At 34.3% G+C, this 129,138-nt stretch overlaps 6 protein-coding genes across 12 annotated transcripts; 2 read left to right on the forward strand and 4 right to left on the reverse strand.

Moving 5' to 3' along the window:
• The first annotated feature begins 971 nt into the window (after window positions 1-971).
• LOC105839134 (nuclear hormone receptor FTZ-F1) lies at window positions 972-32,529 on the forward strand. 2 transcript variants are annotated; one of them, XM_036293901.1, is made up of 6 exons: window positions 972-3,930; window positions 28,765-29,534; window positions 30,488-30,746; window positions 31,042-31,142; window positions 31,228-31,392; window positions 31,774-32,529. In XM_036293901.1, exons 1-5 carry the CDS (start codon window positions 2,676-2,678, stop codon window positions 31,372-31,374), a joined length of 2,532 nt encoding a protein of 843 aa, XP_036149794.1. In that variant the 5' UTR covers window positions 972-2,675; the 3' UTR covers window positions 31,375-31,392; window positions 31,774-32,529. The 2 variants fall into 2 exon arrangements, with proteins under 2 accessions (XP_036149794.1, XP_036149793.1); XM_036293900.1 differs by having other exon boundaries at window positions 974-3,930; window positions 31,228-32,529.
• Window positions 32,530-35,466: 2,937 nt separating this feature from the next.
• LOC105839135 (glycine cleavage system H protein, mitochondrial) lies at window positions 35,467-37,918 on the reverse strand. Its single transcript, XM_012685216.3, has 3 exons — window positions 37,487-37,918; window positions 36,622-36,765; window positions 35,467-36,215 (listed from the first exon to the last, which is right to left on the reverse strand). The coding sequence occupies exons 1-3, from the start codon at window positions 37,626-37,628 to the stop codon at window positions 35,986-35,988; spliced, it is 516 nt and encodes a 171-aa protein (XP_012540670.1). The 5' UTR covers window positions 37,629-37,918; the 3' UTR covers window positions 35,467-35,985.
• Window positions 37,919-38,055: 137 nt separating this feature from the next.
• Window positions 38,056-43,188, reverse strand: LOC105839136 (protein arginine N-methyltransferase 5). Of its 2 annotated transcripts, XM_012685217.3 has the most exons (12): window positions 43,074-43,186; window positions 42,774-42,957; window positions 42,575-42,693; window positions 42,260-42,486; window positions 41,826-42,005; window positions 41,531-41,740; window positions 41,202-41,407; window positions 41,013-41,135; window positions 40,498-40,673; window positions 40,207-40,410; window positions 39,955-40,136; window positions 38,056-39,856 (listed from the first exon to the last, which is right to left on the reverse strand). In XM_012685217.3, exons 2-12 carry the CDS (start codon window positions 42,860-42,862, stop codon window positions 39,704-39,706), a joined length of 1,869 nt encoding a protein of 622 aa, XP_012540671.1. In that variant the 5' UTR covers window positions 42,863-42,957; window positions 43,074-43,186; the 3' UTR covers window positions 38,056-39,703. The 2 variants fall into 2 exon arrangements, with proteins under 2 accessions (XP_012540671.1, XP_028045588.1); XM_028189787.2 differs by lacking the exon at window positions 41,013-41,135 and having other exon boundaries at window positions 43,074-43,188.
• Window positions 43,189-45,409: 2,221 nt separating this feature from the next.
• Window positions 45,410-48,824, forward strand: LOC105832899 (peroxisomal membrane protein PEX14). The gene is made up of 4 exons (XM_012674221.3): window positions 45,410-45,655; window positions 45,871-46,194; window positions 46,956-47,191; window positions 47,748-48,824. The coding sequence occupies exons 1-4, from the start codon at window positions 45,605-45,607 to the stop codon at window positions 47,914-47,916; spliced, it is 780 nt and encodes a 259-aa protein (XP_012529675.1). The 5' UTR covers window positions 45,410-45,604; the 3' UTR covers window positions 47,917-48,824.
• Window positions 48,825-49,932: 1,108 nt separating this feature from the next.
• LOC105832900 (CTD nuclear envelope phosphatase 1 homolog) lies at window positions 49,933-53,331 on the reverse strand. 3 transcript variants are annotated; one of them, XM_036293656.1, is made up of 5 exons: window positions 52,724-53,331; window positions 51,714-51,780; window positions 51,419-51,620; window positions 51,080-51,210; window positions 49,933-50,908 (listed from the first exon to the last, which is right to left on the reverse strand). In XM_036293656.1, the coding sequence occupies exons 1-5, from the start codon at window positions 52,820-52,822 to the stop codon at window positions 50,763-50,765; spliced, it is 645 nt and encodes a 214-aa protein (XP_036149549.1). In that variant the 5' UTR covers window positions 52,823-53,331; the 3' UTR covers window positions 49,933-50,762. The 3 variants fall into 3 exon arrangements, with proteins under 3 accessions (XP_036149549.1, XP_036149547.1, XP_036149548.1); XM_036293654.1 differs by having other exon boundaries at window positions 51,080-51,297; window positions 52,724-53,323; XM_036293655.1 differs by having other exon boundaries at window positions 51,080-51,297; window positions 52,733-53,321.
• Window positions 53,332-59,742: 6,411 nt separating this feature from the next.
• LOC105834807 (cytohesin-1) lies at window positions 59,743-90,408 on the reverse strand. Of its 3 annotated transcripts, XM_012677568.3 has the most exons (7): window positions 90,227-90,408; window positions 88,607-88,680; window positions 65,872-66,477; window positions 65,649-65,760; window positions 65,054-65,284; window positions 61,255-61,324; window positions 59,743-61,112 (listed from the first exon to the last, which is right to left on the reverse strand). In XM_012677568.3, the coding sequence occupies exons 1-7, from the start codon at window positions 90,306-90,308 to the stop codon at window positions 61,025-61,027; spliced, it is 1,263 nt and encodes a 420-aa protein (XP_012533022.1). In that variant the 5' UTR covers window positions 90,309-90,408; the 3' UTR covers window positions 59,743-61,024. The 3 variants fall into 3 exon arrangements, with proteins under 3 accessions (XP_012533022.1, XP_036149478.1, XP_036149479.1); XM_036293585.1 differs by lacking the exons at window positions 88,607-88,680; window positions 90,227-90,408 and adding an exon at window positions 82,283-83,620; XM_036293586.1 differs by lacking the exons at window positions 88,607-88,680; window positions 90,227-90,408 and adding an exon at window positions 82,283-83,619 and having other exon boundaries at window positions 65,054-65,281.
• Window positions 90,409-129,138: the final 38,730 nt, after the last annotated feature.

Below are 129,138 nucleotides of genomic sequence, written 5' to 3' on the forward strand. Positions count from 1 at the left end.
TCTTGTCTTCCCTCCTTCCCCCTGCCCGCGTGCCTTGTCTCCCGAGGTTTCGAAAAAAGATTCGCGGAATGCGTCTTACGTCATTCGCTCAGGACCGGTCGCTTTCTCAGCTTTGCCGGCGAGAGCTCATTTCTTCTCGTTCGCATATAGTAGCGGCGGCGCCCGTGTGGTTTCTTGCTACACGCTACGTTTTTCGAAAATTTATCTTCTCGCGGCGCGAAGAAAAATTCCGGAGCGAAGACCGGATGCGAGACGCGCGCATTCACGAAGGTTTGACGATAGGAGGACAACGCGACAACGCGAGCGAGCGAGCGAGCGAGCAATCGAGCAAGGGACGAGGACGGGAACGGGAACGGGAACGAGGGGCAGAAACAAACGGCGCGGCGTGCGCGGACAATATTTCTCCGGCCGACATAGACCTGGTTCCGTAAGTAGGTCATCCCCCGCCACAGGTCGCGCAACCTCCTTCTCGCCGTCCCCCCTCCCACCGGGGTACCTTCGACCGCCCGCGTCCGCCTCCTCCTCCTCTCCTCTCCTCTCCTCTCCTCTCCTCTCCTCTCCTCTCCTCTCCGCCACGCCACGCCGCGCCGCGGCGACCGCGTGCTATTCGCCCCTCTTTCCCGCCGTACGGCACCTCCAGACCGTCGCTCCGCTCCGCTCCGCGCCGCGCCGTCGGATACCTGGCCGCGCGCGCGGTGGCATGCGCTGCTGAATCACTTTCACTTATGCCGTGCGCTGTGTTGGTTATACTCGGCGCGGGCGCGCGCGCGCGCGCTCGCGCGCGTCTCGCTCGCTCCGCTCGTTAACTCGTTCGCTCGCTCGCTCGCTCGCTCACTCGCGTCTCCTCCTCCTTCTCGTCGGCTCCTCTCGCGGCGTCTCGCCGCTGCCCGTCGGTAAAGGGACACGCGCGCCTTCTCTCCTCTATACCCACCGAAACGCCAAAGGAGCCTGTCAGTAGTGCGCGCCTCGGCACCGTTCTCTCCCTCCGTGTGGCACAGTTTCGCTCAATTTTCCGACCGTCCGTGATCGTTGTCGTCGTGGTAAATATCGTCCGTTTCTCGTTGTCAACGACGGGTTTTCGGAAGTGCGCGATCGTCCGTGCGTTATTATCGTGAGAGAGGAAGAGAGACGAGAGTAATCGCGCGCGGCGTGAGAGAAGCCGATAGCCGGAGCAATAGTAGCAACAGCAACAGCAGCAGGAACGTGTCGTCGTCACTATCATCATCGTCATCATCATCATCATCATCATTATCGTCGTCCGAACAACCGCGCGTCGCAGGGGAAACGACGTAAACGGTCGTCGTGGTCGTCGTAGTCGTGGTCGTGGTCGTTGACGACGTTGTTACCACCGCGCGCTCGCAGCGATACGTCACGTATGCCGTGTCTCGCAAAGGCGGCCTCCCCGGCGCGGCGGTCTCCTCTACCTACCTACTCCATGTGCCGACGGTAGGGCAGCGGAGGGGAGGGGGCGGGCCCTTCGGGAAAGCAACCGAGCCGAGAGGACAACTAGTCGTACGCAGATAGGCGAGCTGTTGAGTCGCTGAGCGGTCTGCTCCTTCGGTGCTCCCTCGTTGCTCACTCGCCGGTATTATTAGTCATCGGCGCGCGAATTATACACAGTGAGTGCGCTCGCGCGGTAATACAATCACGTTGCACAGCGTCGTCGTCGTGTCGCGTGTGCGTGCGTGCGTTTGTTGACAGTGCGTCCGTCTGCCAGCCCAACTTCGGCCCTCGTGGTATACGCCGGACGGAATAGACGTCGTCTTGTTCTACGTCTGACTTGTGTGTTCATCCGCATCGTGGTGCGCGCCGATAAGAGCAGTCGGAGGACAGAGGAAAGGAAAACGGCGTCTCGAAAGGGGGCACCTCGGTTTCGGTGCTCCGCGCGTTTCGACGTGTGACGAATGTTAAAATCGCGCACGAGCTCACCCGACCGATCGCTATCATGTTTCGGACGTAGTCCCGTAGTCGACCGACGACTTCGCCGCGGTCTGCACCGTGTATGTACGTTTGGTGGTGCGCGATGGTTTCTCCTCTTTCCTCCCAGGTAAACCTCTGTCGTAACTCGTGACAGAAAGAAACAAGGGAGCGTGACTGGTGATCAATATTATTCCTATTCGTACGACGGGCAACCAAAATATCGAGTGCGTACGTGTGTGCGTGTGTGTGTGTGCGCGCGCGCGCGCGCGTGTGTGTCTGTGTGTGTGTTTTCCTCTCGTCCTCGTCTTCTTCGACGTTGTCGTTACCGCGTCAACGTTGTCACGTCGAACAGGGTGTGTGCGTGCACCAGGTTTCGTTTCGCGAAACGTTAAGATCGCGAGCGATGTCCCGCAAACGTGACGAACCGAACGGAACAGACGGACATGGGGATATAGACAGATACACCCGCAGATACATATAAATGTAACATATTGACAGCGGGCACTCGCGCGTCGTCCAAGAGAGAAACAAATATTCGGTAAATAAATTTGTGGAAGAGAGACGAAGGAAAGCGCGCGCGAGAGAGAGAGAGAGAGAGAGAGAGAGAGAGACGGGACAAACGAATCGGAGGAACTAGTCGCATCCGAGAGGGGACGGGGACGAGGGGGGGCCTGAGTAGTGGCCCGTCGTCGTTTCATATATGTGCCGATACGCGAGCACGTCCGCCGTCCGTCGTGTGGTGCGTCCTCTCGCGCATGGGTGATATGTTATTGGAGATGGAGCAGCATTCGGGCCTGATATCCCTGAACATGTCGCCGTTCCACCTGAGCCCGCAGGGCAGCCCGCAAGCCACCGCCGGGCAGCAACCCCCGCAGCAACAGCCGCAGCAGCCGCACTACGTCGGCTCGTCGGCGGTTTACAGCAGTTGCGCGCAAAACTCGCCATCGTCCATGTGCCATCAGCAGTCCCAATCTCAGCAACACATGTCCGCCGCTCACAATCAGCAGCCGGCACAGTCGCAGGGTATGTCGAGTTTCGAGGCTGCCTTCTTCGACTCCCCTCTCGACGATCATCGAGTCCTGTGTCCCATGTGCGGCCACAAGAATCGGATAACGGACATGTCCGGTTATCAGGCGTGCGGTGTCCTCACGTGCGAAAGCTGCAAGCACTTTTTCAAACGCAACGGCTCCCCGTGCAGCAGTAAAAAGGTTTACACGTGTCTCTTTTCTCAAACGGGTGGCAACGGCGGCGGCGGCGGCGGTGGCGGCAGTGGTGGCGGTGGCAATAGTAGCAACGGGGGTGGCGGCGGCGGTGGCGGTAGTAATTGCGGCGCGTCTTCGGGACTCGAGATCTGCACCAATAAGAAGGTGTACACATGTCTGTTCCCGCCAACAGGAGCCGGAAGCGGTAACGGAGCTTGCGGCGGTGGTAACGGCAGTGGCACGTCCAATAATCTAGAAGGTAACGGCGGTGGCTACTCCGGCAACGGTGGCGGTGGCAACGGCAGCAGCGGCACTGCCGCCGGAGGAGGTGGTGGTCCAGGCACGGCCAACGCCACGGTCAGCGGTGGACCGGCCGTCGCGGGAAGTGGCAACGTCGCCGCCGCCGGTGGGGTCCCGACCGGCGGCGGCGGCGGCGGCAGCGGCGGCGGTGGTGGTGGTGGTGGTGGTGGTGGCGGCGTCGGCGGCAGCGGCGGCGGTACCCTCTGCCATCCTGGACTGGGCCAGGTCGGCGTTGTCACCGGCTCGATACCCTGCCCGTCCGACTTCCCGGACACCAAGGACATCGTCATCGAAGAGCTGTGCCCCGTGTGTGGCGACAAGGTGTCCGGTTATCACTACGGTTTACTCACGTGCGAGTCCTGCAAAGGATTCTTCAAGCGTACCGTCCAGAACAAGAAGGTCTATACGTGCGTCGCCGAGAGGTCCTGTCACATCGACAAGACACAGCGGAAACGGTGTCCCTACTGCCGCTTTCAAAAGTGCCTCGAGGTCGGCATGAAGCTCGAAGGTGAGTCCTTTTCCAATCATTTTCTACCATTATTATGGTTGTATTATTATTAGGAAATAAGAAAAGACCAAGTATCGCCAAGATTAAGGTTCTTCTTCGACGCTTTCCGACTCCCGTGAGCGAGTACGACGTCGACAAATATTTTGTTTACATTCGCTGCCTGTTTATTCGCTCGCTTGGCGTATATATTCATTTTTCTGTATAGAAATGCCAACTGATAAGAATAAAGGTGATCTCGAGGAAATAAAAAAAAACTTCCGTACATATTAAAAATATGTGATGTAATTGTACTAGATTGTAATTGGATTGCAGTAGGGGAAAAAGTAAATAATGGAACGATGAAATTAGGGGCAATAAATATCATACTTGTACATAATATATATACTTTGAAGATATAGACAAAATTATTTACACTACTTGACATTTTTAGCGATTTGCATTTCTAATGTGTTAGTGATAAGCGTCGTTCTACCCACGATGTATAATTAGCGAAATATCTATGAGTAATATCTTTGAGTTGTTACACCAAATATATTTGGTATAATTAGAATCAGAGACGTAAAATCAGAATTATCGCCAAAAATATATAGACGAGTTTTGTGTATAAAAAGCAACTGTGGGAGAAAAATTCAATTCGCGACAGGAAAAAAGTAGAAAAAAGATAAACTTTTTTTCTTTATTTTAAGAAAAGAGCAATTTTGATTTTACGAACAGAAAGTGCTGAAAAGAACCAATTAAATAGCGATCGTACATTGAAAAATATCAATTTTGCCGCTAAGAAAACGAATTACTTAATTTCGTTTTTTTTTTCTTTTAGCAATCTTTTAATTTTGTGTTCTTTATTAAAGATAACTTTAACAAAGAATTTTTTCTTTAATAATTGTCCTTAAAGTATGTACACAAAATTGAGAAAAACTTATCGTATACTAAAAACAAAAAGTTTTATTACAGCTCTTTCGAGAAAATCATAAAATTATATAAAAATCAGATAGAATAATAAAAAAAGATTTTTTGTTTTAACTTAATATTTTTGATTAAAGCATTAAATTATTACGATTTAAAATATATATTTTGAATAAATTTAATACTTATCTTTTGATATTTTACAGATATATAAACTTTCGAAGTATTTGAAAAGTAATATCTACTTAATTCAAATAATGAGTGCTACATATTTTTCTATGGGTACACAGAAATGTTGTATATTTTAAGTTTTTATAAATATTAATTATTTCATATAAATAATGAGTGTATATTAATATTATCAAGAAATAATTCTTTGTAAAAATAACCGTTATCTTAAAAGAAGAAAGTTGTGTAATCGCTTTTCCTAGCATGAAAATGATATTTTTCTATGCGTGTGAGAACCAATTATAATATTAACAAAATATCTGTATAATACTGAAAGATATCTAGAGGTAAACAAATCAAAACTTCTCAAAACTGAATCGATTTATTTATTTATCACACGAGAAGTAAATATAGCTTTATAATTCTTTATGCAGATTATATCTTACGAGATTTTATCGGCAGGTATCTGTGATAAAAAATAATTTTATTATGTTTTACGTGTAGTTAAAGGAACTTTAGATTGATTTACGTGAAATACACAATAAATATTTTAATTTTCTAATTTTCATGTCTAACGCATAATAAAAGACTGTATTGCGAAAAAAGAATGATAACGACATTAATTTTCCGATCAGTAAATTGATATTCGATAATAGCGTAACATGCCTTACATACAACTAATAATATGCTAATAATAGCATATACAATACGCATCAATATTCGACTATTCCTGTAAAAAAATTTCTGTAATCGGAAGGTCTCAATCTAGAGAATGTTCAGTGTGAATCTATGCACCTACTCGTATATTAAATTCCGTATACAAGTGCACTGAATGTTCAAGTATAAGTTTTCTTTTTTTCGCCGCTATAAAAAAGTACGCGCGCGCGCGCGCGTGTGTGTGTGTGTGTGTGTGTGTGTGTGTGTATGAATATCCAATTCCGCAGTATGTAATCGCGCGTAATGCATCGATCGCATCGCGTCGTCATTTTAATAATTTCTCATTTTATTTTCACCAGACGCGTGAGCCACATTTTCCCGCCAATAGTGATCCGGTGTTACCGGCGTTATTATCATGTTTTATGTTATCTCTTGTCGAATATCTCCGCGCGTGCGCGCGCGCTCGCTCGTGCCGCTAACCGCGCACGTCAAAAACCATTTACGTGTCGTCGTCGTCGTCGTCGTCGGTCGGTCTCGGTCCTTGTCAACGTAACGCTCGGTCGTTTCCGCACCACGCTCGTACGAACTTAACCTTATTACACATTGTGGAAACAATTAACCGAGTCTTACAGCGTGCTGCTCCCTTTCGCCGTTTTTGAAGCTCGGAAATGCGCGCTCGACGCGCAAGCGATGGCACGTCGTACGTACGTACGTATTGTACCTCTTATAATCGCGAATCGATCGCACGCGCGCGCCTCTTCCTCGGCGATGTTCGAGTTGGAGCGGAGAAGCGGTCGTTACTACACGTTGCCGGACAAACGAAATTACGTCACGGCGCGCCACTAGTAACACAATTACGCGCCATTATCTACGCGCTTATGTTCGACCTCGTTTAAACTCCTATGTTAACAGTTTCTTTTTAATTAGCGGGCTTTGTTAACTTTGGTAGCGTATAGGCAATATATATAAATTATGCCGTAATAATTTTATCTATGCAAGGAAATGTTCTACGAGACTCTCTTTCGTCTTGAAATTGAATTATTAATTGGTGAGCTCTACTACTTGGAATAATTTTGTCGTTACGCTCAAAGGACGTACAACTGGCCTCTGTGAAACGTTGGCCAAACATGAGCAACAATTTCTTTGAATAAATTTAAAAAAAAAAAGACGGAAGATCCGAAAACGATGGACAAGTTTTAAAATATTAAATATAAAGATTGTAATAAGGTCATATAAATCGAATTTATTACATATTAATGCAGTTTTTAAAAATTATATTGACCGTCGTGGAGGAATTTTTTAAATATTAACGAGGGGATGACCAGATAGTGGGGTCGAAACGTTTATAATAAAATTGTTTTTCAATAAATTGTTTACCAAGATTTAGCAAACATACTATGTGATTTACGTGCTTTTTTAATTTAATTATGTTATAATTTCTCATTATGCCTTTATTTAAATTAAAAAAAGTTTTAGTACAAAATTAGTACAATATCGGTCACGCATAGATACGAATGTGCGCGCGTTATACGACGTACAATAAAATTAAATTGAATCAAGTTATAAACAGGCTAGTTGGATCGATGCTCCAATTTCGGTGCTTTCCGCCGTTCGCGATTACGTCGCATTCGTCAATATACACGGGGCATTCAGAAGTACCGTCGAGAAACAGAGTTTGGTCTTAGCATCTAATGCAATCCGAGTAACTGGGTCTAGGCCCTCAAGGCCCAACGATTAAGCGAATCTCGAAACAGCGTCTGTGTTGCAATTGCCGTCTTTGCACACCGTTTTCCACGGCGCGCGGCGGCGCGTTCCTACGACCGGCAAACCGAGGGAGAGATTGCTTAACGCGGAAAGTTTCCAGAGTGCTTGCGAATGTTTACGAAAGGAAGGGGGATTTCTTTTACTCGCGTTGCGACTTGCGACTCTCTTACCGAGTTTACGAAGAAATGGAAAAAAGAATTTTCTGTGCCCCGAAAAAAGGAACCGTACGGAAAAAGTGCGTGTAAAATGCGTTCCGATAACATGCGGCACGCGGAAAAACGAGAGTAGTGCGGCCTATCTGCAAAACGTAATTAAGTTGAATTGTGAGTAAAAGAGAGAGAGGATGGAGGAGGGGGGGAGGTATCGATAAGATCGTGAATTTGATAATTCTACACGAAGTGTATCATTAAGTAATAATGTTCGTCATAATCGCGGCTGAACACTGCCATTTCGTCGTTGTAAAGTATAAGGAGCACAAAGTAACAGTCATTGTCTGCACTTTTCCTTCTGTCGTTTTGTCGTTATATGACGTTTTCGACTCGTTTCACTATCTCGCGTTGCTTTGGCGTTAACAATTCATTCTTACACGGAATAAACGATTTTTTATTAAGTATCTAAATTTTTTTTAGCGACACAACTAAAAATAATTTTCTTGAACCATCAAAATGATTATGAAGAATGTTTAAGCGTGATGAGCAATGCTGTAAAAGGTTTTGACATTCCATATGTAACTATAGGCATCCTATATAATTGTTTTGAGTTAGTTTAACACAATCATTTTCAGAAATCTGTATCCAGCCGAATTTTTAAATGGTTCAGCAAAATCGTGTCTTTTCGTGTATGTATTCATCGCCGAAAGTGGCATTGTTTAATGCTGTTCGATCAATCGTCGCGATTTGAAATCTTGTTTCGAACACACTTTCTCGAATAATTTGTGGTTTGCGATTCCCTCTGTCCACCCGATTTATCTGTCGCTTTATTATACGAAAGAAAGAAACGCAATGAGGCGCGAAAGGAGTCGACGAGCGCACTTGTGGTAATCGTGCGATAACACCTGTCAAAGATCTGCGGCAGCTTGCAAGTTTTCAACGACGCGTGAATAAAACTCGTTTGCTATAAAACAAGCAGTTCCACGCTTATGGCTTTGTAAACGATTTAAAAACTATTTCGCCAGCAACGTAAACCCGTCGGACAAAATACTTTCGTGATATTTCCAGGCCGCATTAAGAGAAATATTTTCAACATTTTTTTGTTAATAATTTTATTTATTTGGTACTCCTAGAAATTAGTTAATGTATGGCATGTTAATTTTTTTAAAATAAATATATTTTGATAAAAAAGCCATTTACTAATTTATATATAAGCGGTATAAGCCGAAAAAATATTTCAGCCTATTAAGTAAACTAATTGTTTATTAAATGTACAATTGATTTTGGTCATCTCAATGTGATAAAAAATCAGTTACCTCCAATGTCAAATAAATAAAAATTACGCATCTCTGTTTAATTCAATTTGATGATGAAAAATTTTATTCGCATAATAAAAATGCATTTAATTGTTGCGGTTGTGATTAGAATTCACATAGTTGGGATTAATGCTACACTTACAACTTGCTCGTGTACACACGTCGAAAGTTCTCAAGTATGTAGCGACGAGCTAGGATGAAATTCCTCGTTCCCGATATTATTCAATGTGTCGCGAAATGCAGCACGGTTTTACGCAATTTACAAGCACAGTCATATGTATGCGCAATAAAGTGTCAACGCTCAGGTTTCAGTTTTGCAGGTTCGAATAATTTGCGACGATTAAGTAAATGAACTTATCTATTTTCATATTGATGACAATATCGTTTTACTTTTCGTCCAATAATTTTTATACATACATGTATATCCGCGTGCAGATCCTCCAATTCGTATCTGTCGAGCTATTTAAATCTTTTTGAATTTCAGTAACGAATAATCTTTGTCGATTACGCAAAAAAAAAATCCGGAGAAAATACGTGCCTTACAATATGTATTTATTATGAATGCATAATGCACGCTTCGTGTTTTGATGAAACCGGCATTGAATATATTGAACCGTAGTAGAATATATTTCAGCACGTGTGCGAATGTGTGCGCAACTAATATTGTGATAAGCTTAACTTAACGCGCGACGAGGCAGACGTAGGCTCTCCTTATCAAAATTACGTTCAAATAGCGACGACGCGACGTAAAGAAAAAGAAAAGTTTTGCTTTTGACAGAGCGAGTGCAAAACACATGGTTTCACGTGGTTAGCTTTAAAGTGTTACTCATATTTTTTTCCATTTTATGTTAATTTTTTTCGATTCTTTTTCTACTTTATAAGTTGTAAAATGTTGGAATAATTAAACCAGCACTATTTTAATGTAAACAGAATTCTTATTAAATACTATTTTTAACTGTCAAATTTTTAATAGCATAAACTGTATTAAATTTTAATTAGAAACATTTGGGTAAAAATTTATAGTAGCATTTTGGAGTTAAATAATTTCACTCAAAAGAACGCTAAATTCAAGAAATATCGAATTTTAGAAACTTATAGATTTATTCAATGTTACGATAGAACATCACACGGAGAGAATTTTCTCTCAAAAATTACCCTGAAAATCGTGGTAATTGTGAGACAACGTAAATCTTTTTACCATACTTTTAATAAAATTTACTAAAATTTAGTAAAATTTTAATAAAATTTGGCAAAGTTTTAATAAATTTTATTAGAAGTATAGTAAAATTTACAAAATTTTAGTAAATTTTGTCAAAAGTATAGTAAAATTCTTCAAGGTTTACGTTGTCCTACAATTACCACGATTTTCAGGGTAATTTTTAAGAGAAAATTCTTTCCGTGCACCTATAATGTTACAATACAATGCAAAGACTATAAATAGGATATCTAACAGAAATAATAGCAATAAAATTACTGTAAAATCGCTCCTATTTCTTCCTCGTTAGATTGATTACTCATCTTAAAAGAATCGGTTATTTTCTCTTTTTTCTCTCTCTTGCTGTCCCTCCTTTCTCTCACTTTTTTATAAAAAAAAATTGCCGATTGTTTCTGCCAGCAATATTCTTTAACGTTACAATATATTATATTATTATAGTTACTTTCATTATTACCTGAGTAATTTCGGTATAACTACTCATATTCAAAACGATAATAATTATCTGTATAAATATACATCGATATGCACAATGCCGGAAGAGAGGCATGCGTAATCAAGTACGCACGTTAAGAAATTATACCATTTTTATCGCGGGAAGTCTTAAAACCGGGATAGTATTTCACTTGGTATTTCATGAATATCGTTCGCAGCCACGGGATCGCCTTCCGTACCCGTGCGACGTGCGCAACACGTTCGAATAAGACTCGTTAATCTTTTGGTAGTGTAATAAGCGTATATATGCACACACACACACACACACACACACACACACACACACACACACACACACACACACACACACACACACACACAAAATATACGGACAGCAAATTTAGCTCTTATCGGAGATCGGTATGAAGGGCAAAAACTGTAATTTCCGTTCGCGACTCGACAAGAAAAAGAATAAAGTTTTCTTCCGTTTAAGTCGCCGAGTTCGTCTCTTGCGACGAAGCTGTTGTTACGAAATGTTATTGCGTTATCAACACACCGGTAGAATGAGACCCCATCGGGCACTCGCGAATCTAGAATCTTTTCTTTGTTTACGATTGGCTGTCACGTGCAAAGAGAACCCCATCATAGTCGGAGTAGTTACTAGGTGCACGTGCATGTCGAGACGCAGCCGGGAACATGTCGCGATTTCGCTCGGTGGCAACAATTTTATTCCCTGGTTCGTACTAACGTGTCTATATATAGAAGACGAGGAGGTCGAAACTTCCTTAGGCTCGGCGCGCGTTCATGAGAACTTTTTAACCTTGGCTCCCGATACAAAAAAAATTCAAATGTAAGCTTGAGAGAGACCTTTGCACATCAGATTTTGATTTCGAACAAAAAGTTTTCTTTTTTTTTCGCTTTAAGAGAAAAGTGCTTTAACTGATCCCCAGTTGACAAATTCTTCGTTGTGACAAGATATACGATAACTCATTGTTGCATCTTACACTTTGCCTCGACTTTTCTTAGCTATTTAATTATATTACGTTTATAAAAACGTTTGTATATATGTGTGTGCGATGTGTAACTATAAATATCTGTGGATTGACAAAGTCTAAATGATTGTGCGAATTAATCGTTTCTGCGAATCTGAATCGAAATGATTGTAAGTAAATAAGTAATTATAAAAAATGCTTGCTACGCGCCGTCTCCTAAACGCAAACAAAATATAGCAAGTTTTTCGACAAAAAAAAAAAAAAACTTTAACTTACTTCCTTCCGTTGATGTTTTAAATTTAAAATATTAAAATTTCCTACAGTCTCTATATAACAGATCAAACATTATCAACAAAAGTTTCATAAAAGCTTTATGATTTTATGTAAACGTATAGATAATAAAAACGAAGACGCTTATAAATCAGTATTTCTAGCAATGTATTTAATTTTTTTGAGGATACACATTTTGGTTTTTTAATCTAAATTTTGAGAATAACGAAACACAAAATTATCTTCCTTATGTTTTACCTGGCAAGTAAAAAGATATTTTTAGATGTTCCTCGCTACTTGAAGCTATATTTTCTAATATATATTTCCCTCTTTGTAAAACATCATATGTTGCCGGAAATGGATATAACAATAGACAAAAGACACCGATTTTTGACATTAATGTATCACGTTTGAAACCAGTTTTTCTCAATATATTAGCTTCACTTTCCGGAAAAGAAGATTCCTTCGGCTTCTATGACGGCTACGGAACAAAGGCAGTTTATCACGTCAGCGTATTTATTTATTAGAATTTGGGCTCGCAATCACTCGCCTCACGCGGTCCGCATTGCGCAATTAGGTTGTAGAAATTTGAGGTAGGACGCGCTTTCTTACATGTCTACGTAATGCCTGTGAGTGAAAGCCTTTCGGTTAAATCCGGCGGTTACTATTAGAGCGTCGAAATATATTTTCTCTGACGAACATCAACAACGTGTAGAGACATAATAAATTACAGACGTACTTTTAATTCTTTTAATATAAACGCTCGTGAATACTTAAAAATACTTGCGAAATAATTCTTTACAAATTCGTTGCAATTTAAATAATCTACAAAAATATAAAACTGTCAGGGCTTGACACTTTGCTTGATAACCGTGAAATGTAAAATTTTTCGATTCTATGTACTCAAAATTCCGGACATCCATTGTTCGTTGGAACCCCGTTACGCGAACAAGGACATCCTTTATTAGAGTATTTTTTGGATAAATAGGAAATTATATCGTAAATAGGGAAATTATTTATTTCACTTTGACGCTTTGGATGACTTTAGAAGCTTTGGGTGGTTAACAAAGTGATTTAAATTATTTTTTTTATCTGAAATTTATTTGATCTATACTTTCTTCTCTGCGAGAAGAAAAGTTTCTGTTAAAATTGAACCCGTTAAAAAGATTTTTTGTTTTTAATAATAAATTTTAGATGAAATTTTGAGGATCTCTCTGAAGCGCGTGAATGAAATTACGCATAATCTGTATTAATCCTTTTTGCTGCGGAGGTTTCGTGTCCCACGAACTTAAGGCATTTTAAAAGAGCGACGGGTCTTAATGAATGTTAATAAGTATGGAGGGTTGAAGGAACGAGCTCGCGCCTTGCCTCGTCATTTTGTGCGTACGAGTATTCGTCGCAAGCGCGTAAAAGAAACGTCGTCGTTGTCGTCGTCGTCGTCGTTGTCGCCGCTAATTTCGCTTATCAGATGGAATCTGCACATAGGTGCACCGGCCTTTTATTTATAACCGCGCGGATCTCGCACCTCGCAATGGCACGATCGGTCGCTCGCTCGTGACGCATCGAAACCAGTTTGGTGAATACAAAAACGGTTCTTTTTCATCATCGAACCGCGAGTATCTTCTACATTTCTGTGTTCAAGGCCGTGCAACTATTTACGTTCAAGGTCGCCTCAACAACGACGCGGTTATATGCTGCAAGTTGTTATCGGTTACTTTTCTAATTTGTCAAATGTGAGCTTGAACACCTGGTGAGTTAGAGCTTTCTCCACGAAAATTGTAACTACTTTTTTAACCGAATGATAATTGGTCGACTTACACCTCGGCCTTTTCACATCGCGTCGATACTTCCGTTTTGTTCTCATTTATAATTGAATTAAACACGAGTACCGAAAATCAAAATGCTGCGGGATGTAAATTTTCGCCGAGATTTTCCAAAAATAAAGAGAGTTTTAAAATCCACTCCACGTTGATAATAAAAATAGTTTTTAAATTAAATTATTTTTCTTTTAATATTTTAGCTTCCAAATCTTTCGTCTTCCAATTTAGAATTAGAAGATAATGTTTAAATATCAAATCACGCACTTTTTGCCTTTTCCTATTATTAAACTTTTGCTACGATTGAGTTGATGATATAGTTCAAAAACGTCGTAGCGAAAAATGAGAGCTAGTATTTATTTTGTATTATTTTCTTTGCGCCTGCTGCGTGGGCGAAACGGCGTTCATTAAACGCGTGAAAATAGACTTTGACAATTTAATCAGAGACCGGGGAATCGTACTGTTGCCTGTAAAACAGACGTAAAAGAAGCGCAACTTGATTTGGCGATTTCAGGTCGGAGTTCAGCGAGAGTCATAGACCGATATTCATAATTGGTTCCTATATTTAAGATTGTCTTAAATAGTATTGTCTTAAGATATCATCAATCAATTACAAAGCCGTATTAGCATCTTAAGATATTACTTAAGATAATCTTAAATATAAGACCCGACTATGAATACCGGCTATAGAGTAATGAAGATGGTGCAATCCTTTCGCGTGTGACTAGGACAGTAGGGAAAAAACTAGGACGACAAAGCGGGACGCGTCCATCTCTTGAATCGCGCGCGCGCGCGCGTGTATATCTGTGTATGTATACTCATAAATATCAGATTGTCGTAAAAAAGTGGGACGGATTTCGTTAACTCGCGGTGGGGCGTCTGAGGGGACTCTTCGAAAAGAGAACACACAGTGGTGGTCCACAACAAGAGTCGAAAGCAGTCGTGCTCCTGATCATTCCCAGAGGGAAACCGACCGTCGCGGGACAACGGAAACCATTCGCGGTATGTTCCTTCGTTTAGAAACTCACGAATTTCATAATTATTGTATTATGTTGTAAGACAGTGTACTCGTTCGTCCGTCCGTTCGTCCAGCCATTCGTTCGACTCCTACCTCTGCGCGCGCACTACGGGCACGCTCGCGCCACGTTGGTGGGGGAGAAAGGTTAGGTTGAGGCGGGGGATTGTGTAATCCTCGCGGTGAGCGAAGTCTCATCGTCTTCTTTTCTCCGAAGCTTTTACTTCTTTCTTGGCTCGCGCGGGCGCTTAATGTACGTACGTGCGAGCGCCGTGAATTCGCATGAAACGCAGCCCGGAGGGCCCGGGTTCCCCCGTTGGCCATGCCATGATATTACGTAAGTATTATTTCGTCGCGATAATACTCGGTCGCGTATTAGCGTGCCATTAATTGAAATGCCTGATGTCCGGAGAAGGGCGAGGGGGGAGAGGGCAGACAGGTGCGCGCATGCGTTATCGCGCTCGCCTCGTTGCGCGCGGCCGCGTTTCGAATTTCTGATAGCGTGTCCACATTCGATTTCACGCCTCCACATTGCATTCTGAACTTTACTCTACATCTTTTTTAGGCGACAATATAAAGTGAATACACAACCTGGAATCCGTTTAATAAGCTGTCAGTCTTTTGATCTCCCTTGATTTAAATTTAGTTATCTCTTTGAGGCCCCGGGGACTTTCTAATGGGAATAAAATTTTAAAACTATGATTTTCTTATAGTTTTTGAGTTATTATTTACGATTCTGGTCTCAAAATTTCAAAATTTTACATAATAGCGAATCCAATATGGATTTAATCTTCAAACAGTGATGCAATTTGCCTGAAACTTACTTTATATTGATTTTTAAAGTTGCTATAGCGATTTATTATATTCGCATATATGTATATATGCGAATATAATTTTTATATTTTCAAATTTAAAACTAAAAATGGCAGATCTATTTATAAAACGGAATACGTCCAACTTGTTTCGTATATATTCAAGCTAATAACACGAATAATATCAAAAAGGATTATTTGCAATGTTTATTTGGGCATCAAACAAAACTGTTGTCTAAAAATATTTATACAAAATGTACAAATGGTAAAATAGTTATTAGTTTTCTTGTGTATTATACATAATAAGAAAACTATATTTTACCATTTGTACATTTTATATAAATATGTTTTTCTAAGTACCTTGTAAACATTGTGTAAATACTTTTGTAAATATTTTGTCTATATATTTTGTTCCGGTATGGCCTTAAAAACCCATATATAACAAATTTCATGCAGATTGCTTTATTTTTTAAATTTTGGTCTGCTATATTAATTTCGCCACTTGTTTTTTAACAGTTTGGTTTCAAATTCAAATATAGTACACTATAAAAATACTCTTTTTATAATCTAAATTTCATCAAAATCGAATTAATATTTTTTTAAAATAAAAGACCTAGTCCTCGATAGGTTAACACAGCAAAGAACGTATCAAGATTAATATAATGTATCAAGATAAATAATCAAGATTATACTTGGGATCATCTCTATTTTTTATATATTAATTTTGATATCTTCGGATATTTCTCGGATAATTTTCAGTTTAATGCATGAGGATTCTTTGATTTTTCTTTTGTAGTATTAATTTTATTTAATTTACTCTCCATAACGATATAACGGATTTTAAAGATTCGAAAATATAGGTAGACACATTTATTCGCTGGCTCAATATAAACGGTTGCCCTCTTTGTTCGCCACGTGACGGACAAAGTATTTCCGACGAATCTTTTCCAGAACATACTTCTTTCTTTCGCGCTCTTTCGTAACACGCGTGCGGGAGTCAGGACGACTTTGCTAATGTCGCGTCGCGTCGCGTCGTGTTACGGCCGAGTATGTCGCCGTGTCACTCGAAGGGATCCCGAGCTCGGCGATTGGCCCGATCGTGGGCGAACGCGGTCACGTGGTCCCTCGTTAATTTTTATGGGGAGAATCTGACGTCACGCCAGACCCGTGGACCAGATTCGCCGAGTGGATTTCCCTTTCTTTTTGACATGCGCGCGCGCTGCGAGCGTTGTACCTTCTCATTCTCTGTGTTTGGCGCATCAAGACTGTTTATCAAATCGAACCTAGGCGCAAAACCGGATGTAGATCGCATTCTTCAGGGGGACTCATGCCGCCGTGCACATTCAAATCGAGTCGTTTGACGCAAACGACCTACGAATACTTGAATGGACGACATAAATAGGTCCGCGATACTCTGTCACCGATGTTATCTGTTATGTGTACGTAAATAGAGCGAGAGATGAAGCCAATAGAGCGTATACCCGTAACAAGATATTGTTTTACTTTGCATTATTGCGCTCCAGTTTAAAAATCTATCCTACCGTCGCGATACGTGGGTTCGATTAACCCGCCATCTTTAAAAAAATCAAGACGTACACCATCGAGGAAATTATACTGTTTTTAAACAATATATTTTCTGAATCTTGCTTCGAAGCAGTGTAATAATTTTGTTTGTTATTTAAATATTTCGAATAAAAAATTAAACATTTTTTTACGTTAATTCGTATTTATTGCTCTTTGTTTCTTATTGTAGCTTAGATTGTATATTACATTATATATAATTTCTTATCTGGGAATAAAGTTAAATCGCAATTTTTTTAGGTTCACAAAAAATATGATTTTGATATGAAAAAAATTTTGTTAGGCCATCAATAATCAATAATTATATACGTAGAATGCTCAAGCTAGTTGCTAGAACGGCAAAATTTTTTGCAGCATGGCTCATTACTCTTGAATATCCTTTCTTTATAATTATTTTCATAGTTTAACAAAATTATTTTTAGATCTGTATTTCCCAGATATAAATTCACTAAATTTTTAGATACTTTATTAAAACCTTTCCGTTCTTTCCGCGTAGAGGTAATCAGTAAATTATTAAAATTTTTTTATGATTACATTTTTAAATATATACTTGTTTTATATAAAAATTTGTGAGTTTTTCTAATGTAAATAAAAGAGGAGATTCGGCTAGCCGGTTTAGTATTTCTGCGAAAATGGAACTTTTCCGGTAGGCGTGCGCTGTAAAGTTGCGTAATAAACGGGATGCGAGAATCGCGTGCACCGCTTCTCTAACGATCGAGAATCAATAGAAATGCCTCTTTTTGAATAGTATATTTATTAACTTTGCGTGACTGACTTAAGTTTTTTTTTTTTTCGTTATATTCGTTTTCGTCATATTACGCCACATTAATTTTTAAATCAATTATCAAACGCAGTTTGTCGTTGATTTCGCTTCAGGAGTGTTAAGCATTCATAATTAATTGCAATAAATGCATTTTGTAGTATTTAATTAGTGTTAAACCTAGGCTAACGCGCATGTACAACTTTGATAAATCTATAAATAAAACGTGACAAGTTTGCAGCAATTAAACACTGTAGTCGCACTCAGAGAAAAGCATTGTATCAGCAACTATAAATTTATGAACATATAGCACCTCAACTATGTATTATAGTTTGTAATAGAAATATTAATGAGTTAGGGTAAAGGCGGGCATTATGGCCAGTCGGGTGATATGGCCATAATGCCCGTATTAAATATTCTAAACATTGATAACCGTCGATAATATATAAAAACCAATTATTGTTGTTATTCTTGAAGTTTGGTAACAAGAACCTCTCTATTTTATTGTTATTTGTGGTTTGGCGCTTCCTTGTTCTCCATAACCATCAAAATATATACGTCGAAGTCAGACATCGCACATCCAACTAAGTAAGATTTTCAAATTAAAAAGAGAATAATTTTGGCTTTTCTCATTACACATCTCAAAACCTGAACCTTGGCTATATATTTATAATAAATTTATTGTGCTTTGCCCATTATTTTTGTAATTATAATGCACATTATTAAATGTATGCTCAGCGGCTAATGTGGCCAGCGAGTGCAATGAGAGAGCAGCGAATACAACAGAGTGTATTTTTCAAACGTTTACGTTTCAAATGTTTTAATGTTTATGTTCTGTAAGATTAGAATTACTTTTGCAAAATATACTACCGTTTTGTGCAATTTTCTTATAGTTAGCGGGTACACAGATTTAACATTCCAATTAAATGTTTATTTTTCAATGTTTTTTTTATTAAATGTTTATTTTTCAAATGTGTATGTTTCAAATGTTTCAATGTTTATGTTCTGTACTGTAAAATTATCTCACTTTTGCAAAATATTACTGTTTTGTATACTTTTTTTATAGTTGGCAATATTACCCACCCCACGTTTAATATGGCCAAAACGCATGCTTTCAGATTCTTTTTTTCTTCGAATATGCATAAAATTTAATTGATCAAGACATTTGGTCATCAAAGCTTATTAAATACACTAAAATTTCAGAAAGTTACGAAATAAAAAACTAGCGGTTTGAAAATTATGACCTCAAATAAAAACTATGGCCATAATGCCCGCCTTTACCCTATACGAACTGAAAAAAATATAGTAATAATATAGTAATAATGATTTTTACACTATAAAAAAAGATCAGTATTAGCAACTAAAATCGAGTTAAATGAACATAATTCCAGAGTTGTATGTGGCGAATTAGCTGCTTTGATTCTTGACATCATTTTTATATTCTTGTAACATTTTATTGTATTAAATAAACTGAAAATACAGTTATATTAGACAAAGACTGCGTTGAATTGATCGATTAATCAAAATTACTTATATTGTAATTTTAACTCTGGAGTAGTAATCGATCAATTCAGCGCAGCTAGACCAATCTTTATCGTAGTTGAAAGAATATCTATAATGTCTATATAACTACAGTTTAGTTGTTATAATTTTTTACTTTTAACTAAATTTTTTAGTTGGAATTCTTATATCAGATTGTTGAACAGATTAAATTTTTATCTAATTTGATTTGATTGTAGTTGACGTTACTAAATTCGCTCAACTCAGAGGCTTGATTTGTTCTATTCGATCTTTTTTTTGTTTAGTGAATTTCTAATTGGAAGAATTATGGAAAAATAGTATTACTAGTAAACTATGGAAAAATAGTTAATATAAACAAAAAAGTTAAAATAACTTAGATTCGAATTTGGATTCTTCCGTTCTCATTCCTAACATTTAGGATATTACATCACGATTGCTCCACTGCATATAGTTATTACGATCGTATACTTAATCGGTCGAACGTAAACTGGAAAAATATAATTGTTAAAACTTATTTGTATGAAGTCTGTATAATCATATGATTATAGTTGAGATCTTATTTCTTCATAAATTAATAGTCAAACAATGTTGCCGTGGTAATATACACCAAAAAAATTTTTTGCTGTTGTAGATAGATTTCTTAATGTCACAATCAAAATGTATACTAATTTTTGTATTTGCTAAAATTTTGGTTGTTACGTATAGAATTTGTAAATCCTGCTTCTGTCAATTAAATTGATTAAGTGCAATACATATATATACATATATTATAGTATTTGCTAATCATTTAGCTACTTCAGCTAATTTTTATACACATATAATTATTGAAGTTACAAAATTATTTTTTTTAATGCAAACTATTTTTATAGTAACTAAAACTGTAGTTGCAATAACTGCAATAGTTTATTGAACTATATGCGTAAAAGTTCTACGAATAAAACTTGTATAGTTGTCACTTTATAGTTGCCACGACTATAGAATTTGTCTCTGAGTGCGAGATGTTTAAAATTTATTAAAGGTATAAAAATAAAAATTTAGTTTGTTAATTTGTCAATTGCAGTTAATTAATATCCAAATATAAAACACGTTTTAATTGATATTTGTAGGCGGATTTGGATTTGATAAAAATTTAATGAATACAGGGAGAGAATTTTCTCTTGAAATTTACCCTCAAAATCTAGTAATTGTGGCATAATGTATGACCTCAAGGAATTTTACTATACTTTTTAGTAAAATTTAATACACTTTTAGTAAATTTTACTACAAGTATAATAATTTTTACTATACTTTTAGTACATTTTACTAAAAAGTATAGTAAAATTCCTCGAGGTCACACATTATCCCACAATTACCAAATTTTGAGGGTAAATTTTAAGAGAAAATTATCTCCGTGTATGGTTGTTTTATTGCCACTTACATTAAATATCTCTGTATTTACGCGATGAATCAAAATCTATCCAGATGAAAATTATATAAAATTTGCAGAAACAAGATGGCTTGTCGCATATATTTGAGATGCATGTCCATAAAATTCTTTGCCATTGATTTGATTGAAAATAATTCTGTGATATTGGATCTATAATTTAAATAGGCAGTTCGAATTTTGAAATATATGTACATATATGAATGGAAAAGGTTTTATAATTTAGAGAAGGGTACCCCAGTTTTATACCTTATATAAGAATAGATCGAGATAGAAATTTTGGGGCGTTTTCTTCTCGCCTCGCAGCTGTTGCGGAAATTTATCAGCCACGATAAATTCGGCGTGTAAAAAGAAGAAGAAGAAGAGGAAGAAGAGAAGAGACAAGTCACATATAATTGCACTTCCGGATATCCTGACGCCATGCGAAGGAACGCAGTATTGGTTGCAAGAGCGATTCTCGTTCGCCTTCCTATGACCGGTAGTTCGAACGTAAATTCCATCGGCGTCACGGTTCGGCCATGCATATTCGCCAATCGAATCGCCTCGAACATCTTATACGTTAGGACCCCCGCTGCCCATGTGAAACGTTACCACCCACTCGATAGTCACCGAGAATAACCATTGAATTCCGTACATTGTGCTTTTAACCCTTTGAGTAGTGGCGTAGAAGAAGGAAAGAGAGAGAGAGAGAGAGAGAGAGAGAGAGAGAGAGAGAGAGAGAGAGAGAGAGAGAGAGTGAGTGAGTGAGTGAGTGAGTGAGTGAGAGAGAGAGAGAGGGAGAGAGAGGTCAAAACCAAGGTACAAAATGATAAGAAAATGTCAATTAAAATAATTAATATTTTGTTCGTTTTGCTTGCAATCACACATGAACAACTTTCTGGGATGTATTCATTAAAGAAGACTAGAATTTAAAAATGCATTTGTCTGTGGCCCGTTAAAGTTTATCTCTCTTTCGTACCCGCATAATGTCTCCTCTGCTTTGCATATCTCTGCTGCAACGAAGTGCAACTTATTCAATTGAAGCAATATATTTTTTATACTTTCTATAGTGATTTATTCCGTAACCGATTGCTCTATTTTAGATGTTATGTGGAAATTGTCCAAGTTTTCTTACACTGAGAGAAAAAAATAGTTGTATTTACCATAATTTAACTATAATTTATAGTTATTTTTGGCCGTAACAATATTTGTATAGTTAAATTAACAATACAAATTATAGTTAACTTAACACTATATTATTGTTACAATAGCTATAGCATTTGTTCATACATCCATAAGTATGGTTAAAGGTGCCGTAATTTTGATTTATGTATGGTAGAATATACTATATAATGTGATAATAACGACTATAATTAAAAAAGAATGAACCATATACTATAGTAATACGTTTTACTTATACACAGAGAGAAAAGTTTCTTCGGATTTAATAAATTTTCTTAAAAAGAATTCGTTACCGAAGCTAAAATTTAGCCATGACAGCTAAGATATGTCTTTAAGACGTAATAAAAAATACATAAGTCCCAAGAGCTCACTACGATAGCATAGGTTGATTTGTTTTCTGTCACCGTGGGTGGTCTGCTTATATAGCCTTTGGAGTGTAAATTGCATTACGAGAAAGGTGTCGCGTGCGTTGTCGCCTAGCGGCGATCCGCGAACTACATACTTGTTAAATTTATATAATATAGTAAAATTTAAAATTAAAAATGTAAAATGAACTTTTAATGTAGTTATGGAAATACTTATTTATTAAATGATCTTGTTTACTTATTTTTTAGTTATTTTTAAAAACTAAATAGTAAATAAATAAATAGTAATTTGAGAATAAACAGTGAATAGCTATGCGAATGTTAGGAATTTAGTTACCATAATTACATTTATCATAATTGTGATTGCATTTATTATATAAAAATGGTTAATTTGATTGACTATTTCTATTTGATATTTTACTATATTATTATTTTAAATTATTATAATTTATAGTAAAATTTTTACCCTGTTTGGCACAACTATACATATACATATAGTTACACTAGCATTATAACAATAACTATAAAAATGATATTTGCAACTATAATTATTTTACTATGCAATTATAATTGCAAATACTAGACACTTTTCTCTCAGTGTAAAATCTCAAATTCCGTCGTTTTTATCAATAACTACATGCAAAGTCTCTAGGTTTTTAAGTTTCTAGATCTCTAGGTCTCGCAGGTTTTTTCTTGAACTAAAATAATAACAGGACGAAAGACCAAAATTTTGCCATGAAATTTTAAATCTTACAAGCTTTGAACAAGGATTTATAATCGATTTTTTGAGGTGCCATTATAATTTTGTGACACTTTACTTTCGCTTCAAAATAAAGCGAAGAAAATGGAATATATTATTTTTGGGACGCAATGGCTGTCTTATCTGAAAGCGCGAAAACATTTTAGAAGGATGGTTGAAATGGAAACAAGAATATTGCACACACGTGCACCAGCGTGATTCGCGTGCTAAGGTACGCGTGCGAGGCACAACACTGCCTTGCCAATATACGATCCGCGAATGGGGTTATTTCGAAAGTGTGTAAACATTTCGAACATAAACAGCATTGAAGGAATATTGCAATACAATATATATATATATATATATATATATATATATATATATATATAATAATCGCCAATGCTAATATCCCGACGCGGATAAAATTTCGCCAATTTTGTTTCGTTGTTGTGATTAGTTAATATGCAATACAGCTTGTTTTATTAATACGCGCGGCAAGTTGTTTAATTTTGATCAACAAGACCTATTTAATCTCACGTGTGTCGTACAATCATAGTGCGAATCATCGTACAATCATCTTGCGAAATGAACGATGAAGCAATAATTAAGAAAACTTGTCAGTACAAAGAAATGTCCGTGTAATCTTTTTCTAAATTAGCTTAAATAAAACGGTATATCTAGAATTTTAACAACTGGGATTTATGATAGTAATTTCTATAAATTATGAAATTTTTATGTTTGATTAAAATACGCTTTATATACTAATATGATTTTTATTTGGAATAAAATAATTTGTCTATATAATTTTAATATTTTATATATAGCTGTGCATATGTGTGAAGTAATAAAGTTTGCAGTTTTAAGATTACAATGATTACAGTAATGCACTTGGATGGGAGTCAGCTGTGTATTTGGACTATTTGGAGCCTTAGTGCATTTAGTCTGGTGCATTTAGAGTAAAAAATTTCTCGGATGCACGTAATGGGATTGAAATACTAATTGAAAACGTTGATATTTATGGGAAACAGGCAGTTTAGGAATCTGTAAGAAAGCATTAGTTGAAAGAAGGCTGGCTCAATGGTCGCAAGGGTAGATCAAATCCGTGTCGTGTCGGGTCCGCTGTTGTCGCTGTGGCTGCGGCTACGTCACGAAGGCCCGTGTCCGTGTCACGAAACGGAATGAGAGAGAGAGAGAGAGAGAGAGAGAGAGAGAGAGAGAGAGAGAGAGAGAGAGAGAGAGAGAGAGAGAGAGAGAGAGAGAGAGAGAGAGAGAGAGAGAGAGAGAGAGAGAGAGAGAGAGAGAGAGAGAGAGAGAGAGAGAGAGACGCGAAAATACATACGCACGTGTATGCATGCATGCATGTATGTATGCTGAGACAGCGCGCGAGTGGCGCGCCTTCGGCTGGCCGGCTGAAACGAAATCGCGGGGCCGCAGGATGATGGTATGGTTGCGTTGCACGCTTGACTCCATCACGCAGTGGATATCGATAGTATCGCCGACTTCGAACGCGCGGTAGAACGCGGGGAGGGAGGCCGACGGGAGAGAAGGAGAAGAGCGCGAGAGGGTCGTGAGAGCGAGAGAGGGTATACACAGGGTAGCGGAGGCGGTAATGTGGAGCGACGCGGGGGTTACGCGCGGCGGTAGTATACCATGAGAGGTCGGGAGGGACAGGAAGAGGGGGGGGGGCGGACTCGGCGGGTAGGAGACGGGAGAGCTACGTCGGCGTGTATAGGGCGGCACAGGCAGAAGTGGACGGGCAAGAGCGATTCAACCTCCTTTCACTTTCAACGAGTGCGCTCGCTCGCTCACTCGATGATTCGTTTGTTCGTTTCGTACGTTTCGTTCGTTCACGCTCGTTCGCCGTTTTATGCGGCCGGTGGCGAGCAGTCCGCGTACGAAAATAGGCAACGCCGTCCGTTTTCGCCAAGCGATCGAATCCTCTCGAAAGAGTGCCCCGCGAGCGAAGTACCCTCGATTCGCGAGGATGGCGTCTCGTGGTTGCTTGATTTCACGGTACACAAGAGAGAAGAAAGAGAAGGGGGAAAAATAAAAGAAGATGAATGAATGAGTTCGCGATCGTGATGGAGCTTCTTAGGTAGTGAAACGGTAGCTTATTAGATCTGTAATGTCGTCGGAAGCGACGAGGGTTTTGACCTGGCAAAAGGAAGGAAAGCTTTAATATCGGAGCTCGTGATTCGCATCCACACGCGGCGTATCAAGATTCGTCTCCCTGTCCTGCATTCCTCTTCTTCTCTTTTCTCGATATCGACTTTTTAGTGTTTCAAAAAAAAATAACTTATTGGATAACACTGGATGTAGTTTCAAAAATAAGAGACGCCTACGGCTGTCTGTATTAACGTATAAATAATTCCAGGGAAGTCAAAGGTCACGCGCGATACATACTTCAGATTTTATTACACGCAGAGCCGTACTAAACCCCCGCAAAATAAGTTTGAGGTGAAAGGATTCTTCGAAAAAATAACGATTTGCTCTTGTGACTCAATTTTAACATTCAATGTGAATGTTACCTAAGTCACAATTTAAACAATTAGTATAAATTAATATATCTGTGCAACAAACACATCAATTATATACGTCATTACCGCGATACCAATACATTTAGAAAATCGAAATAATTATTTGGTCTAATTTATCTTTTACTGTGATGATTTAAATTAAGAGATAAAAAAATTATTGCGAGGTTACGTTTTAGGAAAATCTAAATAAGAATTTTTTTTCGCGAATTTGATAATGTTTTATATATTTGGAAGGATGTTCTAGATTACGTTTTTTCTTGATAGCGATTAGCGAATACAAAATTTTTTACGAAAATCTCTTTGCAAACTAGTCGTTTCATGGTTGTAAATGCTTTCTAGGCCATGTTTTTTTACAGGAAGTACCGATTAGGCGTCATTTGACGTAAATAAAAAAATGTAAAAAAATATGCTCATGAGCGAACACCCCTGCGCTAATTGAATTATGAATTATGAATTATGAATTATGTGAACAATCATTCCGACGCCTATTTTCTTCGCGTCATTGGCAATTATATAGACTGGGTGTATACCGTTTTAACCATATATACGTTTCTGTTTGACCAGTTGTTCTCCGGAATCACACACACGTAAAGACTTTTCATACTTCGTCAAACGTAATTTAAATCGAACCGTAATATTTGTCGAATCATTTAAAAAATATCGCCACGATGTGGATATCGAATTGTGCGTTTCTTGAAAGATTCGAAAGGCGTATAAAGCGATGTACAATTATAATTGATTTTTTAAATGTATTGGAAACAGGAATATGATTTCCGATTCGTCCCATTTTGTGAAAGAAACGAAACTATTATGCTTCAAAATCAATCTCATTTTATTTTATAGAAAATTTATGACATTTTTTAATTAATCCGGGAATGATCACTTGAGGTGTTTTAAGAAAATAAAGCTTAAGAGGATGCTAAAGCCGTGTGTTTTACCGACATTCTGTATTTATCACTTAATTTCGAATTGAATTTACAAAAATGATAATCCTTTTACACTTTTAAAGTACGTACACAAATAAACCCGGGGACGATTAGATAAAGATCAAAAATGCAAAAAATTTTTTAAAGTTTATTTGTTTATAAAAATATTTGCTTCAAAATACAAGTTATGTAGCTTATACGTACAAATAAATGGTGTTCCCAGGTTCGGAATAGATTGAGGAATAAGATTATAATCGTCAAATTACGATTACAAGCCGTACAAAAAAGATATTTTAAAAATAAAAGCGTTTAAATGAATAAAATTTTTGATTACATAAATATGTTTTTTTACGGCTTGTAAACGTAATTTGACAAATATAGTCTTATTCCTCCTATTCCAAACTGCGAGACACCATTTATTTGTAAGTATAAGCTATATAACTTGTATTTTAAAGCAAATTTTTTCATGAACAAGGATAAATAATGACTCTGCATTATCGACCTCAATCAAGTTTGATGGGCAGTTTAGTATCCTCTTAATACAATAGGTTTCGTTACTGATTTAGAATTCTACTTATTGCTTTTTTTACTCTTGAAATTTTGAATATAAATTTTTATACATTTTTATTAATCACAAATAGGTTATAGAATAGATGATCCATCATTTACGTGAATAAGTTGGATTAACCCATTTAGGACCAAATGGCCACTTTTTTTTCTGCGTTCAAGTTCTCAAACTTTTTATCATAGACGTCGTAAAAAAAGCTCAACATAGCGTTTTCGATAGTCTGAAATCTTTTCTTTCGAATGCCGGCGTCAGAATTGACGTACAAAGTGAGTAAAAAAGTTATGGCCTATTTTTCCAAAAAAGAACTACGTTTTTTGATATTTTTTTCCAAAAATTCCATATTTGGGATGCAAAAATGTTTTGCAGGATCATTGTAATAGGGATCGTGAAATAGATATCTGCTCTTTCAAATCCCATTGGAGTTTTTCAAAAATTCAATGTGGCAGTCAAAAGATGGAAAAATCGTTTACAATCTTAATATTTTCCATTTTCTCGCTTTTTTTTCGTAAACTTACATGGGCTTTTTTGGCATTCGATGTTAGACAGATTTTTACTATCAAAAGTTATAAACCTTCAATTCAAATGCTGAATAATTGCACCTATTTAGCGAAAATGTCTATTCTCTAGATGATACATAATTTTCCATGTGTTTCTCGGTGTATTCGTCCAAAAAATCGAGTATCCCGAATATGACTGGGAATTGATGAAAACCACGTATATTTAACGGTACATTCTTACACAATAGTTTTTGAAACAATCCGAACACAAAGCTCAATCCATCCCGCGCAGCAGATGGTTTGTTATCAGGGAGTTAATTTGAAGAAGCTGGTAGCGCACATTTATTCGCGATAGCGTGAAACGTGGATAGCGTGAAACGCGCAAAATATTGTGTGGAATACAATTTGCGCGCCGCCCCTCACACCCAACCACCCGCGCGCGCGAGCGCGCGCGCGCGCGCACACACACACACACACACACACACACACACACACACACACACACACACACAGAGAGAGAGAGAGAGGAGAGAGAGAGAGAGAGAGAGAGAGAGAGAGAAGAGAGAGAGAGAGAGAGAGAGAGAGAGAGAGAGAGAGAGAGAGAGAGAGAGAGAGAGAGAGAGAGAAGCAGACAGAGGAGGGACGGGGCAGGCGGTGTGATCTGACGTTTTTGTCCTACTTTTCTGACGATTATCGTTACTTCCGCTTTCGTCCGACTCGGAGCACCGCACTTCCTCAAGGTTGCTTCGTTTGATCGTGCGTGCAGAGAGATTTTTCTTCTGAATCGAATTAGCAGATAACACGCGTCACTGATCGCTGTTCTTAGGTCATTTTTCAAAATTATGAAACTAATCGTTTCCCTCCATTCAGAAAATCTTAAGCTTTTCTATCACATCCGATCTGATCGATACCATTTACGTATTCACGAAACTTATGAAAAATTGTATTCCACATCTACTCAAATTCTTGTTCGAATTTATTCTTCTTATTGTTATTCCTAATTGGTTATTTGTATATACTGCACACAGCGAACCGCGCGGACTCCTGTAACCCGTTTGTAATAATTTTTAAAATTGTTTTAAATAAATTAAGAAAATGTCCATTAATTATACATACTTTTATGAATGTATCAAGAATAAACGCTCGGGACAATGTAAATGTGTGTGCATGTATGGCGCGCGCGCGCGCGTGTGTATGTGTTTTGTATGCGACGCGCTGAATCAGCAGTTGTTCCTATTGTTACAGCTGTGCGAGCGGACAGAATGCGGGGCGGTAGAAACAAATTCGGACCCATGTACAAGAGGGACAGGGCGCGGAAGCTGCAGCTGATGCGTCAACGGCAACTGGCGATCCAGACGATTCGCGGCAGCCTCGGCGACCCGGCCAGCTACTCATCCGCGGTTGCGCCCCTGATGCACATCAAGCAGGAGATCCAAATACCTCAGGTCTCGAGTCTGACCTCGTCACCGGATTCGAGCCCGTCCCCCGCGACCGTGGCCGCGGGCCTGGTCACGACGCAGGCCGGCGGCAGTGGCAGCGGGGCCGGCCAGCACCAGCTGATCGCGCCATCCAGCCAGCCTAACATCGGTACCAGCGGTGGCGGCGGTGGCGGTGGCGGCAGCGGTGGCGGTGGTGGCGGTGGAGGCGGCAGTCACAATCACCTGCACAACCTCAATCCGGGTCTGGATAGCAAACTCTGGGCCGCCAACTCCACTACTCCCGGAACGAAGGTCTTCAACTTCGGCGAGCAATCCGTGCAACCGCATGGCGGCGGGATGCTCAACTATGCACCTAATCCTCCCGTCGCACTCAAGACACTTAGCCCGATTATAAGGGAGTTTATGTTGACGATCGACGACCGCGAATGGCAGTCGTCTCTCTTCTCTCTGTTGCAAAATCAAACGTATAATCAGTGTGAAGTGGACTTGTTTGAATTAATGTGCAAAGTGCTCGATCAGAATTTGTTTTCGCAGGTGGATTGGGCTAGAAATTCGACGTTCTTCAAAGATCTCAAGGTGAGCATCTTGGACGTCTAGGTCGCCACAGATCTTTTCGGGAACGACGTATCAAATAATTTCCTTTTTTTCCTTTCTTTGTCATTGCAAATTCGAGAATTGTTTTTTTCGACTTTTTTTCACGATATTTTGATTTAAAAGCTCTTTTAATGATTTTCTTGAGGATCTCCTCGACAAGAAAAGTTTGTTCTTACCGATAAATAACTCGTTGCCTGGCCTGCTCGGTGCCATGAGCGGGGATGTGAGGTAACCGGCGGCATTGCACAATCACTGAATGATTTCAAGCATCGCCTCATATCTAGGTCATAACAAGATACGTTTCTGGGTTATGGCAGTTGCCCCAAAGCAGGACCGCGTTAATTATAAATTACATACTTTAACCGGTTGTTTTGTAATAACTTTTTATTTTTGCTTCAACACGGTGGATTTGTTAACAACGATACAAAGCAGACCGAGGCCATTTTGTTAAAACTTTTCATCGACAATATGGTACATTAGCGCTTGATCTTCACTACAATCTTGTTAAAATCACATTGCATTTTTGAAACAGATTAAAAAAAAAACTTTTTCTGTTTCTATAATATAATTTATATAAATATAAATCACATACGCGTCACATATATCAACCGTATTTTTATGATATTTTCTGTTATAAAAAAACTTTTACTTAATGAACATTTAAAGCATAAGTAATATTTATCAGATATTTATTTTATAAATTGCAATTAAAATTATTTGTATTTTCCTTATAAATTCTTTTTTAGTTTAGAAATTTTTTTATTCATTATACTCGTTATTTTAATTAGTTTAAAAAATAACTGTTATGTTATCAAGTACGATTTTAATATAAAATATTAAGTTTCGAGTGAAATAATATATCTGCGCCTATATTTTTCTGTAGATTTATTTTATATTATTATATCTAACATTTGTACGGTGATATTATTTGTTAGGTTGATGATCAAATGAAGTTGCTGCAGCACTCTTGGTCGGACATGTTGGTACTAGATCATCTTCATCACAGGTTACACAATAATCTACCTGACGAGACGACACTTCACAATGGCCAAAAGTTTGATCTTCTCTGTCTCGGCCTACTTGGAGTTCCTTCCTTGGCCGAAACCTTCAGGGAATTATCCAAGACGCTTCAGGAACTAAAATTCGATATCCCTGAATACATATGCATGAAATTCTTAATGCTATTGAATCACGGTAAGTAAAGTTAGATACACTTATATTCGTCTTATAAGTGATGAATTTTGAGAGAGACAGCAGGTGTAATTAAATTTGGTAAGATTCATATCATTACGTTTTAGTTTATAACTTTTTAGAAACGTAACAAAATAAAGATCGCATTATAGAGATTTTTTACATTAACGATATGAAATCACACAACGCAACTTAATTTGTTTTATCCTTTATTCCACTTTCAAATAAATATCTTATAATACTCAAATCAAACTTATACATATCTTTTACATAAATGCATATATTTAATTTGTTGCAGATGTCCGTGGACTAGTAAACAAGAAACATGTGCAAGAGGGTCATGAACAGGTTCAACAGGCGCTTATGGAATACACAATAAATAATCACCCATCTGTACTGGTATGTTTTATTGCGAAACACTTCGTGATATATTTCACCTAAAACGAATTAATTGGATATTTATCATTATTTTTTATTTATCTAGGATAAATTTAATAAACTGCTGGCAGTATTACCGGACATTCACGAGGTGGCAACTAAGGGAGAAGAGCATCTTTATCAGAAACATTGTAATGGAGGCGCGCCAACGCAAACGCTTCTCATGGAGATGCTTCACGCCAAGAGAAAATGAAACGATCAGTTTTACTTGGTAATTTTTGCCATCAAATAAGAAAAAAAGTCCGTTATTACACATCTGTGTGTGTGTGTGTGTGTACACGCGCGCGCGCGCACACACACACACACACGCACACACACACATACACACACATCGAAAGTCTTGTTAATGTCCCTAATCGTGAGACAAAGTGGACCTCAAAGTACCTATTAAGAGCTAAAACGCTGCTAAGGTATCGGACCAAGTAAAGGGGCCCTGGTTCATGAAATACCTATGCATACAAATCAAGTATAGACGTATATACTTTACACATTTTACACACACACACACACACACACACAGAGTATATGTATTATAAAGTGTATCTAAATATATAAACACAATGACATATATTTTCTATATTTGATGTTGAAGTTTTAGAGATGTATCCATGGAGAATTACCTGTTAATGGGTATAAGCGCAGGGAAACAGTAAGCAAGATGCCTTGAAAACAGTACAAAGGGTGGTTATAACAAAAAATATTGGTCAAAGGGCAAGCAAATTTTTGTCTAAATAAGTAAAGCTATTTTTCTAATACTTAGAGGCGACCTTATTTTTAAGCATACCACACTGAAGCCTTGCTCTCACTCGAATGAAATATTATCTTAGTATTGCTAAAAGAGAATGAAATTCTCTCTCCAGATCAATTGTGCTTCTGCAAGGGATTCAAAGGGCATATTTGAATGACAATGAACTTGCATGTGATATACATATGTTTGTCGCACGGCCACCTGGGCATCCTTAGAATTTTCCTATAACGAAAAAAAAATCTGCATTTTTGTCACACTTGCACACAGCGGAGCTACTATATATTGTAAATAACTAGTTAACACATTCCAATTATGTTGTAAAGTACAGATGTTAAATATGTAATTACAATATTTTGTGTATAGTTGAATAATGAAATGAAATAAATATATTTCTGTTGCTTACTTGAGGAAAATCATTAGCTACTTAATGTCTTCACTAATTTTAGGATTTTATTCATGTATTTTTCTTTATTACTTCTCAAATAGGTGGCGGAAAGGAATAACTACAAATTGCGATATTTTACTATTGTATGTTGTATCATAATAAAGATTCTGTTTAAGAAATAAAAGAATCATTGGAGCAAGGTTTATGTGGTCCTATATTGTCTAACGATTAATTCTAAATGCATAAGATAATATTAATCGTATCGCAGTTGTTAAATAGAAGAAAATATTTAGTAAATGTTAAGATAGCGATCGACAGTAGTAATTTTTCACTAATAGATTATTATTATTAATTATTACTCTTATTATTATTATTATTATTATTATTATTATTATTATTATTATTATTTAGCTCATAGTCAGAAATTCTTCAGTGCTGTGAAGGCTGTCTTTTCGACGCCTGTGGTATTTGAAGCCATTAGAAATTACATATTGTGTCAGATACAAAGTTTAAACGTGACAATAGAGACAGAAATCTTTCCTTGCACTGATATATTGGTAATATCCGTTGTAAATCCTTTTGTTTTCGTTCACGTATCAAACACGTACCTGTTGCAAAAAAGGCTATTTTACTACTTTCACTTTTTCCACCGATCTTTCAATATGTTTAACTAGATGTAAAACGCTTGGCAAGCGCGGAACTTGATGTCTCATGTTAGATTAAGACTCGAGTGTTAAATCAAATCAAGAGGAACAACAACGAATATTACCATGGAATTAAATATTTTGTCTGGGGACGCATGTACTTATCGCGCAAGTAAAGATTTGTGTCTACTTGTCAAGTTTCATCTTATACGCCGATATGGAATATATTAATGTTCCCAAATTTTCAAATCGTCCTGTTTTCCATGTTGAACACGAAACTAAAAGCAGCCTAGGCTAATCATTGTTCTCATCTATACAATAACTTTGAAAAGAAAGAAAAAGATTATTTTTATTTAACTCACAACACTCGAATGACTACCTCTTCATATTTGTATTAAGTTTTTATATTTTTACATTTTTAGTAACCACATACCTCAGAATAGACGCCCAGATAGCAATTTGAATGGAACGAATGAATGTAACAAGAATAAACAAATATTTTTAATTCGTGTAGTATGTATAATTACACGTTAAGAAGCTACGATGTAATACAACTTATTAAAATTGTTGTACCAATTGTATGTCCACATGTTGTTAGGTCTTAGTTAACTATTACTATTGTATTTTCTGCAAATTAGTTCATAATTCTGCTGTTTACCATGTATTATTAGTTATGGCTATCTCACAATTGAAATTTTTTGCTTTAAATCATGCATTGCTGTTTGGGTAAGACAAGTTTACGCTACCATTTATTTATTGTATCATTTTCTTTCATCTCGGAGACCTGCTAAATGTGTCGGTCTGATAATTTTGGAACAAGTCGTATTAATCGCAACTATCATATGTTAATAAGAAAAAAACTTCTAAAAGCTGAAAGAGATAGCTCTCAATCAATTATCTCTGTACATATTTTGTATATAGAATAAGATGTATAAAACTTGACATTTAATCTCCTTTAAAGACTTTAATTTTAAGGAAAAAAATGCTTTTTTTTTGCAAATATTGCAGAATTTTGAAGAGTATATAAACATCCCAGATAGCACAAGATATTTATCAAATATTTATAAGGAAAAATATTTATAATAAATATTTTGTACATATTTTTGTCCGAGTTTGCCAGGTATAAAAAAAATTATAATATTTATGAAAATATTTAAAATAAATATTTATACTATTATTATCAAAGAATATAAAAAATATTTCGAGTTCATATATCATAAATATTTTTCAGTACATTTTAAAAATATATTCTATATAGTGTTGATAATAATTTTTATATCATTTCTAAATGGTTTATGAAAATAATTATATAATCTTTAAAAAATATTTTTTGAAAATAAATTTGCAAAATATTTATGAATATTTATGATGAATTTTCTGTGCTATCTGGGATGTAAGATTATGATAAAGAATGTATAAAATACAAAATCATAGATAATATACCAAATACAGAAACATTTACGTAGGCGTTTCTAATAATACAAAAAAGATAAGAGTTTAAAACTTACAAATGTAAAAAAATTAAGTAATTATATTATTGGAAAAGAATGATCATTATATTACTCTGCCAAAATGGCATCAAGTATTATATACGCTACATATTCTCTTCAAAACTCTACAATTTTTACTCTTTAAATGTTTTCTTCTAAAATTGATATTTTTCTAAAATATTAATGTCATGCTTTAAATACTTTATTCTATATACACATTAATTCCGATTAACGACTCGATCTGTTACAATACGTTTATTAACCATTGTAATTAGCGAATACAATTACAGCGTTGTGTATATTTTTTATGTTAAATATGTACAGTTACCAATTATGATTGGCAAATAATCTAATTTAATACCTACGTGATTCTTTGATCCAATAAATCGTTGGAATAAAGTTTAAAAGGGAAAAATATTATGCGTTGTTAACACTGCCATTTAGCAGTTGGCAATTGTAAATTATGTAGAAAAATTAAATGACTGTAAATATATCTTTATTATTAACAGATAATTGTTCCTTTTTAGAGAGCTAACAGTACTATTTTTTATATAATATATTGATTGAAATCCATGTAATGTCATAGTGATATTACTTCCCTCATTTTGGAATTTTAAGATTGCTATCAGATGACAATAGTCATATTCGGAATTAAAAATCATAAGATCAGTCAGTACCCTATTTTGTAAATTTTATTAATAATCTTTTGCGATTATTCATTTTTATTAGGATATAAAATTATTAAAAAATTTCAAAATCGTGCGCTCGAAAAAAAAAAGTATCATAATTCGTAACTCGAATGCTGTTATTCATGTATTATCAAACACATATATATATATATATATATATATATATATATATATATACATATACATATTTGTTTGCTTTGTATAAATACAAAATGAAGAACGTTGCACAGTGACTAATAAAAATATTGCAACTATCACAATCAATACCATTTTTTGTTGACTTGTGCTAAAACACATTTTTACGTATTAAAATTTCGTATTGAATTATATTTTGTATATTTTTGTGTATGTATAATATGTTAACATACAGCTTTATTTAAGTTTGCAATAGATAATTTTCGACATCACTCTATCATTAATTAAGATCATATATGATATTAGAAAAACATTAAATGCTTGCTTGCTTAAAATTTTGTTATAAATTAATATTTCTATTATTACTGAATGAAGTAATAGACATGTAACTCCAGCTGACTAAGGTGCAAATACAATTTTTTTCATAAAAAGTAATGATATATTTAAAGTGAATACGTAACATATTTTGGATTTTATATGAATTGTACAAGTATAGTAAGACAAAAGACATTTTACATTTTTTTATACTTTACATCAAATCGCACACAGAATAATTTCTGATTATATTGTATCTGATCAATATATCGTACGAACAATTATAGTAAAATGTATTTTGCATATGTGTTCAATGTCTTTAAATAGAACACATAATTTTCGACGTTACTAACTTGGTTCAAATTTTACATCTAAAAAAAATTGTCTAGAATATAAACTTAATGTGTGTCTGACTTTAAAAACATATTGTAAACCTCTTCATTCATTAGACTTTTAAGCTCATCTAGATCGCTTAACTCTACTTTGAATAGCCAACCATCTTTGTAACAAGATTTATTAATTAATCCGGGTTTATTTTCAACTGCTTCATTTTTCTCCATAACTTTCCCACTGACTGGACTTGTCAATTCCGAAGCTGCTTTCACTGATTCCAAGGCCCCGCATTCCTCTATAAAAAATGGTAATTAATCTGTGAAATAATCTGTGAAAAACATTTTAATTTTTATTAAAAAATTTAAATTTAGACTTGTGTAGGGAAGATATAGCAAAGTTTTACAAATACAAGAGAGGAAAATTAGATAAGCCAAAAGCTTAAATTAATAACGCTTATATAATATCAACAGCTTTGGCTTTTATTATCTAGTTTTTCTTTGTTATTTGTATATATTAAACTCTCGTTATAATTAGTTGTTAGAAATAAGAAAAAAAATGTTATACATCCTAAAGTCACATACTAAATAATATAAAGTTCTTTTTTTTTAAGACATTCTGTTTCTATAGATGTTTCAATGTTTCTAATTTCTGAAGCTTCTCTGAATTTAGCCGCAATAGATAAAAAGCGTCGTATCAGCTACCATCTTTCTTGATTATAGATCCTACATCGGGAAGCTGCGCAAACACGACATCTCCAAGCGCATCCTGCGCATAATCCGTTATACCGACTGTGCCGATTTTGCCATCTACTGTTACCCATTCGTGCTTGTTGGTGTACAATCGGTCTGAAAAATTACGCATTTATCTCGCAACTACAACTTGATAATATTTAAACAAAGTTGCATAATTAAAATTTTATACAAATTATATAGTTTAAATTCTAATATTTATACCAAACAATAACAAATTAACATATCAATTATACTTCGACTAACTTGATCGGTCATTAACTTAGCAAAATCAAATAAAATATTTAAATTATTTTTGTTAACATCAATAGAATTATTTTTTTATCGTTTAATCGTAAAAGTTGAATTAGAAGAGAGAAATTTTATAATTAAAATTTTTGTCTTTTTCAATTTACTGGTCAAATTATTGGCCCTTAATATATATTATTTTAACTATTAAGAAGTATTTTTATGTATATATAAAACACTTTTAAACAGTTAAAACATAATATATAAGGACAAATTCAATCAATGATTTATATATTAAACTGTGTATATAAACTGATGTTACTTATTAAATCAATAATAATAATGCACAATAATGTGTTTACACATACGTGTGTCAGGTGTGCACATGCGATAAATCAATATTAATTCTTCATGATCACTAATTCAAGAATCTTACTTGAAAGAGAATAAAAAAAGTCATAGAGACGACACTCAGCGATTGAATTGTTTCTACATATATAGCATAAATATTTTTCGCAAAAATATAGGTATTCGTTTTCAAAAAGTCAAGTCTGCAACTCTTCACTGAAGTCGATTCTCATGCACTTACCATTTCTCAAGCATCGAGTTGTGGTTATGGATCGTGCCATGGCGAAAGGTATCCTCGACTTCACGGTTGTGCCGAATAAATCGCCATAAGAGATGAACGTCTTCACCGCGCATTTACCACCTTGGATGATCAATCTTGCCATTTTTCCTCGTTTCCCTGATCACCGTGTGAGACCACCGTGCACGAGACTACCACCTAACCTCTTTTTTTTCCTGCTCTGAACTGCAAACGCAACTCGAAACCCACGACGAGGGCAAAACTCCAGAGCCAATTCCCGGTTGAGTAACGAGAGATAAAACTGCGATTCAGCGAGCACGTTTCTACTGCTATCGGTCCCTCTCTTATCGGGTCTCGGAAATGTAATCAAACTAAATATAAGGCAAGTTTTTTAAATTCACTGATTGATTAATCAATCGTAATAAACACATCAATTTTGTATTATAAAAACCGCATTTGTGTATAATGCGATTAATTGATGAATTAAAAATTAAAAACTTGCCTATGATCTAACACGAATAAGGAAATGCAGGCTCAAATCTTGCCAAGAGTATCAAAACTGAATTTTTTCAAATCTTGGTTTACTTTTCTCAACCCTAAATACATTGATTGCGTAACAAATATAAGCGTACAACAATCGCAAGTACAAATAGAAAACAACCTCCAGTCTTTGAGCAATCAAATTAATTTTATATTTCTGCTATCAACCAGCATCGTCAGTATTTAGATGTGCTACTTGTTAAATCATAGTCTGGAGAATAATATTTTCGGACTGCACGAATTAACATAAATTGAAATGTGCAATTTCTTAAAATAAATAATATATATAAATTTTACATTAGAGATCCACAGAGAGACTCAATTTTAAAATTATATTTGTTCTAATTGAGCACTATTAGATAATATAAAAATAACTTTAAAAACTGCACACATAATTTTTTGACTTATAAAAAAACAATAAAATCCAATGTTTTTTATCAAATAAAAATCATTGTTCTTTCAAATTACATTCTTAACGCAGCTAAATTTTTCACATTAAATCACATTCTTGTACATTTTAGAAAAGATCAATTGCTTCTATCTTGCATAATTATTTTTAATTTACATTAAGATGAGTTTTATCTTATTTCATTTCATAATAGTTATCTAAAGCTTTATTATTTAATTATTTGTAATTTATATTTGAGATTAAGTGTTTTTTGATTTTGTACCAAATCAAATGTCTAGAATTAAATGAGAGAAAATATAAGCATTTCTTATAAATACTTTGGTCCCATGAATCATGAGCAATATTATCTACATCTGTAAATAGTACATGTATCTTTTGCTCTTTTTCATGTTTTTTTTTTAAATTATAATGAAATATATAATGAAATATAAGGTAACTTAATTTACACACATAATATATAGAGTCTGATAGGATAATTATTTTAGAAAGATTTTAAATAAATCAGAGGTATTTATATAAAAAATTGAAAAATTATTTGTCATTACATAACATTCATTATAAAGAATACATATATATTTATTATTGTAGATAATATGCATTTAACGCCAATCTTATATGTAGAATTTAGATGTTTTCCGAATCACGTGCGTTTAAAAAGACATTAACAGTACGCTCCAAGAACATCTAATAATACAGTTATCAAAATTCTACCATATCAAAGACCTCATTGATTATCAGTGACCTCAGACATCAGCATCATATTAAGAGATCCATGATTACATAAAAAACCATTTGCAAGGAAATATTCACATATTTCTTATGCAACTACGTACGAGTTCTATTATTCATTGTTGTGCATTATCATTGATTATTATTTAATGATAAATAAATATTGGATGACAAGAATTATATTTGTGTATATCTTTAAAACACAAGTGAAACAAACATTTGAATAACGCTAAAATAAACATTTGTTTCAGAATAAATGTTTGTTGCGTCATATATGTAAATAAAAAATTTATATTAATTTTACGTTATATCAAGTCATTGAAACTTCTAATCACACTAACTTGTATTAATGCGTCCAGTAATTTAAACAATTTGAAATAAAATTAATGCAAAAATATTCGGATATTTAATACCGTTTAAATATCCCTAAAAAAAATTCAACTATACTAGTTGATGCTTAATAATCTAATCATAATATCGTATACATAATTAAGAAGTTCTAAACTAAATAAGGAATAATCGCAGATCACAGAATCATTACATTATAATCCGATAGTGGAAGAACGCCCAGTTGAATTATGAATTGAGACGGGAATGGGTTTACTGAGACACCATTCGTACCACACTTTCTTAGAATCATATCTGCGCCAGAAATGAACTACTATTTCATCTCCTGCCTTCAATTGTATTGGTTCCTGTATCAATCAATATTTTTGCCTTATTTATTAAAATTTATATTTTACAAATATGTTAAAGAAAAAAATATTAAAAGAAAAAATTATTTTAAATATACCTTAAGTGGAAAGAAGATAGGAAACCAACTAAACATATCTTGACTATAGGTACTAGGTTCGATGCTCAATGTAATATGTTCATACAAAACTGCTGAGAAATATCCTGAAAATCCATGTAATATGCAGTTCTGATCTACTTGAAAAGTCTTGATCTCATATCTCGAATTATCAATAACAGCGTCTAAAATAAATATTTGTAAAGAAATTAAAGTAATTAAAATATAAATAATTGATAGATATTCTATACAAACCTGTATTTGGATGTTTGAATGTAAAAAGTGGTTTCGGGTTTGCTATATCGTATTTATTTTGAAGATGTACTACGTATGGAGTTTCAAAATGAGCTAACGGATGTTTATCTTTATCTCTAAGTTGTCTTACTTCATTGTACAGTTTAGAGGATTGCATAGGAGCTATGTATGATGTGTATGATTGTGGTATGTTAATTCCATCATCTAATAAAAATTTTGAACGTAATTGAAAGTAATTAAAGAAATATTAATATCATTAATGCAATTCATGTAATGATGTGTAATACAAACCTCTTAAGAACTTAAGAACATTATCTAAACATTCTGGGGACAATTCGTTATCGCCAAAAGATCCAAGTAATTCAGATACAATAATATCAGCTTTTTCTGGAGGATTCCATTCTCTCATATCACACGATATCACTGTAACTTTTTCTTTCCAGATCTCTCTTTGAAGGGCCTGTAAACTGTAAATATGGATAATGAAATAAACACACATACACACACACACACGCGCGCGCCCGTTCCCTCCCCCCTGCCTGCCCGCACGCACGCACACTCTCTACATACATATATTCAAAGTATCGATTTTATATCAAATTAAAAAATAAGTTTTACATTTAGAATCAATATTTTGATAAAAAATATATCGATTCTTTCCTCCAACTACTTTTTGTTCATCTTTTGGTGTATGGCTTTATTATTTTTCTTCTCGTTTCTTAAGTATATTATAATTTTAAAAACCTATTAAAAAATATGAAGACTTTACTCAATTTAATAAAATAATAATTTTAAAATAATTTTACGTTATCACGGCATTAGGATTTTTTTCTACTGCATATATTTTCACTTCTTGATAAGCCATTTCCGCGGCATTCAGAGATGCAGTTACAAGTGGACCTCTTCCAGCACCAACAACCATAATGACTCTAAAAATTTACCATCCTTATGTATTTTTTAATAGATCATTTACTGTATGATATGATCTGACTTACATTGTCCTTTTTTCCTCCATTTTGAATATTATTGCTTTAATAGCTTCATATGTAGCACTCTGATATTCACGATACTTTATAGGATCCTTCTCAAATATTTCATAAGTTTGTGACTCAAGATTATCCATGAGTGGTTGCAATGGACATTGCAGATAATCTTCATATCCTCGAGCAAATTTTTCTACTGTTCCATCACTTTGGCATCCCTAAAAAAAAAAAAAAAAAAAAAAAAAAAAAAAAAAAAAAAAAGTTATTTCCTATATTCTGTAAAATTGTTGTCAAAAAAATATTAATCTTTTGATGATTTTATATAATTTCTTTCGTTTTACCTTCCATAGATAATCAAGGTAATTATGATAATAACTAATACTTTGATAACGTGACGCGCCTGTTAAGATGAACTGTACTTCTAATGCAGCAAATCTTTTTACTACCACTTGATGTGCTTTACTCAGTACTGGATACCCTTTTTTATTTGTTAAAAATAATGTTGTTGGCAAAATTAAACATCTCACTGGTTCTCCGAGCCATCTATTAATCTTATAAATTTAAATTTCAATTAAGTTTAGAAATATTATATTTGTATTGCCTTATTTTAATTTGTAAGTTTAATCTGTAAGCTACCTCATCCTCATCAGGCAAGTCAGGACTGACAATTAACGCAACTCCTAATTTTTTATTATAATCACATATTATTCTAAAAGTATTCCACCATTCCCATGGAGTCTCTTCTTCTGGACAATCCTCTGTTCTATAAGAATAGGTTTGCTTAATTGGATTGTCCATAGGAACTTGTATCCATACCTGTAATAATTAACAAATATCTTAATAATTTCAAGAAGTTTACTTTCATTTTTTAATTTATAAATAAAAAAAGATTTTATATTAGTAATTATATTGTCCTGTTTTTTAACATATATGACATCTTGTCTTTGTTTTAAGAATTTAAGATATTAGTTTCTAAAAAAACATTTCCATTATTTTAATTACTTTCTACTTAAGCATTCTTTTAATTTATAAAAATTAGGACTAGAAATCATAATTAAATTTTCTATTACCTGGAAAGTACAATTGTTATTTGTTATTTTGTCAGAAATTATCCTTGCAAGATTTACATTTTTGTTGACTCCACCTCTTAATTTAAAAGTCACACCTGATAAACCAAAATGGCTAGCCAATCCTAATTCCTGAATCAAGGCTTCTTCACTATTCTTTCTAACAATTGGATTAGTCGAGTCAACATTGATAAGTGATGAAAACTTTCCAATTACTAAATTATTCCAATCTGTAATTTATTATACATTTTATTTTGAATTAACTTATTTATTTTTTAAGTATAAAATAATATAAATATATGATTATATTCCATTTACCCGAACTACATAAAATTAAGTCAGGTCTAGTAAATGGTCCTGGACGATTTTTGGCAGCGCCAGAAATAAATTCTCTCTTAAATAAAGGATGAACCAAAGGAACACAAATAAAATCATACCTAAAATCGTGAACAAATATAGTATATTAGATTGCAAATAGCAAACTATAATTTATTATAATTTGATACATATAACTTACTTTGACTCACTTGCATAAGCTAAACAGTCATTTAGTTTTACAGCACAGCAGAAATCTAACCCACAAGAGACTACTCGCTGATTTGTCATTGTAATGTAAAATTTTTTTTTTTTTCGAAATATTTCCGAATAAATTACGTGATAAATGTGATTTTTTTCAACTCCTACACTTCATATTAAATGGTCTATAAAAATGAAAGTAGTGTAAAAGATTTTTATCTAAATAATCTGAATTAAATAATAGCTAATAAATCATCAGAAATACTAGCATTAACTTAATAATATTCTGCTTTATACATACCAATGATTTAATACTTAATATAATACGATTAATAAATAAAATTACACGTGCAACACAAGCATAAGGTTATGTTTCATACAACGGTTGCATTAAGGTGCAATTTCATGCGAGCGAAGCAAAGCTGGCTTTTACCCCCTCTCCATCCAATAAAAAGCAGCGTCGCTTAGCTATCGCTAAAAACCTATAATCAAAGATTCGCCAATGGCAAACACAATTTTGATTGGTCACTTGAATCACATGGTTTATCCGCCACGGCGTACCCACGCTGGGCGAGGAAGAGGGGAGAGTGCTCTGTGTTGAGTAAAGACCTATAATGGGTGCTTTCCATTTAATGACACAAGTCGACACAAGTGTCGTTCTATCGTTTGGTCTGTTCTTTCTAGCTGCACTGTTGCACTGGTGCAATAAGTTAGAATGAGAAAAAATATACTTGTCTTACTTTAACTTATTGCACCGGTGCAACAGTGCAGCTAGAAAGAACAGACCATTTGTTACTCATTGAACATAAAAAAAAGATAGGACGGGATTCATAGGCCGGTATTCATAGTCGGATCTTATATTTAAGATTATCTTAAGTACTGTCTTAAGATGCCATCAGCCAATCACAGAGTCGTATTAGCATCTTAAGACATTGCTTGAGACGATCTTTAAATAAGATTCAACTATGAATACCAGTCATAGGCCGGTATTCATAGTTAAATCTTATTTCAAGATCGTCTCAAGCAATGTCTTAAGATGCTAATACGGCTCTGTGATTGGTTGATGGCTTCTTAAAACAGTACTTAAGATGATCTTAAATATAAGACCCGACTATGAATACCGGCCATAGACCGATCTTAAGCTCAAGCATTGTCTTAAGTCTAGCTTCGAGCCGACTTGAAACTTACTTAACCAATAAAATAACAGCATTGGCGTCTCAAGATCGTGCTTAAGCTGGAACTTGAATAAGATTCGACTATGAATTCCGGCCATAGAATGATGCTTGTGTCGACTTGTGTTACTAAATGGAAAGCACCCAATCAAAGATGCGCCAATGGCTCCCCACCATGACTGCTATCCACCATCTTGTACCCATACGGTGACTGGATGGTGGGGCTGGGGCCGGGGGCTGGGGTCTAGGGCTGGGGTCTGGAGTAGTGGAGATAGTAAACAATCTTTAACCTATACTGCTCAACACAGAGCACTCTCCTCTCTTCCTCGCCCAGCGTGGGTACGCAATGGCGGATAAACCATGTGACTCAAGTGACCAATCAAAATTGTGTTCGCCATTGGCGAATCTTTGATTATAGGTCTTTACATGTTGCATCGTCCGTCCCTTTTCAACGTCTACGTTTGTCCTTTTCTACGTATGCCTATACCCCCACTCCTAAACCGAGCAGGCCTGGGGCTCGATTCTTGAATTCATTTGCAAGAGAAACGTATTCGCAAATTCTGTTCTTACAGAAAAGTTGAAAATTTATTGGCTATCGTATGGCTTTTAACCAATAAACTTGCAACTTCTCAGTTAGAGCGGGTATTTGCGCAGACGTTTTCTTGCGAATGAATATTTAAGAATCGAGCCCCTGCGGTAAGTACACATATACGCAACACACGCGGCTGTACGATCCCAAGATGGCGGCGGGTGGCAAAGTGGGGGTAGAGTTCGCTTCTCTGATTATAGGACTCTAGTAAATGCCAGCTTTTCTTCGCTCGCGCATGAAATTGCACCTTTATACAACGGAATGCTCGGTCTTCTATACTTACTATTGGTCTGTTCTTTCTAGCTGCACTGTTGCACCGGTGCAATAAGTTAAAGTATATTTTTTCTCATTCTAACTTATTGCACCAGTGCAACAGTGCAGCTAGAAAGAACAGACCACTGGCCTGTTAATTTAACTGCACCATTACACTGGTGCAATAAGTTAAAGCAGAGAGGAACCTGAGAGCGGCCACCGCGGCCTTTTTCGTGCGACCGATATTTGACTAGCATCAGCGCCAAACGTGGATGTAAAGTCTGTTTTACATTAATCGCAAGCAGCTAGTTGCGACTTGCAACATCCAATAGGCGCTTAGTTTCTAGTTAAAGCTCGACATTTATTGGGTGTTGCAAATTGTAACTGGCGACTGCAATTAATGTAGAACGGGCTTTACATCCACGTTTGGCGCTGATGCTAGTCAAATATTGGTCGCACGAAAAAAGCCGCGGTGGCCGCTCTCAGGTTCCTCTCTGGTTAAAGTAAAGCCAGATGGTCTGTTCTTTCTAGCTGCACTGTTGCACCGGTGCAATAAGTTAAAGTAAGACAAGTATATTTTTTCTCATTCTAACTTATTGCACCAGTGCAACAGTGCAGCTAGAAAGAACAGTCCACACATGTCTATGCCCAGAACAGACAAAACGAACAAGGCTATTGTGTGATGGCCTTTACTCTTTGCGCGAAACGGCGAAAGCGTGATTTGCGGTCTGCATGAGTTGCAATACAGGAGTTTGTGTGGTAATGTTGTTTTGATTATTATAAGAAGTGAATTGGTCGAACGGTCGAAGGGTTGTCAAAATGACTGATCAAGATGCGAATAATAATACTCTTACGTTACGGGAGAGTTTAGTAAGTTATTATTCATTGTATTGGGTTATGTAAATTTTAAAAAATTGCACAATATATCCATAATTACTTTGTAAATTAACTAACAGATTATGTATTTAGCTACGCATATAATGGATATAAAGATATATTCAACATGCACACCTATTGTTTTATCTCATATGTAAATTCATGTGTTACAAATATATAAAACTTATAAAATATTAAAATTTTTTAAGGTAAAAACTGCAGTGCAATTTCTACAAAACCCTAAAGTGTCATTGAGTCCATTGTTGCAAAAACAAGAATTTCTTAAAAGAAAAGGTCTTACAGATGAGGAGATTAAAACAGCTTTTAAATTAGCAGCCGTTGATAACATAACTGATCACAATGCTCTTCAAAATCAGAATCCGTATACTGCTGTACAAATGTCACCAGGATCTATTCAGCAATACCGCCAAATGAGCATTTACCAGCCAACATTTTTGCAGAAGGTTAAAGAATTGTTCAATGCAACTGCATTAATTGGTGTGACAGTATACTGCACATATTGGTTTTATAAGGTAATTTATAATGCAACAGGGTATAATATTATCTCCCAAAAACCTAAAATTTTCAGAAATAAATTGTTGACAGTTGATTAACAATAAGTACATATGTACATGTATTTACTGTTAGTGTATACATTTATGTATATTTATGTACATTTTTATGTAACTCGTGAGTTTTTATTACAAAATTAGTACCAAAAAAAGACTATACATTGTTTCGGTATTACATTTGGTATTTAATCACACTTTGTATTCTATACTCTTAGTAAGCTAGATTATTAAACACAAACCATTATATTTCATTTAATTTATATTATTTCTTTTTATTACATTTTCAAATTTGATATTCACAATATTCAAGTGACTTTTCTCAGTATAAATAAGGAACAAAAAAAGATAATAAAATATATGTGAAGCTGCATTGAAAAATTTGTTACTCTTATATGAAATAGTCATAAAAAAAACTGAGAATTTTCAGAGCATTTCATTTTTTTACAAAATTTGAGTACATGTAAAAAATTAATAAAAGATCTTCATTAAGATATTGAAGATGTTTTTATTATAGTGACTTCAAACTTCTTAGAATTAAATGTATGTATAAGTATATATAAACGGTATATGTAAATATATTTTATACATACATACATATATATATATATGTGTATGTATAAAATAAAATTAGTATATAAAAAATGAAGATTATATATATGCAGATACTTTGTATTTATATTTTATTATGTTATTAAGATGTAATGTGATTTTTAATTTTGCAGAAATTTTTAGAACCCTTTCTGTTTGGTCGGAAAAAGAAGAAAAGTGTAGAAGATAAAGTGACTGAATTAGATAAAACTGTCCAAAGCTCCATGAAAGAAGTGAAAGACTCTATTTTGAAGATAGAAGGTGAAATGCAAAAACTGACTCAGCATCAAGCGATAGATCCGACTATTCCGCAATTGGTGCAAGAACTTAAACATGATTTATCTAGTCTAAAAGCTTTACTTTTATCGAGGTATATATATTTATTTTTCTTTCTTTTTATGTGAAGCTTACATAATCTTATGTTAATGTGTTGTAAGATAACAGTGCACATAGATCATCAGTAATAGCAGTTTATTGCCATAAAATAAGATTATTATATTTAGACATTGTTTATCATTTTATTCTCTTATATGTGATATTTGGTTACATTAAAATCCTAATATTTACAAGAGATCAAATGTCATCACAACCTCACATTCTCATGCATATAGTTTTATTTGAAATTATTTAAGAGGTTGATACCTAGATTCTGGTAATTCTCTTTTAATCATGAGCCAGTTTTATAAACTATAACTTTAAAATATCAATTTGTTTTTTTTCATCTTATTTCTATTTTTGATTATCTGCACTTTTGAAGTAATCTTTTATTACAAATAACTTTCTGATTATGTATAAATATTTTTTTATATCTTAAGTTTTAGCGCACAAGTAGAATTTAAACTCAAATTTTATAGATTAGTTTATTATTTCGGATTATCACTATTAGTTTATATTACATTAATTTCCAATTATATTTTAAAATATAGGAAACAATTTCCTACTGCTCCGGCATCTATACCATCATGGCAGTTAGGTTCACCAAATGTAGGTCAAGAAAAAGCAACTGAACGAGAAGACGATGCTGGAAGTGGAAGTAGTACTAACAATTCGGATAGTTCTTTGGAAATGATTCGAGAAGATCCACCTAAAGAATAAATTTAAGGATTTTGAGTCTATCATAATTACTTTCATAATGATAGTCTTCGATATATGGTATACTTAATATCATATATTGAAGCAAAAGGATTATAGTTTCTTCAAAAGAATTATAATATATGACATTAAAGAGATGTTTTATATTATTTTTATACGGGATGTTGGAAAAGAAATTTCTCAACCATCTTAATTTGAACTTTAACACCATGTGCGTGATGTATGTGTTTTGTTTAGCATTAAGATACATTTTTGGTAGTATTCATAATTTTGTAAATGTTTTACAACAAAAACGATATACCATTATAAAAAATAACTTCTAATGTATCACGAAAATTATTAAATAAGATTGTATGTATTGAGTATATTATTTACTATAATAACGTAGTAAATTGATCAGATAATTATATTAATATAATTGTAAATTTTTTCACAATTTTAACAGAGTGTTCTTATACAAGACATTAAACAGGCTGTTAATACTTTCTTTTAAAAATTAATTTACTTTAATAATAAAATACACATATATAAAAGATAAGGTGAATTGAGAAGACAAACTAGAAATTTTTTAAATATTTTTGAATACTTTTTACGTAAGCAAAAGTGGTATTTTTAATTGTATAATTTTGTAAATTATATGTACTAAATATCTGGTACGTAAGAAACATAATTCTCACGAGCTTGGGAGAATTAGATTATTTTATGTGGAGTTAAATTGTAAATATAAAGATGTAGCACTTCTCTACATCATGAAATAAAATTCTAATATATTTGTTGTATATGTTAATGTTTATATTTTAATCTAGAATTCAAAACACTGAAGACAGTTTACAATACGAAGTACCGTGTTTAAGAACCTTGTAAATTTTATGTTGATAGAATAGAATTATATTGTATTATAAACTGAGAAATTTTAATGTATTTTCACATGTAGTACCTGTCCTGCGTTACAATGTAGATAGAATTATGTGCGTGCAGATATAATTTTATTGACTAAATAAATTTAGTAATTTTATTTCCATTTTTTAAACTGAATGTTATGTACATTGCCCATGGCTTATATGTCGAGAAAATTAATATTATTTACAACAGGGAAAACATATAAATTTTATAATACATAATTCTACAATACATAATAGAAAACGATATAATTTTAATTTAAAAAAATCTTTATTGAAGGATGATTAATATCACTAGATCTTGTACACATGGGCGTATTGTTTTTTTTTCAACTTTTAGATGTGAATTGAATAAATTGATTTTACATTTATGTATAAATGCATGTTTATACATATGTATGTGTGTATGTATGGGCATGTGCATGCACATACATGCACACTATACACACATATAGATATTAGATGAAGTCCATGTATTGTAAGTCCACTTATTTATATCGTCATTCATACAAAAAACAGTCACACTTGAGTTGCGTCAAATACATCCGAATAGTATGTACAAACCGTATAATGTTCGATTATTGTATCACTAAACAAGCAAACAAAGTACAGAGCTTCATGTATGCGCACGCGCATGTGTATGTGTGTAGCTTGCTATTATATGTATATCACGTACAAGGAGAGTTTATGATATGTGATTCAATTTTTTTCATCTTTTATATGAAATAAATAAATTACCAACTATATAAATGAAACAAATCTGTTTCTTAAATTAAGAAAAAAATTGTCTATAAAACTTTTGTATTTTAAATATTTAGAACCATCATATATTGTACTCAAAATTTATTTTTCAAATGTAAATAATCTTAAGATTATAAGTTTAAATTTTTCTTTTTATATTTTTCTTATATTAATATCTTATATAAATCTTTTAATATATCAATAATAAAGAAAATGATACATTGTCATATATATTTTATATATATAATATAGTTGATACAAATGTTAATTACTCATGTTAAAATGTTTGCAAGATAATTTAAACGAAAATATAAATTAATTTTATCTCAATTTTACAATCTCAAGGTTATTTAGATATAAGAATTTATGGTTAATATAGTTGAACATTATATTTTCTTGTTTATTAATTGTAATCATTTTATGGAAGAACCAAATGTATTAGTGAGTCGCATATTATAAATTCTTCTCTTGTAAGAGCACAACACAATCAACCTTATACATCATACATATAATATTCCACATCGCGGAAGTCTTGACGAAAACAGATGTACATTATTTCCTGGTTTTACATTAATACTTTTTCTTTTAAATATAAACCAGGACACAGCTGCCTCACTGATACAGTGAGTTACAGCGAAATTCATTTGACTTAGGTACATCTCTCTTTTTTATCCTTCCCCCCCTCTCTTTCTATATATATATATATATGTACATCCTAGGTCAATAATATAATAACAAAAATATTTAAACAATTTATCTTCCATGCTGTGTGCTACCAAAAAATATATAAGAAGTTTAAGTATACAATTCTTATCTAACACGAAAAAAAATCTTGCTGGCTAGTGCGATTCTATCTTATTTTCATATTTTGGTCTTTGGCAAAGATTTATATAATATACAGGAAAAAGTAAAGAATTTGCTTTATGATTTTGCACACGTGGACTATACAACGCAAAGAATTATCCTAGGATGTTTTGTGCTGATGTATTATTGGCTGAATGCCATTTTCTTCAGTATTTATTCGCCGCTGTTTGAGTATAAAAAAAAACAAGGACTGAAGAAAGAGACTATCATTGTCTCTCATATGAACAGCGACCTAATGTTGCTATTAATTAATAACAATAATAATCCTAGGCTAGACACCCTAATTGAAACTGCTAGAAGTTTCAATTCTAGAATATAGTAGTGTATCGTTCAATCTCGACTATGCTACCAAGTATGATGTAAGTGTAAATTCCTTGAAAGAACCGATCGTACATCTTGCGTGAAACGAAGAGCATCCAAGACTGGAAGTAAGCTTAATAAAGCGGTGTCTCCCGCATCGCTAAACCATGATTTAATGGGTATCGCGTTGTCTGTCACATAAAAAACAGAAAATGATATATACAGTAACATATTGTTTTAAGATTACTATCTTACTGCTTTAACTTTATCCACTATTAATAGTGACATATTACATTCATTTCTATTATAAAAAAACAAATCATGAGAAAATATGTGTGCATGTGTATATGTAATATGCTTACGTGGATAGGCTCTGTAAGCTCCTGGGCTGTTATCAAGAATAAAGACTGACGAGAGATCTGAACAGATTGCTGATAAATCCTTGGTATAGGAACCCATTTCTGGCGTACAATGTTGTCTATAATATCTGCGCCTTAAAATACCTCTGTTATTATCTAATTTATCTGCAACTGCTGCCCCATATATTTCCATGGATGCAGTAAAAACTACTAATTCGTACCTAATTCATAATAATAAAAAATAATTAATGTATTCTTATTTTTCAAAACATCAAAATCTAAAATTGCAAAATTTTGTTTTTCTATTGGTATATTTGTGGGATATTTCTTTTTAATACTTACCACTGACTAACAATATCCAAGAAGAAATCTACGTGTGGTCTTTTATGGACAAAAAATCTAACAGGATGTCTGTCTATCGTCACTTTAAGAACAAAATCTGGAGGTGTTCCAGGCCTGACAGTTGGCCTTGCTACTCCATCGTGATGAGAATGAATTAATGTTTCGTCTAAATCCAGTACTAATACTTTTCTTTTAACTATACCTAGAACATTTTTGTATTATACACAAATGTCAAAAAACATTGGATGCAATGTAATAAGTATAAAATTCATATATGCATCATTGGAATACCTACTAAGTCTGTGCCTAGATAAAGGTGAAAGTGGGAAGATCTCGTATTTGACTGGCTGCATCTGTGAGATCTAAAATAAAATGAAAAATATTAATTACATACTATATTTACCATAATATATAAAAAAATAAAATAAACTGCTAAAGTTAATAACAAGTCAAAGTCATATATGATCTGTACAAGCAAATAAAAACATGGAAATAAATATTTGTTATAAAATAAAAAAAACTTATATTCTATAAATAGAACAATAATTTATAATTAAAAGTTATAAGATGACAATTGTAACTGATCCAATAGTATCTAAATAATGTTAATGTCTATAGTATTAAGATTTGGAGTAATAGAAGTATTATTTGCTTTGTATTAACCTAAAAAAATTAGAATATAATTTATATACAAATTATAGCATTAAGTAACTACTTACACCTCTAATTTGCATCTTAAAAACAGACACGAGTCAAGTAAAAAAAAATAAATATTTTTCAAGAAAGCAATTAGTAGAACGTGAGTATAGTTCATTATACCAAAATTATAATTTAAAAAATTTGTATGGTTAAGAGAAGGGAATAAAATATAGTTTTTTAAAACACACACACACACACACACACACACACACACACACACACACACACACACACACACACACACACCACATATACACACACCATACCACACACAACACAACACATACACAGAGTCATGTAAACTATGAAGATTGAGATTGTAGAAAAATCGTTAATTTTGTAAAACAATTTTTCACGAAAAATTTTCATCTGTCTCATTACATTTGATTTGGCATTAGATGAGAAAGAAAATTCGAGATTCGATGGAGAAGTCATATTCACTATTGGACATTATTCAAGTGGGTTACATCAACAAACGTCAACGATATCTATCGCGATAAAAGAGCGAAGCGAGGAAACGGATCGGTTAGATGCAGGTACCTAGCTCGTAAGATGACTCGTGTCTGCGGAGGAAGGCGCGAATAGAGGCGCGAAGCACCTACTTACGGCTCTAACCTGCTTCTTGAGTAGAAAGCAGATGCAGGTCCACACGCGGGAGGCCATTAAGAGGAAAGCTCTCATCCCCATCTGCAATTGCTTCAGCATCTCTACTGTTCTTCTCACCGGGCCGAAGTCCGGCAACACTTTATCTCCAGTGTCGAATCTGTCCGCTGCGGATGTACGTACTTGTGTGCTCCTTTTTCTTTCCCCCTCCCCCCCTACTGCTGCGTGTTCTCTGTCCTGTCACTCTGCTCGACCTGACACTCGGCACAAGAATCGCGTGAGCGCGGTAGTCTGTTCGCCGCGAGTGCCCGCGAAGAATCGACAACAGAATCGAAGATTACTCCGCTACCGCTTAGCTCATAAACAAATTTGCCAACACCGCTCCGCGATCAAGTAAATGAGAGCAGATTATGAGTCGTTCCGAGAGAGCGTCCCTTTTTATGGTGTTTTTACGGGTCGTCTTTTGCACGTGTCGACGCACCTCACCGTGGTTCCCTCATGTTTTTTCACAAGACCCAAGTACCGAGTACCGAGCCTCTTTACGCGCATCATGCAACGACCGCCATCTTCCGCGCATCGACCCAATTTTTCTGTGCGCACTGCGCTGCTTTCGCTCATCGCTTATCGCGTTTTCAAGCTCGAAACTCGAAACACGATTGAGACTGCTTCGAAAGATCATTTCAACACATGCTTCTTGTAATAATTGTCTTTTTAGCGTTAATAAATATCATTTTTTTACATCGAAAAGTTATGCGATATTAATATATATAAATATGATGCGATCTTAATCCATGCAAACTCTCCCGCGCGCGCGCATGCTTTTACACACACACACACACACACACACACACACACACACACACACACACACACACACACACACACACACACACACACACACACACACACACACGCACACACGCACACACGCACACACGCACACACGCACACGCACACACGCACACGCACACGCGCGCGCGCGCGCGCGCGCGCGCGCGCAAACATACTTCAGAAAGGTTGAGTTTCTCAAAAAATATATACATATAATTGTAATAAAATTATATAAGAAAATCATAAAAATTAAATGTCAAGTTACAGAATAGGCCTACTGAAGTTTAAATTAAGAGATTTTTTCGTTGAATTTGATTCCCATAGCACTGAAAGATTACAAAACATTGCAGAAACCTTACATTGAAATATTGTAATATTGCATGGACGTTGCGATTCGAAATGTTTCTGCACTGTTACTGCAAGCTTGCGGCAACGCTGAAATGTCTGTCCTGAGAAACATTACAATGTAAGACTACTGCAATGTTATTGATACGGTGCAATGTATTTGATACATTAAAACGCGTTTCTATAAATATGCATAACGCTTCAAATTTAATAGATAAACTTTGAGATTTTACGCAATTGCAATGAATTTTTTTTTATTTCTCTTAAATATTTTTATATATTTTCAAAGTTTACCTATTAAAATCTAAAATATTAGAAACATAGTAGAAAATTAAAAAATTATTATTACATTTTATATAGAAATAAAAACTTACACAATATTCTATTATCTAAGTAGCATTATTTTTATTAAGTAGAATTATTTTAGTTATTGTCAAAAGCAATAATATTAATAAATACACAAGATTGGGAAAGTTACTTTTTAAAAGTAACTCGTTACCGTCACCGTTACTCTTGATAAAAAGTAACTCGTTACCGGTCATAAAAAGTAACGCGTTACCGTTACTTTAAAAATAATGAAAAATCGTTACTTTTTTCTTAATGATAAAACAGATTTATAAAATAGGATACTAAGGCCAGTATTTATAATCGGATCTTATATTTAAGATTATTTTAAGTACTGCCTTAAGATACCATCATACCATCAGCCAATCACAGAGCCGTATTAGCATTTTAAGACATTGCTTGAGACGATCTTTAAATAAGATTCGACTATGAATATCAGTCTAAGACGTACAGAATATAAAATTGGAAGATATTTATCTTTAAATACTTTTATATATTTTTATTACATATCTATATTACATATTACATTTTTGATATACTTTGTACACTTTAAACTTTTATTTCATATACCTATTGTTATATGTATATCTAGATAGCACAAAGAATCCAAAATAATTCTTTTAGTAATTTTTTAATGTTACCAATTATGAATTATTCTTTAGATGCAAAAGGAAATCTTTTTCTAAGATGAATTCTTTTTTTTAAATGCAAAAAGTTCTTTTTCTGAGAAGAATTCTTTTTGCATCTAAAAAAGAATTCAGAATTGGTGACATAAAAAAGAATTCTTTTTCGATTCCCTATGCTATCTGGGTATACTTATTTTTTAAATAATTATTATATTTTTATATATAAATCTATATGTAAAAATATAGATCACATGTATTATATAATAGTTTAATAATATGCTTTGTTTATTTTTAACAGAAGTTGATGTTCTAAAGTCTCATCATGTAAACGATTTTTTTGTGGAGTTAATACCAAACCACTGACGCTGAACAACCGTTCAACGGATGCACTACTGGGTAGTGCAGTATTGTATTTAATGAACAATTTTTTAATTTGAGGAAAACCATATTTAGCATTTCAATTTTAGTATTTTTGAAATTAAAAATCAATGCAACTCATCTTGAACAGGTTCAGTACTTCAGTATACACTGTTTATATATTAGACGACGAAATTTCGGAGGCGAAGGCGGAATTTGTCGTCCAATATAATCTTAAAGTTCGTAGTTCATGAATTGACCGGCGACTATACTGCGAACAGCGCGTGCCATATTTTGACCCACTTCTACCACTGGAGTTCGGTCTCCTGTTTTCTAGTCTTCTGGCTTTCTATCAGACGGCAAGTATTTCCACGTTTATGTATCGGCCATATATTTAAAAGTAACGATAAAAGTAACGGCGTTTCGTTACTCGTTACAAAAGAAAATATAACGTCATTACTTTTTCGTTACTAAAAAAGAAAAGTAACGGCGTTACGAAATCGTTACAGAAAAAAAGTGACGGTAACGGTAACGACATTACAAGTAACGCGTTACTTCCCAACCCTGTAAATACATATGAATTTTTTAGCATTAATATTTATAGCCGATTAATTGCACTTTTTGAGATTTATAATAGAATAGTAAATTTATAATATAAACAGTTTTTCAAATAAAAAAATAAAATTATGATGCATATTTTTTAATATGTATATTTTCGGAATTTTATAATATTTCTGCAACATTATTGGAACGTTTCGGCGTAATATTGATATTGCATGTTTCTGAAGCGTTTCTACAATATTAAATTGCAACTCGTAATATTGTAACGTTGCAGCAATGTTGCTGAAAGCTTCTGTGCTGTATGAGTTCTAGTTCTTGAAAGTTAAAATAGTCGAGAGCAATCGAATGATACGAATATATCGATTACTCGAATTAGAATTGAAACCGGAACAGATTTTTAATATAAAATTTGAATCAAACGCACAGAGTGACAGCAGAAACACAGACTTTTCAGTCAAAGCTCATCAGAGACCTTTGGTTCTAGCCTAGTGGAGGAAATATGAGATGTTGATTGATTCTCTGATCTGTTATAAAAATATTAGCTCCTATGCGATCGTATTCGTTCATTTTTAAAGATCTTCGCAATTATTGTACTAATGTGAAGCAATATTATATATACATACACACATATTTACTAGAAACAAATTTATTAATTATACTTAAATTAATACATATTCAATTGCTAAATATATGTTCAATTATGTATAATGATAATTATTAATATACAACAAAATGTACAATTTTCTATGCTAATAAAGTACAATTCTGTATACAATTCCTTAAATTATTTTGATTAATTATTTTGCTAATACATAGTTCTAAATTTTTTTGTAATATCCTTTCCCTAGTAGCAAAATATATTGGCAGTATGTTGGCTAATATTGATTAAATATTGATTATATTGGGAATGCATTGGCCAATGTTTTCCCAATGTTTCCCTATGTAACGCCAATATTGATCATAAAATATTGGCTCCAAATTAGAATGCAATTAATGTCCAATATAAAAAATTGATTGGTTCAATATTGGCCCAATACTGAACCAATATTGCTACTTAGACAAATTGGCTAAATAAGATGAAGCGTCCACTTTATAATATTAGATTAATATTGGCAATATTGTCTTTAGATTGCTTTCCAATATTGCGCCAATGTTTTTTGCTAGTAGGGTTTGTTTTATATTGTCTTTGTACTTTACAATAAAATATACAGAAGAAAATTACAAATTGAATTACAAGAAAAAAACAAACTAATTTTATTTTTTTCATACAGCTAGGTTTATAATTTATGGCATTTTATGTGTGTGCGCGTATGTGTACATACATGTGTATATTACATGCATGTATACATATATGTATAAATCACCCCGCCGCCCCACGCACGCACATACACATTACATGCTTATATGTATATTATATACACAACATTCGTCATATAAATAGTACATGTCATAGATTTATTGAAACATGTTTCATCACTATTCTATAACTATATGTATATGATATATATCAATTTTTTTAGGAAGTGTAATTTTTATGTGAAATATATTTAACAATAAATCTATGATATATACATATACATATGGCTGTTTGTTCCAACTTTTTGGAAAACTTACATATCTGGTAAATATGTGTCTGTCTTTATTTATTTAAGAAAAAAACGAAGATAGACATGCTTACTAATAGGTAAGTTACCAAGAAGTTGGAACAACCGGCCCATAACCTTATAAAGCACTTTTATCGACATCGACAAGAAAAAAACAAGATACAGTCGATCTGTATCTTGTTTTTTTCTTGTCGATGTCGATAAAAGTACGATCTGTAAATTACATAAAATATCCAATATAAATTATATAAAATATCTATGTACTAGCATAAATAATTAATCAACTTTAATGGGCTTTAAAAAGTAAATATAAAATTACAACTCGACAAATACTGTGTGTGAGAAGACATAATTTGTAAATAATCTAAAAAGATAATTTTACATTTGGCCTGTTCTTTTTAACTGCACGGGTGCAATAAGTTAAGATAAGATAAATATATTTTTTCTCATTCTAACTTACTGCACTAGTGTAGCAAAAAACTTGTTTAATTTTTATCATCAATCGTACATACATCAATCGTACATTGGCCTTTTGACAACATAATATTATTGTCCACACAACTATCAGGAAGCAAAGATTGAAAGAAATATCTTGAGAATAAATATTCAGAATATATATTGACAGACAATGCGAATATATCTCGCAGTATTAATTAGACATATTGAGAAAATGATCTCTATATGTAAAAAGAAAAATAACTATAATAACGATTAACAAAATGAATTACATATTTTTAATATTTTTATAAAGTTTTTTTTTAAAATAAATCCTATTAGGGATTGTAATAGACAGTTTTTTTTCAAGAATAGAACAATATTAAAAAATTGACGCTCTACTATCTCTGTTTTACAGTTTTTCATGTTGCATTATCTAACGTATTATATAATTATAATAAGGCGTTTTCGATGTTTTGACTTTTCTTGCATAGCAATGAAAAGTATTTTTCCGAATCATTCATATATGACAGATCAACTATTATGACTAGCTTGACGATCTTAAAGGCACCTGCTTCTCTGTGTGTCACTAACATTTCATCACACACACACATACACACGCACGCACGCACGCACGCACGCACGCACGCACGCACGCACGCACGCACGCACGCAACACACACACACACACACACACACACACACACACACACACACACACACACACACACACACACACACACACACGTACGTATGCATACAACAGGATACAGGAAAATAATAATATAGAGTTACGGAAAGGAGGATGTTAAAAAAGGTCGATTTTCCGATTACAAAAGGAACCTAAAATTTGAGTTCCATGGATATCTATGAGCTGTATAAGAAATGGAAATGACAATCTTTTTTTCTGGAGACCTGTGGAAAGTGTCGAAAATCTGTCAAATTGATTGAAAATTGCGTCTATCTGGAGACAAGTCGAGTCTGTGGCATGGAAAAATTTTCAGTCAAACCAGCTTCTGGTTAAATACTTATCCAATAGTTTTTGAGATCGCTAATAATGTTTCAATATCGGAATCCCGAAATTAAAAATGGCAGATTCAATATGGCGTGACAGAATATTAAATATCGTCACGAATACCACACTCAGCCGAACCTAGAGACATGAACGAGGTAGTGGTGGTTGTTACCTCCATTTTAACTTTTTTTGTTAAAAAAATTTTTCTTTTTGTTTTATTTTTTTGGTTTATAATAATTAATGTTTTTATAATAATTATAAAAACAAAAAAAATAAAATAAAATAAAATTTTTAACAAAAAAATTTTTTAAACGAAGACAATCACTACGTCCTCGTTCGTGTCTCTGGGTTCGGCTGAGTGTGGTATTCGTGACGATATTTGATATTCTGCCACGCCATATTAAATCTGCCATTTTGAATTTCGGGATCTTGATATTGAAACATTATTAGCGATTTCAAAAACTATTGGATAAGTATTTAACCAGAAGCTGGTTTGACTGAAAATTCTTCCATGCCACAGACTCGACTTGTCTCCGGATAGACGCAATTTTCAATCAATTTGACAGATTTTCGACACTTTCCACAGGTCTCCAGAAAAAGACTGTCATTTCCACTTTTTATACGGCTCATGGAACTCAAATTTTAGGTTCCTTTTATAGTCGGAAAATCGACCTTTTTAACATCTTCCTTACAAATTTCATCACAAAACAGTGTAATCACGAATACTTTATCCATATAAAATTATATTATTCTTATTCGAGAATGATGTAAGAAAGCTACGTATAATCATAAATCATGAATATTTATGTGTGTATGTGTGTGTTTACACACCACGCGCGCGCACGCGCGCGCGCGCGCACACACACACACACACACACACACACACACAATAAAATCTATTAATTTCTTTTAATATTTCCTTTATTTATAATTGTTTTAAGATTGATAGAGTTGCAGGTTCCCGCTAGATCTCACAAAGGATCCTTGATTTAAGTTAGTTACATATTAATCATTTTTGCAGAATTTTATACACAAAATTGTACACAGTTATGTATGTATGTATGTATGTATATGTGTGTGTGTATGTTGTATGTGTGTGTGTGTTTCCATTCGTTTCTGTGCTATGTACGGAACTTTTCAAACCAAATAAACATTATAAGTTAGCTAATTATGCTGTATTCATGAATTATACAAACATGAATAGTCAAAAACAATGTTGTCTATGTAGAAAACACATTATTTAATTTTATTTTGTACATATTTGTTTAAATAAATATATATGAATAATGATCACATAAAGTTATCAAGTACTCGATTTTGTTTTTTTATAATATAAATAAAAATTGATTTATCTTTTATTAATGCGATACAGGACGTAATATTATTTTTATCTTATATGAAATATTATCTCAAATATTACCTTCTAAAATCAGATAGAGCTTCAACAGTGTCTTAAAGCTGCCGGAAAATAAGAAATATTCCATTTTTCTCTGTTATAACTTGTTCTCACTTAATATGTTGATAACAAATGTGACGCTAAAAGCGTTTATTTTGTGTTACCAACAGGACAATTTTTGAGATTATTGATTTTTTAGCAAGATACAAAATTGTAAATACAAGTCGAAATTTCTTTTTCACATTTTATTTTTGTGTCGATTAATTCAATTGACGATTTAATTATTTACAAAATAAAAACTTTGATTTTTAATATGTAAAACTATCATGCTCTTTTATGAAAGGGTACAGAAGCAAGTTTATTCATTAAATTAGTAGAAATGTAACCAGGCCTCTCTAGCGCATCGTTTTTTTTTACACTGACATAATGCCAATCGAGGATCGCGTTATAATGACACGATATCATGTCTTATATGATGTTCGTTTAGGTCTAGATATTTATTTTGGGTTGCGCCAATTCTATATTTCGTACTCAATCTACGATGTCATATTAACGCTGTAATCTGTGTATGCAGTCACAACGTTTACCGCAACGATGTTTCGTGTGATATCACAATGTATGATAATTATCAGCATAGCTTATAATGCTTTTGGCGTTTTCTTTCTTTCTCGATGATTCTTTGCCATCATCATGTAATTTGGTTGTATTCGACGATACCATACCATGGATCGCGAATAAACAGTCTTCTGATCCGCCGAGTTTCTCAAGAAATTCGGCTTGTGGCAGCGCTTAACTCTTTGAATGTACATTTGTTTTTTGTGCTTTTTTCTTTCGTGCCGCCAGCATGTCATAGAAAGGATTATGCGATATACTTTGTCTGAAAACATAAACAGTAATATTTAAAAAAATACGTTATTTTATAATTTTTTATTTTATATTTTACTGCATTTTATTACAAGAATACAATAGAGTATATATACAAACATATAAAATGATAACCCGCTCTCATTTCAACTTACCGTACGCATTTGATCCATTCGTCTTTTTCTTCGTCGGTAGCTGCGGACATTCGGTATACCGTATGTTTTCCTAATTGTAAATAATTATATACAAATAAACATTTAGTTAAAACATACAGAAAGTGGACAAAATAATATGAACACCTGACATATACATAATATTTTATACATAATTTATTTATTAATAAGATATTGGGCCACCATTTGCTTTTAGAACTGCAATTCTTCATGAAATAGATTCGTAGAGTGTTTAAATATATAGGTGTGTGAATTAATTCGGTCCGTTTTTTTTCTTCCAAAAAGACTTTAGTGTAAAAAAAAGAAAAAAGTACACTAATCAAAGTATTTGCCATCGCTTGCTATTTTTTATTATTATTTTATCCCATCTGTCTGGCAGTTGTTGTATTTCGTGACGGAAAAACGACTCGTCCTTCGAAGTGATTCATTCATTGAGCCACTTCTCTATTTCTTCATAATTGTTGAAGTGCTGGTCCAAAAGCCCGTGTACTATCGATCTGAACAAGTGATAATAGGATGGAGCTATGCCTGGTGAATACAGCGGGTGAGGTAAAATATCCCAGCCAAGTGCTTCCAAGGTGGTCTTCACAATCTTTCCAACATGTGGCCGAGCGTTATCGTGCTGGAAGATCACTCTATCGTGTCCCTTTGCATATTCCGGCTACTTATTCTTCAATACGTTGTTTAAACGGATCAATTGTTGTTGATAAACTACGGTAGTGATGGTTTAGCTCTGTTTTAAGCTCATCATCGATTAGCGCCTGTAATTCTTACGTCTGAACGACGTTTGTCATCAACACTGAAATCATCAATTTTGAAACGTCAAAACCATTCTCTGCATGATTTATCGGTTGGAGCACTTTCACCATAAGCTTCTACGAGCATTCGATGAACTTCAGCGGCTGATTTCTTCAAATGAAAACAGAAAATGAGAACTTCCCGAAAATGATGTTTTTGGGGTTCGAATTTCGTCATTTTCGAATCAGATAAATACGATGTAATTGTTATAAACCCAAACGCTTATCAACTGAATATTATTGGCAGATGTCAACACTAAACCATAAAGCCTTTTGCAGACATAAGTTAGAAAATTACATAGTACATCAATTGACCGCCAGATGGACCGAATTAATTCACACACCTAATAGTTTTCAACGGAATGTTGTTGTCTTATTTTTTTAGCAAAACATTCGCCAATTGCTTCAATGTAGGAAGTAAAAATTTTGGCGACTTTCTGCTAAAAAAAATCTCCCCATAATGGTTTAATTATATTAAGATCTGGCGATTGTGCTGACAAGGGAAAATGTGTGATGATATTCCGATGTTCCACAAACGAAGACTGAACCTTTTTAACTTAGTGTCTAGGCGCATTATCATCTTGGAATATGGCAGTGTTTGGCAGCAATATGCTGCTCATAGTAAGAACTTCATCATTGAGCATGTCGAGATATTATTTCGCAGTAATCCGGCCTTGATGGTAATAATGAGATCAGCTGAATACGATATAGCTGTGCAAATTATAACGAAATCGCCCCTTGACTGTGGGAAGCAGGCAATCTGGATTGTAGGCTTCTTTTAAGTTTTTCCATATATAAACCCTGTCGTATGAAATAATGATGATTCGGATCATGTCATATTCTTCCAATCATCAATTGTCCAGGTTTTATGATCGTCGCACTTCTTTCGCAGTGTTGGCTTTTGTAATAAAGGGTTTCGAAATTGTGGCCCTTCTATGAATGTTGACGGAGCTCCCGCCGTATTGTTCTTGTTGAAATAATATTGCTTATGTGAGTGTCAAATTCTACTATTACCTTTGCCGCAGTAGTTTTACCATATGTTGTTTGATCATAATCTTTCTTAATGTTCTATTCGGCGGTATCTATTCGGCGGTTAACTTTGACTTTTGCCCTTTATTCCTCTTCGCAGATAACGTTTTATTTTACCATGTTTTGTGAAAGCCGTCATCAGCCGTAGATACCCAATGAGCACACAATATTTTTAAACGGTTTTTAAATTTATTTTTAATTATTTTTACATTATTAGCGTTCATTGTACAAATAATATTTATTTAATGTTTATTAAACATTTGTTTTATATTAATTATTTATTTCAAATAATGAATTAGAAAAATATTTATAAAATATTTATTTAATGTTTATTTGATATTTATAAATTAATAATTTATTATTTATTAATTTTTCACTAAAAATAGTGATTTAAGAAAATTATTTAAGTAATATTTATTTAATATTTATGTAATATTTATTTAATATTGATTTAATGTTTATGTTACAATAATTAATCACTTAAAATAATGATTTAGGACAAATATATAACATATAATTAATGTTTTTATAATATTAACTTAACATTTTAATAAATTGTTTATAATAATATTTACGTAATATTTATTTAATGTTTATGTAATAATTATTTCACATTCAAAAAGTTTAAAATATTTAAAAAAATATTTGACTCCTGGTTAGGAAGCTTCACTAATTGTGAAGCGTAAATCAAGTGTAAAGGAACAATGAATCTATATAATGAGTATTAAAAGCAAATAAATGGAGCTTCTAAGAGATACAAATTGAAACATCAGAACATATATAAAGAAAGTGGAGATTAAGACAATATATATTGTACTTATCCAAATAATATGCTATATTAACAATACTCAAAAATGATAAAAAATGACATCTATCCTTTATTTTTTCACGAACAGAGTAAAAATAGATCTTTTCAGTTATTCCACATCTAAGTTATTCCACATGCAGCTATTTCGCATATGTAAAAATCAGTAAAAACTTTAAAACTTTGATTGAATTATAAAAATATAAGTTAACTATACATGTTTCATCCTTCTGACAACATCTATTGAAGTGATTTATAACAAATATGTATGCATAAACATGAAGTATTTATGGATCATTACGAAGTGTTAGCTAGATTGCGTACGATCTTCGAAGTCAAGCAACGTCGACGGTGGTTAACAGTTGGAGGGTGATCGTTTTTTTTCGGGCGTATAAATTAAACATGTTCTAACAGGTACAAAGGTGGCTTGGCTGAAACATGTATTATAGTCTTCTCCCCTAAATTATCGTAAAAATTAAGCGATGCTAGACTGGTGAGGTTACGTTGAATTTATCAAAATTATTAAATAATGCAACCAATTTTTTTACTCTTAAAACATTAAGCAAATGTTTAGTAAATATTCAAAAAAGAATTTGTTTAAACGTTAAATAAATGTTTATTAAATAATAAAAGAATTTTTTTTAAATGTAAAATAAACTTTTTTTTCACGAGAAAAAGGGGATCGTTACCCCATTACTTACATGTTTTTTAATATGTTTTAAAAATGTTTCTTAAATATAAAAAAAAATTTTTTTCAAGCATCATTGTGCTTATTGGGAACTGTCATTTGTAACACATTAAACAGTTTAGCTGGTTTCGTCACAGACGCTCCCGCTAACCGAGCACTAACTTTGTTCTCTTTCAAAGTCTGACAGGTCACACATTTTCCGCTTGTTTTGATCGTCACAGAACAAAGCATGTAATACATTAAAAGATACCCTAGAAGGCTTAGTGAGTAAACTGCTCAATAAATACGCATTGCATCATTCACATTTGGGCAGTGTTGTAAACATAGAAAAATGTATAATATATAACATGGTGTTCATATTATTTTGTACCTTCTGTATTCGTTCTCATATAAAAGTACAAGTATAATGTTAAATCTAATTTTATTATATTTTAATTAATTAAATTTCAAGCAAAATAATACCTTCGACGACTTTTCCTTCGCTATCAGTCTTACATGCCTTTATAAATTCGGAGCCAGCAGCATACAATTCAAAACAGTGCGGTTTATGGCGGTCTTGAATCTCTCGAACCTGAATATTCTCTAGTGGAATGATACCGCGTGGTTCCTTGTCCGTTGTATACTCGAAGTAGTATAAACAATTGTCATTTAATATGAACCATCGCCTCTTCCAACTTTTGTAACGTCCGCCTGTAACAATAAAATGCAAGATATATAGGATTAAGAAGCTATAGTTTTCACAAAGATGTTATTTACCTGCTGTCTCCATCAGGGCAGCAGAGGAACAAAGTGGTACAATGTAAGAATAAATGTTCTTTTAACGATAAATGTGACAAAAGGAATGAGATTGAGGAATATAGAGATATATAAAATATATCCTTCTCATCTTCTATTTATTATTTCGAAATCTTTTATAAAACAAAACTAAACAAGTAAAAAAAACATTAAAAATTTTGAATACTCGTATAATATAATCATTCTAGTTTTTTGTGAGTTTATTAAGAGAAAACGAAAATGATTGTTCTAAAAAATTCGTGTGAACATGAATAGTAATTACCTTGCTTCCATAGCCATCCCTCTTTATCAGGATTAAAGAAGGTGTGCATCAAGTCGTTACCATCATCTTCTGGTATTTTGAATGGTTCGGTTTTTATACTCTCGTATAGACTCTGAAAATAAACATGAATAATTAATTAAGCATATTTATATTAAAAATACTTTTAAATAAGAGACAAGAAGGTATATATCTTGGACTGGTTTTATAATGAAAGTATACCTACCATAAGCAATTCCCGCGGTAAATCTCCGCCATTGTTAATCCCTCGATTCATCGAAATAAATTGATCTACGGTGGGCTTATCCTTAACGCTCGGATTATGCAACGAAGTGTTCAACATGATGATGGCAAAACTTAATACGTAACAAGTGTCCGTATTGGTGAAAATATTCGGGTTTAGCTGGCAGTACCTTTGAGCGAAGCATTCCATCATGCGATCGATCTTCTGTGCTTCGCCGGGCAGTCGGAACGACCAGAGAAACTGTCGTAGAGCTTGTACCAATATGAGATCTGTAAAGTCATGCAATTCGACGAAGGCTCGCAGCACGCGTTCGTTGAAATCGTGCCGTTCACCGAGATAGTCGCCGATCGCAGTTTTGTTGAGGCCCTCACCCTTGTATAGAAACTGAGCAACATCTTCCGGTGTCGGCGTCAACAGGTTGTGCTCTATCAGGTACTCGATACCTTTCTTGGGATCCATATTGAACTTTTTGCGCCCAATCGACATCTGCTTGGCCTTGTTGGACGGTTTAGTCTCGTCGGTCGTAAGTCCGCCGCCCTCCATTGCCTCCATTTCTGCCACAACCTCGCCCAATTCATCTTTCAATTGCTGAAAACAAATCATTCGGAATAAATTGCAAAAGCAATTTAAAATAGATCTTATACTTTTTAATAGTCTTTTTAAGATTTCTCAAGAGTATACAATACAGATCTTTTACAATATACAATTTTTGGATTACGAAAAATTCCGATCTACTCGACATTATTAACGGAAAATCATCGAAATGTATAGAATGTATAATACTCTACATCGACAAATGACGCGATTGTAGACTGCGCACGGCTTCATTGTACAACTCAGCGGCTTCCTGCTTTGCTCGAATACCGGTTGACACCGTCCGCCTATTTCCCATCCTATGCGCTTTAGTTCAAAGTACATTCCGCAAATATTTAATAAGCAAGATCGTATCTTTTTCAGAGTTTCGCGACAATATCAAGCGCTGAGTTAATAATATTAGTGAGTAACGGAACATTACTGTGTCGGCACATAAGTCATGACAAATGCAAATTATCTCGTGTATGTACGTCTCTAATCATATTAGGCATCACGTTTACCGCAAGTATGCTACAATACGTTTTTATCGTTTTCATAAATTCTTTTCGAACGTTTTGATTGACAATGTTATTAGGTAGCCGTGATAAATTTATTCCAATAAATCTTGGAGACTCTTATTTACCTTATTTGTTTTTTTATATACGACTCATTTATCACCATTTTTATTTAATAAGACACACGCACGCGCGCGCGCACCACACACACACACACACACACACACACACACACACACACACACACACACACAAATTTTCTAAAATTCCTATTCCATAAACGTTTTATAGATTGTATTTAAACATTTTCTTGCAACAGTTTCTTTTATATTGATCCTCCAATTTTTCTCTTCTCTCTCATTCTCTCTCTCTCTCTCTCTCTCTCTCTCTCTCTCTCTCTCTCTCTCTAAGAAACCAATTAATTGATACTTTCAGTTGAGGGAAATACTTCATATTATTGTAAACAATGTTCTTTTACTAATTCTCCCTTTGTAAAGATCCTTCTTGATCAGAAATCAATCAACCTATCGTTAAGAGTCTGCTTGTCAATTTTTAACATTGCAATCACACTTTATCTCCGAATAAAATCATTTGTGCTGAAAAGTCGGTTATTTGTTAAATATTACATGCTTATTTCACTCGTAATAGCTCATCATTATCTATATATTTACAATTTATGACAAAATGATATTTATGAAGATATTTATATAACCATGTGTTGCTATTATTTAATTTTCGAGTTGTTTTTTGAACTGACAAAAGACATTTTCAAGTTGACGAAAAAATTCTAAAATTTGTCAATTCGTCCGTAGACATATATGTTGGAATCTTTTTTCTATAAAATCATTTCAGGAAAAAAAAAGAGCCAACCGGAAGTTGTTGCGCGTTGTTAACCGATTCGTTAATGGGTCGCCGCGATAACAACAAGGACAATAACTTAGTCACTAGTCGGCTCTGAGTAGTATTGTCTGTAAGGTAGTAACATTTCTTTTGTACTTGTCGGTGTGCATCCGGTCTCACGATAGGAAGGTCGCTGACGACGCGCGAAAAACCGGTATGCACCTTATGCATTAGAAATTATACGTACTTGATTTTTGAATTATAAAAAGCCGAGAGAAACTTTTTTTCAAAACCGTATACATACTGTTCTTTAGAAAGGACATTATTTGAAAATTTCATCTCGTTTAATCTATTAAGTCCCAAGCGGACAGTTTTCTGTGACTTTTTCCAATGCTATTTCCCACTAAGCAAGAAACATTGATCAATGTTTTTGAAATGTTAATTTTCGAGAAATTTTTTTAACATTATAACTTAAGGGGATGCTAAAGTGCTCGTCAAACTTGATCGGGGTCGATAATGTAGAGTCATTCATGCATATCATTAACAAGATTTCGTATGTATTTCTTTTATTAATTCGGAGATCCTTTTCCAGAATTAAAGTACACGTATCAATATCATCACATAAACTGGATTTTATACCGAGAATAAACAAAATGTTTTTCAGATTGTTCTTTTTCTAATCTATATCTGAATTTGCAGTTATAAAAAGTTCATGAAACAAATCTTTTTTCTAGACTTTTAATTTTAATTTGAATTGCACAATATTGTTCGTATATGTTATCCCTAGAGGAATACGGTTTTATTTTGTACATATACAGGGAGTCCCAGAGCATACTGGTCACTGTTCATAAAAAGGTAGATGGGATCGAGATGAACATAAAAGTTCAATATTGTTGTGGGTTTGGTCTGCTAATAATCGAGATATAAATTTTTTAAATTATGCGAATGAGAGCGCGCTTTGCGCGCCGAAGGAAGGGCTCGAGCCGCTCGAGCCATAGCACGACCTACTGTCTCAAGCATTGGCTGCCGGCGGCGGCGGGGGGAAGAAGGAGAAGCGTGGCGTCGTCGCCGTTCCCACGTCTCGCCGCACCGCACCTAAGCTCGCGTCGATGGCTGCTACGCACACTCGCGATTACATGACGAGATTATAAATTATTAATAAAAATAGGACAAATTTAAATCGCAATAAACTTTTGTAAATAAGAAAGTCGAAAGAGAGAAAGCAATGGAAACGTATGGAACCTGCAAATAATATAATATTTGCCGCATCAAATTCTCTCATCGTTTTTTATGGAATATTAAATTAACAAAGATTTATCACGATTGATTCTTTATACATTCTCCTTTCGTAACCATCTTATTAGAAAATTACGAAATGCACGAAATACTATCCCTAATATGCACTCTTTGTAAAATAACACGATAGAAAAATATTCACGTTTGATCTAACGACTTCAGGATAAATTATTCGATGCAACTTCTACGATAATTATAGGTAATTAGAGATCAATGTTATGTCAAGTATCGTTAGTATGGTTAACTAGAAATGATTTTCTCTTGTATATGATAGAGAACTTCGAATTTCTTCTATCGTTAATACATTATAAGTCACTGAAAATCTGTCGTAATTAATAATGCAATTAAAGGTAGAAGAAACTGTAAGTTTTCTATGGTTATAAAAGAAAATCCTTCGTTGTGTTAACAATACATGATATTGAACATTAATTTTTAAGCATAATTATCGTAGCATTGCGCCTAAGCTATCGTGAAATCGTTACATCAAGAGAGAATATTTTTCTGTGTTATTACAAAGAGTGTAACATACTATGGATAAGTATTTCGCGCATTTTAGTATGACACCTCTCTCTCCCTCTCTCTCTCTCTCTCTCTCTCTCTCTCTCTTTCTCTTTCTTTCTCTCTCTCTCTCTCTCTCTCTTTCCCTCTCAAGCACTACGTAGTACACAAATACAATAAATATTACCACGTTTAACAACATCTTTAGTTTGTACTATTCTACTTTCATTATGTGTAATTTGAATAAAATAAAATTTTAACAATTATCATTTCTTTATATTTTTAGTGTTACACACGATCGAAAAAAAAATTATCAAAAATTATCACTAAAACTGCGCTAAATAATCAGCACGATACTTTCTTTCTGAGTGTCGTATCGTGTTTAATGTTAAAAATGTTAAAAAATAGTAATATTGTTAAACAAATTTTATGACATTTAATGAAACTCTAATAATATTGATTGGAACTGTTGTTGAAAATGACGTTTATCGTGTTTCAGTAAATACTTTAGAGGGAAAGATATTCCTGCTAAATTACAAAGTATAAAAGTACAAAGTTCAATTTTACATACGAATCAAGAGTAAATAAAAAATTCAATAATCAATAAAAGAATTCAGAGTTTCTTCTACCTTTAATTGCATTATTAATTACGACAGATTTTCAGTGACTTATAATGTATTAACGATAGAAGAAATTCGAAGTTCTCTATCATATACAAGAGAAAATCATTTCTAGTTAACCATACTAACGATACTTGACATAACATTGATCTCTAATTACCTATAATTACCGTAGAAGTTGCATCGAATAATTTATCCTGAAGTCGTTAGATCAAACGTGAATATTTTTTTATCGTGTTATTTTACAAAGAGTGCATATTAGGGATAGTATTTCGTGCATTTCGTAATTTTCTAATAAGGTGGTTACGAAAGGAGAATGATAAAGAATCAATCGTGACAAATCTTCGTTAATTTAATATTCCATAAAAACGATGAGAGAATTTAATGCGGCAAATATTATATTTTTTGCAGGTTCCATACGTTTCCATTGCTTTCTCTCTTTCGACTTTCTTATTTACAAAAGTTTATTGCGATTTAAATTTGTCCTATTTTTATTAATAATTTATAATCTCTTCATGTAATCGCGAGTGTACGTAGCAGCCATCGACGCGAGCTTAGGTGCGGTGCGGCGAGACGTGGGAACGGCGACGACGCCACGCTTCTCCTTCTTTCCCCCGCCGCCGCCGGCAGCCAATGCTTGAAACAGTAGGCCGTGCTATGGCTCGAGCGGCTCGAGCCCTTCCTTCGGCGCGCAAGGCGTGCTCTCATTCGCATAATTTAAAAAATTTATATCTCGATTATTAGCAGACCAAACCCACAACAATATTGAACTTTTATGTTCATCTCGATCCCATCTACCTTTTTATGAACAGTGACCAGTATGCTCTGGGACTCCCTGTATATTGTAGATTTTGTATATTAAGCAAATATTGTCATTAAGTGACAGCTCTACGTACCAAAAATAATTTTTTTTTCGTTTTTTATATTAACTCGACCGTTCCTTTAGATTTTGATGCATACTTTAATTCTGTAAAAGAGTTTTGCGATTTTATTAAGTCAATTAAAAGATTAGTTTAATGAAAAATGTCGGTAAAACAGACGACTTTAGGATTCCCTTAATGTTTCATAAATATTTTTCAAATGTTACTGAATAATATTGCTGTCTTGTATATATTATTAAAATATTTTAAAAACATTTATTAGATGTTATTTAAATGTTATTGAACGTTATAACATAATTATATATATATATTCTTAAAATATTTAATAACATTTAAATATTTCTAAATAATTTTACAGATATATAAATTAAAATATTTTTCATGTGTTTATAATACGAATTATGTTATCATATAAATTATTCATTTTTTATATTTTTCTCGTACATATCTATATTTATGTATTATATACATATATATATCAATCGAAATAATTATGTCTTTTTTTAAAATATGATCATGTGTTTGTCATGTGTTTTGTGTTGCAACGTTTACATTACGTTACGTTAATTAATAATCTTACACTAACTTTGTTATTGAATTAATGTTATGAATTATAACCTGGCGGAAAAAATTCCTGAATATCTAAAAATATTTACTGAAAGTAAATATTTGTAGGATTTTTTGTTTTATATAAATATTATTTTTTATAGAAATTTTCAAAAAAATAACTACAAATTACTATTTTCTATTAATATTTTATAATTATAATTTATAATTAATAGCTTTATCAGACAAACAGAGTAAAAACATGTTTTTATAAGTTATTCCACATGTTATTTCGCATATGTAAAAAATTAGTACAAAAACTGCAAATTTATATTTATTTATAAATATATTTTTTAACAAAGTAAAAGAATATAGTGATTGAGAACCAGCCCATTTGAAAAAAATTATTTAATTTCCAGTTTCATTTTTCTCATATCTATTAAACTAATCTATAACTAAATATGTATTCATGAGCATCAAGTTCATGGATCATCATAAAGTGTTGAATTGCGTAGGACTTCGAAGTCAAGCAATGACGTTAATCCGTAAGATAGTGTTTAGCATTGCTTTGTCATCATTCAAGCAAGATACGAGCAATTATACTAGTTTCTGTTAGAACTTATTATCAAGTTATTCCCACAGATGCTCCTTATAAATCACTGAATAAAACTAATTGTAAATTGCAGGTTATATGTAATATATATATATAATTTTTTACTATGTTTTATTCTCTTAACTTTTAGAATAACAAAATAATTTTCAAAGTAATTAACAACTTTTATTTCTAGCTCGTTATGTCAAAAATTTTTTATTTCTTTATTTACAAGAAAAGTCTTTAACTTCTCAAATCAGCGCGTACACAATCCACTTCCATTTTCACGTTCCTTTTGGCCCGTCCTGTGCGGAATGATTGCCGTATTCCGTTCTATTTCTGTCGTATGCGTCTTGTACAATCGATCGAAAGTTCAGCACTACTGCTCAACAATAAATTTCCTTCCTGCGAAACGGGACGAAGTAAAAGGCATCCATTCATACGAAGGATATGACTCGTCTAAGGTACGCAAAGATGACTTTATGCGACAACTGACTTTACTTGAAATATTTCACGTGTACAGAGCATTTTCTCTATTTTTGATCTCGAAACATTTAACTACCATATTCCGCTCTACTTATTTAAGCGCTAATGAGCATCAATTACTGGTAATATCGCGCGCACATGTTTTCTCACAATCTTTTCTGCTCGCAAAATGTATTTAGTATCAATTAGTATTAGTATCGATTATAATGTCTGATTTATATGCTACTACAGACGTACAAGCTGAGCGTGTTCACATTGTAACAATGTTCTAGATATTCTATATTTTATTAACACTTTATTAACGATTTACTTTATTAACCCCTTCAGCGGCAGGCGAAAGGAGGATGTTAAAAATAGGCCGATTTTTGCCCCCGAAAATGTAAGTAAAAACAATAGTGTTTTTTTATAAATTTTGACCTCCTAAATACAAAAAAATATTGAGAAGTTTGTGGGTGTTGGGGAACACCGTAAAAATTGAACAAGAATATGGTAAATTATAGAAATTTAAATGATGTATTAAAGCTATTACAAAACCTATCCGTATAAATTTTTTAAAGAGGTTAAAGAGAAAAAAGGTAAAAGAAGGTATGTTTTATGTGCGTTTGTAAAGGAAAATGTAAGCAATTAAATGTAGGGACAGGATACTTGCAAAAATCTGCAAATAACTTGAAGAATAAGAACTTCTGATTGTATATATAAGTGTTTTCTTTTTATTTTTTTATTTTCTACTTAATTAAAATGTGAAAAAAGGTGAAAATTGAAATATACAAAAAGAAAATAAAAATATATAAAAATAAAAATACAACACATCAAAAAAGAAAAAAAGAAAAAAAGAAAAATGGAACCAATATCTTGTCGCATTCTCGTTGCGGTTTCGGGTTCGGCAGAGAACGGGATTAAAAGAAAGATACAAGAAGATAGAGGAAAAGTGAAGTAGATAAAGCATATTCACACACAGTTTACCAAATTATAGCAAGTTTACAAAATGACACAAGTTTTATTAAATAAATCAAAGAACCTATTTACACTTATATACACAATCAGAAGTTCAATTGCTTACATTTTCACTTACAAACGCACACAAAACATACCTTCTTTTACCTTTCTTCCTTTCAACTTCAAAAAAAAACTCATTTGGATTTTGTAATGGCTCAATACATCATCCTTTCTGCAATTTATCACATTCTTCTTTTTGTTCAATTTTCACGGTGTTCCCTAATGCTCACAAACTTCTCAATATTTTTTTCGTATTTAGGTCAAAATCTATAAAAAAACACTATTCTTTTTACTTACACCTTCGGGGGCAAAAGTGGGCCCATTTTTAACACCCTTCTTTCCCTTTTCAAACCCTTGTTTGTGCCCCGTGGGCAAGAAAAAAAGTAATCGCACTTGAAAGATATTTTGTATTTAAGGGTTTTTTGGATTGCTGAATATGAATCCAGTTTAAATTCCAAATTCCAAAATGGTGAATCCAATGTGTCGGTTAAAAATCTAAAGTCTATTTAATTGTTATAAAAACTGGTATTCGAGGGTTTTTTAATTGCTAAATTTAAAGTACAAAATTTTGTTATTAAAAATAGCGGATAAGTATTTATGTCTTGATATCCCAGATAGCACAGAGAGTTCAAAACGAACTCAATTGTATGTCACCAATTATGAATTCTTTTTGATGCAAAAAGAATTCATAATTGGTGACATACAATTGAGTTCTTTTTGAACTCTCTGTGCTATCTGGGATGTTTTTTTGCAAATACTTATTGTATTCCCTAGATATCAGATTTCATAAAGATTTACAAATTTTGATTGTTTTTGATCGCTATTTTGGGTCCGCTATGTTGTATTTTGTAATTTTGATCTTGAATTCGTACTCAGCGATCCAAAGAACCCCTAGATACCAGGTTTCGTAACAATCAGAAATAAACGATAATATGGCGGCAATGTCCACTGGGGCAAACATATTTTCCGCGCCATGTGGCGTCAATGCTGCTGTAGGGGTTAATGCTCTATTAGTGAAACGTTACCACAATACGCTGTATAAGAATTTTTAAATATAAGCATCTGTTCATAGTGTCTTTTTTAAATTTCAATTTAATTTCAATTATGTCGTGACGAAATGGCAACATAATTGGCTAAATAAAGAGCAAAAGTTTCCGTATCCGTTCGATTAGATGCTTTGTCCGGCTGGTACCAGACTAGACGCACGTGCTAGTTTTGCAACCAGTCTGCGTCATAAAAGTCGTACGCGAACAAACTGCATGCCTGCGCGGTGATTTCTACACTGAGAGAAAAGTGTCTAGTATTTGCAATTATAATTGCATATATAGTAAAATAATTATAGTTGCAAATATCATTTTTATAGTTATTATTGCTATAATGTTAGTGTAAATAACCATATATGTATAGTTGTGCCAAACAGAATAAAAATTTTACTATAAATTATAATAATTTAAAATAATAATATAATAGAATATTAAATAGAAATAGTCATAATCATTTTTATATAATGAATGCAATCACAATTATGGTAAATGTAATTAAATTCTTAATATTCTATATTATATAAATTTAAAAAGTATGTAGTTCGCGGATCGCCACTAGGCGACGCACGCGGCACCTTTCTCCTAATGTAATTTACAGTCCAAAGGCTACATAAGCAGACCACCCACGGTGACAGAAACCGGATCAACCTATGCTATCGTAGTGAGCTTTCGGGACATATGTATTTTTTATTATGTCTTAAAGACACATCTTAGCTGTCATGGCTAAATTTTAGTCTCGGTAACGAATCCTTTTTAAGAAAATTTATTAAATCCGAAAAAACTTTTCTCTCCGTATATAAGTAAATCATATTATAGTATATCATTCGTTTTTCTTTAATTATGGTTGTTATCATCATATTATATAGTATATTCTACCATACATAAATCACAATTATGGTACGTTTAACCATACATATGGTTGTATGAACGAATGTTATAGCTATTGTAACAATAATATAATGTTAAGTTAAGGGGGGCAAGTCATGTAAATCGAAATTTTTTAGCAATTTTTTTTCTTGCTTAAATTTATAGGAAATTTTCCGTAGAATATGAAAAAAAATAGTAGAAACCGATTTGAGAGTTCCTTCTATGTTATTTTCGTCGAAAAGTAAACGGTCGAATTGGGCGGAGCACTCATGTAGACGAGTTGAAAACTCAATCTTTCGATCCCTCTGTAATAAATAATTAACCTGGCTGTGTTAGAATAATGTTCGAAAAACAGGAAGATCTGCTCTATGGCCCCTGAATCGTAGATTAGCAAAAAACTGCGGTAAGTTAAAATAAATTACGATTTTTTCACGATTTTGTTACTCGAACTTTAAACGCGTTTTTCTCCAAACTACTTTTTTAAAATTGGCGTGCAAGATAACTCAAAAACTATTCATCCGATTGAGTTCTCCTTGTGCATACATTTAGATAAATACTTTCTCCATAAATTGAACCTTTATTTGTAATTGTATTGTTTAAATAAATTATTTTTATTGCATAATTAACACGAAAATTTTTCGTAAAAATCAATACTTTTTTTTCTACGTGTCGCCATTTTTACAATTTTGCATTATTTTCTTTAACAATAGGTTCAATCGATAACGCAAACCGTACAAAAAAGAAATCTATTTGGTTTTTTTGTTTCAAATGAATACAAGCAGCGCTACATTGCACGCCGACAAGTGACTTCAACGTCGACGCATTAGATTTACATTATTATTATTTATAAAATACATATTATTTTTCTGTCAAAAAATATTTTTTTAGTAGTTCAATATTACAATAACATACCCTGAAAATTTCAAAAGAATTGGTTGTATAATTTCCTCAAACAAAATTCCAAAAAATCACTCAATTTTCAGCGCGTTACATGACTTGCCCCCCTTAACTATAATTTATACTGTTAATTTAACTATAAAAATATTGTTACGGCCAAAAATAACTAAAAATTATAGTTAAATTATGGTAAATGCAACTATTTTTTCTCTTAGTGTACATTAAGCTGAGCGTTATCTCGAAAACTAATTATGTTTTATACGGACATGTGTTTTATATATAATGTTATTCTCGTTCTCCTTGTTATACCGTGCTCCCGTTGTCACATTTAATAAATACTCAATTTTTTTACTGTAAATACATGTTCAAATATGATTACGTTCAAATTTGATGTAAATGGAAAATATTCGAATTAAGAATCAGAAATAACAATTTTCTTATTGCGTAATGTGTAAGATGTCTTGCGAACTAGTCGTTAATAAAATTATTAGTGAAAGGTCGATAATTCTTTGTCAGAATTCGAGGAACACTAATATTATGACGCGACGCGACGCGACGTCATGCAAATAACGTTTTCATTTTTATATAATAAACATATATATGTGATATACATATGTATGTATTATATTTATATACATTTAACAACTTATCCGTGCAGAAGCAACGTAATCATATTGTTGCGAGCGTAGTCTTGCGCAGTGAGTGTCGTGGAAGAGTTCGAGCGCAACATTTTTTGGAGGCTCGTCCGAGATAGGACAAGCGAATCTGTTAAACAAAAGCAACTGAGAGGGAATTCCATGACGACGATGTCTTCCTCGGATGGAGGCCGTGCTACTGGAACTGCAGAAGCTGCTTGAAGAGCGGAGGCAGGAGCGGGAGGAACAGCAGAGTTTCCGCGCCGAGATCGAGGCCCGTCTTCTGCAGCGCGACGCTGCTTTGCAGCGAATGGAGGAGCGGCTTTCTGTACTATAGCTAAATTTCACCAATAATTTTCTTCCTGGCGACGCTGTCAACGCTGAACACAGCTGACCGAGGCGATCAATACTATTGATTTTTCCTGAGCGCAGACTGAAGCTCGCGCTCACAACGCGCGCGAGACTACGCTCGCAACACTATTATGGACGCCATGTTGTATGAGAATACAAATATGCTCTCGGATTTTAAACGTTATATCTCAATGTGTTTTTATGAGTATCTAGTGTACTCGTAATAAAGATGTTGCTCTCTATATTACAATATTTTTGTATGCATACTGGGCATGTCTATAGGGGGTGTTCGAGGAGACTCTATTAGCGCTATCAGCATCAGTCTATCCTTGTTCTACTTTTAATGAGTAATGAAGATAGACTGATGCTGGTAGCGCTAATAGCGTCTGCCCGAACGCACCCATAATCTCCGATTATTTTTACGCGAAATTCAAATATAATATAATTTTTTTGTTACACATTTAAAAAATCATATTTTATAGATACTTAAAAAATATGCAACATTTATGAAATCCATTATAAAATAATCCAATATTTTATGAAATCGTATGGTCAAAGACTCAGAGGTCAAACGATAATTTGTTTTTATTCAAACCAATAACTTAAACGAAAATAATATTCGCAATATTCATTTTATTATTTTTGATTAGTTGTGCAAATTAATAAGCTGAATTAATTTAAACGATAAGACAAAAAAATTTGTCATACGTATTTCTCTTCTTATCCACTAAAAAAAAACCGCTTGAGGAAGAAGACTACCTGCAATTGCGGAATGACTAGACCAATTGAAAATGCTGCGTCTTCAAGTCGAAGGAAACTGAGCGTTTGGCTACAGTCCAGGAGTTACGAGAATTTGTGGAAGAAACACGTGCGAATCACGAATATGTATAAGTGTTTCGGATAAGAATTTTCTCGTTACTTAAGCGTAACGGACGATTGCTCGAAAATTTTTAAGGTCACGATGCAAAAGTCTATCATCTACCTATACTGTCTGTTCCTGATAAAAGAGCGTCAAACGCTCAAGAGATAAACGTGTGTAGATTGAACGAGATCGATGAATAAAAGGACTATTAAAATTAATCGCATAATGATCCTGATATCTTTCAACGAGCGTGTAAGTCAAATAGGATAAGATATAAGTAAACACGCAAATTATTTTAATTAGTTATAATTCAACAATGTATTTTTTTAATTTGAAATGTTAGTCTCGGTAATGATTCGGTCTCACTGGTTCTAAAAGTATCTGAGCAAGTATTTGGGTATGAACGACACATCACGAAGAGCAATCAATTTTTTGTCAAAATATTTATCACTAATCCGACGTTACATCAGGCAAAATAAATTTTGCATGTTTGTCACATGTCCGATATCGTATATATATATAATCCGATTCAATTCTTGTTCCACATGCTGTTTTCCGTTTTATTGATGGGCAAACGACATCGTGATGTAAACGTGATATAGGGTAATATTCATCTTATATTTAAAATCATTTTAAGTGCTGTCTTAAGATGTCTTCAATTAATCATAGAGCCGTATTTTAACTTTTTAAGGTCCACTGGTAATTATAGTTACTAACGCGTTAAAAAATTCATAACTTATTTAAAAATCAAGATATCTTCGATTTTTTAATTGAATTATTGTAAAGATAAATTTTTCTAAAAAAATACGATATTAATTGTACGTAGATTCAGTTTAGTGTTTGAGATAGAGCATCAAGAATTAGATCATGTTTTAGGCAAACACCTAACGAAAGTGGTTAAAACTGTTACGCACGTCTAATAGTATATTGTAAAGTGATATCTGGTTTACATTTAGAAGTCTTTTTAATTGCAAAAGTTGATCATAAGAGAAAATCCAAAACGAAAATCCAAAATGGTGAATTCGATATAATAGACATAAATTTCAAAAAATCAACAGATTTTCATAAAATTTGAAACATCTATATTACATCTTTTTGAATTACTTTTTTTCTCTAAAAGCATCTTTTCCAGTGAAAACTGAATGGTAGATGTGAAACACTGAGGAAATAAATTTTTTCCAAGAAGGGTTTTTGTATATAAGGGTATAAATTCGAAGGATTGAAGTTTCATATAGAAATCTGATTATCATTTTTATGTAACAAGGAATTTCCTCATCCATCAGAAAGCATATAAAAATTATTAAAAACTCGAAAAAAAATTTAATTGGGTCAGGAGTAGTTTTTCGTGAATAGAAAAATATGATATTTATTTTTTGTAATTAGTCACTTCGTTTAACTTTCGTAAAGTTCCAAATTCAATGATAAAATACCAAAAAAAGTTGGGCCTTAAAGGGTTAAGATATTACTTGAGACGGATTAAGACATTACTCGAGACGGTCTTAAAATGAGAATTGACTATGAATACCAGGCATTAAACGCATTTTTATTTGTATATGTGTACTCGTTTTATTTACAATTCGCATAAACCGGGCGACGTTTAATTGACTACACCTGGCTTTTTTCTTAACGGCACGCTCGCGAGAATATATGGGTCGAGCCGGTCAAACTCTCGCCTCGTTTATCGTTGTACAGGGATTATATTTATCCCTCTTAGCGGATAAATACGTATGCCTCGGGTGAAAGACGTGTCAAAGTAGGCTATTTAAATCTAGCGTTAAATGTATACGTATTTATCGATTTACTTTCGCTCCATATTATTACTATCGCGTGTTATCATCGAATTTGAACTACGGTTCGATCATACGTATTACTGACCCAGTTAATTTCTTTTATCGTAAAATAAATAGGAATATAGAAAAGGATATAGGAAGGGATATAGGAAGGAAAGGAGAGATGGGAAGGAGACCATCGAAGGATGGATTCGATTCATCGCCCTCGAGATGATGTAACTGTCAAGCTACTGTAGTAATTATTAGCATAATATCCTCGAGCTAAATTGTCGAGAGTCGTCGTATTATATTCGGACACATTTGTATCGGTGCCGCGTACGTACGACATATATATGTATATGCGACGAGCGAATGGACATCCGTGTCCGTCTTGGTTCGTCTCTCGATTCCTTCTATAAATAAGTCCCTCTGACTCGGGCTACGCGATTTTCAATTCGTAACGACTCTTCGTCGCGTTGCAACACTAACGCGAACTAATATTACCTTCATGAAAAATTATTTGCGTTAGATATTCGATAATCTTTCGGATATTTGCGGATCGCAAATTCACTGTCATCCCCGTGAATGGGATAATTATTAGGCGTTTTTACTTCGATCTTGTCATTACGCGCGTGCAATCTTACGTTAGTAGAAGCGGCGATTTATCTCGCATTTAATTCTTGACCCTGAAACGAGTCATGGGGATGACGCGAATATTTTGATTTTATCGCAAATTAAAAGAAAGTTTAACGCGAAACCTTCCCTCTTTCTCGCGATTAATCGCTAATTAAGTCGTTAACAACGAAGTAACGTTCATTCTTATAAAATTATAATAAATTATACTCAAACTTGCACGCGACTTTTTCCACCTTTGGTTTCATTCACGATTTACGAGAATGAATGAGTAAACTAGGCCATACGAAATATTATAGGTGGCCATAGGTGGCTATAATTTCTCTAAACTAAATGATGTTTTTGTGGTGATTTTCAAAGATAATAAATATTTACAGTAAATGTGCGTACTATTCAAAATAATAGTATTTTGAATATTATATCACGTTTTTACTTTTGACTACGTGTAAAGTTTTTCATGTGTTCACCGTAAAAATTATCACAACGTCGAATAAATTACAATGGCATTATTATAATCAACGTTAAACACGAAAATATATAAATTGTAATGTGTGATTATAACTTTCATATCCCTTTTTATTTTTTAAAAATATGTTATGACCATTTTTTTCCAGTTTGGGTAAGATAGCTTATTTTTTAAATATTAAAAAATTTAAGTTGATATACTCGTTAACAAATTCTTCTTATTTATTTATATAAAAAGCAATTTTTGAAATATAATTTTCAACTATAAATAAATAAAATACATGTTTTAACATGTATTTTATTTATTTATAGTTGAAAATTATATTTCAAAAATTGCTTTTTATAGTTTAAAGAAATTAAATTTTAGATGAAATTAAAACTAAATATATTAAATTATAAGTCTTTTTAATTATTTTATAAAATATTAAATATATAAAATATATGTATGGCTAACTGTTCCATAATATTATGATCATCTTTTCCCTAAAAGTCAGGAAAGATGGCCAATATTTACGTTACTGTATTTTGATAATATTCTAAATTTTTATTGAGTATTTTCTCTTTAATGTCGGCAGTATTACGTGATTTTTTAAAAGCTTCAATAAAGTAATATGCCAAATGCTAATAAAAAATAATAAAAATAAAAGTATATTCTTTGCATTTTAAAGAACTATAGCCATTATACTAAAGTTTACTCTACAAATCTCGGTCAACTTGATATATTTAAAGTTTACGATGTTGTACGAATGTATCCTTCAACAAATTTAAATATCATTGAATATTTCGAACAATATTCTGTTTGACAACGCAGCGCGGTTAAGCTCTGAATGATAGATCTCGAAATAAATCTGGCGAGTCAGCACAAATCGACCTTGAAGGATTACGGTACTTTTGCGTATCGCTACGCCATGTCGATTCTTTCGTCCTGTTCGCTCGGTCGTAAATCGTCATCTCCGATTTTGACAAAATAATTCCTACATATCGCAAAAACGTCGTGATCAGTTTTTACGTATTTATAATACACTGACCGTGGCGGTGGACAAGACGGTGAGGTCCCAGGCGCTCTTGGCTTGCTTTTGATAGTTTTTCTTCCTCTTGCCGGGTCTCCGCAAACTGGAGAACCATCCGGCCGCGATAGCGACAGCGCTTACATCTCGACGACCGGCGATCGTGTTGTCTGGCTGGATAATACTACCACTCGCGCCACTGGTGCCTCGCATCTCGTCAAGAGCGTCTACCGATCTACCGGTGAAGATCATTCTCGTGATCGTAGATCTGTGGTCTTGTGTCGCCGCCGCGGCTAGAGAGCTTCTTCACTCGTTACCACTTTCCTCGGTTGTCACTTTCTCGATTAAACGACAACACTCGCTTTGCATTCCGCGTTTACCATAGTCTCCGGTATGATCGAACGACATCATTCGCGTCGAAGAACGCTCCGAGAAGATAGGTACGAGGTACAAAGGTCGCGCGCATGGAGCACATAGAGCACGCGGTCGGAAGTGCAACGACCCGCGCGCGTGCGCGTGCGTGTGCGTGTGCAAGCGCGCCCACCTTTTGGTACACTTATTTCAACACTTATTTCTAACGTCCGCTCCTTCAAGCACCATGAGAAAGTGAAATTCCTCGCGCGTACATGTACTCTTGAGATCGCATTCAAGTGGAAGAGGATGAATACAGTGTAACTGTTTACCTTTCGCGCGAACGTTTCGAAAGCGAGGAACCGCAAATCGCGGGCAAGCGCGCGCGCGCGCGCGGGCGCGCTCACGCGGCCGCGCGACCGCAACAGACCGCACTGGATCGTACCAGAACCAATGAGTCCCGTCAGCAACGTCAACCGTCAGCCACCGTTACGCGATTCCTCACGACTGTGGTTCTGGTGATTCCAGCGGCGGTTCTGTCGGGCTGCGGCTCCGCACGCTGGCGCCTCGCCGCGGTCACGATTAACACTCCTCTACAAATATTTGCAATTACCGCGTGTATGTATTTCCATGAAGCGTCTCTCCCCCTCCCCTTTCTTTCTCTTTCTGACACATCTATGAGATTATCCAAGAGTTACGCCAAGATCTGATAAAATTCGCATCGATAAAGTTGTAACGATATCACGTCACTGACTGTATCACAGTATTATTCACAATATTGAATTTTGATCGATGATTCATCTCTCTCTCTCTCTCTCTCTCTCTCTCTCTGTTTCTCTCGACGACGGGCTACCTGCTACACGTGTTGCAGGGTCGAAAGAATCGGCGTTCTTCACGTGCTCACTAATTTAGAGACACCGTCGCAATCGTTGGAGTAAAGAGCGTGCCGCGCGCCTAAGTGGCATTACCTTATTGACACTACTACGAAATAGATGTGCCAGCTAATAGTCAGTTGCGTGTCTGCTTCCTCTTCGGGAAATTACTCGTGCCGCCATGCTACCGCCGCATCACACGATTTATCAAATATGCGTCACTCCGCGCGATACCAATCCAGAGTTACCTCACCCAGCCGTATCAACGAACCACGGTACCATGCAACTTCGATAAACAAGATCAAATAAACATTTCGTTCGCGTAACATTGCGATATCTTTAACACATTCTTTACTATGATTCCCGGAAATACAAGATTTATGTTTTTCAGCTTTGAAAAATCAAATTAATTTCTAAGCGTTCAAGTAACATTACGGCAATAACGGTACCATTTAAAGGATCGATTTCGTAATCACTTTTGTATGCGTAATAATGTTTTTGAAAAGATTTCTCCGTCAAAAATATACCGTTATTATTAGTTTTTCCAAATCAAGAATGAAATGTACCCAGATAGCACAGAATATTTATCATAAATATTCATAATTATTTTACAGATTTATTAAAAAAAAATTTTTTAAAGATTATATAATTATTTTTCATAAACCATTTAGAAATGATACAAAAATTATTATCAACAATATATAGAATATATTTTTAAAATGTACTGAAAAATATTTATAGTATATGAACTCGAAATATTTTATATATTTTTTGATAATAATAGCATAAATATTTATTTTTAATATTTTCATAAATATTTATCATAAATATTTTTCCTTCTATAAATATTTTATAAATATTTTGTGCTATCTCGGTAGTTTCTGAGAGTATATTTTTGTGTCGAAGCTGAGGAGAAAAAAACGAGAGAAAGGAATCTATCAACACATATTTCTCATAATATAATTTTTGCAAACATTGTAGGAACGCGGCTAATCTATACTATTCAGCTTTCTATGTGTATATTATATGTGTACATATATATATATATATATATATATATATATATATATATATACATATGCATATACATGTGTGTATTTTATAGCTATTTATTCTAAAATATTAAATTAAATCGTAAATATCTATTTCGTGCATGGCAATTTGTTAAGGCCACTGATTAGCGATAATGAATTAATTGCACACACACCAAGTTTATTCATTACCGATCACGAGTGTCGGTTTGCGAGTAGAAATCTAATAAATTAATGCATTTTTATTATCAATGTTACAGACTAGTCAATTAAAACAAACAAAATAAAGACTATCACAAGTCGTGATGGATGATTGTGCAATAATTGTTTTGAAATTAATTTTACAATCACAGGTTTTGACCCTACGATTGAGTCATCTTGGATGTGTTAAATAAATAAAATTAAAATATAATTTCATCAAAATACTTAACACATTATATAAATTTTTCGATATGCAGATTGCTTTATCAAAAGCTAACTTCAAAACAAACTAACAAAGAGTAACTTCTTGTTCATATCTTTAAAGCACCGCTGTAGTATTAACACATCTTTGATAGAAGAAATACTATTGATAAAAACTGTTGATCACCTGTTGATGATGTCTGTTTTGTACACCAAGCGATAGACAACTCCATGAACATGAGCAGCAGGTTCTGAATCTGCACCAATTGTCTCGAAACGGGTACAAGTTTCGCATCATTGACGTTGAAAATCACGAGAGCGCGAGCTAATATGTGTGTGTGTGTGTGTGTGTGTGTGTGTGTGTGTGTGTGTGTGTGTGTGTGTGTGTGTGCATTCTGTGACAAACTTGCTCAAAGATTCCTTCCGCTTGATATTTACACTAAATGATATTTCCTCGACATGTTGTAAATCGCAGTACATTCTCGGTCACGGCAACCATACTCAACAAACACGTTTGATGCTCTGTTACGATTCTGTTTTGCTATCTCACAGATTCCATAGGCCTGGTCTACAATAACTGGAGTAAGTATGGAGTAAGAAGTAAGAGTAAGGTAATTTCCTTTTGTGCTGTGATTGACCGAGCGTTAAGAAAAACAGGAGTAAGAGTAAGATTAAATAAAAATAATTTATTTCGCTTATGCCCTTACGCCAGCTTTCTTACACTGGATTAACCCTTTTACGCCTACTTCTTACTCCATGCTTACTCCAGCTATTGTAGAGGCCATAAACGAGAGAGCACGTTATTCAAATTTAGCATAGAATGGAATGTGCCAACAAGATTTTCATGCGAAATATACCGAACTTGTGCGTTGTGACTTACAATTTTTTTTTAATCTACGAGGTTATGACGCATGATGTCTTGTTTCATTAAACAGATATAAACTCACAAACAGATGAGTAAGCGAGTCTATCAGGCATTGCGGAAACAGTCTTATCGTAAGAACATCCTGGAATTTTTCTGGCTGTGTACAGATACGTGTTCTTATAGATCCAGTCATCGCGTTAATCACAAACGCGACAAATTATATAAAATAATGTATTTTTTCCGTATTTGTTTTAAATAAGTTTATATAATTTTTTTCAACAAAAAACGTTCATTTATTATTAATAATTAAAATAATTTTATTATTATTATTATTATCATCAATAGTTTTATTTTAAAATTTATTAATTTGTTTATTTATTTACTTGACTTATTAAAAGAAATTTAGATATTTATCGTCATTTTCGAAGAATTGGAGGATAATGAACTTTCAAGTGGTGCCATCGCGCAGATTTATTCAATGGAACAAAATATCGGTAAAACAGACTCACTTGGTATCTAAAGCATCTACGAGCGATAAACGCGGCATTTCACATTCTTTTAAATAAGAAATTTACACATAAAATAAATATACACTGGCGCAAAAAAAAAAACGAAACAAAAATTTTGACCGATTTTTAGGCATCTTCAAAGTGATGCAACTTTGCGAAAAATCATCCAAATTACATGTACTTTTTTTTAAATTAAAGGGTAAAGACTCTACTTTGAGAATCCCTACGCAAAAGTTTGATTTGTTAAGTGCGAACCTTTTGTATCGCATGAAAACCAAACATGTGTTTTTTAAATAAAAAAAGTAAAAGTTTGTTATCATTTTGCACAAATTTCTCGTTAAAATCTTGCTAATATTAATTCAGATTTTTAAAGTTCATTCTTTTCTAAGCAATTTAAAAAAAAAATACATGTCGATATGATGTTTTTTGTTGATTGCACACGAGTTTGAAATTTGCACTGCATTTTAGGGTTTGAAGATTGCCTAAAAATCGGTCAAAAATTTTGTTTCGTTTTTTTTTGCGCCAGTGTATATATGTATATACATTACGTACATACAATGTAAACTATATAAACTACACATTATCTATGCAAACAATAATTGACAAATCGTAGAAGATTCAGAAATAGTAAAATTTATATTTTTAATGTTTATTTTTATTTTATCAAAATTTGCAAAATCAAATGCATTAACCATTTTTTAAATTTAATTACTAAATTTTTTATCGTGTTATCCAATTTATAATAATTTAGGTTGTATTATCTATATAAGAAGTGTAAACAAAATGTGTAAACAATACGTAAATAATTCATATAGATATAATCTTGAAACGTACGACAAAACTCTGCTTTTATCGTTAAAAGAATATGTCATTTTATTCTACATATTCATAAAAATTCCTGACGAATGATATCATTTCCGATCCATAGATAAGATATATCGTCAGAAATTTGAATCTTGAAATTTGTCAAATCTCTCTATTTCTCTCTCTCTCTCTCTCTTTCTCGTGTATATATCTCTATGGTATTATCTGATTATATTCATGAGGATTTAACTTCAAGATTACATGGATTATTTATTAACACGTATTGTTTACATTTTGTTGATAAATCTTTTAAACAATGTAAATTATGAAAACTGCACAGATAAACTGAACATAGAAAAAAAAATTTATGTTACAAGATTATTAACCCTTTAAGTCCGAAATTTAGATCCTGACGTCGTGTTTTTCTTAAGAGAAACTTTCGCCATATTGGATTTTTAAACTTGCAGGTGACATTTAGCGGGATTTGTCAACAATCAAAGCTCTATCTATGATGGATTAATGAAACTAACATGACAAATTAACAATATTGTTAACTGACGAGTTTTAAGAGCATTATAAAATGAACGGCATCAAATATGGCACACCAGGCACTAAAGAGTATATCTAGAGAGTGGAGGGCGGGTTAACAAAGAATAATAAAATAAATAAAAAAACCAAAATAATGTAATAAAAGAGATAATTTTTTCGCAATTTTTGATAAAACTTGAATCTTTTATAAACCACGAATTATTGTTTATTTTAGTTTAAAAGCTTTAGAAAAAAACTGGTTTTTTCACGAATTTTTTTCGATTTCTTTTTCAAAGATAGAAAAATTCATTTGGAAAAATTGAGATTTCGTAAAATCTTTCACATTTGCTTCTGTCAATCTAAATAACTAAGGAATGGTCCATATAAAGGGTTAAATTAAGGTTAGTCTTTTATAAAGTTTTTGTTCTTAAAGTATTTTTAATTTAAGATTTTGTTAAGTAAGAGAAAAATCAAACAGTGTATTGTGGCACAAGCTTTATAGAGTCCGACACCGACATACAACATACGATATTCTATAGGATATCACACACACATGCACACGCGCGCGCGCGGAGAAAGAAAGAGAGAGAGAGACAGACGGAAGGAGAAACAAAAATTTTAATAAAAATAAAACTACGTAACTTTCTGGATCGCGTTAACATGCTAAACATTAAAAAAATAATATATTGTTTACATAGAAAAATAGCAATTTTCCCCAAAAAATTTTTCAAAAAAAACTTTTTTCTGGTTTTTCTTCGACAATTAAAAAAAATTTTTTTAACTACATTGTTCACATAGATGATCTATAAGATAATATATAGTTTACACGTGATGTAGATTATTTATATTTTATGGATAAATGCCCAAACTCTAATATTCATACATCTTTCCGTGTATTACAATTTACAATTTATTTAAATAATAAAAATTAAGAGAAATGTCAACTTTGAAATAAAATAAAATAGGCGAAGTAGCATACTCACTTGTATTTCGCGTAGCAATTCTGTTTTCTTTCGCCTTATATCTAACAGAATCTTTTGTTGCTCGGGAGTCAATTCTACAATCATAAAATAATGATTGAATTAAAGGTATCGATTGTAGGCCACTATTTAGTAATTCTTAATAGATATTGTCATTAAGTTACAAAATAGATCCACTGCTAGCGTCAAAATGCGAACGTGCATTTCGATGCCCTTGCTCCCTAATTTTGCGAGGTGACATAGATAAACTTGGAGAGCAAACTTTCCGCAACGCACTCGCGAATAATCGTTCCGTTAAGGGATCGGAAAAGGAAGGGATGATTATACAAATCGAAATCAATGTCATGTCTCCGTTGCGAACCTCGTTAACAACAATTTACGGAAAGATCTAAAAATAGGGGTTTGAAATTAAAACTGCATAAGGTCGTAAATCCAAGTCGTATGGCGACAGTTGTGACTTTGCCAGTTTTTTCTTTTTTTTTGCTAATATTTATTCAACCGAATACAAAGAATTCTTGTCAAGGCAGATATTATTTATCCTTCAGACTCGAACTTAATTCGGTTAGCATTAGTTAGTATGCTAATGTGACAATCGAATGCCAAGATGGAAGAGTACGATTATAACTCGAGACGTGATGCGACAATAACGGTCCTATCTCTGCGCGTCGAGACATGCAATCGATCAACAATGAATATTAATTGTTCCTTCTTCCTAAAAACACGACTGATTTGGGACATCTCTTAAACGTATATTAAATACAAACAAGTTTCATTAATTATAAATTAAAGGAGTCTACGATATTTTCTCTGTAAAGGCCATTCTACAATTGCGTAAACGTAGTTGTAAACGTAAGGTTGTAAGAAATCAACTAATCACAGTCGATCATTTTTCGATCACAAAAGAAATAATTATTTGTGATTGGTTAGTTTTTTACAACTTTATGTTTACAACTATGTTTACGCAATTGTAGAATGGTCTTAACCCTATAAGCGCATAATATTATTTGATATTAAGTATAAATATTTTAAATATATTCTTAGAAAATTAAATGTACATTTAATATTCTAAGAATATACTTACAATATTAAATAATATTATGCGCTTATAGGGAATATTCTTAGTATAGGAATATTACTACATCGAATAGAATATTTAATAGAACATCGCTAATAAAAATGACATAAATATGCCTCTAGCAAGATTTTCTTCTCAGAAATAATTAGTTGAAATAAATTTATTCTTCAGCTCGACATTACAAACACAAGATTTTATAATAGACTGAGAGATAGAAGAAATAGTCGTGCCTTTCGCGCGCATCGACATCGAATTTCCCTGACAGGCTGCTACAGTGGAAGAAGCATCCTCTTGGAAGAGCAAGACGCTGAAGGACAAACGCGAGGGAACTATCAAAGAAAAATTAGACAGCACGGCGTTTCGTTTTGTTTACTATGCGTGTAGCAGGGTACGTAACGTATACGGGGCGGACAAGGAGAGCAAGAGTAAGAGTGAGAGTGAGAGCGAGAGAGAGGGAGAGCGCGCGTGCGTTTCTTGTCACGGAGAAAGACTCGATTCTCTGCTCTAGCTCCAGTTACTTAGTATTTATTTATCCATCAATTCCTTACCTGAACTTGTTCCGAACTGGTCAACCTGATGAGCACCAGTATTTACACCTACACTCTCTAGACCGCCCAGATCTTGCCACATTTCCGAAAAATAGTACTTTTCGGACTCACGCGCGCACAGAATCGTCCACCTTCACTTGAGCAGCTCCATTTTCACATAGACTGATGCCGTCCAGCGCCATCTGATCCCGTCGAGAGAAACTAATGTCCGCCGCCCTGCAGCAGAGAGAAGGGACAACAGCTCAACGAAGTTAGCCCCCCCACTTTGACTTTTCTTAATTTTCTTTTTACCAATCGTTTGGTGGTCGTTTGGTAGTGTTTGGTACCGTATTCCAAACGTTTGGTGGTTCCTCGTTTTTTCAGGAAATCAAAAACAAATTTTGGTTCTTCTGTTAGCCCCCCCACTTTGACTTTTCTTAATTTTTTTTTTTACCAATCGTTTGGTCGTCGCTTGGTGATGTTTGGTACCGTATTCCAAACGTTTGGTGGTTCCTCGTTTTTGCAGGAAATCAAAAACAAATTTTAATTCTTCTATTAGCCCCCCCACTTTGACTTTTCTTAATTTTTTTTTTTTCAATCGATTGGTCGTCGCTTGGTGATGTTTGGTACCGTATTCAAAACGTTTGGTGGTTCCTCGTTTTTTCAGGAAATCAAAAATACATTTTACGCGACTGACCAATCAGGAAGCTCGTTTAAAGGCAAACATTGGGTCTGTTCACATTGCTTCCAACGCCCAGATACATATTTATCTCGTTTCAAGTACAAACATTTTTGAGGATTTCAAGCAACGCGAACAAACCTATTAATTAATGATTCCCTTGTATTTTAATGGTATATTAAGTACCCAAATTCAAGCAGTTTCTACATATGGTTTCTAGTAACAATATAATATATTATGATACAAATGCATATGAAAGTGCATGGAAGTATAAGGATTTTGTTAATCTTTTGCATGGAAAGTCGCAAACCCATGTGGTGCAGAGAATGCTTTGCACACACACACACACACACACACACACACACACACACACACACACACACACACACACACACACACACACACACACACACACACACACACACACACACACACACACACACACACACACACACACACACACACACACACACACACACACACACACACACACACACACACGGGGGGGTGTGCAAGGGGGGCCTTCGGCCCCCCCTTCCGCACCCACCCCGTCCAAGTCGCTAAGGGCCACCGCACAAACTCTTCCATAACGCATTACGTTACGTTAAGTACTCCATACGAACCTAAGTTGTACTTAAAATTTAACTTAAATTAACGCACAAAGAAATTCTTAACGTAAGAATTTAAGAACTTACGTTAAAAGTTTCTTTGTGCGTTGATGTAAGTTTAATTTTAAGTACAAACTTAGGTTTATGGAGCACTTAACGTAACGTAACGTGTTACGAAAAAGCTTGTGCGGTGGCTCTAAGGGCCACAGCACAAACTCTTTTATAACGCGTTACGTTACGTTAAGTACTGCATACGAACCTAAATTGTACTTAAAATTAAACTTACATCAACGCACAAAGAAACTTTTAACGTAAGTTCTTAAGTTCTTACGTTAAGGATTTCTTTGTGCGTTGATTTAAGTTAAATTTTAAGTACAACTTAGGTTCGTATGGAGTACTTAACGTAACGTAACGCGTTATGGAAGAGTTTGTGCGGTGGCCCTAACCGATGTGGACTTTACTTTGCTTGCAACGTACATTGGCAACCTATGTATATTGTAAGCAAAGTAAAGTCCACATGGGTTAGCAACTTGGACGGGGTGGGTGCGGAAGGGGGGCCGAAGGCCCCCCTTGCACCCCCCCCCGTGTGTGTGTGTGTGTGTGTGTGTGTGTGTGTGTGCAAAGCATTCTCTGCACCACATGGGCTTGCGACTTTCCATGCAAAAGAATAACAAGATCTTTATACTTTCACGCATTTTCGTATGCATTTGTATCATAATATATTATATAGTTACTAGAAACCATATGTAAAAACTGCTTGAATTTGAGCATTTAATATACCATTAAAATACAAAGGAATCATTACAGATACACATACATTTTAAATTCGCGCCTTTATTTCATGCACACATGAAATACCACCGAGAATGCGTATATGGCCGCAAAGCATGTACGTATAACCGTAGAGCATGCGCACATGGCCGCGGAGAGTGTTCGTGTCGCTACATTTCGTGTGCTTTCCAGCAAGACACAGTGTAACACAGTGTCCACTAGTGTGAGCGAGACACACTGACATGTTCTTTCTCACACTAATGGACACTGTGTTACACAGATGGTCTGTTCTTTCTAGCTGCACTGTTGCACCGGTGCAATAAGTTAAAGTAAGACAAGTATATTTTTTCTTATTCTAACTTATTGCACCAGTGCAACAGTGCAGATAGAAAGAACAGACCATGTGTCTTGCTGGAAAGCACACTTCGTCGATGTGACATATTACATGTACCAAACGATCACCAAAAATCGCCTTATTACGCCGATGTGCAACTAAGGTGTAGTTACATTGTAAGAAAATGGACCAATCCCAATCAAGTATTGTGTTGTCCGGAATTTTATGTGTAATGGCCTTTAGGACAACGCGCTCAAATCGGGTGTTGATGTTATTTAACGCAATGTTGAAATAGTAATTAATGTTATGATAGTAATTAATAGGTTTGTTCGCGTTGCTTGAAATCCTCAAAAAGTACACTTGAAGTGAGATAAATATATATCCGGGCGTTGGAAGCAATGTGAACAGACCCAATGTTTGCCTTTAAACGAGCTTCCTGATTGGTCAGTCGCGTAAAATGTATTTTTCATTTCCTGAAAAAACGAGGAACCACCAAACGTTTTGAATACGGTACCAAACATCACCAAGCGACGACCAATCGATTGAAAAAAAAAAATTAAGAAAAGTCAAAGTGGGGGGGCTAACAGAAGAATTAAAATTTGTTTTTGATTTCCTGCAAAAACGAGGAACCACCAAACGTTTGGAATACGGTACCAAACACTACCAAACGACCACCAAACGATTGGTAAAAAGAAAATTAAGAAAAGTCAAAGTGGGGGGGCTAACTTCGTTGAGCTAAGGACAACGATATTTTTCTGAAAAAACTAGATAGGAAAATGTTGGTACCAGCAAAATTCTCTAGGCAATACAATTTCAATTTCCGCAGGTTAGTAACACTGTCGAAGTAGTAAATCCATAGAGCTTGTATTAAGGTGCAATTTCATGCGAGCGAAACAAAGCTGGCTTTTACCTCCTCTCCATCCAATAAAAAGCAGCGTCGCTTAGCTATCGCTATTCGCCTCCTTCCTTTTCATGGCGAAAAAAAAGCTGGCTTTTTATCCCCACTTTTATCTTTTTATGGAGTATGTCTTCGCTGGCTTTCTGTTTATTTATGGTGTATTTGTATACAATCAGCATTGCAATCGACAAGAACTTCCCAAATAGCACAAAATATTATCATAAATATTTATAAATACTTTACAAATTTATTAAAAAAAAATATTTTTTAAAGATTATATAATTATTTTTCATAAATCATTTAGAAATAATACAAAAATTATTATTATCAACAATATATAAAATATATTTTTAAAATGTACTAAAAAATATTTATGGTATATGAACTTGAAATATTTTTTATATTCTTTGAATAATGGTATATTTATTTTAAATATTTTCATATTTATCATAATTTTTTTTATACCTGACAAACTCGGACATAAAATATGTACAAAATATTTATCATAAATATTTTTTCTTATAAATATTTTATAAATATTATTATAAATGTTTATAAATATTTTACAAATTTATTTTCAAAAAATATTTTTTAAAGATTATAGAATTATTTTTCATAAATCATTTAGAAATGATACAAAAATTATTATCAACATTATATAGAATATATTTTTAAAATGTACTGAAAAATATTTATGGTATATGAACTTGAAATATTTTTTATATTCTTTGATAAATGGTATAAATATTTATTTTAAATATTTTCATAAACGTTTATTATAATTTTTTTTATACCTGACAAACTCGGACATAAAAATATGTGCAAACTATTTATCATAAATATTTTTCCTTCTTATAAATATTTTATAAATATTTTATAAATATGTTTTGTTATTTGGGACATATTATTATTTATATACTATAACATATATCAATTTTGTTTTAATATTTTTATATCCTATTAAAAATTAATATTTTTCCATTTTTATTTTATGCAAAATATATTTTATTATTTTATCTGTTCCATCATGACGTTAATTTTATATTTCATATTTGGCGTGCTTCGCTGATAGTTAGACTGAATCGAACTTTCAGCATGTTTTAGCTGATACAGTCATAATGGGTGTTTACGATAATGGCTATCCGAGTAATTTTCTCTAGAACCGAAATATATGATAAGCACAACCATCTACTATCATCATGATTTGTGACAACTCAATGTTGTCCGGTATAGCCAAATCATCACGAGCAAGTTGCGAGTTGCGAGTTCCGTGAGTTTGTAGCAGGTAACCTAAAAAGTACGACATAAATAATTTGATTATTACAATTAAAAATAATCTGTTTTTAATGTATGGTAAGATTATTAACTTCATTAAAATAGTAATTATATAACACAATCATGTATTTTTAAAGTATTGTCTAAAGTAATATTAAAGAGATTATTTTATTTACAAATATTTTATTTATTAATTTGTCTATCAAGTTTCTATTATAACGTATATCTAACGCATATCTAACGTATATCTGTTTATAACAGTATATCTTAATTTACTATGCACTTGTATTACAAATTAAAAAAATTTATTGTAAACATTATTATTAGTTTCACATTAGTTTCACATTAGTGAAATATTCATGCATAATATTTATACATAAAGATATATGATTTTTTAAAATAATGATAACACCATGCAACTTATCATTAACAGTTGTTACAAGAAAGAAAAATATTTATACTTAAATTTTTATTTTACTTGTAATCTAAAAAATATTATTAATAATGATTTATTTAGTAATTTTACATAATTTATCTCATTTGTTTCAAAGTGTTAACACCATCCGTTTAATAAAAGATGACTTTTCTAATATATATGTTAGTTAATAATAAATAATAACATTTATTGAGAATCAATGTTTAATTAAAATATTATATTAGGTTTTGAAATAATACCGTTATAATAGAAACTTGATAGACAAAATAAATATTTGTAAATAAAATAATCTCTGATATTACTTTAGACAATACTTTAAAAATACATGATTGTGTTGATATAATTACTATTTTAAAGTTAATAATCTTATCATACATTAAAAACAGAGTATTTTTAATTGTAATAATCAATTAAATTATTTATAATATTTATATCGTACTTTTTAGGTTACCTGCTACAAATTCACGGAACTCGCAACTTGCAACTTGCTCGTGATGATTTGGCTATACCGGACAGCATTGAGTTGTCACGAATCATGATGATAGTAGATGGTTGTGCTTATCATATATTTCGGTCCTAGAGAAAATTACTCGGATAGCCATTATCGTAAACACCCATTGTCGAAAATCGAAGAAGAGGGGGTAAACGCCAGCTTTTTTTTGCTCGCATGAAATTGCACCTTTAATGGAGGGGTCATTGCTATATGGCCCTCGGAGTCCGCGCGGGGAAAATGGACAGAGACATGAATATATTCTCATATATTTTGTCTCTTTTTGTGTTGGACATCTCCACCACTCCGTTTTCTCCGGTTTGTTCTTTTCTACTGCAAAGAAGTGATAAACTGTGCAAGAAATAAAGATAAAAGGAACAGACTATTGACCGGGAGTCGGGTCGAGTCAACAAATCAAAAACGCTATTATTGTGTGCCATTAGCTTTGTCTTTGCCTGATTGATCAATTCGCTAATATATTCCACTACAAATTCTCCTTTAACGAGAATGATGATGCTCGGCCGACGCTCGCTTGCTCGTAGGCTCTGACCTACGTACGTAAACAGAACGGTTACACGGTAACAGCGACAAATTCTAGATGTATAATTACAGGTGCTCTATTCTTGAATTCATTCGCAAGAGAAACGTATTCGCAAATTCTGATCTTACAGAAAAGTTGGAAATTTATTGGCTATCGTATGGCTATTAACCAATAAATTTACAACTTTCTGTTAGAGCGAGTATTTGCGTATACGTTTCTCTTGCGAATGACTTCAAGAATCGAGCCCCAGATGGTAATAGACGACGGCGAAGTGTACGCGGATTACGACGAAGATCTCGATAAAGAACAGCAACGAGACTAGAGAGATTGCAACAACGGGAACAATCAGAGCCTACGAGCAAGCGAGCGTTGGCCGAGCACCATCATTTTCGTTAAAGGCGAGTTTGTGATGAAATATATTGGCGAATTGATCAACCAGATAGAGGCAAAGCCAATGGCACACAATAAGATTTTATGCAGTCTACTCTATAGTCCATGTATATAGGTATATACAGAGTGTCCCAACGCACATGGGTCAATGCTCGTAAAAAGGTAAAAAGGATCGAGATGGACATAAAAGTCCAATATTGTCTTGGGTTAGGTCTGCAAATAATCGAGATATTAACGTATGGAATCTGCAAATAATTTAATTAATTTCTATTGTAATTGTGAAAAGTAAATAATAAAAGCTTATCATACATTTACAATAGATTTAAACAATGGATACACACTATATATTAGAGATGTGCAAATTATTCGAATTTGAATCAAATCGAATCGAATCTGACGATATTCGATTCGATTCGAATCCAAATCAACATAGTTCGAATTCGAAAGATTCGGTAACGTCAAATCACTGCAATTCGAATTCGAATAAAAGAACCGCGTAAGAAGACTTAAAACCCATTAAATTCTATCGTGCATCCAGCGTCTTTGCGGTCAGAAAATTCTTCTAAAGAATTTTAGGCTGCGTTCGGAAATATCACCTGGGTGCACTCGAGTATCATTCTGTCTTTGTTTACTACCCAAAGTTAAACAAAGACTTTTAATAAAGTATAATTTTTAATTTTAATATATGCTTAAATGCTTTTTATTTTACTAACACATTTCTCATTTGACGCTAAGGGATCACATATCACAATTAGTCCTCTACAATTCTGCTGTTGTAACGGAATTTTACATAGGCTCGCATAAAGACTTCATTTTGCATTTTGTCTTAAGTATTTGAATATTTATTGTCAGTTATAATTATACCTACCAATACTATGTCGTGATTTGTGGATTATCTTGCTAGACTCTTGGTGCAAACGGAGTAAGTTGCACATTGCACAGTTGGTCGTTACGAGACTTCAGACTTCGTTAATTTTGATTCACCTATTCGATGTTTCAAATGCTTATGTCATATTCCTGGCTTGCAGGATTCCTATGCGTTGATTCAATTCAAATTCGAAATATGGGTAATTCGTTAATTTTGATTCACCTATTCGATGTTTCAAATGCTTATGTCATATTCCTGGCTTGCAGGATTCCTATGCGTTGATTCAATTCAAATTCGAAATATGGGTAATTCGATTCGATTCGATTCGGCGATATTTTTGTCAATTCGATTCGATTCGAATTTTTTTTTGCAAATTCGATTCAATTTGATTCAAATTAGAAAACCTTGATTCTCTCGCACATCTCTACTATATATATGTATATATATATATATATATATATATGTGATAATTACAAAATACTTTAAGCTGATTGTTTAATTAATATTATACGTATGATACTTATTTAATTAAAACTGTTTAATGTATAATCTATCAAAAAAATAATATAATTTCTTGAATAAATAATTATATTTATATATTTTATTTTGTTTTTACCATGTTATTTCATGTAAAATTTAATTTTGAGTGTCGCTTTTTATCACGTCCATAGGACGTCTATCGGACATATTTTAGGAATAAAGCATGTCCACCAATTTCATAAACCAATATCCCATGGACGTCCATAGAATGTCCGAAGGGTGTAAAATGGATGCTTTGTGGATATCCACAATATCCGTAAAGGACATCTTATGGATGTCGTTAGAATATCCGTGTGCTGTCTGAGTTACGGTAAATATTTTTTTTGCTCTAAAATAATAAAAATAGATTTTCTGACTTTTGAAAATTCCGAAAATATTGGCACATGGGGAACCCAGTCATAAAAATTCCGGATTAACAAGTCGGCAATTTTTGAACCTGTGACACAATATATATTATTGATAACTATTTATATAAAATTAATTATATAAAAAATTGTATATTTATATTCTATTTTCTAGCTACATTATGAAATAGAAAAAAAAGGATAATTTTAACTGAAGAAATTATTAAATAGAAATAAATTCCACAATCATCCAATAATTACAATAGCTGCATATGAATTTCCGATCAAAAATTTTTCATGTAAAAGTATGTAAAAATCTGTAGAATTATGTATCAAAAATGTCCATGCAAAATTTTACATTGTATATTTTTATTTAATTTTACAAATTTTTATGTAATTTTATATAATTTTGATATAATTTTATAGATTTATACATACTCTTGTATAAAAAAATTTTGCCGGGAAAAAAATTGCTTATTTACAATTATATATAATTACATACCCAGACAGCACATGTAGATTATGAGAACGATAATAGGATATTGCGAAAGTATATTGCAATATTCGTATAATATTAGAGATACGTCTGTGATATGCCGAGTATATACTCATAATGTATATACTATGTCCGCGTTGCCTTATCCCATAGAATTTCGCTGGCTGTTTGTGAAAATATACCGAATATATCTCAAGAATGTTATACGTATGTTAAAGTATATCTTCAGTATACTCACAATATGTCTACAGTATGTTCGCATTATATGGGCTCATGCATAATGAGAGGAATAAGAAACAAGGAATTAAACATACTGAATTAATTAGCAAGAAGAAAGAAGAACCCACACAGCACACTTTATCCTAGGGATGTCCCTAGGATGTCATTTTAGGATATCGCAATATCGTTGGATATCCGTGGACCGTCTGCGATATTCGAGGGATATCCAAGGGATGCACAAATGTCCACCGATTTGACATCCTGTAGATATCTCAAACGATATCCAGAGGATGTCCAAGAGATTTCCTGAGATATCGTAATACACCCTAGTGAAAAAATTTGTCAGAATTAAAAAAATTTTTTTCAGGATTTCTGATAAATGTTTCGATTTTTTATAATTGAAACGTTTCTCGGAAAAACTTTAAAAATAAAAAATTTTGATTAATTTAAAAATTTTTTGAATATTTCTAAGTATTTTTGAGAGTTTCTAAGAATTGAAAAAAACTTGAACAAAAAATAAAAAATTCTAATTATTTTTACGGCAATTTTGTAAGAGAAAGAAGACTATAATATAACATGTTTCAGCCAAGCCACAGTCGTACCTGTTAAAGCATGTTTAATAGTTTAATATCTCTATACCTGAAAAAACGGTCACCCATCCAAGTGTCAACCCTCGCCGATGTCGCTTGACTTCGAAGACCGTACGCATTCTAACGCTTCGTGGTGATCCGTAAACACTTCTTGTTTATGGATTCATATTTGTTACAGATCATTACAATAGACGTTGTCAGAAGGATGAAACATGTATAGTTAACTTATATTTTTATAAATAAATATGAAGTTTTACCATTTTTTTTACTTTTTTTACTATTTTTATATATGCGCGCAAAATAGTATGTAGACTAACTTATTAAAAAATCTGTTTTTGCTCTGTTTGTATAAAATAAAAAAAATTTTTTAATGTCATTTTTTATAATTTTTTAGTATATGTGGCATATTATTAATATGCCACATTGTTTCCATAAGTGTATTTTCTTTATGTTCTGACGTTTTAATCTACGTTTCTTAAAGATTTAATTTACACTTCTGTCACTCTTTTGTTACATTATAATTAACTTTCCCTTTACACTTGATTTATGCTCCATTAATTGTAGAGATAAAAAAGATATGATTTGGATATTCTTTGGATGTAATAGGATATCGTAAGATATTAATGAATATCTTACAATATCTTATAATATTTTAAGGTATTTTTTGGGATATCGAAATATATTAATAAGATATCATATAATATCTTAAGATATTTTACGATATTTTAAGATATTTTTGTAGGATATCCCGGGAACTACTCATTGAGATATCCGTGAGATCGCCTTCGTCTGTCTGGGATAATTTGGGATATCCTCAGGATAAAGTTGTGCTGTGTGGGTTATTTCACTGACAAGGACAAAAATGTTTAGCATTAAAATTAAAAAAGTCAGCCAAAAAAGGGTTGATCTTCTAGAGGTTAAAGATGTACGTCTTTTATACATAATAGATCGCAATTTCCATCAAATTATTAAGGTTATGGAAAGAGATAAATTTAACAATGAAATTAATAAGTAAATAAATTAATGCTATTTATTTTTAATATATTTTGCAAAATTTAATTGCTTTTATAAAAAATAATATAATTGCGTCAGTTTATAACATATATGTATATGTAGACAATAACAAGTACCCATATCGATGAGTCAAATTGGCATAGCAGATAGAGTACAAGGTTTGTAATCCTAAGGTCCCGGGTTCAAAACCAGAGGCAAGTAAGAATAAAATAAAATAATATAATTTAAATTTAATTAATTAATAAAAATTTGTCCTAAATTTAGTATGTACTGTTGAAAAAAATAATTTAAAAGAAATAAAATTTTTATTTTAAATTTTTATTTTGTCAATCATCTATCGAGGCTCCGTGAAGCCTCTATTAATGATCCACGAAACGTCCGTAAGTCATCTATCGAGGCTCCGTGAAGACTCTGTTAATGATCCACACAACGTCTAATAGACCTCTTTGACGACCTCTATTGAAGGTCTAATAGACGTCCACAGTGCGGAACTGTGGATTTCTAATGGCTCTATATTGAACGTCTAATGGACGTCCACTGGAAGTTTAAACTTCCATGGCAGACGTCCATTAGACGTCTACTGGAGGTTTCATTTCTATGTGGGTGGTGTGCTTTTTTAAAGTGAGTTCCCTCGCCTCTCACATTATCTATTATCGAGGTGCTTTTTTAATGTGAGTTCCCTTGACTCTCACATTATCTATCATTGAGGTGCTTTTTTAATGTGAGTCCTTTCGCCTCTCACATTATCTTTTTGGCGAATGGACTCACATTAAAAACGCACCTCAATGATAGATCCCACACAGCACACTTTATCCTGAGGATATCCTAAATTATCCCAGACAGACAAAGGCGATCCCACGGATATCTCAATGAGTAGCTCCCGGGATATCCTACAAAAATATCTTAAAATATCGTAAAATATCTTAAGATATCATATGATGTCCCATTAATATATTTCGATATCCCCCAAAAATATCTTAAAATATTATAAAATATTGTAAGATATTTTATAATATCTTACGATATCCTATTACATCCAAATAATATCCCATCATATCTTTTATCTCTACAATTAATAGAGCGTAAATCAAGTGTAAAGGAAAAGTGAATTATAATGTAATAAAAGAGTGACAAAAGCGTTAATTAAATCTCTAAGAAACGTAAATTAAAACAGAACATAAAGAAAGTAGACTTATTGAAATAATGTGATATATATTAATAATACTAAAAAATTATAAATGACATTAAAAAATTTTTTTGATTTTATACAAACAAAGCAAAAACAAACTTTTTAATAAGTTATTTTACATGCTATTTTGCTCGCATATGTAAAATGAATAAAAAACTAAAACTTCATATTTATTCATAAAAATATAAGTTAACTATACATATTTCATCCTTCTGATAACATCTATTGTAATGATCTATCACAAATATGTATGCATAAACAAGAAGTGTTCATGGATTATCACGTGGCGTTAGGATGCGTACGGTCTTCGAAGTCAAGCAACGTCGGCGATGGTTGACACTTGGATGGGTGACCGATTTTTCAGATATAGAGATTAAACATGCTTTAACGGGTACGACTGTGGCTTGACTGAAACATGTTGTTATTCTTCCACTTACAAGATTACAGTAAAAATAATTAGAATTTTTTATTTTTTATTCAAGTTTTTTTCAATTCTTAAAAACTCTCAAAAATACTTAAAAATATTCAAAAATTTTCTAAATTAATCAAAATTTTTTATTTTTAAAGTTTTTCCGAGAAACGTTGCAATTCTTATAAAAAATCGGAATATTTATCAGAAATCCTGAAAAAAATTTTAAAAATTCTGACAAATTTTTTCGCTAGGGTATATTACGATATCTCAGGAAATCTTTTGGACATCCTCTGGATATCGTTTGAGATATCTACAGGATGTCAAATCGGTGGACATTTGTGCATCCGTTGGATATCCCTTGGATATCGCAGACGGTCCACGGATATCCAACGATATTGCGATATTCCAAAATGACATCCCAGGGACATCCCTAGGATAAAGTGCTGTGTGGGATAATGTGAGAGGCAAGGGGACTCACATTAAAAAAGCACCCTGAACGTATGGAATTTAAAAACGTACTGCAATCTCCTCGTGATAAACTGCCGAAACAATAAGTTTTATAGACTAATTGCAGACGTCCTGAAAATATTATATGTGTTATTATATTTTATATTATTATATCATAATTTTTCTTGGCAACTAAACATTGCAACACTGCAACTAGTATGTAAGTTCAACATGACAACAATTGCCGTGCGCCGCGGCCCGGTCGCCCAGCCGGCGCGGCGCGGCGCGGCGCACAGTGGTCCAAACGAAGAATATACTGTTCAAAATAGGCTACAGGTCGTATTTTTTAACCGATTTGCATGATCCTTGGACAGAAATACTCGGAAATAAATTCTAAAGAAAATTGTGAGAGCCGATTTTTTAATTTCTTTGTTTATGCAAAAATATTTAAATAAATAAAGTGATAAATTAACATTTTTCAACTCAATTATTCTTTACTTCTCAATTATTCATTACTTCTAGCTACAAACGAGATTTTGTGTTTTGTATTTGGTTTGTGCGTGTGCGTGCGTGCGTGCGTGCGTGCGTGCGTGTGTGTGTGTGTGTGTGTGTGTGTGTGTGTGTGTGTGTGTGTGTGTGTGTGTAATGGAGATCAGGACTCTGAGGTTCGTCAATTTCCCAGTATTTTTTGACTCCAAACCCTCTCCGTTACATATGTGTGTGCGTGTGCGTGCGTGTGTGTGTGTGTGTGTGTGTGTGTGTGTGTGTGTGTGTGTGTGTAATGGAGATCAGGACTCTGAGGTTCGTCAATTCCCCAGTATTTTTGACTCCAAACCCTCTCCGTTACATATGTGTGTGTGCGTGCGTGCGTGCGTGCGTGCGTGTGTGTGTGTGTGTGTGTGTGTGTGTGTGTGTTGTAAACAATTTTCTAACTTATTTCTACATCGGCGGTCATTATCTCTATTTTCTTTTTTTTGTATTTTTGTATTTTACAATTTTTTTTCTTTTTTATTTTTTCCCACAATTTACTTTTTTTATTATAGTTAGCACAGCAAATCAATTTTTATATTCGTAATTAGCATTTTGAAAAATCCCTGTATATTTCAGTAAAAAACCGATAAAAATTACTCAAAATCGCCATATTGGATTCGCCATAAAAAAAATCATCGAAATCTGATGGTGGATTTGTAATCAGCGTTCTGAAAAATCCCCGTATACCAATTTTTATAAAAAACCGATAAAAAACACTCAAAATCGTAAATCGTCATATTGGATCGCCATTTTGAAAAAGAATCGTCAAAATCTGATAGCGGATTCGTAATCAGCGACCCAAAAAACCTCTGTATACTGATTTTCACAGCTTCATGATTCTTCCTTCTTTCTGACATACATTTTTTGTAAAAAACACACACTTTTTTTCACTTTATTTATTTATATAACAAAATTAACTAATAATAAAGGAAAATTATACCTTACCAAATATTACTAAGACTCTTACTAAAGTAAAATTACAAGAAAAAGTAATAAAATACAGTATTTGGTGTTCGAAAAATTAAAGAAATGACTTCAAGATAGGTTGTCGATATATCGACCACCGTGCCGCAAAGGGTTAAAGTTCACAAATGTACATTTACTGTTATATACCAGATATCAACATAAAAGTTTTGATATTATGGATGTAAGATTATTAAGAAATTATTAAGTTATTTGGTTTTCAAGTTTTAGGCTTGCACGTTTTAATTGGCAAAAAAATTAAAAAATCGGCCTCGAGGGATCTCTTACGAATTCAAATAGCTTTATTAAAAAAAAAAATTTATTAAGATTGGTTGAAAATTGACGGCTCTAGAGTAATTTATCCCGAAATATTCGATTTCCGAACACTGTGCGGCGGCGCGGTGTGAATTATTATTTTTAACCATGTTCCACCACTCCGATTGATTTGAAAAAAATATGTGTTAAAGAAGAAAATCTAGAGATGTTTTTGTGAAAATATAAAAGTGGTATCTCAGAACTATCACCCTCAAAAAAATTCATAAAAAATTCAAAAATTTTTTTATCAGGTTTTTTTTAACCACAAAAATTACTTAAAATTTTCATAAACTTGTCTAAACGATGTTTACAACATATATTTTTTTCATTAAAATCGGTCCAACCATTTTCGAAAACAACCACTTTCTTTATTTTTCTTTCCCCCTCCATAACTCCCCCAAAATGCAATTTTGTAGCTAATATTTGGGGAAGTTTTACATCTCAAGGGTGCCAACTAATGATATCAATTTGAGCTCGATTAGTGCGGGGGCAGATTTCACCTGCTTATTCCGCTATGCCCTTTGGGAAAAATTTTTATTAATTAATTAAATTTAAATTATATTATTTTATTTTATTCTTACTTGCCGCTGGTAGGTTTTGAACCCGGGACCTTAGGATTACAAACCTTGTACTCTATCTGCTACGCCAGTTTGAATCATCGATATGGGTACTTGTTATTGTTTACATATGAGTGAGTCCCAGATGCGCACAGTAATAAACGGACACAGCAAGCTGAGTGAAACGGACACAGTAACAAACGGACACAGACCAAACGGACACAGTTAGGGTGCAATCCCATTAAGCACGGATCGGAATGACGGATCGGATTTCTCACTGGAATCGAGCGATCCATTCCAGTTCCGTTCCGTAAAAGTTTGCTCTACCAGTCCCATGTAACCAAAACGGAACGGAATGTCACATCGGTCGCAGGTTAATATGCATAATTCACCGATATTTTGTTATTTTGATGCGACTGAAGCGATCACATACATAATTTGTTTAATTATCTTGCCAATAACATTAATGTGAGTACTCTGAAATACTGAATTGTAAGAATAAAATATATTTTATAACCAGATTCCGTTCCGTTTTTGCTATATGGGACGGGTAGAGAAATATTTTACGGAACGGAACATGCGTGAACGGAACATGAGAGAAGAAATTGTAAGAAACGTAAACAATACTTTGTATTATTAGACAGGTTTAATTTTAACGTGGGAGTGCGTGCTTTTTGGACCCAAAGTTTATGATTTCAACTACATATTTTTGGCGAAGTCGTATTGTCTGGATAATTTTACATTTATATCTGGACATTGCCGAACATCAGCTTGCTGGAGCTTGTATAAAAATATATTTTGAAACACATAAAACGATGGATGAAAAAACAATCTTATTAATTATGTTTAAAAAACTGCAAACGGCGAAGAATTTGTCAACTTGACATGCTGTATCGGTGTTCGAGAGAGTGCGAAAGCTGTATTCAACATAACAATATAACGATACGTATCGTATTGTATCGTATTTGTATCGTTATAACAATATAAAACGATACCGAACTGTCGTTAAGAGTTACAGAATAGGTCTACTAATGATGTTTTTCCAATACAATGGTGTTTTAAAACTTGTGCGGTCAGAAACACTCGCCCGATCCGCCCGGAATTGAGAAAATATACACGTTCCGATCGGACGGAACAGCCGGGTCAAGAATTCACTAGAAATCTCTAGCAGAATCCGTTCCGTCATTCCGATCCGTGCTTAATGGGACTGCACCCTAACAAACGTACACAGTGCGAAACGGACACAGTAACAAACGGACACAGACCAAATGCGCACAGAGCGAAACGGACACAGTGCGACACGGACACAGACCAAATGCGCACAGAGCGAAACGGACACAGTGCGAAACGGACACAGACCAAATGCGCACACTGCACATGCGCACGGACCAAATGCATACACGGAAAGTCGCAAACCCATGTGATGCAGTAAATGCTTTGCACACACACACACACACACACACACACACACACACACACACACACACACACACACACACACACACACACACACGGGGGGGGGGTGGGTGGAAGAGGGGCCTTTGGCCCCCCTCCCGCACCCACCCCGTCCAAGTCGCTAACCTATGTGGACTTTACTCTGCTTGCAATGTACATGGATTGCATTTGGTCTGTGCGCACGTGCAGTCTGCGCATGTGCAGTGTGCGCATTTGGTCCGTGTGCATTTGGTCTGTGTCCGTTTCGCACTGTGTCCGTTTCGCTCTGTGCGCATTTGGTCTGTGTCCGTTTGTTACTGTGTCTGTTTGTTACTGTGTCCGTTTATTACTGTGTCCGTTTGGTCTGTGTCCGTTTGTTACTGTGTCCGTTTCACTCAGCCTGCTGAGTCCGTTTATTACTGTGCGCATCTGGGACGCTCCCCTACATATACCTATATGTTATAAACTGTCGCAATTATATTATTTTTCATAAAAGCAATTAAATTTTGCAAAACATATTAAAAATAAATAACATTAACTTATTTACTTATTAATTTCATTGTTAAATTTAACTTTTTCCATAACCTTTATAATTTGATGGAAATTGCGATTTATTTAGCATTAAGACTTTGAAGCGTTCAAATGGTTAATTTGACCATTTTGAAATTATTTCCAAGATATCTAAATGTTTTCTTAAAAAAGTTCTCTCAAAGTTGAATATAATATGCTTATATAATATGCTTATGCCTTACGCCTTAAATCTCATTGTATAGACACCGCTTTAGAGCGTTTCTAAAATACGTCTTAATGACGTCTTTATGTCCCGATTTTGGATGTGTGCTGTCTGGGAAAATAATCGTCAGATCATGACTGAAATATGACTTCGAAATGACGTCATCATGATGTCAATTTTAGGTCATGTAAAAAAATGGTTATTTTGACGACATATGACCAGATATGACCATTTTGGGACGTCAAAATGACGTGGGCTTGCTACCTGAGAACCAAGTGCTTGCAGTGCGCGCCTACATCGGAGTCGGAGCTTGGTCCAGCTCTCCCTTCTACTCAAAATCCGGTTGACAGTTCATATCCGGTACGCTTGCACCATCGCACAATATAATTTATAAGAAAAACCGTCGAATTCCTAGGTTATATCATTTCGCCGGCGGGGATTTCCTTGATCTTTAGACATACAAAGGTGAATGAAAGATTCTCCTTACCTAAAAGAACTGTAGACGTTTAGAGATTTCTTGGCCTAACCAATTATTTTAGAAAATTTGTCAAAGACTATGCTTTGAAAACTAGACCCCTTACCAACTTGCTGAAAAAATCCGTGTCTTTTAAAATAAGCAAAAAAGTCATCGCGGCGTTCGAAACTTTAAAAAAAAAAATAATCTCTGCCCAGGTCCTTTGTGTATCCCAGGTAGCAAGCTCACGTCATTTTGACGTCCCAAAATAGTCATTTACTGACTATTCTTGACGTCACAAAATGACGCCCTTATGACGTTAAAATGACGGTCGAATGTCACAAATTCCTGACGTCATGAAATGTACCGTATTTTGACGTCCTAGAATGACGTGAGCAATATGTTGTCAAAAAGATCTCTAAAAGATATCCTGCTTCTAAAAATGATAACATAAAGAGACTTCTGAAAGATAACATAATGTCAGAATGTTAACCAATGCGTCGTTTTTTGAGAACAGAAAGATATCATGAAACTGATATCTAAAAGATTTTTTAAATCGGATATCTTTAAACTGCAACTAGAGAAAAATAAAATAAAATAAAAATTTCATTTTTTTTTAATTATTTTTATCAACAGCACATACTAAATTTAGGACAAATTTTTATTAATTAATTAAATTTAAATTATATTATTTTATTTTATTCTCACTTGCCGCTGGTAGGTTTGAACCCGGGACCTTAGGATTACGAACTTTGTACTTTATCTGCTACGCCAATTTGACTCATCGGTATGGGTACTTGTTATTGTCTACATATACCTACCCAAGGAACACACTAAAGTCAACAAAAAGTCAAAATGACTTTATTTTGATTTGAAATAGTCACGCATTTTTCGTATGACCAAAAATTGACTCCAGTATCTGCTACTTAGTGACGAAAAGATGACTTTGCTCCGTGACGAAAAGATGACTGATCTCTAATTTTAATATACAGGGAGTCCCAGAGCATACTGGTCACTGTTCATAAAAAGGTAGCTAGGATCGAGATAAAAATCCAATATTGTTATGGGTTTGGTCTGCTAATAATCGAGATATAAATTTTTTAAATTATGCGAATGAGAGCGCGCCTTGCGCGCCGAAAGAAGGGCTCGAGTCGCTCGAGCCATAGCACGACCTAGTGTCTCAAACATTGGCTGCCGGCGGCGGCGGAGGGAAGAAGGAGAAGCGTGGCGTCGTCGCCGTTCCCACGTCTCGCCGCACCGCGCCTAAGCTCGCGTCGATGGCTGCTACGCACACTCGCGATTACATGACGAGATTATGAATTATTAATAAAAATAGGACAAATTTAAATCGTAATAAACTTCTGTAAATAAGAAAGTCGAAAGAGAGAAAGCGATGGAAACGTATGGAACCTGCAAATAATATAATATTTACCGCATCAAATTCTCTCATCGTTTTTTATGGAATATTAAATTAACGAAGATTTATCACGTTTGATTCTTTATACTCCTTTATATTCCTGATTGTTGTATAGCACCTGTTGAGTCAAATATTGTTACGGATATATACGGTAATTTAATACGTAATAAAAATTTCAATAGATTAGCTAAATGTGCAATACTATCTTCAAGAAATATAGATGTTGATGAAATTAATAAACAAGTAGTTGAATTATAGAATATATCAGAAGAACGAATATATACATTCTCCTTTCGTAACCATCTTATTAGAAAATTACGAAATGCACGAAAACTATCCCCAATATGCAATCTTTGTAAAATAACACGATAGAAAAATATTCACGTTTGATGTAACGACTTCAGGATAAATTATTCGATACGACTTCTACGGTAATTATAGATAATTAGAGATCAATGTTATGTCAAGTATCGTTAGTATGGTTAACTACAAAAGATTTTCTCTTGTATATGATAGAGAACTTCGAGTTTCTTCTATCGTTAATACATTATAAGTCACTGAAAATCTGTCGTAATTAATAATGCAATTAAAGGTAGAAGAAACTGTAAGTTTTCTATGGTTATAAAAGAAAATCCTTTGTTGTGTTAACAATACATGATATTAAACATTAATTTTTAAGCATAATTATCGTAGCATCGCGCTAAAAAAAATGCGTGACTACCTAAGCTATCGTGAAATCGTTACATCAAGAGGGAATATTTTTCTGTGTTATTACAAAGAGTGTAACATACTATGGATAAGTATTTCGCGCATTTTAGTATGACACCCCCCCCCCTCTTTCTTTCTCTCTCTCTCTCTCTCTCATTTTTTTTAAATTATTTTTATCAACAGCACATACTAAATTTAGGACAAAGTTTTATTAATTAATTAAATTTAAATTATATTATTTTATTTTATTCTCACTTGCCGCTTGTAGGTTTGAACCCGGGACATTAGGATTACGAACCTTGTACTTTATCTGCTACGCCAATTTGACTCATCGGTATGGGTACTTGTTATTGTCTACATATACCTATATGTTATAAACTGACGCAATTATATTATTTTTTATAAAAGCAATTAAATTTTGCAAAACATATTAAAAATAAATAGCATTAATTTATTTACTTATTAATTTTATTGTTAAATTTATCTTTTTCTATAACCTTAATAATTTGATGGAAATTAATTGCGATCTATTTAGCATTAATACTTTGAAGCGTTCAAATGGTTAATTAGATGGTTAACTATATGGATCATACATTCTAAGAAAAATTATAGTACATTTATTATCCTGTTTTTGTACAGTACATGATGAATTTATATTTTGTGCATTTTTTGTGCGCAGTAATTGTAGACAAGCCGTTATTTTTGAAAACATTATCTTTATAATAATTTTTTTAAATATTGAATGGATCTCATTCAGGATGTTATAGGCTGCGTTTCGATATTTACTGATCGGTACTGAAAATCTACAGTATATGTGACGTAAACTATAGATTTTCAGTGAGTGAGTCCCAGATGCGCACAGTAATAAACGGACACAGCAAGCTGAGTGAAACGGACACAGTAACAAACGGACACAGACCAAACGGACACAGTAATAAACGGGCACAGTGCGAAACAGACACAGTAACAAACGGACACAGTGCGAAACGGCCACAGTAACAAACGGACACAGACCAAATGCGCACAGAGCGAAACGGACACAGTGCGAAACGGACACAGACCAAATGCGCACAGAGCGAAACGGACACAGTGCGAAACGGACACAGACCAAATGCGCACACTGCACATGCGCACAGACCAAATGCATACACGGAAAGTCGCAAACCCATGTGATGCAGTAAATGCTTTGCACGCACACACACACACACACACACACACACACACACACACACACACACACACACACACACACACACACACACACACACACACACACACAAGGGGGGGGGTGCAAGGGGGCCTTCGGCCCCCCTCCCGCACTCCGTCCAAGTCGCTAACCTATGTGGACTTTACTCTGCTTGCAATGTACATGGATTGCATTTGGTCCGTGCGCACGTGCAGTGTGCGCATGTGCAGTGTGCGCATTTGGTCCGTGTGCATTTGGTCCGTGCGCATTTGGTCTGTGTCCGTTTCGCTCTGTGCGCATTTGGTCTGTGTCCGTTTGTTACTGTGTCCGTTTCGCACTGTGTCCGTTTCGCTCTGTGCGCATTTGGTCTGTGTCCGTTTGTTACTGTGTCCGTTTGTTACTGTGTCCGTTTGTTACTGTGTCCGTTTATTACTGTGTCCGTTTGGTCTGTGTCCGTTTGTTACTGTGTCCGTTTCACTCAGCTTGCTGTGTCCGTTTATTACTGTGCGCATCTGGAACGCTCTCTTTTCAGTACTGGCAGTGAATATCGGAACGCAGCCATAGTGTTGTCTGATTTCTGAGTTAACTACGTCGTGCATGGCTCAAAAATCGAACAGCATTGTGATATCTTTTATGAGCCAATAAGCTGATATCATATAAGGATAACATTTTCAAGAAACTTAAATGAAACTCTTTAATGAGATATCTCAAAGACCGCTCTTAGTAGATCGTCTCTGATAAATGTTACCATTTTGACATCATTTCCAAGATATCTAAATGTTTTCTTAAAAAAGTTCTCTTAAAGTTGAATATAATATGCTTATACCCAAAGAACACATTATAGTCAAAATGACATCACATTGATGTCATACCCAGCTAGCCAGGCCTGTTAAAATCACATATCGTGAAAGCTTTACAGCAAGAAATATTTCAATTTTGACAACAATTTTATGACAAGTAATTGTCTGTTGCTTTGTTTTCTAAAAGTTTCAAGCAAATTTACGGCAAAAGTTTTCATCACACGATGTTGCAAATAACAGAGAAAGACTTGTACATAAATATTACGTATAGAAATTACAAGATTTGTTCCGACACGATAAAATGCAAAATTTAAGCAAATAACAGAGCAAACCTTGCTACACGACATGACAATAAATTTATGACAGAAACAGGAAATCTTGTTAAGCACAGAATAACAGCAAATTAGTAGCAAGAACAAAATAAAACTTGCCGAGCATACTTTCGCAACAAAATTGCGACAAGATGTGTCCATAAACAGCTTAGTTTTTGTTGGCAAGGCTTGTTGCAAATAGTATGACGCACATTTTATGCAAATAACGGGGTTGCATTATCGAGTTTTAAACTTTATTTCTGACTTTACTATCTATCTCGAGATGGCGCATTTCTCGTGAAAAAGATTTACCTACTGGATTAATAAAAGGGGCTCGTTGAGAACAGAGAACCAAGTACGATTGCACCATTCACATTTGATATTGGACTAATCAGTCTAATATTTCAGTCTAATAATTATTTTTGTTGATCTAAATTTCGACAATATTTGTCCTGTTCTTGCCACAAATTTGCTATCATATTGTGCATAGCAAGGTTTGCCTCGTTTTTGCCACAAATTTGCTATCATGCTATGTACAGCAAGGTTTGCTCTATTCTTGCCACAAATTTGCTATCATATTGTGTACAGCAAGGTTTGCCTTGTTCTTTCTGTAAATTTGTTGTTATGCTTTACTAGTAAATTTTACCCTGTTATTTGCATAAAATATGCGTCATACTATTTACAACAAGCCTTGCCAGCAAAAGCTAAGCTTAATGCGGACACACCTTGTCGTAATTTTGTTGCAAAGGTTTGCTCGAGTTTGCGGCAAACTTCGCGCAAAGTTTGCGTCATTTTGCTAGCTGGGATAATTACGTCACGACAGAAAAAGTCAAAATGATGATTTTTGGTAACAAAATTTGACGGTTTATTGACGTCAAGAAATGTCATGCTAGTAATATTTAGTATTAAAGTAATATGCAGGGTTTTTCTTTGCTATAGTTAAAACAATTTTTGAAATACGTTTATAGAGTAAAAACATATGTGAAACAAATTAATTAAAATTTTTATATCTTATAATTATAATAGATATAATTGAACAAACAATATATATATATATATATATATATATATATATATATATATATGTATGTATATATCAGGGTGTTACAAAAGCATCGGATTTGCTTAGCACCATGCGATAGAGAATGAAAATCTAAGAAGAATGTCTAATACTATTTTTCGATGCGGTCAATAGTTTCGTCTTAATTCATCATTGTAATAAGTCAATAAGCGCGGAGGTACAAGAGAAAGTCAGTGACGGAGAATGCGTGAAGTTGACTCCTGGTTATTAGAAATTAAAAAATGCTAATAATTATCAATAAAATTCTTTGGAAGGCTACCAAAATTTTCAATAGAACTATCGGTTACCGAGAAATATTTCCATTTTCACGGGACTTAGAAAATTTTCGAATTTGTATCTTTAACTAAAGAAATGTTTTATTCCGCAGCTTACAGTTTCGAGAGCTAATAATCATCGATAGAATTCTTCAGGCGGCTACCAGAACTGCTGATTACCGAAAAAAATTTTACCGCTATAGGTCTTACAAAGATTTGTCTATCAGACAAAGGGTATTTACGATAATGGCTATCCGAGTAATTTTCTCTAGGACCGAAATATATGATAAGCACAGCTATCTACTACCATTATGATTCGTGACAACTCAATGTTGTCTGGTATAGCCAAATCACGAGCAAGTTGCGAGTTGCGAATTCCGTGAGTTTGTAGCAGGTAACCAAAAAAGTACGATATAAATATTATAAATAATTTGATTGATTATTACAATTAAAAATACTCTGTTTTTAATGTATGGTAAGATTATTGACTTCATTAAAATAGTAATTATGTAACACAATCATGTATTTTTAAAGTATTGTGTGAAGTAATATTAAAGAGATTATTTTATTTACAAATATTGTATTTATTTATTTGTCTATCAAGTTTCTATTATAACGATATTATTTCAAAACCTAATATAAAATTTTAATTAGACATTGATTCTTAATAAATGTTATTAATGTTATAAATGTTATTTTATTTAAACGTATTTATAAACATGTGTTTATAAATACAGTATATCTTAATTTACTATGCACTTGCATTACAAATTAAAAAAATTTATTGTAAACATTATTATTAGTCTCACATTAGTAAAATATTTATGCATAATATTTATACATAAAGATATATGATTTTTTAAATAAAATAATGATAACACCATGCAACTTATCATTAACAGTTGTTACAAGAAAGAAAAATATTTATACTTAAATTTTTATTTTACTTGTAATCTAAAAAATATTATTAATAATGATTTATTTAGTAATTTTACATCATTTATCTTATTTGTTTTAAAGTGTTAACACCATCTGTTTAATAAAAGATGACTCTTCTAATATATATGTTAGTTATTAATAATAAATAATAACATTTATTGAGAATCAATGTTTAATTAAAATATTATATTAGATTTTGAAATAATACCGTTATGATAGAAACTTGATAGACAGAAAAAATATTTGTAAATAAAATAATCTCTTTAATATTACTTTTTAGACAACTTTAAAAATACATGATTGTGTTACATCCCAGACAGTACACGGATATCCATACGACATCCATAAGACATCCTTAACGGATATTGAGGATATCCACAGGACATCCGTTTTACGTCCTTTGGACATTCTATGGACGTCCATGGGATATTGGTTTATGAAACTGGTGAACATGCTATATCCGTAAAATATGTCCGATGGACGTCCTATGGACGTTCTATGGACGTCCTTGCCAATAAAAAGCGGCATTTAAAATTAAATTTTACATTAAATATAAGAGTAAAAACAAAATAAAATATATAAATATAAATATTTATTTTAGAAATTATATTATTCTTTCGATAGATTAAACATTAAACAATTTTAATTAAATAAGTATCATACGTATAATATTAATTAAACAATCAGCTTGAAGTATTTTGTAATAATCACAACATATATATATAGTGTGTATCCATTGTTTAACGACTACCGTGGAACAAATATTCTTTATATTGCAGACAATGACTGCACCATGCAAGTAATCTCATCTAGGCAACAATTGATTGTGACTCGTCAACTATAACAGAAATTAAATTTTATGTTTATACACACACATACACATATATATATACATAGACTACAGAGTAAACTGTATAAAATCTTATTGTGTGTCATTGGCTTTGCCTCTACCTGATTGATCATTTCGCCAATATATTCCATCACAAACTCACCTTTAACGAAAATGATGGTGCTCGGCCGACGCTCGCTTGCTCGGAGGCTCTGATTGTTCCCGTTGCTGCAATCTCTAATCTCGTTGCTGTTCTTTATCGAGACCTTCGTCATAATTCGCGTACACTTCGCCGTCGTCTATTACCATCTGTAATTATGGGAGCGTCTCAGATGCGCACAGTAATAAACGGACACAGTAACAAACGGACACAGTAACAAACGGACACAGACCAAATGGACACAGTAATAAACGGACACAGTAACAAACGGACACAGTAACAAACGGACACAGACCAAATGCGCACAGAGCGAAACGGACACAGTGCGAAACAGACACAGTAACAAACGGACACAGACCAAATGCGCACAGAGCGAAACGGACACAGTGCGAAACGGACACAGACCAAATGCGCACGGACCAAATGCACACGGACCAAATGCGCACACTGCACATGCGCACACTGCACGTGCGCACGGACCAAATGCAATCCATGTACATTGCAAGCAAAGTAAAGTCCACATAGGTTAGCGACTTGGACGGGATGAGTGCGGGAGGGGGGCCGAAGGCCCCCCTTGCACCCCCCGTGTGTGTGTGTGTGTGTGTGTGTGTGCGTGCAAAGCATTCACTGCATCACATGGGTTTGCGACTTTCCGTGTATGCATTTGGTCTGTGTCTGTTTCGCTCTGTGCGCATTTGGTCTGTGTCCGTTTCGCACTGTGTCCGTTTCGCTCTGTGCGCATTTGGTCTGTGTCCGTTTGTACTGTGTCCGTTTCGCACTGTGTCTGTTTGTTACTGTGTCCGTTTCGCACTGTGTCCGTTTGGTCTGTGTCCGTTTCACTCAGCTTGCTGTGTCCGTTTATTACTGTGCGCATCTGGGACTCACTCGTAATTATACGTCTAGAATTCGTCGCTGCTACTGTGTACACGTAACCGTTCTGTTTATGTACGTAGGTCAGAGCAAGCGAGCGTCATCATCATCATTCTCGTTAAAGGAGAATTTGTGGTGGAATATATTAGCGAATTGATCAATCAGACAGAGGCAAAGCTAACGGCACAAAATAAGATTTTTTGCTACTCTCGTAACTTATAATTTCTGAAAATTTTTAGGATTCTTATCTGATTGTGTAAAACATGCCGATAACCAACAAAAACCTAACCACTACTACGGCCATATTGGTTTTAAACGGCCATATTGCTTTTTAGTTCACTTGTGCATGCAGATTGTGTTGGCGGAGCGAGTACAAATAAGGATAGCATATGGACATACAAAGTGGTCCATTTTAAGATATCCCTTCAATGTCCACAAATGTATATCCTATGGATATCCTTATAAGGTTCATGGACATCAGGACAAGAAATGGACATAAAACCGATATCCATAGGATATCCTGTGCTGTCTGGGATATAATTATTATTTTAATAAAGTTAATAATCTTATTATACATTAAAAACAGAGTATTTTTAATTGTAATAATCAATCAAATTATTTATAATATTTATATCGTACTTTTTAGATTACCTGCTACAAACTCACAGAACTCGCAACTCGTAACTTGCTCGTGATGTTGATTTGGCTATACCAGACAGTATTGAGTTGTCACAAATCATGATGGTAGTAGATGGCTGTGCTTATCATACATTTCGGTCTTAGAGAAAATTACTCGGATAGCCATTATCGTAAACACTCAAAGTAAAAAAAAATTCAATGGTAATTAAATTTATTTATTATAAAACGATAAAACATTATAACAAGAAGAATTCTATCGAAGAAGAATTTTATCGATAAATATTAGCACTCAAAGCTGTAAGCTGCGGAATAAAAAATTTCTTCAGTTGAAGATACACAAGGTAATATTTATTGTATTTGTGTACTACGTAGTACTTGAGAGGGAAAGAGAGAGAGAGAGAGAGAGAGAGAGAGAGAGAGAGAGAGAGAGAGAGAGAGAGAGAGAGAGAGAGAGAGAGAGAGAGAGAGAGAGAGAGAGAGAAAGAGAGAGAGAGGGGGGGGGGTGTCATACTAAAATGCGCGAAATACTTATCCATAGTATGTTACACTCTTTGTAATAACACAGAAAAATATTCCCTCTTGATGTAACGATTTCACGATAGCTTAGGTAGTCACGCATTTTTTTTAGCGCGATGCTACGATAATTATGCTTAAAAATTAATGTTTAATATCATGTATTGTTAACACAACAAAGGATTTTCTTTTATAACCATAGAAAACTTACAGTTTCTTCTACCTTTAATTGCATTATTAATTACGACAGATTTTCAGTGACTTATAATGTATTAACGATAGAAGAAACTCGAAGTTCTCTATCATATACAAGAGAAAATCTTTTGTAGTTAACCATACTAACGATACTTGACATAACATTGATCTCTAATTATCTATAATTACCGTAGAAGTCGTATCGAATAATTTATCCTGAAGTCGTTACATCAAACGTGAATATTTTTCTATCGTGTTATTTTACAAAGATTGCATATTGGGGATAGTTTTCGTGCATTTCGTAATTTTCTAATAAGATGGTTACGAAAGGAGAATGTATATATTCGTTCTTCTGATATATTCTATAATTCAACTACTTGTTTATTAATTTCATCAACATCTATATTTCTTGAAGATAGTATTGCACATTTAGCTAATCTATTGAAATTTTTATTACGTATTAAATTACCGTATATATCCGTAACAATATTTGACTCAACAGGTGCTATACAACAATCAGGAATATAAAGGAGTATAAAGAATCAAACGTGATAAATCTTCGTTAATTTAATATTCCATAAAAAACGATGAGAGAATTTGATGCGGTAAATATTATATTATTTGCAGGTTCCATACGTTTCCATCGCTTTCTCTCTTTCGACTTTCTTATTTACAGAAGTTTATTACGATTTAAATTTGTCCTATTTTTATTAATAATTCATAATCTCGTCATGTAATCGCGAGTGTGCGTAGCAGCCATCGACGCGAGCTTAGGCGCGGTGCGGCGAGACGTGGGAACGGCGACGACGCCACGCTTCTCCTTCTTCCCTCCGCCGCCGCCGGCAGCCAATGTTTGAGACACTAGGTCGTGCTATGGCTCGAGCGACTCGAGCCCTTCTTTCGGCGCGCAAGGCGCGCTCTCATTCGCATAATTTAAAAAATTTATATCTCGATTATTAGCAGACCAAACCCATAACAATATTGGATTTTTATCTCGATCCTAGCTACCTTTTTATGAACAGTGACCAGTATGCTCTGGGACTCCCTGTATATTAAAATTAGAGATCAGTCATCTTTTCGTCACGGAGCAAAGTCATCTTTTCGTCACTAAGTAGCAGATACTGGAGTCAATTTTTGGTCATACGAAAAATGCGTGACTATTTCAAATCAAAATAAAGTCATTTTGACTTTTTGTTGACTTTAGTGTGTTCCTTGGGTAGGTATATGTAGACAATAACAAGTACCCATACCGATGAGTCAAATTGGCGTAGCAGATAAAGTACAAAGTTCGTAATCCTAAGGTCCCGGGTTCAAACCTACCAGCGGCAAGTGAGAATAAAATAAAATAATATAATTTAAATTTAATTAATTAATAAAAATTTGTCCTAAATTTAGTATGTGCTGTTGATAAAAATAATTAAAAAAAATGAAATTTTTATTTTATTTTATTTTTCTCTAGTTGCAGTTTAAAGATATCCGATTTAAAAAATCTTTTAGATATCAGTTTCATGATATCTTTCTGTTCTCAAAAAACGACGCATTGGTTAACATTCTGACATTATGTTATCTTTCAGAAGTCTCTTTATGTTATCATTTTTAGAAGCAGGATATCTTTTAGAGATCTTTTTGACAACATATTGCTCACGTCATTCTAGGACGTCAAAATACGGTACATTTCATGACGTCAGGAATTTGTGACATTCGACCGTCATTTTAACGTCATAAGGGCGTCATTTTGTGACGTCAAGAATAGTCAGTAAATGACTATTTTGGGACGTCAAAATGACGTGAGCTTGCTACCTGGGTACGAACTCATTGACGGTCTCGTTTTTTGGAAGGGTACTTATAGTCATAGGTTCGTAGTTCCTGAGTCTATGATAACTAATATAATACGTGTGTACCACGATGATATGGCACACTGTGGATTAGAAAAGACTATTCAGGGCCTATCTGCTAACTACTGGTTTTCTTCACTTAAAAAAAGGGTCAAAAACCACATTCTTAATTGCATTACCTGCCTAGTCTCAAATTCGACCTCTAACTCTCGCGCAGGGGAACGGCGACGACGACGAAATTTGTTTTACGTGGCTCACACCAGTTAAATCAACCGGCTCAAGAGAGGTTATTAAAGTGCTCTCCAATCTCTTTCATAATTTCTGCGTCCCTAAACTAATTGTTTCAGACAGAGGTACTGCGTTTATCTCGTCAGAATTTGATAAGTTCTTAAAGTCAAATAACGTTAAGCATCGCTTAGTAGCAGTGGCAACTCCATGGTCTAATGGATGGTGGAGAGAGTCAATAGATTTTTAAAGTCATCACTCACAAAAAGCTAGTAGATGATCAGGAATGCTGGAGCATTTTGTTGTGGCTCTTATTGGGATGAAGGGTCACAGGTATTTTAGGATTGCTGCCGTTACTCCTCGGGTCAGATTTCTTGAGAGAATGTAGCCGATTGTCGTATAACAATGTGTATATATTTTCTATCTTGATTACACTGAGTTACACTGACTTAATTTGTTAATATCCGTGACAAATATAAAAGAATGACATACGTTAGTCACTGTATACTGTGTAGCAAAGCCCGCTCGTTGTCTGTACCTCGGTGTTTATATACACCGTTTTTGGGCGTATGGGGGAAGGTACTTCCGCGGTCACTGGCCTTTGGACAGTGTACGTGCTTAGCCAGCGAGTGCTGGCTACGCGGATTCCACCCCAAAAATCAGATGATTTTGGTGTTATTGCTTAAACAACCGGGTGTATTTCCCGATGCGACGCCCGGTATGTAGGCCGGGCGATGTCCGCGCGCGAGGCGTCATTTGACACCTTCTATCGCTTGCAACATGCCGTATGTGAGTGTGATGCACTCACAACAATTTACTTAAAAAACATTCAATACGTAATGAACAATACTTACCATTCTTCACTAAAAGCTTTTCCCCCCAAAATACTATTAGGAGTTGAACAGCGTAGTAATGCTGACAGAGAAGTAATAGACTTGTTAAGGAGTATTGCCGACTCCGAGTTCAACGCCATCGAGGATAGGGAGTCTAGCCGCAACCTTAGAAGCCACAAATAAAGTTAAAGAATTTAACGAAATTTATTACACATAAGACAGAAAACACATAAAACCAACTGTGTATAAAGAGGGCGAACTCGTATTTATTAGAGATTCAACTCTCAAACCGGGAGAGGATGGAAAACTAAAATCAATTTATAAAGGGCCGTACCGAATTGCCAAGGCGCTAAATAAAAATAGATACGTGGTAAAAGCTGTGCCAGGCTACAATATTTATTCCAGACCGTACGACTCAATCCTCTCTCCCGATCGCATTAAACCATGGATCAAACCCTTAGATGCAAGAGCCATTTTGGAATGTTAGCGTTAGTCGTACTCAGCATACAAAACCGGCGCTACGATATTATGTATGTTTCTTTCCACATATTAATAACCTGAAACCTGAAACACTTATTTTTTATTGTAAGAACACACGTTTATACTAAAGTAGTTCGCCCGCACTTTCCCGCCGTGTTCTCGCGTACGGCAAGATGGCGGTTCGACCAGCACCCGGGTATCTCTACCGGAGGGTCGCCCTCTCACTACCGTGTGCACGCTCTTTCCTTTCCTCGGAGGGGAAGGGTGTCCGTCTTCAACACTCCGGCTCCGTTGAAACCGGTATCGCGGAAGCACACGTGCTCACACTGCTCCGATTCTGATATGTACCCGGTTCGCTCCCCTGAAATATTCTGAATCCGGCACAGAATGAGGGATGGCAGGGAATTTAATAACTCGGAATTAATCAACACACTAATATATATATATTCTTAGTTGCAGGTACACTGGAGAATCTCTAGACTAGTCTATAGCGCTCGCACGCGGGACCACGTCCGCTCTCTACCACGCTCTGGACGAGAGTGTCGAAGACGCGGGAATCGGTTTCTCTCCGGAAGACGATCGCCGGTCTCCGATCTTCGAGAACATTTGATTTTCCTACTCTAAACGTCATATCCGCGTATGCGTGTTTGACAGGCCCGCGTTGACAGCTCGTCTGACAGCTGCGGCGTAGGCGTCACCACCGTCCAGACGGTCAGAGTCACCTATCGCTCCTTTCGATAAATTATTAGGCAACGCTCGTCGGTAGGTATTTATCGGCTACTTTACACTATCGAACGATATAGGAGTATAGCCTTATCTTACTTATCATTAGTGTTATAATTAACGTTAAAAAAAAAACTTATACTTAGCTGCGACATCTGCGTTTCACCGGAAATACTATTGTATACTTACCTGCGGCACTAGTTAATGGCTGTAAATTACACGCATGTAACTCAAAAGCGTCCGAGACGTACGCCTAGGTCAGGAATGGCCGAGGCTGTAAGGGGGCACCCGATAGACATCACCCCCGATGTAGAGTACCAGGCTTGCGCGCACACACAACGCGGCGCGCGTAACGGTAACGGGCATGGCCATTGGCCGTGAGGGAAGCGAGGGGGCGCGAGAGAGGTGGGTGCAGAAGGAAGCTGTGGAATGCAGAGAGAATAAAGAAGGAAGTGTTAACAACAAGACGTGTGTTTCTTTGAGTCTGAGGGACTCCCCCTTTTACCCGCCCGTATCCTCGGTTCCAGACACATTTCCGGGTCTTCCAGGAAGTATTTCTGACCCACGCTTACAATGCTTACTCCAACTATTCTTAAGATCTCGTAAACCGACTAATTATAAAAAGGGAGACTTTGTAGTAATTAGAGATACGCGCGTTAAACCCGGACAAAGCGGCAAATTGAAGCCTGGTCTATTGGAGTAGACCAGGCTTCAATTTGCCGCTTTGTCCGAGTTTAACGCGCGTATCTCTAATTACTACAAAGTCTGCCTTTTTATAATTAGTCAGTTTACGAGATCTTTAATCAACGTACTGTTTATTATATTGCTGTAACAACGCAGTTGCTTCGATCGCTTTTAATCTTTTTTCCTCTCGACTTATTTCTAATTCGGAATCACTGTCTGTTAAAGCTTTTGTAAGCCGTGACAGGCTTGCATCAACGTGGTTTCTTTGGTCGAAACCGTATTGGTAGCTATCAGCCAGCTCGAAAATAGTATCGAGCTGGCTGATAGTCTCCCTCGAGCAGGTTGTCTTTACCGGGAATAGCCAAGTGAATCGCGATAACGCTTCTATTACTACAAGGATGTGCTTATGTCCGTCTACGGTCGTCTGTAGCGAACCGAAATGATCTACATGTAAAGTATTTACGATTGTCTTAAGGACTCATATATGCACATTCTTTTCTAATCTATTAACAGAACTATTCGCTATTATACAAGTGATACAGTTATTAATATAATCTTGTACTTTTTTTTGTAGGGCGGGAAACCAGTAACTCCGCTGAATTCCTTGGAGCGTCTTCTCATAGCCACAATGCGCCATTTCATCATGGTATGTGAGGATCACGCTAACCGTCATCGCTTCTGGTACGAGAAATCTCAACTGATCAACTATCCTGTATATTAATCCATCGACTAGCGTATAATTTTCCATAGGAGATTTTTCTAAAGTTTGACTTATTTCTAGGATTCTGGGGTCAGCGAGCTGCTTGTACATTAAGATTGATTCGAGCGGTAATGCATCAACTACAGCTACGCTACGACTCAGCGCATCGACGTGAGCCATTGACTTGCCAGGTCTGTGTATAATCTTGAAATCGTAATTTTGTAATGTGAGAGTCCACCGAGCTATTCGAGGATTTATGTTTGTCTTATTGACAGCATGACGCGTTACAATCAGTTACTATAGTAAACTTTATGCCATATAAGTACAAATGAAATCGTTCCACCAAGCGTACGATAGCCAACATTTCGAGTTCGTAACTATGGTATTTTATTTCAGCTTGGTTTGTCGCACGATTGAAATAAGCAACAGGAGCCCACGATTTAGTATGTCGTCTTTGCAATAATATTGCACCGAGGCCGAGAGTGCTTGCGTCGGTGTGTAGCTCTGTCTCTGCTACCGGGTCATATAACTGAAGCACTGGTGATGAGACGAGTTCATTTTTAAGCGTGTCAAATGCTTTTTGGCACGTTTCATCAAATTTAGACGCAACTTCTTTTCGTAACAAGTTATGCAAGTCTTGCCTTAAGGGCGTAATTCTTAATAAATTTCCGGAAATAATTAGTCAAGCCGAGAAAACGTTGCACTTCGTGAACAGATTCTGAGATTTTAAAATTATGTACTGCTTCCGTATGTCGCGGGCTTAGCGTTAAGCCGTCACTTGATATGATCACAGGTAGCAAGCCTACGTCATTTTGACGTCCCAAAATGGTCATATCTGGTCATATGACCATGTCGTCAAAATGACTATTTTTTTACATGACCTAAAATTGATGTCATGATGTGACGTCATTTCGTAGTCATATTTCAGTCATGATCTGACGATTATTTTCCCAGACAGCACGCATCCAAAATCGGGACATAAAGACGTCATTAAGACGTATTTTAGACACGGTCTAAAGCAGTGTCTACAATGAGATTTAAGACGTAAGGCATAAGCATATTATATAAGCATATTATATTTAACTTTAAGAGAACTTTTTTAAGAAAACATTTAGATATCTTGGAAATGATGTCAAAATGGTAACATTTATCAGAGACGTCTACTAAGAGCGGTCTTTGAGATATCTCATTGAAGACTTTCATTTAAGTTTCTTGAAAATGTTATCCTTTATTATTAAGGTTATGGAAAAAGATAAATTTAACAATGAAATTAATAAGTAAATAAATTAATGCTATTTATTTTTAATATGTTTTGCAAAATTTAATTGCTTTTATAAAAAATAATATAGTTGCGTCAGTTTATAACATATAAGTATATGTAGACAATAACAAGTACCCATATAGATGAGTCAAATTGGCGTAGCAGGTAGAGTACAAGGTTCGTCATCCTAAGGTCCTGGGTTCAAACCTAGCAGCGACAAGTAAGAATAAAATAAAAAATTACACAATTTAAATTTAATTAATTAATAAAAATTTGTCCTAAATTTAGTATGTGCTGTTGATAAAAATAATTTTAAAAAATGTAATTTTTATTTTATTTTATTTTTCTTTAGTTGCAGTTTAAAGATATCCGATTTAAGAAATCTTTTAGATATCAGTTTCATGATATCTTTCTGTTCTCAAAAAACGACGCATTGGTTAACATTCTGACATTATATGTTATCTTTTAAAAGTCTCTTTATGTTATTATTTTCAGAAACAGGATATCTTTTAGAGATCTTTTTGACAACATATTGTTCACGTCATTCCATGACGTCAAAATACGGTACATTTCATGACGTCAGGAATTTGTGACATTCGACCGTCATTTTAACGTCATAAGGGCGTCATTTCGTGACGTCAAGAATAGTCAGTAAATGACCATTTTGGGACGTCAAAATGACGTGAGCTTGCTACCTGGGATATAGCCGAGGAATCCTACTTTTTTTTTTAAGAATTGACATTTACTTAAGTTTAATTCGAATCTATATTTTCTTAGGGTAATCAGAACTTCCTTGAGGGTCTCCAAATTTTGCTCAACAGTCTCTGACGGGATTAGAAGATCATCAATGTACACCATAGCCCGATCGTCTCGAATAAACATTGAGTATCTGTACGAGTCTCTTTTGGAACTCCGCGGGAGATTCGGAAAAACCAAATGGCAAATATTTATATTCGAATTCAGCGAGTCTCAGATGCGCACAGTAATAAACGGACACAGACCAAATGCGCACAGATCAAATGCGCACAGACCAAATGCACACAGACCAAATGCGCACAGACCAAATGCGCACGGACCAAATGCACACGGACCAAATGCACACAGTCGCAAACCTATGTGGTGCAGAGAATGCTTTGCACACACACACACACACCCACATACACACACATACCCCCCCCCACACACACACACACGCACGCACACGGGAGGGGGGGTAAAGGTGCAAGGGGGAGGCTTCGCCTCCCCTCCCGCACCCACCCCGTCGGTAGAGGTATCCGAAAAGTCGCAACCCATGTGGTAAGTTTGTTGGTTATTGTGTCCGTTTGGTCTGTGTGCATTTGGTCCGTGCGCATTTGGTCCGTGTGCATTTGGTCCGTGCGCATTTGGTCTGTGCGCATTTGGTCTGTGTCCGTTTCACTTAGCCTGCTGTGTCCGTTTATTACTGTGCGCATCTGGGACGCTCCCTTCAAATTGACCGTTTGGGGTCGCAAATGCAAAATATTTTGTGTGTTTCGGGGATACTCTAATTTGATGGAAGCTGTCCTTTAAGTCGAGCAAAGTAAAAACTTTCTTATTACTGAGCCTTGTTAGGAAATCTTCGATTAGCGGGAATGGATATTTCTGTTTAGTTACGCGGCTATTTAATGGTCGAAGATCCACGCACAATCTCATTTTCCTATTTTTCTTTCTTACAGGGACTACCCGAGAGCAGTACGGCAAGGTGCTATGCTGGATGATGCCCCGCTGCAGGAGGTCATTTGTTATCGCTCTAAGTTCTAGTCTTTCCGCATAGGCGAATCGTCGTGGCGCAAACGCGAAAATCGAGGGATCACGTATGTCTACGCTGACCGTATAGACATCGGATTCGGGGATGATCTCAGCGAGCTGTTTCCGCGATCACTTGTTCTAGCCATGACTTCGTGTTTTCGTCGAAATCAATAATCGTATTTTTGATCGTTTCAAGTACGGATCCTTGTTGTGTGTCCTCGTTCACATACAACGGAAGGAATGCAAACAAGCTAACTCGCTCTCCTTGCTCGGATAACGGTGGTCTGTATACTAACGTGAGGTTTTCGTTTTGAAGAAAGTCACGACTCAAAATAATATCGCCGTTGAACAAGTTATCGCGCATAACATACAGCTCAATTTCAAAAAGATTGCTGGGCAATAAATCTATCGTTACATTTCTTTTAACAATTCCGAGCAAATCTAGCGGTTTTCTACTTAGATTCGTTAGCATACGTTCTACTGGCTTTAATTCCTTAACGCATAAACTAATGTATTTGGTAAATGCCGTATTATTGATAAACGAGACGCGATTTCCTGTATCTACTAGAGCGAATAACTCACAGTCTTTTCCTTCTAGAGTGCGTATCTTCACGAACGGGCTGAAGATCTCCAAACGATTCTCCATCGCTGCGACGATGTCTCCTACGCTACTGAATCCGGTACCGATGACTCCGCTGCTACCCAGGTAGCAAGCCTACGTCATTTTGACGTCCCAAAATGGTCATATCTGGTCATATGTCGTCAAAATGACCATTTTTTTACATGACCTAAAATTGACGTTATGATGACGTCATTTCGAAGTCATATTTCAGTCATGATCTGACGATTATTTTCCCAGACAGCACACATCCAAAATCGGGACATAAAGACGTCATTAAGACGTATTTTAGACACGGTCTAAAGCGGTGTCTATACAATGAGATTTAAGGCGTAAGGCATAAGCATATTATATAAGCATATTACCCAGCTAGCCAGGCCTATTAAAATCACATATCGTGAAAGCTTTACAGCAAGGATTGTTTCAATTTTGACAACAATTTTATGACAAGTAATTGTCTGTTGCTTTGTTTTCTAAAAGTTTCGAGCAAATTTACGGCAAAAGTTTTCATCACACGATGCTGCAAATAACAGAGAAAGACTTGTACATAAATATTACGTATAGAAATTACAAGATTTGTTCCGACACGATAAAATGCAAAATTTAAGCAAATAACAGAGCAAACCTTGCTACACGACATGACGATATGGCAGAAACAGGAAATCTTGTTAAGTACAGAATAACAGCAAATTAGTAGCAAGAACAAAATAAAACTTGCCAAGCATGCTTTCGCAACAAAATTGCGACAAGGTGTGTCCATAAACAGCTTAGTTTTTGTTGGCAAGGCTTGTCGCAAATAGTATGACGCACATTTTATGCAAATAACAGGGTTGCATTATCGGGTTTTAAACTTTATTTCTGACTTTATTATCTATCTCGAGATGGCGCATTTCTCGTGAAAAAGATTTACCTACTGGATTAATAAAAGGGGCTCGTTGAGAACAGAGAACCAAGTACGATTGCACCATTCACATTTAATATTGGATTAATCAGTCTAATATTTCAGTCTAATAATCATTTTTGTTGATCTAAATTTCGACAATATTTGTTCTGTTCTTGCCACAAATTTGCTATCATATTGTGCATAGCATGGTTTGCCTTGTTTTTGCCACAAATTTGCTATCATGCTATGTACAGCAAGGTTTACTCTATTCTTGCCACAAATTTGCTATCATATTGTGTACAGCAAGGTTTGCTTTGTTTTTGCTGCAAATTTGTTGTTATGCTTTACTAGTAAATTTTACCCTGTTATTTGCATAAAATATGCGTCATACTATTTACAACAAGCCTTGCCAGCAAAAGCTAAGCTTAATGCGGACACACCTTGTCGTAATTTTGTTGCAAAGGTTTGCTCGAGTTTGCAGCAAACTTCGCGCAAAGTTTGCGTCATTTTGCTAGCTGGGTACATTCAACTTTAAGAGAACTTTTTTAAGAAAACATTTAGATATCTTGGAAATAATTTCAAAATGGTCAAATTAACCATTTGAACGCTTCAAAGTCTTAATGCTAAATAGATCGCAATTCCATCAAATTATAAAGATTATGGAAAAAGTTAAATTTAACAATGAAATTAATAAGTAAATAAGTTAATGCTATTTATTTTTAATGTTTTGCAAAATTTAATTACTTTTATAAAAAATAATATAATTGCGATAGTTTATAACATATAGGTATATGTAGACAATAACAAGTACCCATATCGATGATTCAAACTGGCGTAGCAGATAGAGTACAAGGTTTGTAATCCTAAGGTCCCGGGTTCAAAACCTATACCAGCGGCAAGTAAGAGTAAAATAAAATAATATAATTTAAATTTAATTAATTAATAAAAATTTGTCCTAAATTTAGTATGTGCTGTTGATAAAAATAATTTTAAAAAATGTAATTTTTATTTTATTTTATTTTTCTTTAGTTGCAGTTTAAAGATATCCGATTTAAGAAATCTTTTAGATATCAGTTTCATGATATCTTTCTGTTCTCAAAAAACGACGCATTGGTTAACATTCTGACATTATATGTTATCTTTTAAAAGTCTCTTTATGTTATTATTTTCAGAAACAGGATATCTTTTAGAGATCTTTTTGACAATATATTGTTCACGTCATTTTATGACGTCAAAATACGATACATTTCATGACGTCAAGAATTTGTGACATTCGACCGTCATTTTAACGTCATAAGGGCGTCATTTCGTGACGTCAAGAATAGTCAGTAAATGACCATTTTCGAACGTCAAAATGACGTGAGCTTGCTACCTGGGTACTGCTGCCGATGCTTCCATGGACCGGGCAATCGTCGTCGGTCGCGTTGATATCGTCCGGGCTGGGTCTGCCTCGCTCCTCTTCCTCTTGTTCGACTATTTGTACATTGTATTGC

This window comes from Monomorium pharaonis, chromosome 11 (assembly GCF_013373865.1).
Source record: "Monomorium pharaonis isolate MP-MQ-018 chromosome 11, ASM1337386v2, whole genome shotgun sequence".
NCBI lineage: Eukaryota > Metazoa > Arthropoda > Insecta > Hymenoptera > Formicidae > Monomorium > Monomorium pharaonis.

What these genes read in the sequence shown, in the direction of transcription:
- LOC105839134 (XM_036293901.1), top strand. Translation starts at nt 2,676, where the DNA reads ATGGGTGATATGTTATTGGAGATGGAGCAGCATTCGGGCCTGATATCC. An exon ending in CGTTCTTCAAAGATCTCAAG is followed by an intron (nt 29,535 to 30,487) that starts GTGAGCATCTTG and finishes ATTATTTGTTAG; the next exon opens with GTTGATGATCAAATGAAGTT. An exon ending in ATAATCACCCATCTGTACTG is followed by an intron (nt 31,143 to 31,227) that starts GTATGTTTTATT and finishes TTATTTATCTAG; the next exon opens with GATAAATTTAATAAACTGCT.
- LOC105839135 (XM_012685216.3), bottom strand. Translation starts at nt 37,628, where the DNA reads ATGGCAAGATTGATCATCCAAGGTGGTAAATGCGCGGTGAAGACGTTC. An exon ending in AACTCGATGCTTGAGAAATG is followed by an intron (nt 36,766 to 37,486) that starts GTAAGTGCATGA and finishes GTAATTTTTCAG; the next exon opens with ACCGATTGTACACCAACAAG. An exon ending in ATCTATAATCAAGAAAGATG is followed by an intron (nt 36,216 to 36,621) that starts GTAGCTGATACG and finishes CATTTTTTATAG; the next exon opens with AGGAATGCGGGGCCTTGGAA.
- LOC105839136 (XM_012685217.3), bottom strand. Translation starts at nt 42,862, where the DNA reads ATGACAAATCAGCGAGTAGTCTCTTGTGGGTTAGATTTCTGCTGTGCT. An exon ending in ATGGAGGAAAAAAGGACAAT is followed by an intron (nt 41,136 to 41,201) that starts GTAAGTCAGATC and finishes GTAAATTTTTAG; the next exon opens with AGTCATTATGGTTGTTGGTG. An exon ending in ATTCAAACATCCAAATACAG is followed by an intron (nt 40,137 to 40,206) that starts GTTTGTATAGAA and finishes TATTTATTTTAG; the next exon opens with ACGCTGTTATTGATAATTCG.
- LOC105832899 (XM_012674221.3), top strand. Translation starts at nt 45,605, where the DNA reads ATGACTGATCAAGATGCGAATAATAATACTCTTACGTTACGGGAGAGT. An exon ending in TTACGTTACGGGAGAGTTTA is followed by an intron (nt 45,656 to 45,870) that starts GTAAGTTATTAT and finishes AAATTTTTTAAG; the next exon opens with GTAAAAACTGCAGTGCAATT. An exon ending in AAAGCTTTACTTTTATCGAG is followed by an intron (nt 47,192 to 47,747) that starts GTATATATATTT and finishes TTTAAAATATAG; the next exon opens with GAAACAATTTCCTACTGCTC.
- LOC105832900 (XM_036293654.1), bottom strand. Translation starts at nt 52,822, where the DNA reads ATGCTGAAGCAATTGCAGATGGGGATGAGAGCTTTCCTCTTAATGGCC. An exon ending in TTTATCTAGGCACAGACTTA is followed by an intron (nt 51,621 to 51,713) that starts GTAGGTATTCCA and finishes AAAATGTTCTAG; the next exon opens with GTATAGTTAAAAGAAAAGTA. An exon ending in AGCTTACAGAGCCTATCCAC is followed by an intron (nt 50,909 to 51,079) that starts GTAAGCATATTA and finishes TTTATGTGACAG; the next exon opens with ACAACGCGATACCCATTAAA.
- LOC105834807 (XM_036293585.1), bottom strand. Translation starts at nt 82,513, where the DNA reads ATGATCTTCACCGGTAGATCGGTAGACGCTCTTGACGAGATGCGAGGC. An exon ending in CCGTCTTGTCCACCGCCACG is followed by an intron (nt 66,478 to 82,282) that starts GTCAGTGTATTA and finishes ATTTGTTTTCAG; the next exon opens with CAATTGAAAGATGAATTGGG. An exon ending in GAATGGATCAAATGCGTACG is followed by an intron (nt 61,113 to 61,254) that starts GTAAGTTGAAAT and finishes TTATGTTTTCAG; the next exon opens with ACAAAGTATATCGCATAATC.